General features: G+C 47.4%; 7 protein-coding genes across 9 annotated transcripts; 4 read left to right on the forward strand and 3 right to left on the reverse strand.

Annotated features, from left to right (window-relative positions):
• Positions 1-12,910: 12,910 nt before the first annotated feature.
• MIS12 (MIS12 kinetochore complex component) lies at positions 12,911-14,773 on the reverse strand. The gene has a single exon (XM_063402441.1). The coding sequence runs from the start codon at positions 14,506-14,508 to the stop codon at positions 13,876-13,878; it is 633 nt and encodes a 210-aa protein (XP_063258511.1). The 5' UTR covers positions 14,509-14,773; the 3' UTR covers positions 12,911-13,875.
• A 174-nt stretch (positions 14,774-14,947) lies between these two features.
• Positions 14,948-18,875, forward strand: DERL2 (derlin 2). Its single transcript, XM_063402440.1, has 7 exons — positions 14,948-15,105; positions 15,448-15,513; positions 15,780-15,853; positions 16,282-16,375; positions 16,798-16,993; positions 17,517-17,607; positions 18,327-18,875. The coding sequence occupies exons 1-7, from the start codon at positions 15,013-15,015 to the stop codon at positions 18,430-18,432; spliced, it is 720 nt and encodes a 239-aa protein (XP_063258510.1). The 5' UTR covers positions 14,948-15,012; the 3' UTR covers positions 18,433-18,875.
• Positions 18,876-19,023: 148 nt separating this feature from the next.
• Positions 19,024-30,219, forward strand: DHX33 (DEAH-box helicase 33). Its single transcript, XM_063402438.1, has 12 exons — positions 19,024-20,480; positions 21,161-21,321; positions 22,492-22,719; positions 23,500-23,670; positions 24,193-24,378; positions 25,067-25,178; positions 25,557-25,716; positions 26,114-26,202; positions 26,485-26,612; positions 27,167-27,370; positions 28,115-28,201; positions 28,900-30,219. The coding sequence occupies exons 1-12, from the start codon at positions 20,150-20,152 to the stop codon at positions 29,206-29,208; spliced, it is 2,166 nt and encodes a 721-aa protein (XP_063258508.1). The 5' UTR covers positions 19,024-20,149; the 3' UTR covers positions 29,209-30,219.
• Positions 30,220-31,288: 1,069 nt separating this feature from the next.
• Positions 31,289-35,645, forward strand: C1QBP (complement C1q binding protein). Its single transcript, XM_063402445.1, has 6 exons — positions 31,289-31,535; positions 32,144-32,294; positions 32,676-32,763; positions 33,352-33,447; positions 34,070-34,192; positions 35,225-35,645. Exons 1-6 carry the CDS (start codon positions 31,304-31,306, stop codon positions 35,372-35,374), a joined length of 840 nt encoding a protein of 279 aa, XP_063258515.1. The 5' UTR covers positions 31,289-31,303; the 3' UTR covers positions 35,375-35,645.
• Positions 35,646-35,796: 151 nt separating this feature from the next.
• RPAIN (RPA interacting protein) lies at positions 35,797-39,279 on the reverse strand. 2 transcript variants are annotated; one of them, XM_063402446.1, is made up of 7 exons: positions 39,124-39,279; positions 38,526-38,705; positions 37,945-38,008; positions 37,315-37,429; positions 37,037-37,100; positions 36,806-36,940; positions 35,797-36,123 (listed from the first exon to the last, which is right to left on the reverse strand). In XM_063402446.1, the coding sequence occupies exons 1-7, from the start codon at positions 39,199-39,201 to the stop codon at positions 36,094-36,096; spliced, it is 666 nt and encodes a 221-aa protein (XP_063258516.1). In that variant the 5' UTR covers positions 39,202-39,279; the 3' UTR covers positions 35,797-36,093. The 2 variants fall into 2 exon arrangements, 1 of the variants encoding a protein (XP_063258516.1); XR_010081035.1 differs by lacking the exon at positions 35,797-36,123 and having other exon boundaries at positions 36,865-36,940; positions 37,326-37,429.
• Positions 39,280-39,308: 29 nt separating this feature from the next.
• NUP88 (nucleoporin 88) lies at positions 39,309-49,300 on the forward strand. Its single transcript, XM_063402444.1, has 17 exons — positions 39,309-39,617; positions 40,122-40,291; positions 40,895-41,020; positions 41,256-41,342; positions 42,150-42,326; positions 43,272-43,455; positions 43,847-43,997; positions 44,608-44,706; positions 44,828-44,918; positions 45,259-45,360; positions 46,254-46,412; positions 46,846-46,971; positions 47,490-47,555; positions 47,778-47,858; positions 48,159-48,285; positions 48,654-48,772; positions 49,087-49,300. The coding sequence occupies exons 1-17, from the start codon at positions 39,366-39,368 to the stop codon at positions 49,148-49,150; spliced, it is 2,181 nt and encodes a 726-aa protein (XP_063258514.1). The 5' UTR covers positions 39,309-39,365; the 3' UTR covers positions 49,151-49,300.
• A 3,094-nt stretch (positions 49,301-52,394) lies between these two features.
• Positions 52,395-96,571, reverse strand: RABEP1 (rabaptin, RAB GTPase binding effector protein 1). 2 transcript variants are annotated; one of them, XM_063402443.1, is made up of 18 exons: positions 96,400-96,571; positions 78,293-78,421; positions 76,177-76,380; positions 74,842-75,002; positions 69,309-69,422; positions 67,833-67,968; positions 66,899-67,077; positions 65,851-65,976; positions 63,197-63,664; positions 61,513-61,617; positions 60,675-60,791; positions 59,412-59,510; positions 57,845-57,985; positions 56,977-57,166; positions 56,634-56,689; positions 56,097-56,195; positions 55,171-55,287; positions 52,395-53,247 (listed from the first exon to the last, which is right to left on the reverse strand). In XM_063402443.1, exons 1-18 carry the CDS (start codon positions 96,431-96,433, stop codon positions 53,146-53,148), a joined length of 2,577 nt encoding a protein of 858 aa, XP_063258513.1. In that variant the 5' UTR covers positions 96,434-96,571; the 3' UTR covers positions 52,395-53,145. The 2 variants fall into 2 exon arrangements, with proteins under 2 accessions (XP_063258513.1, XP_063258512.1); XM_063402442.1 differs by lacking the exon at positions 96,400-96,571 and adding an exon at positions 95,931-96,003.
• Positions 96,572-102,109: the final 5,538 nt, after the last annotated feature.

The raw sequence follows: 102,109 nt of genomic DNA on the forward strand, positions 1-102,109 counted from the left end.
TCCAAGGGAGCTGGGAGACCTGTCCACGGGCTCTGCACCTTCTGCAGGCTGACAGGTCTCACTGAGCCTCTCTGAGGGATGGAGGCTGTCAGAGATAGGCGAGGCTCCTGGCAGGATGGACGTTCTCTGACAGCCTGAGGTCCCTGCATGGATGGCTGGTGTCTGGTGGTGTGCCATCCTTGCAGGGCTTGAGGCTCTCCCAGGGATGGAGATTGTGTCTGGGAGCAGCCTCTCGAAGGGATGGAGGCTTCTGGGTGAGCTGGAGGAGCCACAGCAGGGCAGGTGGGCCTGCTTCCCCAGCTCCTCCAGTTCTTTCCAGAGTGCCTGCCACATCCCAGCGTAGAGCGGCACAGATGTCCCATTGCCGAGCCAGAGCAGGACCATCAGTTCCTGCAGCTCTTGGGCCACTGCCACGCAGGGGCCGCAGCTGCAGGAGGTGTCCAGGGGGCTGGCGGGAGCACCTGGCCGCTTGCGAGGGGTTGCCTGAGGCCTGGAGGACGTGGGAGCTGCGGGGGCTCCTCGGTTCCTCCGTGAGCCTCTGGGCCGGACCCCGGGGCGCTTGCGCCTCTTTGGTGTTCCTGTCTGCCGCCTCCATGGTTGCCAGTGGCCAAGGGCCCAGCAGACAGCCACAGCGGCCAGCAGCAGGACAAGTGCAATCATCAGGACGCCTCCGTCACACATGCCTACGGAATGTCCTCTCGTGACTGCACTGGCAGCTGGGGGGCTGGCCCGGCTTATATAGGCACGGGTGATGTCACAGTGCTGTGGCCAGGACACTGTGTGACATCACAGCCCTGCCTCACACCAGCGCTCAGCCCCTTTGTGCCGTCACAGCCCCGCCTCTCCCCAGCGCTCACCAGTGCGCAGGAGGGAGAAAGGGGCTCCCTGAGGGCACTCGGGAGCCCTCTGGGGCAGAGTGGATGGAAGATCCTTGTCTAAGTTGGACACAGGGATGAGGAGGAGAATGGTGATGGTGTCACCTCCTTGCTGACAGAGCATGGGACATGAATTGTCCAATGGGGCACTGCAAAATCCTTGAACAGGGCAAGCCCTGCTCAGAAACATCCAAACCATCTCTGTGCTATCCATTACATTGCCATCCTCAATCCAGACACAGCTCTTTTGTGCCTCTTACTGGAAGAAAATGGATCCTATCCCACTGAAAACCAGTACAGCAGCCAGTTCTTCACACAGCACACCCTGTCCCCCATTCATCTCACACCTGGACTTCTGATCCAGAAGGATTCTCTGAGAGACAGGGTCAAAACTCCTCTTAAAATCGTGAAATAGAACCTGCATTGCCTTCCCATCACCCATGAGCCAGGTGTCCACATGGCAGCGGGACAATCCATCAGACAGACAGGAATTTCCCTGTTACCTCACGCTGCCCATGGATGACGCGGGCCTGTCCTTCCAACACTTCTCAGTAGTGCTAAGCATGACCTTCTCCAACATTTCTCCTACTATCAAGATTACACTAACAGGGCTGGAATTTTGTGGAAAGTTCCAAGCCCTTTCCTGTCAAGTCAGATACAGATGGAGAACACTGAGCCAGCATGGACCTCCTTGGGCTTTCAGGACCTTGGGTAGATGATTTAGGGCATCCCTAGTGGGTCATATTGGGATGAACCCAAACGAAGGCCACATCTCATGGATATTCTTCTGCTCCAAGTTGTCCCCAGCCATCCCAAATGGAAGATCACTGTTCCTCACACCACTGTGCCCCTACTGTTGGACACCCACACCACCCTTTGGCACCCAAGGGAGCCAGTGGTACTGGGCAGAGCCAGGGTCAATGGGACAAGCCTCACATCAAGGCTTTATCAACCAAAAGAGCCCCTCATGGAATGGGAAGATCTAGAATTAAGAAGCGGGGAAGGGTTTAACCCTACTACCTGTTTACCGGGTCCCAAGGGAGGAGATCTGAAGGAAACTCATGACCCGAGTCAGTTAATAGATCTCCAGATGCTGAGGAGATATTCAATTATCCCCCTTGAAATAATTGTTCGGGATTTGTCTTTTTCTGGAGCAGAAAATTAGGATGGTGCTGGAGGTTTCTGTTCTGTTCCCAACGGGACAGCCATTTGGCACAGCCCATGAACACGGCATCAGAGTCCATGTGGATGTAGGAGAGATCCTTGTGTTCCGCTTCTTTCCCTCTGCCACTCCCCACTGCCACCAGCTCCCCCTGGGCACTGAGGGGGTTCCCGGCTGAGCGAGGGCAGCGGGAACGTGCAGCAGCCCCAGGATCCGCTCCCTGTGCACTTCCCGCCATGGGGCTACCCTGGGCCTTGGCATGGACACAGGGTCCCCCTTGTCTGCTCGGTCTGACTCTCCTGCCACAGCCTCGCTCAGTTCGATTTAGGTCCCTGCCGTGAGGGACGCTCTCCCCACGGATCCTGCTTCTCATTCCTTGGATCCACAGCACTGCTCTTGCTGGATTTTAGCCAGAGCTTCCCCTGTGGAAGAGGCTCGGTTCTGCAGTGGAAAGCGTGTTCAGCTTTTGCCAGCCACCGTTAGCTGTTTCAGGCCGCCAAGAGCTCTTGTGTCTCCCTTTTCCCCACCAATATCCCTCTGTCCCCTCCTTCTCCAAGTTTCCCCTCAGCAGTGCCGAGCCTTTTCCCGCCCTTTTCCCCTCAGCGCTGGCCCCGCCCCCCGCTCAGGCCGCGCCCCTCGGCTGGAGCGGCTCCGCGCCCTCCCGTCCTCAATTAACGCCCTTCGTTCCTCCCTCCTTAATACCTCACTAATTAACCCCTGGCCGCCAAGAGCAGGGGTTTGGGGGAGCTCTGTGGGACATCCTGCCTGCGTGGGGCAGGCCACAGATGCTCAGTGTTGCCCTTCTATTCAGGCCAGGGACTCAGGGCACCGTGAGCCCCTGGCAAAGATGCTCCATGCCAGCCCACAGCAACGTGAGAGGGAGAGGAGGAAAGCAGGGTGCCAAAGACACAGAACTCCTCAAGACCACCCCACCCTGCCCCTTCCAGCTCCATGCCATGTTTACAGGAGCTGAGAAAGAGGGGAAAGAAGAGACAAGCTCCACGGCAAATCCCTGCAAGAAAAATCCATCACAGGCCAGGAGGCTCCTGTGGCTCCTTCCTGAACATCGGGCCTGTGGGGAACACAGCGCAGGTGTCCAACACAGAACTGGACATTGATCCCTCCTGGATCTCATTGGCACCGGACCCAGGCAAGGACAGACCTGGATATTCTCCTGGATCTGTCCCAGGAAGGTCCCTGCTCCCTGGTGCAGACCGGGAGGGGTAGAGGTGGCCCTCTCACTGTGCTCAGCAGATACCAAACCACCCCTGTTTGATCCACAACATTCCCATCTTGTTCCCAAACCCAGCATGTGCCACCTATTGGGAAGAAAGGAGCGTATCACAGTCAAAACCAGAGCAGTAGGAGCACCATGAACACTCTTTGGAAAATCCTGATTTATTTAGAACAGAGGCTCTGCAGAAGTTGGTGAGCTGCTAACAAAAAACTCTTGCAGCCCTCAACAGCCTCTTGTCACGAGAGCTTGCCAGAGACAGAGGAACTTCAGCTCCCTTTGTCTCTGGAGGATCTTCTCAGGCACTGTTGGAAGTTGGTACAGCTGCAGCGCCCTGGGAGCCACGGGCAGGACACTGGTGGCACCAGCACTGTTCCTGATGTGCCACCACTTGCTCCAGGGAATGTCTCATTGCAACAGGCTGAGCTCTGGCTCGTACTTCCAGGCTTTATCTGCCCATGTCCATCCCCAGGGATGAGCCGGTTCTGCTGATCCCTGAGGCGGGCGGGGCTGTGACAGCACAAAGGGGCTGAGCGCTGGTGTGAGGCAGGGCTGTGATGTCACACGGTGTCCTGGCCACAGCACTGTGACATCACCCGTGCCTATATAAGCCGGGCCAGCCCCCCCAGCTGCCAGTGCAGTCACGAGAGGACATTCCGTAGCCATGTGTGACGGAGGCGTCCTGATGATTGCACTTGTCCTGCTGCTGGCCGCTGTGGCTGTCTGCTGGGCCCTTGGCCACAGGCAACCATGGAGGCGACAGGCAGGAACACCAAAGAGGCGCAAGCGCCCCGGGGTCCGGCCCAGAGGCTCACGCAGGAACCGAGGAGCCCCCGCAGCTCCCACGTCCTCCAGGCCTCAGGCAACCCCTCGCAAGCGGCCAGGTGCTCCCGCCAGCCCCCTGGACACCTCCTGCAGCTGCGGCCCCTGCGTGGCAGTGGCCCAAGAGCTGCAGGAACTGATGGTCCTGCTCTGGCTCGGCAATGGGACATCTGTGCCGCTCTACGCTGGGATGTGGCAGGCACTCTGGAAAGAACTGGAGGAGCTGGGGAAGCAGGCCCACCTGCCCTGCTGTGGCTCCTCCAGCTCACCCAGAAGCCTCCATCCCTTTGAGAGGCTGCTCCCAGACACAATCTCCATCCCTGGGAGAGCCTCAAGCCCTGCAAGGATGGCACACCACCAGACACCAGCCATCCATGCAGGGACCTCAGGCTGTCAGAGAACGTCCATCCTGCCAGGAGCCTCGCCTATCTCTGACAGCCTCCATCTCTCAGAGAGGCTCAGTGAGACCTGTCAGCCTGCAGAAGGTGCAGAGCCCGTGGACAGGTCTCCCAGCTCCCTTGGACCCACGGATACCAACAGCACGGGCGCAACCCTGACCATTGAGGTGGCCAGGGAAAGCCCACAAGTCCAAGTGGGAGCCCAGCCCGAGCCAGGGGAGCCGTCTCAGGAGCAGGTGGCGGAGCAGCAAGTGTCCTGGAGGCAGCAGTGCCCGGCCCACAGCTCCCAGGACACTGTGCCGGGTGTGCCAGCTGGCAAGAGCCCGTGCCTGGAGGTGGAGGGGATCCTTCAGACACCAAGGAGCTTCCTCCATCTCCAGGAAGCTGCTCCTGGCCAGCCACCAGCTACCAGCCAGGAGCTTCTAGTAGCAGGTGAGATCTTCAGAGGAGCTGTCTGAGGCTCCACTGGGGCTCTTGAGGGGCATTCCCAGGCCAGGTCAGGGCCTCTGAGAGGAGCCCAGTCCCTGGCCATTTTCAGCGCCTCTGGTGCCAGGGCTTCAGAAAACCCCTCTCTGGTTTGCAGGTGCTCCTGAGATCCCCCTGTGCAAAGCCTCGGGCTGCAGCCCCGGCTGTCCAGACCACCAGAGTCCAGCCCAGGACGCCGGGGCCAGCGACGGTGCCGCCCTGCCCCGCTGCCCTGCGGCTCGTGCAGCCGCCTGTGCGCCCTGCGCTGGCCCAGCTGTGCCGCTCGCCAGCCCCACGGCTGCAGGGCGGCGGGCGCTGCCCGGCGCGCAGCGGGAAGCAGGTCAGAGCAACGGGGCCCGCGCTGGCTCGGCCCGCTTCACTCGAGGGCACTTGCGGGTTGGTGGGCGCAAGGCTGATGGCTCGGTCTCGGCCGCAGGGCAAAAGAAGACGCTGCTGGAGCTGTACCAGCTGGGCCCGCAGCTGGGCAGCGGTGGCTTCGGCACCGTTTTCTCGGGGACCCGCGTGTCGGACGGGAGTCCGGTAAGTGGCCGCCATGGGCGGGCACAGGAGAAGGGTCAGGGGCGGGGCGGGCAGGGCTTGAGCTCAGCCCCCTGTCTCCGTGGCTTGCAGGTGGCCATCAAGCGCGTGGCCCGGGACGGCGTCCTGCAGTGGGTCGAGCTGGTGAGTGAGCGGGGCCAGCGGCACAGGACGGGCCGTGGCGGGCAGGGATAAGCCCGGGCCCGAGGGCGGCAGGCGGGGGATGGCGAGGGGAGCGGGTGTGAGCTCAGCGTGCGAGGCCGAGCGTGGCGGGCCCGGGGATGCCAAACACCGGTGGGCGGTCCAGGCCGAGGAGCACCTCCCAAGCACCCCCTGGGCGGGAGGAGTCCCAAGCACCAGGGAGGCTGCCCAAAGGGCATCCCAGGCAGGGGGCAGCGCAGCCAGAGGGCAGCATCAGGCGTGCTGGAGGCCTTGTCTTCTCCTGACAGCCCGACGGCACCCGTGTTCCCATGGAGGTTGTGCTGATGCAGACGGTGGGCTCTGGCTGCCAGTACATCATCCAGCTCCTCGACTGCTTTGAGCTGCCTGACAGCTTCGTGCTGGTCATGGAGCGTCCGGAGAACTCGCAGGATCTCTTGCACCTCCTGCTGGAGCAAGAGTTCCTGTCCGAGGAGGCGGCGCGCTGGCTTTTCTGGCAGGTGCTGTATGCCGTGCAGCACTGCACGGCCTGCGGCGTCCTGCACCGGGACATCAAGCCACAGAACCTCCTCGTGAACCCGGAGACTGGCGAGCTGAAGCTCATTGACTTTGGTTGCGGCACCTTCCTCCAGGAGCGGGCCTTCACAACATTTGCGGGTGAGCCCCAGGCCGGGCCCTGCCGCCAGTGCCAGGCACTGCACGGCCCCATTCCCTCCTGGGCTCTGGGGTGCAGCGCTCAGCCGGCTGCCGCCTGCCCTGTGGCACGGGGCAGATGCTGTGGCCCAGGAGCCGGCTGCCAGCCCTGCCCACAGAGGGGGGCTGCAAAAGCCAGGCCCCGGCCCCTGAGCTTGGCAGGCCCACAACGGCTTAGGCTGCTGCTGGCCTTCTCTGCCTTGCAGAATGGGTTCTCGGCTTGGGCCAATTGTCTGGGGGATGCGGGGTGGCCTTGGGGGAAGTTGTGGCCTCTGGTGCAGCCCCTGCCCCTGCCAGGGGGCTGGCGCCAGGCTCTGGAGGGCAGCAGCCTGCGCCTGGACAGCGCCGCCTGTGTCCCCTAGGAACACGCGCGTACTGCCCACCCGAGTGGATCGGCCTTGGCTGCTACCACGGCCACACGGCGACCATCTGGTCCCTGGGTGTGCTGCTGTATGTCATGGTCTGCGGGGACCTGCCCTTCTGGGAGGACCGTGACATCGTGTGGGGGCAGCTCTTCTTCAGGCAGCAGGTCTCTCCAGGTGGGTATGGGGCCTCAAGAAGGCAGGCTTTGGCAGGCGGCTGGGCGCAGCCCAGCACGGCCCTGAGGCAGCTCCGCGGGAGGGAGGTCAATGTGCCCTCAAGGGCCGGCTGCAGGAGGTGGCCCGTGACGGGCTCGGTGTGGCACGCTTGGCTGAAGGAGGTGGCGCTTGTCCAGCCGTGCCGCTGTCCCGCAAAGGGCGGCTCTGGGCACACGCAGCGTGGCCCGGGCTCTGCAGGCGCCGGCAGCAGCTGGGCAGGAGCCTTCTGCAAGTGACCGGCGCTTTCTGCCTTCTCTCCCCAGAGTGCCAGCATCTCATCCGCTGGTGTTTGTCCAAGCACCCCGCGGACCGGCCACAGCTGGAGCAGATCCTGGAGCACCCTTGGGTGTGGGGCGGGCGTCTTTGATGCCTTGCCCCAGCCTCTGCAGCACCCACTTACCGAGTCCCATGCAGGACTGAGGGCCTGAAAAATAAAACAACCACCCACCTATTCCAGGCTGTCAAGTCTGGTCCTTGTTAGCAACTCCAGCTCAAGGAACGTGTTGGGGAAAAGGGGCAATCAGAGTGTTCCCTTCAGCTTTTTTTGAGCTTTTGATGCCTTCCCTCCACATAGGTAGATTTGTCTGCCAGAGTGCAGACAGAGGAAGGCCTTAGGGCAGAACTGCCTGCTCCCTCAGAGTCATGGGTGTCAGCAGGACCTGCTCAGCACTGGGGGTGCAAATGGGCAGGAAAAGCCTGGAAGCAGAGATGTGAACCCAGCCCACAGCAGTGCAGCAATGACAGACGAATATATCCTAGGAGCAAATATCCTGGTGCTGCCAATTGCAGTCCATGGCTCTGAGGAAACTGCAGCTGTGCCATAGGAGAAGACCCTTGGTGTGGTGCTGGACAAGATCCTCCAGCAGCAAAGGCAGGTGTTCCCATTTCTAGCTCACACTCTGGAGCAGGCAGTGGATGAGGAGGAAGAGGAAGATCTCCACAGTTGTGTTACTTGTAGCAAGAGTCTCCATTGCTCCCAGTGCCTGCATGAAAGCTTCCAGACTGGAGACAGAGGAAGCCCTTTGGGCCTGACTGCCTGCTCCCTCAGAGCCATGGCTGTCTGCAGAAGCTGCTCATCCCTGAGGATGCAGATGGCCAGGATATGCCCGGAAGTAAAAGGGGAACCAGGCCCTCTCCTAGAAGATGTTCCCAGAGGCAATTGTCCCAGGAACAAGTGTCCTGGAGCTGCCAGTTCCCAGTCCATGGCTCCCAGGATGCTGTGGCTAAAACTAAGGACAAACGGAGACCCCCTCTCTCCCTCCCCTCAAAGGGGAGGATGATGGAGATTCCTGAGGCACCCAAAAAGGGAGAGCAGATAAAGGTCCCCTGGTCCCCCATAGGGCAGATGGGGAAGAGACCACCAGGACCCCCATAGGGAAGAGAAGAATGGAGACCTGCCCTGACCCTCTTCAGAAGAGAGCAGCACAGAGACCCTATTTTTTCCTTTTTAATTTTTTTATTTTTTCTTTTTAAAATTTATTTGTTTTATGTTTCTGTAGCAGTAAATCAGGATGTTGATGGAGGTTGCTGTTTCTGTTCCGAAGTGGGCAGCCTTTGGGCATAGGCCATGAACACAGCATCGGAGTCCATGTGTCACTAAAGCTGCAGGAAAAACAGGAACTCTCTAACAACATCTTTTCAGTGTCAGAGAAGCAGGCATCCCTTTTTTCTTGTCAGGATATTCAACAGAATTATTTCATCCATACATGCCTGGCATGTGCAGTGAAAACCACTCTGACCCCCATGATTCTTACTAGGCTTTTCTCATATTTCTCTATAAAAACCCCAAAGAAATTCTTCTTCATTGCTTCTGTATTATAGAGTGCATAGGATCTAATCTCTTCCTTGTGAGGGTGGGGAGGCCCTGGCAGCTGTGTCCCAGAGCATCTGTGGCTGCCCCATCTCTGGAAGTGTTTAAGGCCAGGCTGGATGGGGCTTGGAGCATCCTGGGATTGTGGAAAGTGTCTGTGCCCATGGCAGGCAGTGGGACTGGATGAGCTTAAAATCCCTCCCAACCCAGAGTGTTTTGGGACTCTGTGTTCTGCTCAAACACACAACGGGTTCCATTAGCTGCCTATGCCAAACCTACCTGTTAATTGATGGATAAATAAATTCCTGGCAACCACCACCACAAAATAAGGAAAACAGCTCCATAAGAGGGACCGGCAGAGGCTGTGGTTGGAAATGGGGGTCATGAAGGGTTCCTTACTGCACAAACACTTTTCCTGGATAAATGCTGTTTCCCACTCCAGATGGATTCATCCCCCAGCATTTTGTCAGGGAGTAAATAAAATACTGAGAGCAGATAATTGCTGGTTCCCTGGGAATGCGGTGTCCTCGTGAGGTCATGTCACTGCCATCACAGCACATCCAGCCCCGACACAGTCAGTGACATGTCCCAGGCCAGGACATGCCCCTGGAGCTCGTGGTCATTTAGGATCTTGCTGGGGACTCAATTTGGGGTTGGATCCATCCAGGTAAATGGCTTGAAAACTGCTTCCCCTAATTTTCCTGTAAGTGAGCTATGTATCAAAATGGATTTCTAGAGCAGTAAATTATAATTTAGTGCTTATTATAATATTCATTAAGAGCTGCTGTCTGCTGTAGTGTTACACCAAATACTAATTATTAGAAATTAAGGTGACAGGAGGGAATAATACTCTGAATTGTGTAAGTGGGAGTAATAAGAGCCTAGGAGGGATAAGCAGACAAAGCAGCAGGAGAATTTCCTTTCTACAGGGAAATCAGCATTACTGGAATCCCCAGTAGCACAGCAGTGGGAGGCATGGCTGCCCGGGAAGGGGGTGTGGGCAGGGGACAAAATTAATCAGAGCTACAAAGACACCAAGCAGAGGGGTCATAGCTGCAGGACCATTGGATTCAAAGTGTTCAGTTTTGGAGCATCACCACCTGGCAGGATCCATCCAGTGGATTGACCTCCAAAGGCTCTATCTTGCCTCAGTGTTATTTTTCTACTTTGTTTGCTTGCTTTATTTATTTTTTTTTATTCCTCCTTAAGCTGAAATTAAATTCCTACTATGATTTTGTCACAACCCAGTGTAGTAAAAGGTGTCTCTGCTCATGGCAGGGAATAGACAATCTTTAAGGTACCTTCCAACCCAAACCCAACTGCAGCAGGAGATGGATGCAGGGCAGGATGAACAGCCAGGGAAGCAGCCAAAGCCATGCAGAGCTGTGTGAGGGACATTGTTTTTTCAGTCCCCAGCAAAGGAAAATCACAAACTTCACCCTTTATTGTTGTCCATGCTGCTCCATAGCAAGCACAGCTGTCTCCAAGGCCTCCCTCCAGCAGAACCCTTTTAATCACATTCCCTCTCTCGTATGCTTTAATTAGGGGGAAAATAATCTCATATGTTAAAGTGATTCCTTTGTTGCCAGACATTTCCAGGTTTTCCATTTTCCCCTCCTTGAGTAGGAAAAAGTCATTTACCGTGTTCTTTTCTAAAGCAATTTCCAGGGACGTCCAGCAAACACGGCCAGGAGCCATCAGTAGCCAAGCCCTGACCGAATTTCTTTGCCCGAGTAAATCAATGTTTTGCCACTAATGGGAGCTGAATGCCCATTTTCCGTGCCCCATTTATTTTATTGCCAGGCCTGGGGTTCAGGGGAGGCAGCACTGGGGCAGCTCTCCGGAAATCCCAGTGAGAACTTGGAATGTTCACTCCCATCCCATTTTATGGTGTGTGATGTGCAAACACATTAAGGAAGAGCTGCTGCACTCACCAGCTGGAATAACTCACCATGCCTGGCTCTGTCTCTGTCCATCTCTTTTATTTTTTATTTGGAGTTTCCATAGGGTTGTTTTAATGGTGGGGGATGCTCTTGCTCCATTTGTGCCAGCAAAAAATCCCTGTGGAAGAAATTTTTTTGCCATGACAGGGTGTTTTTCAATATTAGAATGAAAAGGTATCTTTTTCCCTGCCCTGTTGGTCCCTTCAGCCTTGCTGTGGGATGTGGACTCAGGGATGGCAGCCCTGAGCCACCATGGGATGGCAAAGGCAGGAGCTGACCCACCACCAGCTTGAGGTGAAGTGATTAAAGCTTGTGGCTGCCACCAGCATTTCCTGCCTGTAATTAACGCTTTTAATGAGGAGGCATATGGTAACCCCCTCCTCCCCCCAGCATTTTGCCAGGTGTGGGTTTATTAACGGCTGCTAATTACAGCATTATTCAGCATCTAAGTCAAGGAAGGCTGAACCCTATGCTCTGACTGCCCGTGAATGCTGCCAAAAATTCCCTAGTTTAAATTTTCTGTTTTCTCCTTATTCAGGGAACTGGACCTCTGGGGGTTGCAGGGCAAACCAGCATCCCTAGGACACAGAGCCAGTGCCTTTCCTGCTTTACCTGACCCCTCTCCATGCACAGAGCCCGCAAATCTGGCTGCACGTCATCCTCCTCACAGCCAGAGCATGCTTTTATTCCCAGAGGTGAGTTTTGCTGGGAGCCTGATAGTCCCAGGAACTGTATAGGGGTTTGAAGCAATTCTCTATCTGATGGAGTATCCAGCTGCCAGGACATCCTCAGCCCCATGGATCCTCAGGGCTCAGGAGTGTCCCAGACCATGAGGGCATTATCCTGGTAGGAAAACCAGTGGCTTTGTTCCCCTCAGACCTCAGCTCTGCTGCTGGGGTGTTCATTGCAGCAAGTGCTTTACATCAAGGCTCTTTCTTTTGAAAAAGGCTCTTTGTTTTACCAACAGCTAGTTACAGCTTTTACATTGGGTATTATGAAGTACCTCACTCCCAGCTGGGGCTCTGAATATTCCAGCTTCATGCAAGTATTGGGAGAAAATGAGTGTTAAAATCATCCATCTGGAAGTTCTCCCCCTCCTTTCCAAGCCAGTCCCAGGTCCTGCTCCTGCAGCAGCCTGGTGCTACCCTGGCCGTGCCTGCCTTGTCACCAATGGCATCTGTGCCATGGCCATGGACACTCTGGATCTGCCTCTGAGAGGGACTGAGACTGGGGAGAGAGGGACAAGGATGGATGGAGAGGCCACTGGGGATGGAGACAGGGTATGAATCTTCAGAGAACCCATAAACACATGGACATGATTTGGAGTTGGGAATGCCTCACCAACACTGTTGGATCCAGCTGCTGGGGATGTGGCACTTGAGGACACGGCGCTACTCGTGGCAGTGCTGGGAGAACTCCTGGACTTGATGCTCAGAGGGCTTTTCCAGCCCAAAGATTTCTGTGATTCCATGAGCTGCCACAGCTCCCTGCCCGAGCACACTGCTCCTGCACCACTGTCTGGAGCATCAGGGCATAATTTATTGTAAAATATTTCATTTTTGTGACTGCGATGCTGGGAGGGTATGTTGGGAGGATGGCATTTCTGGGAGCAGGAAGGGAGAAGGGGGAAGGTGCAATAACAGGAGGGGCTGAGGTTGGCATGGGTTAAATCCACATCAGGAAGATGGGATGGTCAATCCAGGATTTAGCTGTGGACACATTTCCCTGGTTGGTGACACAGCAGGACATCAAAATGTCAGGGAGTGGGTCAGGCAGAGCCCAGTACAACCATCGTGCCCAGCACTCCCCTCACCCACCACTCCCACTGGGATGTGCTGCGGAGAACCCTGGCCTGGCCGTGGAATTGTCTCTCTCTGGCTGAGAGAGGAGAAACATCTGAAAATGGAAATTCCTTTTTGAAGGAAAATACAGCATTGGGTGTATTTATACAGTGTATAAACTCAGTGGAGTCCTGCTTTCAGCCAATCTGTGTGTGGTCACTCTGGGCACAGAGCACCCAGGAAAAGTGTCTGTTTACTGAGGATGAAACAACCGATTCACCTGAGGAAACACAATAATTCTTGCATTCCAGGAAAGTCACACTGAGCTGGAAAAACAAACCAACCTTCTGTGGAGCCGAGCTCTGGGCCTGGCTGCTGGTGCCCTCTGCTGCCAAGTGATGCTTTTCACATCTTGCTCTTCTCAACTCAGGGAAGAAAGAATTCCAGACTAAGTTTTATGTTTTCAATACACTTTTTTATTGCAGTCACCTCTACATGCTTCACAGGGTTAATGACTTTTAAACCTCTATGCTACTAAATTAGAATATTGATATTTAATGATAGAACTAAACAGAAGATCAAAAAACTGCTGGAAAGATGCACAGACTGTCAGGGATTTTGAACTAAGTACAGAGAGAATAAGTTTAATTAAGACACAAGAGCTTATCAGTATTCATAATATTTTCACAGGAAAAGGTGATTAAACATTAATAAAAGGAATTTTGTTCTTTAGTAGAAAAGGGACACTGGCAGCAAAAACCCCCCAAACAAATATATATATAAAGCAACATAAGGTGAAGTAGGACAAAGGGATGGAATTAGTAATTTCCTCCAGTGGCTTCTGCTCTGTGGAGCAGCAACTCTGTGCTGAGAGAAAAGCAAGCACAGATGGAGTGTTGAGGAACCCTGAGATTCCAGAAACTGGGCTGAAATTTGGTTTGATGCCAACAGATCTCATCAGAACCCTGTCAACAGCACCCTTCTCCCTGCACTTCCTCCTTGCTGGCTTTCCAAACACAGTGCAAGGCACCGCAGCCCTGGCCAGGCAGCCCCTTGGGAACTGCCCCAGGTCCTCACTGAGCCCTGCACGGCCCCAGGCTGGAAACCACCTACACATTCCTACGAGTCTTAACGAGGCTTTGTTTTTAGAACCCTCAAAACAAGTGCTACAGTGTGTTCAAAGGTAGCATTCAGTGTTTTCAAACCACGGTTATGCAACCCAAAAGTTATGAAGTTAACAATATCAGTTACATTTTACAGGCTTTTCTCCCCTTCCTGCCTTAGGGAGGTGCAAAGTGGCACAGTTCAACAGCTTTTAGACCAAATCCTGGCAGGATGAGCAGAGTAAGGGAAAGACAAGCCCCTATAATTTTAAGCAAGCTCTCTATATGACATCTGTTGCCTTTTCAGAATTCCCATTACATTAACTGATCATGCTGCTTCATTTTCTTGCTCTTCTCCTCAACGTCTTTCAGCACATCCTGCAATTTCTTACAGTTCTGCGTCAGGACGGCAAAGCTTTCCTTGAAGTTGCCGGCCCCGTGCTCCCTGCAGATGCTCTCAAGCCCATCAAAGCACTGCAAAATCTTCTCCAGCTCGGCCTTGACAACCTTCTGCTCCTCCAGCTCTGCTCGCAGCGTCTGCTCCAAGGCCGCCTCTGCCCTGCACTGCTGCTGCAGCTGCTGCAGCTCGTCCTGCAGTGCCTCGAATTCCTCCTTGCTGTAGGGATACTGCTCCTGCACCTTGTCCTCGGGCAGCAGCACGTTCTTAGGGATGTTCAGCACCAGCTGCAGCAGCATTTCTTCCATTTTAGCGAAGAGTTTATCGAAGTGCTCCTTCATGAAGAGCAGGAATTTCTCGGTGCATTTCCGGATCTGGGAAGGGCTGACTTTGCAGCCGGGAATGCCGTCCAGCTTTTTCAGCATCACGCCCTCCACCACCAGCATCATTTCAAAGAGGTAGTCCTGGAAGGCGATGTAGACGCGCAGCAGGCACGTCTGGGGCGTGAACCCGAAGAACTGCGCCTCGTAGGTCATGGGATCCACCGACATGGCGGCGGGGGGGCCGGGCCGCGAGGGGCAGGCGGGTCTCCCAGGGCTCCCCGGCGTTACCCGAGACAGCGGGGCCGCTCCTCCCGTCGGCGTTCGCGGGCTGAGCGCGGGGCCCGGGGCCGCTGACCCGGGGGCGGCTCCGGCACCCGACGGTACCGCCGCCGCTTTCCCGCCTCGCTCGAGCGCCGCCTCAGGACACGCCTGCCCGTAGCCAATCAGCGCCCGCCAGGGCACGCTCACCGCCCAATCACCGAGCGCTCCGTCCCTCGGTGGGCGGGCCAAGCGCGGGGAGAACACGGATGCCCTGGCCACTCGGCCAATGAAAGCGCGGGGTGGTGGGCGGGCACTTCAGCCCCACCAATGGGAGCCCTCTGCGGAGGCCCATTGGCAACTAGCCAATGAGAGCGCAGAGCGGAGAGAGGGCGCTGCGGATCAGCCAATGGGAGCGCGGAGCGTCGGGCGGGCGCGGAGGCGGGCGGGCCGGGGCGGAGCGGGGCCGCCAAGATGGCGTACCAGACGTTCCGGCAGGAGTACCTGCAGGTGCCGCCCGTGACCCGGGCCTACACCACCGCCTGCGTCCTCACCACCGCCGCCGTGGTCAGTGCGCGGCCGCGGGAGGGAGGCCGTGACGGGGATTGGGAGCGGGGTGGGCGCCGGGTGGCCGTGGAAGAGGAGCCCTCGGGCACCGCCCCCGCTCAGAGCCGGGTGTGGAGCCCCGAGGGCCCCCTGAGCGAGGGGATTCCCGAAACAGACCCCGTGCAAAGCACGAATAAACAACAACAGCGCCAGAGGGTTGTTGTAGTGGGGCTCCCACTTGCCAGAAAACTCACACAGTGCTGATTGAGGACTTGCTGGGCTCTTTTTGGCACACAGGAACGGGTTGCTGTTTTGGGTGTGTGTTTTGTATTGATCCTTTCAAAATCTTCTCTTCTTTTTCAGCAATTAGAACTTATCACGCCCTTCCAGCTGTATTTCAACCCTGAGTTAATATTTAAGCACTTTCAAGTAAGTGTGTTCTGAAGCATGGGAGGTTTAAAACTGTGCTGTAGAGTTTTTTAAGTGCTTATCTTCTCAAAACAGTGTACTTTTTGTATTAGAAATACACTTTTTAAAAGCTACTGTAGCCAGAGTGCAGACCACTGTACCTTAAAATAGGTCTTAGTTTCATTTTTCTGTAAAAGAGATTTCGGTTTCATTGTTATTTGCTTATCTATTTAGCCAATAAAAATAAGCTGTCATGTTTAAAGTCCTTGTATTTGTCTTATTTCCAGATATGGCGGTTAATCACAAACTACTTGTTCTTTGGACCAGTTGGCTTTAATTTTTTATTTAACATGATCTTTTTGTATCCTTCACCAAGTTGTGTTGGTTCCCTTGGCAAGCAGAGCTCCAGAGTGCAAAAATGTTGCTGCACCTGCACACAGGAAAGGTCGAATTCCTGGGAATTCAGCAATGCCAGCTCCACTGGTGTCATGAATGGCCCTCAAGGTGGTCTCCTTCTTAAGTGGTCAAGAATTTTGCCCAGTTACTTTTTTGGTGATAAGAATTTGTACAAGCCTGATCCTTCAGGTTGGTGCTGATGTGGTGCAGGAGAAAATTCCAGGTAACTTTTTTGTCTCCTGGGTCACCCTCTCTGCTGAAGTATCCAGAAAAAACCAAGTGGTGCTGTAAATTGATAAAATGCTTTTGAGCTGGTGTAGAAGTGAATCATTTTCTGCTTGGATGTGTCTCTAAACTCCTTTGCCATGGAATTTTCCTGACCTGTGGCCTCAGATACCGGTACTGCCGCATGCTTGAGGAAGGCTCTTTCCGGGGTCGGACAGCAGATTTTGTATTTATGTTCCTTTTTGGAGGACTTTTAATGACTGTATCCTTTTCCAAGCTCCTTTAGTAAGGCTGAAGATGTGTGAATGAGAATGGAAACTGTGTTGTTACTGTTACATTAATACAGTTTGTTGCACAAGGAGTACCAATATTTGTTAGGGTGGTTTTGAATCCTTTGGGATTGTTGCTGTTTTTCAGGGTTTTTTTCTGCTTGATCATGGAAATGAGGTTATCAGGGAACTGTTCAGGTCTGGGATCATGCTCAGGTTGTCTGTGAAGAATTAAATTATGCTTTAATGAGATTATTCATGCTGCAGGTACTCCGAATCCTGCTGCAGCTGTTGGATTTGATGGACAGTAGTTTGATGGGAAAGTGGAGTTACCAGCTATGTGGAAAACATGGGATTACAAATAAAGCTGTGAAATTCCTGACCTCACAAGTGTTTCCTTAACACCCCATGCCAGCTTTTTGGGCTGTTTGTGAACTTGGTGTTCCTGGGCCAGGCGTTCACCATCATGCTGGTGTACGTCTGGAGCCGCAGGAATCCCTACGTCCGCATGAACTTCTTCGGGCTCCTCATCTTCCAAGCCCCATTTCTGCCCTGGGTATTGATGGGCTTTTCACTGCTTTTGGGGAACTCCATCATTGTGGATCTCCTGGGTGAGCAATGGCAACAGTCACGAGGATCTGTTTCTCCTCATGTTGTACATGAAACAGAAAATGGGGACAAATCCAAGGGCGAAATGCCCCAATGCTTGCTTGTTATATTCTGATGTATTTATACCAGGCTTTTCTGATCTCTAACCATTGTAGCATGTTTTGTGATGTGATAAGGATGGAAAGAGCTTCTCATGTTTTGGCTTTTTATTGCCTGGAATCAGCCCTGATGCATCTGACCATAGCATCAGTTTATATTACTATTTTATCAACTCTAATAGAGCCAAAACATCAGTATTTTTAATAATGACAAGATGTTTTCCCAATATTAATGGCTTGTAGTGTAAGTTAAGTTTTTTTATCTGCTGTTAGCTTTCTTCCTTAGGTTTTGTATTTCTTTATCATCATATTTTCATATTGGAAGGATCCAATGTGTGTTGTTTTTCTGAAAACTAATGTAAAGCATTTGAGAGTTGTAAAGGAGAACTATTGAAAAATCACCTTTTGGCTTTTGTTTCCATACCAGGCATTGCTGTTGGGCATATATATTTTTTCTTAGAGGATGTCTTTCCCAATCAGCCTGGTGGCGGGAGGCTCCTGAGAACACCGTCTGTCCTGTGAGTATTGGTGTCTGCATTGGAAGGGACATGGAAAAAGTGCTTGTTTGGAAAACTGTTTGCAACTCAGTCACATCAGCTTCTGGTGAATTGGGCAGAGACAGAATTGGGGGATGTCTGTTCTTGCTTTTTATTGGACTCATGTTATCAAACAGGGAGCTGTTTAAGTGGGAACTAACGTAACTGGAAGAAGAGCTAAAGAATTTTACCTTTGATTTCTCTGATAACACTTGTCAGGCTTTGCTGACAGCTTCTTTTGGTGGCACCAAAGCTGTATCCCCTGCAACAGTGGCTGAGGTATTACATATAAGATATGTAGTTTTGTTTTTCTTCTGTAAGTCATCCTCATGCCACAATTTTGGGAAAAAAATCCCTCAGTGTTTATAGTATTGAGTAGTGGTGCTCCCACACAGTTCCCTATCGGGTGGATGCTGTAATCCCCTGTGGTGCTCTCCCAGAACACCTCTGATGGTTGTTTTTTCACAGAATCATAGACTATCTTGGAGATGCCAGGCATAGAATATTTATGTCATAAATAGTAGATGAACCTCATCAGTCTTGATTTGGGATCTCCTTCCTGGTGGCTCTTTATGGAGAGCATAAATCCCACTACTTGGACAAGCTGTTCCTGAGGGAGGACACTGTTCCATGTGCAGCACGTGAGCTGTCTTGATCTTGCAGTGAAGTTTTAAAGGGTAACCATCCCTTGTGTTTTCCAGGAAAGCAATATTTGACACGCCGGAGGATGACCCCAATTACAACCCCTTGCCAGAGGAGCGGCCGGGGGGCTTTGCCTGGGGAGAGGGGCAGCGCCTCGGGGGATAATCAGGAACTGTGCCAAAACCCAGCCAACCCCTGCGAGAGACTGGCCTGGGTGCAGCCCAGCACAGAGAGGACTCTCAGCTCTATGGTTTGGAATTCAAGCACTTTATGGAACAGCAGTCTCACCCCAGGCACTCCCAGCGCCTTTCCCCAGCGGGGAATTCATTGTGCTGGACGTAATCTAAATCCAGTGGAGCCAAAAATTTAAAACTGGAAACGGTTTCCTGGTAACTGCAGTTAACAAGGCCACACAAGTACTTGTTTAGAGTGATTTCTAAAGTGTTTTTTTCAGGTTATTTGATACATGAAACTCTATGGGAAACTTTACAGGGGACAAACCCAACTTTTTGGGTTTTCACTCATTTTTTTTATTCTTGGATAAAACAACTACAAGATGATTGAAAGGCTGAGTCACTATTTCAATGGCAAAAGGTTTTTTAATCTGAGGTGCTGCTGTCTCCAGTCATCTTTGAATTGCAGGGAGCACAACGTGCAGCCTAATGCATCTTTTCACTCTGCCAGTTGGGGTTTTGGAATGTTCTGCAGGCCAAGGCTACATTTTGGTGGTTTTTTCCCCCAAGGACTGTGTGTTCAGGTGCCCAGTTTTCAGACTGGTGGTTAAATAGGTGTGCCTGCAAAATGCACCCCCATGTGCCCTCTGCTGTTACTGAATCACCTGCAGCACTAGAGAAGGAAACCTGTCTGCAGTCAGGACTCAAATTACGATGAGTTGAATAAAATGTCTTGTGGATTCTTTTTGGTTAATCCTCTGTATAATCCCGTAGTCTTGAGGCTGCAGGTGGAAAAGCAGGAGCTGGAAAAAGCAAATCCTTGAGGAGACAGAGATAACTGAAGCTTTTCCCTCAAGTGTCTCAGAACTGCAGGACACAGCATTGTCTGCTCAGCTTGTGAAATCCGTGGTGTGTGGATGAAGTTGTAGGACTGTTGTGTCCAACACAGGCCAGTGAGACTAAATGGGATTTAGCTAAAGCAGCACTGATTATAAATATCTCTGAGGAGCCACAGAGGAATTTGGAGCTCAATTCAGCTCATCATGGTCAGTTTTTCTGAAATTACCATAGAAGGAATTGGATAGGGTTTAATTGATTATATCATAGTAGATAAAAGGAGTTAAAGCTGCATCTTCATTCTGCATTTTAGAGGATGGTCTTACCCATGACATGTGATTCTTAGTTAGTCTCAGATTTTGTTTTTAAAAACTGGCTACAGCTTTTATTTTTTAAATTTATAGTCCAGAAGAGAAATGTGTAGGGATCTCACGGGAAATGCTTTGTCCACGAGCAGTGTGTTAAATTCCGATAAAATGTGTGAGGTAATTTGTACCTACAGTTTTATCTGTTAAAGGTTATAAAAACTTAGGGGAACTTTGGGGGTTTTGCAGGTTTCTTTTGATCTGTTTTTGGGGGGCAGTTTTGATTGTTTCCAGAACAGACTTTTAGTGTTCCTAGAGAGCAAGAATGAAAGTGTTTCGGACAGTGTTGCTTCAGCATAGGTTATGAGGCAGGAATTGGATAAAAACCTTATTTTTGCGAGGTTTTTTTAGTTCACTGTTGGAGAGCCCCTCCGTAGCTGAACGAGAACGTGTCCCGACCCTGCCTGCAGCCGGCTCTCTGCCCTCCTTGGCTGCACTTCGCTGCCGTTTGGGCTCCGTGGTTTTTCCGAGGGTCCCCTGCCCTGAGGGGCGCCGGGAGCGCCGCAAATGGCGGCGGCGGCGGGACTACAACTCCCAGGATGCTCCGCGCGGCGTCGCGCGGCGGCGTCATCGCTGCGCCAGGGAGTCCGGCGAGCGCGGCCCCGACGGGCGGGAGCGGACGGAGCCCGGGGCGGCCCCGGCGGGACGGGACGGCGAGGGATCATGGCTCAGGACAGCGAGGAACCTCCGGCCAAGCGCTTCAAGGCGGCGCCCCCCAGCACGCAGCCCCAGGGCGCCGCGCCGCCCGCACACGTGCAGCGCCGCTCCCTGCCCATCTCCGCAGCCCGCGGGCCGCTGCTGGCCCGGCTCCGCCGCCTCGACACCGCCGTCCTCATCGGTGAGTGCCGCGCCGGGCCGTGTCCCACGGAGTGGTCTGGGCTGGGAAAAGCTGCCCAGAAACGGTTTGGGTGTAAATCTGAAGTGTGGTGAATAAGGGATATAATAACTTTTGTGCTTTGGCAGGCGGGTACTTCGTTTTTATGGAGAAGGCAAAAGTATTTCCCTCTCCTTTCGCTGTCTGCCTGGAGTTCAGTCAAAGCCAGATGGCAAAACTCTCCTCTTTCTGAAGACTTTCCTCACTTACATTTTCAGAGTTTTTCACTCATTTTATGTTTTCTGTGGGTGCAAACTAAAAAGCTTTTTGTCAGACTTTCAGGAGCTGAAGATATACACCTTCCCACCTGGTAATCTAAACACTCAGCATTTATTGTAATTAAATAAAAATGCTTTGTATGTCACTCCTATTAGTGCCACACCACAGACACCTCACCTCCAGAGAGGCTGGGGTCCGTTTGTAAACCAGAGTTTGGGTGGAGGGAGCTCTGCAGAGGAGTGGCCCAGCAGCAAGAGGAGGGCATTGGGTGGCGTCTCTGACCTGCCACCGCCTTGTGGTGGGACTTCTCTCCCTGTCTTCAGCTTCCCCATCCTCAAATAGGCCTAAAAGTTAACATAAAAAACCGAGTTCGACAATGCTATATAAGCACAGAGGCAAAACCTTATTCCCTTGATATTCCTTAGGAGAAACAGGCTCAGGGAAGACCACTCAGCTGCCTCAGTACCTGTACGAAGCAGGGATCGGGCACCCTGGTGTCATCGCTGTGACCCAGCCCCGCAGGGTGGCAGCTGTCACCCTGGCTGCCAGGGTCGCCGAGGAGAAGAGGACGGAGCTGGGGAGGCTGGTAGGCTGCTCTGCACGTTCACTTTGGGTTGGTGCTGCGCTGGGCACAGGGGCAGGCTGGCTTCAGGGGGTAATAACCAGCCACAGGGGTGGTAGGGTTAATTGCATGGTTAGTTTTGGGTGTCACAATACAACAAGGATGTAAAAGCAGTGAGAGAACTCAAAGGAGTGCCATGAAGGTGGTGAAGGGTCACATAGCAGGAATGGCTGAGATCACTTGGTCTGTTCAGCTGGAGAAGTAGAGAATTTGTCAAACCTCATCAAGGTCTGCAGCTTCCTCCTGAGGGGCAGTTCCCATCTCTGCTCTCTGTGACCAGGGACAGGACCTGAGGCAACAGCTGGAGCTGTGTCAGGGGAGGTCTTGGTTGGATATCAGGGAAAGGTTCTTCCCCCCAAGGGTGCTGGGCACTGCCCAGGCTCCCCAGGGAATGGGCACGGCCCGAGGCTGCCAGAGCTCCAGGAGAGTTTGGACAGTGCTCCCAGGGATGCACAGGGTGGGATTGTTGAGGGGTCTGTGCAGGGCTAGAGGCTGGACTGGATGATCCCTGTCGGTTCCCTCCAGCTCAGGATATTCTGTGATTTTATAATGCAATGAATGGAGAAAAATGGCTCCTTACCTGCCCCATGACAGGGTGGGCATGATCTGTCTCTGTGGTATTGCACTTCTTGATTATTATCTGAGTTGTTCCATTTGAAAAAATACTGATTCATGAATGAAACAAAAAGTACTGTGCTCTCTTCCATTGCTCCCTGTGTCAGTAGTCACTGTCAAGGAGAGCAGAGTGTTGAATTTGTGCAGGTCACGGGGAGAAAAGTGGAGGAGAAAGACTTCCCCTGCATAAAATCCTTGGAGAGCATGGAATCATTTCTAACAGGGAGAGGAGGGAGGGAGAGAGAGAGGGAGGAAACTTGGGGGGCATTTGTGATGAACTTCTAGTTAGGAAGAAGCCAACTGGAGATGTTGGGAGTATCATTTGAGTGGTTTCCTAGATTTGGAGGATAAACTGCTCACAGACAGCAGATAAACTGCTCTGCTTTCCAGAGCTTCCATGCACTTCTGGTTGGCTCTGCCCCGTGCAGTGACCAGGGGCTGTGTAGCCCTTCCCTGTGGCATGATGGCAGTGAGAAATGGCAGTCCCTGTGCCCGTGCTCCCTGTGATCCCCTCCCCAGGTCGGCTACACTGTGCGCTTCGATGACTGCTCGTGTGCCGAGACCAGGATCCGGTTCCTGACGGACGGGATGCTGCTGCGGGAGGCCATCGGGGACCCTCTGCTGCACAAGTACAGCGTGGTTGTCCTGGACGAGGCCCACGAGAGGACCATCCACACTGACGTGCTCTTCGGAGTGGTCAAAGCTGCACAAAAGAAGAGGAAGGAGCGGGGCCTGCGGCCGCTGAAAGTGTGTTCTAGGATCTAGGGGCTGACGGGGCGACTTGGGAAAAATGGAAGTGTTGGGACTGAACAGATGTGCAGGCTAAACAGGAAAACTGGGAAATGTTTGCTCAGGGTGGACAGTTAAGGATGTCCACTGAGGGATGGCAGTGAAGGGTGGGGTGGGGCTGGGCTCTGAGTGCTCTGAGCATCTCCCGGGGCCTTCCAAAATGTTTGGAATTTCAGCCTTGACCGTTTTTCCATTCCTAAAAGTCACTTTAAATCTGAATAGTTAAAGGTGTCTGACTTATGATGTGTGGGCCTGATATGAGACCTCTGAACAAGGTATCTGGTCACCACCATGGTACCTTTTTCCACAAAAGCCTCTTGGGTGTGAGCTCTGGACTAGACAGAGTGCTGGGGAGGTTTTGGCACTGCTGCTGGGATCACTCCAGGTGCAGGAGCTCTGGCTGCTGGGGCTGCTGTGGGACATGCTCATTCCCAGGTAGGGCACTGCACATGGGATGGGTGGACATGTCAGGAATTTGTGTGAAAGCACGTTGGCTTTGCTGCAGGGGCCTTGCATGGTCTCACTCCACACAGCAGCTCATTCTATCACACTAATGTTTTCTGCCTGTGTTAAAAAACTGATGGTTTAATGAGGGGAAACCACTCTTCTGTCCCAAAACCTTTGAGCTATTCTGAGCGTGGTTCTCAGGATCCAGAGCTGACTTTTGGCTGGTCCTGACTCGTTGGTGTCCAGCTGGATGGCAGCTGCAGTGCTGACCCATCCTGTGCTCCCTTGAAGGTGATTGTCATGTCAGCCACGATGGATGTTGACCTGTTCTCCCAGTACTTCAGTGGAGCTCCTGTCATCTACCTGGAAGGCCGGCAGCATCCCATTGAGATCTTCTACACCAAGGAGCAGCAGAGCGACTACCTGCAGGCAGCACTGGTGTCCATCTTCCAGATCCACCAGGTACGAGGGGCTCTCCAGGTCTGTGTCCCTCTGGGGCCAGGGGTTGGTGTTTTGTGCTGGGATGTTTGACTGCCAAGCACCTGGATCGTTGTGTTATTTCATTAAACTGCATTTAGTGCTTTGAAGTTGCTGCTGCTGTTGGGATTTGGGACCTGTATGTCCAGGCTGGAGCTGAAGGGAGACTGCAAAGCAAAGCTCTGTAATGTCAGCTCATGCCTAAAACCTGAATGTTCCCCTCTCCTGAGTTCTCTGTACCTGGGTGCTTGCTGGCTCTCTCTGCCTGACCTGGACAGTTGTTTGAGGACACAGCAATTCCTCCACCCTCCTCAAAATGTGATTTACACTTTGCCCTCTGGTGAATCCATTGGGAATTCTGGCTGTTTCATACCTTGCACCATGCATATCTTTTCTTTCTTCTTAGCCTGCCTCAGTGACTTGCTGCCAGAACCACATCTCATCACCATCTCAGTTCTCCTTTCCCATCCAAACCCTCCTAACCAGCTTTTTTTCCTCTGGCTCCAGGAAGCCCCTGCATGCCAGGACATCCTGGTGTTCCTGACGGGTCAGGAAGAAATAGAAGCAATGACCAAAACCTGTCGAGACGTTGCCCAGCATCTCCCCGAGGGCTGCCCACGGATGACAGTGCTGCCCCTTTATGCCTCTCTGCCCCACTCCCAACAGCTCCGTGCCTTTAAACCTACCCCTGAGGTGAGGGAATGGGATGGGGGAACAACACCTGCTACTTGTTTGCTTCCATGAGTCTTTGGAAGAAACATGGGGACTTTAAGGGACTAAAGCAGTCTGTACTGACAATAAGCAATAGTCTCCATGGGCTTCAGGCTGAGTGGTTCCAGTGTGACATAAAACACTGCAACTGTGATGGTTTTAACAGATGCATCCAGTGAGTCACGTGGGATCATAAAAAGAAGGAAGGATTAGAGGGAGTGAAAAGGGCACAGGAATTTAAATTTCACCCATTTCATAGGAATTTTTTGTCCATGTCACAGAAAAAACTACAGCAGCTAATGTGGGAAGTACTGAGAATGTTTGTCAGGCCCACAAGAAAAGGAATTTGTGCTGCCTCAGGTTCTTTTGTACCTACTCAGCAGATAAATAAGAACACAAATGAAATGAAATGTGCCAGAAATGAAACCAAAATTCTTGAAAGATGTATTGAGAGCAGCTGTTCTGGTGGTGTGTTTTGTTGCAAATGCTGGCACATGTTTCAGAAGCTGATTATAAACTGGAGATTGCCTTAGTTTCTGAGAGCTGGCATAGCAAGCTCAATTTGTTCTCACAATGTGGGGCAGGGCTTGGCCCCCACTGGCCAAAAGCAGCAGAATTTCTGTTTTACAGCTGCTCTAAGGTGGCCTTGGCCTGGGTTTGATTTCCCCAGGGCTGTCGCAAGGTGATCCTCTCCACCAACATCGCAGAAACCTCCATCACCATTGCAGGGATCAAATTCGTTGTGGACACAGGCATGGTCAAAGCCAAGAAGTACAGCCCTGGTGAGGAGTTCTGAGGAGGAACACGGCCAAGATTGGGGTTGGGTTTGTAGAAGTTAGTGGAGGCCATAAGCCCCACTGAAAGAGGATTTCAAACACCCTCTGTGCTGTTTAAATGAATGTCCCAGGTCTGGGGTGTGGGGTTTGGTGGTGTTTTTGTGGGTTTTTATTTTGATTATCGGCTATGAGGGGGTAAAAATCTGTCAAATGTGAACCTTCTCTTCGTGAACACAGCATGGGATAGTTCTCAGTGCTGAACCAAGTGAGCTCTGAGCCATATTTCAATGCCAAACCCTGGGAATGCTTACTGTGAATGCTCTGTATTTTCCAAAGCTGTGCCTTCCACAGGCACTGACTGAGGTTATGCTTTTCCCTGCCCAGAAACTGGCCTGGAAGTGCTGGCAGTGCAGCAGGTGTCCAAGGCCCAGGCTTGGCAGCGCACAGGGAGAGCAGGGAGGCAGGAGAGCGGGATCTGCTACCGGCTCTACACAGAGGAGGACTTCGAAAAGTTTGATGAAATGACAACACCTGAGATACAGAGGTGAGGACAGAGCCATCACACTCCTTGCCACACCTCTTCTACAGCTGGAGCTGTGGGAAGGACTGAGCAGCAAAATGGGATCTAGGAGCTGACGGGGTGACTTGAGAAAAATGTGGGGAAGTGTGGGGACTAAACAGAAAAACTGGGAAACTTTTGCTCAGGGTGGACAGTTGGGCACTGAGTCTCCAAACACATAAGGCAGTAGTTCTCCTGACTGTCCTCCAGATCTTGGCCTTGCCTCTTCCAAGGCAAGTTGGACTGGTTTAGGAAGTAAGGCTTCACCAGCAGCATCAGACTGTTTTCTGTCAAGCTGCAGCACAGGCCTGAGACTCTTATCTCAGCCTCTATGAAAAAAATAATAAAAGAACTATCTCAGTTGTTTTTTCTGCCTGTGCAGGTGTAACTTGGCCAGTGTGGTGCTTCAGCTCCTGGCCCTGAAAATTCCCAATGTGCTCACCTTTGACTTCATGTCCAAACCATCTCCTGGTAAGTGGCTGCAAAAAGACCAAGGAGCATTCTTGAGTCATAAGGTGTCATAACAACACAGCATGAAGGTGTGCCCTGACTGCCAAGGGAAGCCAGAGTAAATGGGGAAAGGTGCTTGTTCTGCTGGATAGAGGAGGATAAACCACATTTTGGGACCCTGATTTCTCTGAATGAAAAGTACTTATCCCTCTGGCCAAGCAGGCAGTGATGGAACGAGCTGATCCTTCACATCCCTCAGTGGGAGGCAGGAGGGCTCACAGCCCAATGTCCTTGTTTTGGCAGATGCTATTCAAGCAGCAATTGATCAGCTGGACCTGCTGGGAGCTGTGACCCAAAAGGAAGGTCAGCTTGTTCTGACTCCCCTGGGAAAGAAAATGGCAGCTTTTCCACTGGATCCAAAATTCTCCAAGGTAAAAACTGCAGAAAAAAACCCCTTTTTTAATCTCATGTACTCATCTCTCTTCCATTGATGTTTCTCCTTCAAACTCCTTAAACAAGGTGTGAAATTCGGGGTGTTTGCAGCTGTACTGATATATTTGCTGTACATTAATGTATGTAGTTTACAGTCCTTTTGCTGGATTGCTTGTCATTTGCTGTTAAATTCAGGGAAATATTTTAAAAGATAATTTCTTTCCTCTGGTACCCCTGAAGGTAAACAAGGCAAATTGGCTTGCAATTTTGGGGATTGTTTAGCAGCTCCATGAAATGTGTGTTGCTGTAGTTGGTTTCAGTCACTGTGCTTGCACTGGCTGTGCACTGGTCAGTCTCAGGAAGGAGCCTGGCTGTTGATATTTAAGGTGCCTGGTGAGCCCATCAGAGGATTTACAGCTGTTCCTAGCCCCAGATGTTTGAGGTTGTCCTAAGCAATGTTTGGTCCAGTTCCTGGGCTGCCAGGGAGCAGAAGGATCTGCCCAGCTGGGGTGGATTTGGTCGACCAAAGATGAGTTTTGTTGTGTCTGTGCAGGCCATCCTGCTGTCCCCCAAGTTCCACTGTGCAGAGGAGATCCTGACCATCGTGTCACTGCTGTCAGTGGACAGTGTCCTCCACAACCCCCCTGCCCAGCGGGATGAGGTGCAGGCTGTCAGGAGGAAATTCATCTCCAGTGAGGGGGATCATCTGACCCTGCTCAACGTCTACAGGGCCTACAAGAACGTCAACGGGCACAAGGTGGGATGGTCTGAGGCTGCCAGTGCTGTCTGAGCTCATGGGGTGAGCAGTTTCTAGCAGAGAGCAGAGTGACACCTGCATCTTCCACAGCTGGTGCCACAGGCATCCTCCAAAGCAGAGAGAAAAGAGGGCTCATCCTTTACAGCTGGGGAATTGGGGGAAGTTCAGTAACAAAGGCTCCTACAGAAAGCTCTGGCAAAGCTTTGTGGGGCCAGTTCTGTAATCACAGCCAGGACTCTTCCTTCCCTGGTTCCAGCTGGAAACAGAAGGGAATGGGAGATTGTTCAGACTTGATGATAAGTATCTGAACTGCTCTGTGACAGGATTAATTGGGAAAACACTGACCATATTTAAAAGCAGATTTGGATTTATCCTGCCCTATCAACCCCTCATATTGATTTGTGGATCTGGGAACTCATGCACCCCATTCCTTGCAGCACCTGTCATTCTTACCTGGTTTGTTTTCACCACCTGTGGGATAGCAGGTGCTGTTCTGCTGCTCTTGGTGGCCTTGCAGAGCGGGTCTGAGTGGAGAAAGAACCACCACATGCTGTTTCTGAGCACTGTGGGAGGGAATTAGGCACAGGGGAGTAAAGGGGGGTAGAAATATGACCAGGAAGAGGGTCAGCACCTTTTCTCTGAGTTAGATTGTAGGGGGGATTCTGCTTTTCTTGGTATCCAAAGGCTGTCATGCTCCTGGGGTGAAGAAATATTCCCTTCTAACTCCCGGTGTCTCTGGTGCAGGGATGGTGCAGAGAGAACTTTATCAACGGCAGGAACATGAAGCTGATGGCAGAAGTCAGAGCTCAGCTCAGGGACATTTGTGTAAAGGTAACTTGCTTCCATATTCTGTTTCTCTGTTTCTCCTGTTGGTGTTTTCCTGTTTGTCCCTAAACTGATGTTACTGTGCACCAAGTCCCAGGAGTGAGAAAATGTGGGGTTGCTTTCAGTCTCCTGTAAAGAGCTGGCTAAAATTCCTGATGTGCAGTTGCATCCCAAAATATTAAAGGTGCAGGGCTTAATGGGTCAAGGAGAAATGGGAACCTCTGAAGAAGACTTCTCAGGGAAAGGACAGGTTTTCCCAAGGGTTTTTCCTGCTCTAGTGCGGGTGGGACTGTGCTGTGTGTGCCACAGAGTGCTGTCAGCCTCGGCAGCCTGTGCTGGCTGGCTTCTTCATGGAGTCAGGCATTCAGTGTGGCAGCAGCTTCCCCTCAGCGCTGTTCCTGCTGGGCACAGCGTGGGAGCTGCCACTGAACCCCTGGCACTCTGCAGTGACATGGGAGCCACCCTCTGGGCTATCATTTGTGAACGCTGGTTGCCCTTAAGCTCGCTTCCAGAAGGAGAGTGATGACCAATTTTGTTGGTTCTCAGTCTGGGTTAGCCTAGCATCCGCTCGAGCTGAATTCCCAGTGATCCCCCAGCGTTCTGACACAGGAAAATCCCCCAGGATTTCTGCAGAGAGCCCAATGAACCAGGGCTGTGTCCCCACGAGGGTGCAGGTTGTTGTCGCTCACTCCCGTCTCTCCCAGCTGTCGATGCCTCTCGAGTCGTGCCGCGGGGACACGGCCAGCGTGCGGCGCTGCCTGGCGCACAGCCTGTTCATGAACGCGGCCGAGCTGCGGCCCGACGGCTCCTACGGCACGGTGGACTCGCAGCAGGTGGTGGCCATCCACCCCTCCTCGGTGCTGTTCCAGGCCCGGCCGGCCTGCGTGGTGTTCAACGCGCTGCTGCGCACCAACAAGTGCTACATGCGCGACCTGTGCGTGGTGGACGCCGAGTGGCTGCACGAGGCCGCGCCCGACTACTTCCGCAGGAAGCTCCGCACGGCCAAGGGCTGACCGACCCCTGGAGATGGGACCAGCCTGTGCTGGTGGGTTTTTGTTAAACTGAGTTCTGTATTCAGTGGTTCTTCCCTGTTTCCCCCCGCTCGATGCATTGGGTGCTGTCCAGGCTGACCCCGTTTTTGTCTCTTTGTCTACCTCTCCTATCCCTGCCCTGTCCTTAGAAGCTTTAGTCAGCTGTCCATCATCCCCCTGACCCTGCCCTATGTTATGGAAAAACCCCTGTCCGTCTGTCCTGGGGGCAATCACCTGCTTGTTCCACACCCTCCACCCCTCAGTTTTAAAGCAGGTGTGGGATTTGTTCCTGGCTCCTTTTCGTACCCCATGTTGGGGAATAAAGATCTCTGGGAAATTGTATGAAAAGGAGCCTTCTCTAGCCCTTGCTCTGAAGTCTAGACGCCACAACACCTGTTGCTGTAGAAGAACAGCCTTGTTCTGCACCGTTACCTGAACCTGCTGGCAGATTTGGGAACAGCCCTTGGCACAGCCGGGAGTCAGAGCCAGCTGGGATTCTTCCAGCCATGTCACCAGCTGGCTCAGCTTCGCCTTGAAAGACTTATTTTTATTAAAAAAAAATTAATGAATATATGTTGTCTAGGTTTGAGAAGACAGGTGTCTGCCAGGGAAAACTGGAGTTTCCCTTGGAATGGAGAATGTAAACCCCCTTCCTCCAAATTATTAGAATTTTTCAGTTAAGGGCTTTCAGGCAAAGTTTTGGGAGATGGAATAACAGTTCTTTATTATGAATATTAAAAATACAAATTATCAGAAGGCATCCACCCTCCTCCCCCCTGGAGTTACAAGAGATAAAGGAAAACATCTCCCCAACTACTTTCAACAGATGAAATAGAATACACATTTTTTTGGTTACATAACCCACGACAATGTATAACCTCATTTTTTACAGGCAGGGTAATTGAAGTGTGCTTAAGGAAGGGGATGGGTATTTATTTTGATTGGATTTTGTATGTTTTTTCCAGAATAAAGAAGTGACAGTGAAAATATGAATCCTGTGTGTTGTTTTGTGAGGCACAAAACAAATGATCATGGGACAGTCCAGGACCAGTCCTGGTGCTTATGGTTCTCATGGGATTGTGTTTGTTGTCAGCAGTCTGGGCTTAAAGATGTGAAGGTAGCACAGTGAATTTGTGTTTGTTGTGCAGAACGGACTCTGCTATTTACATGTGCCGTGCTCAGATGCCTGCGGGGATCTGGGAGTTAGGATTCTGGTCCTTTGATGGGGTGGTATCAATCTGATGGGCTGGTACAGGAGCTCTCCTGCTCCTGCCTTGCAGCGAGCAGCAAATTGGCTTTCTGTGCTTCTCCTTGATAGTGGGCACTAGTGCCAGCATTTGGACAAAGGGAAGGCTTGGTGCCAGGAAACGCTGCCTTTGTCAGTCTTTCTTCTGAAATACACATTGCTCAAGGAGCAAAAAAAACCCCCAAAATCTCATTTTTTCTTTATCTGTGAAGACCACCACGCTCTGGCCTTAACACTGGCCATCCTAATTAGGGGTGGGCTGATGTCTGGCTTAAAACCTGTGCACGTCCCTCACATTCCTAAAGCTCCCTTTGTGCCTTCACCCGAGAAGGGACCTGTACGGGTGCTCTGTCCGTGCCATCCCTGCCCATTCCATTGCCAGGGATCGCAGGAGCCAGGCACCCATTGGCACGCTCCGTCCTGCCGGGGCCGGGACTCGAACCCGCGCTCTCCCCGGGGCCGGGACTCGAACCGGGATCTCCCCGGGGCCGGGACTCGAACCGGGATCTCCCCGGGGCCGGGACTCGAACCCGCGCTCTCCCCGGGGCCGGGACTCGAACCGGGATCTCCCCGGGGCCGGGACTCGAACCCGCGCTCTCCCCGGGGCCGGGACTCGAACCGGGATCTCCCCGGGGCCGGGACTCGAACCCGCGCTCTCCCCGGGGCCGGGACTCGAACCCGCGCTCTCCCCGGGGCCGGGACTCGAACCGGGATCTCCCCGGGGCCGGGACTCGAACCCGCGGGCCTGGTGCCCGCGCGGGGCCCGCCGGGGCCGGAAGCGCGGCGCGGTTCCGGGGCGGGCAGTCCTCGCCCGCCGCTCGGTGCCGCACGATGCTCCTCGCCCGCTCCCTGCGCGCCGCCGCCGCCGCCGCGCTGCGCCCGCCGCGCCGCCCGCTCAGCTCCGCGTCCCCCCGCGCCCTGCTGCCGCCGCCCGCCGCCGCGCCGGCCCTGGCGCGCTCGCTGTGGCAGCTGGGCGGCGGCGCGGGGCGGACGGCGCTGCTGCGGCCGCGGCGGGGCTCGGCCGGCCGCGTGTCCTGCGGCTGCGGCGGGCTGCACACCGAGGGTGAGCAGGGACGGAGCGGGGCCGCCCTTGGGAGGGCGCGGGAAGGACACGTGCGCTGCACCCCGCTCAATGCCGGGAAGCACGTGGGGAGGGGGGGCTTTCTCTACTTCCCCTTCTTTCCCTACTCCCTCCTCTTTCCCTAAGGCAACTCGACATTTCTTTAAAACCCGTTTTCCCTAAACCATCTATTTCCCCGAATTCCGTCATTGCCTAAGCCCCCTTTCCCTCTACACCCCTTCTCTACCTCCTCTTTCCCTACTCCCCTTTCCTAACCTTTTTCACAACCACCTTTTCCCTAACCCCCCGCTTTCCCTACTCCCTTTTTTTCAAAACTCCGTTTTCCCAAACCCCCTTTTCCTACCTGCCCTTCCCTTAACCCCACCCCCCTTTTTCTTAACCCTCCCTTTTCTCACCCCCTTATTTTACTCCCTTCTTTCCTTAGCCCCTTTTCCCTAATGCCCCCCCTTTCTCTAACTGTCCTTTTCCTAACCCCCTGTTTTCCAACACCCCTTTCTCTCCCCTTCCCCTGAACTCACCCCCCCTCTTTCCTTAATCCACCCCTCTCCATATCCCTCCCGTCCCCTAACCCCCTTTTCTTTCCTCGCCAGGAGACAAAGCCTTTGCGCAGTTCCTGACGGATGAGATCCAGGAGGAGAAGAAGATCCAGAAGCACAAATCCCTGCCCAAGATCTCCGGGGGGTGGGAGCTGGAGGTCCACGGCACGGAGGCCAAGCTGCTGCGGAAGATCGCGGGGGAAAAGTAAGAGGGGCTCTGGGAAGGGTCCCCAGCACCCGAGGGTGGGTGGGTGACAGTGACCAGGCTCCTCCCTGTGCTCCTGCCCCAAACTGCAGGGTGAAAACGCTCTTGATTTTACCGCTTTGGGCTTTTTTTTCCACACCAGTTTGTTACAGTGTTTTGTGTTACAAAGTTTCACGTGGTCGTGGTGTTTTAAAAATCGCGGTTCAGCAAAACTTTATAAAGTGAGAGCACTTGGAGGGAGCAGCTTCTCTGAGGCGTGTCCTTTAACTGCAGTACCTGGTTTTGTTCACACTGTGTGAATTCTGAACGAGGGTTTAAAGGACTCGTTCTGTGAGCAATTTTTTGGTGTGTTCAAAAGCAATGTTTCTGTTTCTTTTGCAGGATAACGGTTACATTCAACATCAATAACAGCATTCCACCCTCGGCTGAAGAAGACACGCAGGAGCAGCAGAAACCTGATGAGCAGGAGGTAACTCAGCCTTGATGTGCATTTAATGTTGGGGATACATTAAAGTTGTAATCTTGCCTAAGTTGGAGCCTTGCCTTTAAGTGTTGAGGCTTCTTCTCCCCCTTATTTGATACTGGGGAGCATTAAGTCACAAAATGCAGATTTTCCAGGGCTGCTTGTCCCCTGGCTGTGACCTTCCTCTGCTGCAGAAAGGCAGAGCAGGGTGGGAGGGCTCTATGAGGAAAAATTAGAGGAATTCTGAGACTTGCTTCCTTCCAGTACCAAAAGGGTCTACAGGAGAGTGGGACAGGGAAACTTTGTACAAGGGAATGGGGTGACAGATTAAGGGGGAATGGCTTTTAACTGACAGAGAGTGGGGCTAAATTGGGTATTGGGAGAGATTGTTCCCTGTGAGGGTGGGGAGACCCTGGTGCAGAGAAACTGTGGCTGCCCCATCCCTGGAATTGTCCAAAATTAGATTGGATGGGGCTTGGAGCAACCTGGGATAGTGGAAGGTGTCAGGGAATACCCAGTGCTGGCTGGGCTGTGCTGTGGTTGCGTTGGCTCCTGTTCAGATTCCAGTGCTGATGCAACTGTTCTCTTATTTAGCCTGAGCTTACATCAACTCCAAACTTTGTTGTGGAAGTAATAAAAGATGATACAAAGCAGACCCTTGTGCTTGACTGCCATTTCCCTGAAGATGAGGTGAGTATCCCTGTGCCCCTGTTGGATTTAACTGCTCTTTGTAATCTCTTGTTTTCTGAATCAGCACAATATCCAGTCTCTTCTTAATTCTTAATTTTTCTTGATCACAAAAAAAAAGGCTTTATGTTAGCAAGAACAGTGGGGAGGAAGTATTTATGTCATTCCTCACATCCTGCCCTGGCGTTTCTGATCAGCTGCTTATTGATCTGTTTATTGAATTACAGTAGAGAAGTAGGGATTAAAAAAAGGAGGGCAGAAAATAAAATGGAGAGCTTTTGCTCATACTGTTCTTTGTGGTTTATTTTGTAAATGTTAGGAGATGTTTAACAGCTGACAAAAGTGAGACAGACATGGGAAAAGATATTTAGAACCACACAGAAGAAATGTTTATATATTTGTAAAATTCAGGCTGCTGATTTACATCAGGTCCCTTCTGGCAGCAGAAGCTTAGAGGTTTTCCTGTGTTCTGTGCTTGTCCTCACAGGTACATGTTGAGGGGAGGGGCACAGCTTGTCTGGCCTTGGGGCTTTTCCTGAGGTATTTCCAGCCTGGGGATGAGCTGGCTGAGCGTGCCTGCTAATTGGAGTTAATTACATGCCTTGTGTTTGTTTTTCTGCCTCAGATTGGACAGGAAGGAGAGGAAGAAAGTGATATTTTCACAATTCGGGAGGTCAGCTTCCAGCCCACTGGAGAAGCCGACTGGAAAGACACCAACTACACCCTCAACACAGATTCCCTTGACTGGGTAGGTGCTGAAGGCCACAGGGCTCTCAGCTCACCTCACCTGGCTGTGCCTCTGCTCCTGGGATGGGAATTCAGCCTGTGTGGGTGTCTGAGACAGGGGCTGCCCCTGCTCTGCCCCTGAGCTGCTGGTTCTGCTGCAGACCCAGGGAGTTTCCTGGTCCAGGGTCGTGCACTGCTGCTGGCATTGCCAGGAACCAGGACAGACAGGGGGAGCTTCTTCCTTTCCAGATTTCAGGCCAGATTTCCCAGCCAGGAATTGCACTCTGGAAGTGCTTTGACACTTGTTAAACATCTTTTGACCTGTGTGTTTAACAGTGTGGTTTATCAGACACCTTGTGTAGATAAAGGCATCTCTGTGTGGTGTCTGATAAAATACATTGTGTCCTGGTTTTCCAGGCCTGTTGTTACAGTTGTAACACTATAAATATGCACAAGAATCTGCTCTTCTTTTACGTTCTCAGTGCCAGGATTTCAAAAGGTACAGTCTTTAGTCTGAGGCTGTCATATGTTTAAAACTGAAAGTAGAAATAAGTCCTGGAGAGCATCCTTGAGAAGCATTCATGTTAAAATTGTTTAGTGTGCTGTAGACCATCCCACACTAATTATTCTTTTTTCCCCCGTCTTAGGGCATTAAATTAATCAAAAATGTGTATGAAAAGAAAAAAGCAAAGTTCATGACTGTTACATTTAAGCCTTTCAAATAAACTTGTACATGAGACACCTTTCCAGAGGGTTCGTTCACCCCTGGGGAGAGGGGACAGGCAGAGCTGGGCCTGTGTCATCCTTGACAGACAGACAGACAGATCCTGATGGACTCCCACAGTCTGGGGATCATCTCCAGGGTGCAGCTCATTTGTACTGTTGGGTTTGGGTTTTTAATAAGTGCTCCATGGCCCTTTCTGACCAAATGTTCCACTCAAGGTCAGGCCTGCCCTCCTGTGGGAGCTGGGCCTGATCTTCCTGGGGGAAGTGCCATTTGCAAGGGGACACTCCCAGGTGTGTTCCTAAGGAAGTTTTCTGTTCCTTGCTCCAGGCTCTCTACGATCACCTGATGGATTTCCTGGCTGACAGAGGAGTGGACAACACCTTTGCTGATGAGTTAGTAGAGCTCAGCACTGCCCTGGAGCACCAGGAGTACATTAAATTCCTTGAAGACCTCAAAAGCTTTGTCAAATGTCAGTAGGTCAGGCTAGGAAACCTATCCTCAAGTGTGGGTATTCCACAGTGCTGCTTCATCCAGCAATACCCAAATATATCTTCACTGGATACAGAGAGTAAGTAACTTGGAAGGTGGAGAATGGTAGAAGGAGGATTCTCACTTGGATTTGGGGACGTGTAGTGATGGTGCAGCCCCAATCAAGTTCTCCAAGGCTCTGGGCCAGAATTGCCTTGCCCTGCATGGGTTTTTTTGTACAATTAAGAGTGAATGTGAAGAATAAAAACTGTTCAACATATCACTGAAAAGGGTGGTTTCTCTTCTTCCTGCTGTGCCAGAGCTGTCAGGAGTTTATCTGTGCCACAGCTGCTCACAGAGTAGGTGTGGCAGTGATGGTTGCTGATGGTGGAACACTTCTACTTAAAGTGGTTCCTCCAATTGTTGTTTGAAGATTTTATGTTAGTTAGTTTATTTATTTAAGGTTTATTTAAACTCAAAGGGAAATATGAAGTCCACCATGAGCTGTGAGATCACTGATGTAGTATTAAAGACAACACCGAGGCCAAAATAAACTAAATATATTTATTTCAAAACATGTCCTGTGTGATTAAAAGTGCAGGTCAAAGCAGTAGTACTGCCTTTTGAAGTGTCTTTTTGACACAGAAGTATGTACAGAAGAGTCCTAGCAGCTCTGGGTGAGGTTTAGTATTGAAGTTTTCCAGAAATAAAGCAGCAGCTGAATCACCTTAGAGGAGAATCATCCAGGAGTCACAGACCTTCACAAAGAAATTGAACAGAGAAGCTGTGTTACTGCATAAGATTCAAAACTATTTGAACAGGAAAAATTCACAAAAGAGTTGGGCAGAGGCTGCCCAGGGCAGTGATGGAGCCCTGGGGAGATTTAAAAGGCAGATGTGGCACTTGGGGACATGGGTTAGTTTGGCCTTGGCAGTGCTGGGGGAATGGTTGGACTTGATCTTAGGGGTCTTTTCCAACTTAAACAATTCCATGGCTCTGAAATGCTCTGCCCCCAACACTGTCCTCACACTGGTTTTACACAGCAAAAGCAAGCACCAGCTCTAGCTTGAGCCAAAGGGCTGCTAGGTGTTCTCAGACACCAGATAAAGTTTTTCAGGAGGCTTAAACAACTAATTTTAAAAACCTTTCTTCACGAACTACTTATCTGAACAGATGGTGCACACAAGACTTAAAAGTTGTTGGCTAAATCTAGGGCACTAAATTTGACAGGTTCTTGAAAGATTCCCTAATCCAGCAGTTAAAGGTGTGTACTTTGGAACTTTTCTTTTATGGTTACTGGTGGTCAAAGGTAAAGCAATTTCCAAGGAATTTTGTGAAAAAACAGCCACACAAACCTCGGGGATGAATGGACTTGTGGTTTCTGCCCATAGAATTGAGACAAGCAGGGATCCTTTGCAGGAGCCTGACATTCACACTCACCGGGCAGCTCATGAGCAGACTGGCTTCCTCCTCCATGCCACTGGTGACTGTGAACTCGGGGCTGTGCAAGCACCTCTGACTGTGCTCTGTCAAGGTGCTTTCCAGAAGTGACTGAAGCTTCCCTTCTGTCATATCCTGAGAATTAAAGGTCAGCTGAAGTCCCTGTCTTAGCTTAAAGCTGCCTCTGCAGCAGCAGAGGTGCCACACACAATGTGTAAGAGTGCAGCTTACCTGTGTGCTGATGTACAATCCACACTGGCAACAAACCACGTGAGCCTTCACAGTCAGGTTATTCCTGGGAAGAGCAAACAATGAGCATCATGACACCCACAACAAGGAAAGATTTTAGCAAAAAAAAACCCCAAACCCTCCCCCACCCTTTAGATTTCAATCATTGCTCAGGCGTTTTTGTTTTGTTGATATGAACAGCAGTCTCCCTGCACATTTCTAAGCCCAGACTGCTGTAGGAGAGTGGGGAATCTGGATGCCAGTGCCAAGGGCTTTCTTACTTCCTACATACTGGGCAGATGACCCTGTTGGTGGCCTCCAGGCCGTCGAGCATGGCGTTGAGACACTCCTCATCGAAGCGCAGGCTCCGCTCGTACTCCTCAATCACCGACTGCTCTGCAACAGCAAGCACAGCACCCTCAGGGCCTGGGCAGCACAGCCACAGCTGCTGGGCAGATGTGGGTTTCTAGGCTGGGCTGGATGAGGGTTTCTAAGAACTTTTATTCCTTTCAGTCAGATTTCTACACTTGGTGACATCATTCCTGCTAATCCTGTTTTCTCTATAGCTCAGAGGGTCTCGTGTTTCTGCTTTCCAATCAGCACCTTAGAAACGTTCTGAATTTATTTATAAAGGTTCCTAGAGCTAACAGATATTTCAATCCTGTGTCTCTGGCCTCTCTCACAGACCTTAAAACACCACTTAAACTCTTAAAACTGTGAGAGGAGGTCTCAATACCTCAAAGGCTCAACACCAACATTTCTGAGGAGGCTCTTCCCCTGTATCACGAGGGGATACAAGAACCCCTCTTGGGCTTCTTTGCAAGAACCAAGGAGTGCAGCTGTTCTGCATTACTAGAAAGTCAAGAATGTTACACATCAAATAGGAGCCTGAAGATGTGTAAAGATCTTACCTTGCAAGATCAATTCTTGTTGGATCTCTTCCAGCACTGCCAGCTCATCAGGGTCCTCCAGCATCTGAAAGGTGAATCAGTCACTGATCCTCCCATTCCAGCCACTTTTTCACTTCCAGCCCTGACTGTGCAACATAAATTCACTCTTCTTCTCCTGTCTAGTAAATCCCTGTATTTGCAAACTCATACACTGTGGGAAGCAGCCTGTACTGTAAACACATGTGCAGAGCCAGCCAGAATGGATCCAAGTACAGCCAGTCCAAGAACTTGCTTTTTAAGACATTCAGGTTTCATTCCCATTCTCAGAAGAGGGAAGTGACAGACCAGCTATAAAAAGCACAGATGAGGAAACCAAGCCTCTGCTGTGATCCGCAGGCTGTTTGCGAAGGAAGTAAGGAATTTCCCCATGTCCAAAGGCACTTTCAGAGCTCAACACCCTGCCTGAGCTGTAGAACTGGGAAACCCTGAAGTTCCTGAGTTTTGGCAGCTCCAGCGAGAAGCTGAAGTCAGACCCGCAGGGGGTTGTGTTTGATACTCATGTATCACACAGCGGGTGTTGATGCCGGGGACCCAGCACTGACCTGCTCCGTGGGCTGCTCCCCGCGGAGGCCGGGCAGCCTGTCCCGCAGCTCCTGCCATTCCTGCTCCATCACCTCCTGCACCAGCAGCGCGCCCGACGCCGCCGCACACGCGCCGTCCCCGGCCTGGCGGTACCGGTCCAGCAGCTTGGCCCGGCTGCTCCTCAGCCGCTCCAGGCAGCGCTGCGGACACGGGAGAGCGCCCGGGGCCGTCAGCGCCGGCCCGGCGGGACACGGGGGGAGAGACCCGGCGGAGGGGCTGCGTCCCACAGGGCGGGACCCCGGGAATCCCTGAGGGGGGACACGGGGAGGGTGCGGGCCTGGAGAGCGGGATAGGGGGAGACACCGGGGTTAGACACGGGAGGGGAGCCGGCGGGCGGAGCGGGGCCGGCCGTGTCCCGGAGGGGCTGCAGGGTGACAGCTCCCAGCAGGGGCAGCGCTGGGCGCTCGCTGAGGGAGCTCGGGACGGGGTGAGGAGAGACTTTCGGACAGGTTCACCCCCTCAGCGGGACCAGCGCGCCAGCCCCGGGCGGGGAGCGAACTTTGGGTCCAAAGGAGGAGGGAGCCCACAACCCCCCCTCCCAGCGCCCTCCCCGCTCACCCTGCGGTACGTCTCCTTCCAGGGCGGCCCGCTCGGGCTCTTGTACCGCGCCCGGTGCCGCTGCACCGGCGCCTCCATCGCGCCGGGCCCGCAGCGCTCCGGGGCCGCGGGGCGCGCCGGGAAATGTAGTCCGCGGGAGGCGGCGCCGATTGGCCGCGGGGCGCGCCGGGAAATGTAGTCCGCGGGAGGCGGCGCCGATTGGCCGCGCGGGCGGTGACGTCAGGGCGGCGGCGCGTGGGGCGATGGCGGCCGAGTGCGGCCCGGCGGAGCAGTGGCGCGCGGCGCTGCCGCAGCACGCGCTGTTCGGCCGCCTCCGCGAGCGCGCGCCCGCCGCCCCCCGCCCGCCGCGGCTCCGCGACCTCCTGTGCGGGCTGGGCGCCGACCTGCTGCTGTGGGACGGCAGCGCCGCCGCCCTGCTCGCCATCGGCCTGCGCCGCCTCGGCTCGGCATCGGCCCTCGGCGGCACCGACCCCGCCGCGCTCGGCCGCTACCAGGTGCGGCCCGCGCCGAGCGGCGGCGGGAGGGGGCGAGGGCGTTGTGTGAGGGGATGGAGGGCTGAGGGGGTGGGATTGAGGGGAGCAGGGGATGGGGCGGGCGGTGTGAGGGGATAAAGGAGGAGCGGGCCAGGGGTGGGGGCGTTTGGAGTGTGAGGAGAGGAGGGGGTGTGTAGGGAGGGGCTGGGTGTGAGGGGCTGGGCGGACCGTGAGGAAGAGGGGTGTGATGCGGGCCGTGAGGGGATGTGAGGGGATGCGAGGTGTAAGGGGAGGGCCTCGGTGGGCACGGGGCTGAGGAGCTCTGTTCTTGAAGGCTCCTGGGCGATTCATCCTCTCTCAGCCCGCCCTGGGGTGTCCTTCCCCAAGGAACCCATTGCTTTGTGCCTTGGAGCTGGGTCGTGCCTTATTCCGTGCCGTGTCAATCACCATCCAGAATAAATCTGAGCTGTACTCCCGCGAGTGCTTTGAGCGGTTTGTTCTTCCCTGGAACTTTTCTGTTTGCAGACCCTTCTGTGCATAAACCCGCCCCTTTTCGACGTGCACCAGACGCTGCTGAGCCCCGCCCAGCACCATGTGGCGCTCATTGGTACCAAGGGGCTCATGGTGCTGGAGCTGCCCAAACGCTGGGGCAAGAATTCCGAGTTTGAAGGTGGGAAATCCACGGTGAACTGCAGGTGGGTGAGACCTCAGGTGGTTAATGACACCTTTGTCCTGCCACTCTTTCTCCACAGCCTCCCTTTCCTGAGGTTAGGTAGATTTAGAAGACAATGGTGGGAGGTACAGGTTGTATTGGGGTTGTGGGGCAGTCATGAATGAAATTATTTGCTTGTTTTTACTTGCTGCTTGTCAAGTAACCCAAAATAAATGACCTTCTAAACTTGTTGCAATTGCTGAGGAGGAAGATGCTCCTCTGGTATTCTCTGGCCTTTCACAGAACCATGGAATGGTTTGGAAGAGACCTTAAAGGCCAGCAGGTTCCAATTCCTGCCATGGACAGGGACACCTTCCACTAGACCAGGTTGCTCCAAGCCTGGCCCAGCCTGGTCTTGGACACTTCCAGAGACGGGGCAGCTTCTCTGGGGTCTTTCGGCTGTGGTAGCTAAAAGCAGAGGTCTGGGGGGAAAAAACAGAGAGCTTCAAGTGAAAGCTGCCTATCCAGCTTTCAGAGTAGTACAGACAAAGACTTTGAAACCTTCTCATTGTATCCCTAGGTTTTCTTGCCCCCACTCCCCTTGTGTGTTTCTGGTCACAGCACAAATTTCTGCTCTGTGTTGCAGCACCATTCCTATTGCGGAACGGTTCTTCACCAGCTCAACATCCCTGACTTTGAAGCACGCAGCCTGGTACCCCTGCGACACCCTGGAGCCCCACATCGTGCTCCTGACATCAGATAACACCATAAGGTAAAGCCCATTTCGGGCTGATGATCTTAAGTGTACTTTTTTTTTTTCAATTTGTCACTTGGTGTTTGCATCCTGGCATTTTTACCAGAGTTAGCCGTAGAAAAAAATAGGACGGGAGGAATCTCAGACTGAGGGTGGCTGAAGTTCCTGTGTCAGCAGGGAATGTGCAGCACTGCCAGCAGAATGAACTTGGCTGCTTTCATTTTCATGCTGAGAGAATGAACCTTTTCCCCAGGTTTTACAGTCTGAAGGTGCCTCAGACACCCATCAAAGTGATCACGCTTTCGGACACCGAGGAGGAGACTCTTACAATCAAAACAGGGTTGGTGTGGCTTCTTGTGTTTTGAAATGCTTTTGCAGAATAAGCTCAGTGTTCTCAGTTGTGTTTTTAATGAGTAAGTGATAAATGTGCCCAAAAATCTGATATGAATTCTATAGTGATAGCATTTCTTCACAGTAGAGTACATATGCCTTTCCCTCCTTTCCTTCCTTTTCCCTTTCCTTCCTTTTCCCTTTCCTTCCTTTTCCCTTTCCTTCCTTTTCCCTTTCCTTCCTTTTCCCTTTCCTTCCTTTTCCCTTTCCTTCCCTTTCCTTCCCTTTCCTTCCCTTTCCTTCCCTTTCCTTCCCTTTCCTTCCCTTTCCTTCCCTTTCCTTCCCTTTCCTTCCCTTTCCTTCCCTTTCCTTCCTTTTCCTTCCTTTTCCCCCCTTCCTCTCCTCTTTCCCATCCTTCTAAAAAAAAAGTGGTGACAAACTGTACAGTCAAGTGTTTGTCAGGGTAGCAGTTTGAAAAACACACATTGACTTTAAGATGGGGTTCAGAAGGGGTTTTTGAGTCAGGAATATAGACAATAGATTATCTTTATTTCCCTCTTGGCCTGGTTGGAAACAGCAATCTTTGCACAGCGGTGTGGCTCACAGGGAGTACCAGAACACCTCTTGTGTCCTGTGAAGCTGCGGGGCCCTGCAGAAGCGAGGTGCCATGGGAAGGGTGTCACTCACACTCTGGTGTTGCTGGCAGTGGCGGGGCACTGCGGGCGGGGTGTGGCAGGAATTGGGCAGCACCCCCTGAGGACAGGTCGGCCGTGGTGCCCTGGCTCCTCGCTGAGCCCAGCTCGTTGTGCTGTCCCAGGAGAGCCTACACCGCGTCCCTGGGGGAGACGGCCGTGGCCTTCGACTTCGGGCCGCAGGTGCCGGTGCCGAGGCACGCCCTGGGCCAGCGCGGCAGCGAGGAGGTGCTGGGCTACCCCCTGTACATCCTCTACGAGAATGGAGAGACCTTCCTCACCTACGTCAGCCTGCTCCAGAGGTAGGGAATGACCTCAGGGATCACGGGGGCTTGGATGGGACAGTGCTGGGGTGGGACAGTCACCTCGCAGCGTGGCTGGGACTCTGCTGGGCTGTTACGTGGTATTTCAGCCTGTTCTGTCTCTGTGGCAGTGCTGAGAGACTGGAATCCAAAAGCAGTGTGTCATCCAAACATTATGGGTGCAGCTTCCACTGCTCAGGAGGCACTGTGCATTATTTGCCATCAGCAATCTGATAGGAAGACACAGGGCTGTAAAAAGCTCAGTGGGTCTAAGGCTGTTCAGTGTATTCTGTGGCCCTCAGTTCACAGCACAGATATCCTTAGCTTTGGATGAAGCTCACTGAGCCAGGGGCATCCTAGGAAAAGAAATACTTAAAGAGTACAGGGGGTTCACAGGCATGTTCTGCAGTGGAAAATCAGGATGATTAATTAAGAATACAAACATGCTACAAGAAGGAATTACTTTAGAAAACTGAGAAGATGGTGCCAGACCTACAAGTTAGATCTTGTGTAGCTGAATATTGGAGTGTGGTACTTGGGTTAGAAACAGCACTGTGTGCCTGTGCACTGAGCAGATCTGTCTGCAGGCAGTGGGATGGCCTTAGTCCATCCAAAGTTCTGCCCAAAGAAATGCCACAACACAAAATGCTGCTCGTGAAGTGCAAGAAACAGCTGAGCAATCATTATCTTGAGCTTTCCATCAGTACTTTGTGTTCTCATTTGAAAATGTTTCCTCCTGAATTTTTGCAGTGTAGCTTTGGGTGCTTTCAAAGCATAAGATACAATAAAATGAGCTCTGATTCCCCTCTGAGATCTCCACCAAGGAGCTGCAGGTCAGAGTTGACCTCTGCAGAAGTCTGATGGTTCTTAGAACTCCAAGCCATAGTCTGGCATGGGAAGCCCCCCTGCAGCCCTGGTGTTAGAACAGGCCCGTGTTCCCTGCAGCACTGGCAGCCTGGGGAAGCTGCTGGGGCCCCTGCCCATGCACCCGGCTGCAGAGGACAACTACGGCTACGACGCCTGCGCCGTGCTGTGCCTGCCCTGCGTCCCCAACATCCTGGTGATCGCCACCGAGGCGGGAATGCTCTACCACTGCGTGGTGCTGGACGGAGAGGAGGACGATGAGCAGGTACCCGGCCTGGCTTTGGTGGTTTTCTGTAGGCATTTTTGTTCTTTAATCCAAGTTCCTGGCTGCAAGGTGGCAGGATGCCTGGATGTGTGTGCCAAGTGCCAAAGCTGCATTCTCTTGGAATGAGGTAGTGAGTCTTTCTCCTGTTTTAACCAGTCCTTATGGCTCCCTGATGCTTCTATTGTAAACCTCGGTCCTATGTACCCTAACAGTTTTTGATCAAACTTACTATGAAGGAGGATTTTCTCAGAAACCCTGGGTTTAATTTTTTTTTAAGTAAATTTGAACTACATTCCTTGACAATTAAAACTTGTAACTCTTTCTTGATGCTGCTAATGTTGGAATTCCTGTTTAAATGATGTCTCACAGAATAATTCAATGCTCTTTACAGTCAGAAAAGTCCTGGGACCCAAGATCTGATCTTATTCCTTCCCTGTACGTGTTTGAATGTGTTGAGCTGGAACTTGCACTGAAACTGGCAACAGGAGACGAAGAAGATCCTTTGGAGTCTGACTTCTCTTGCCCAATCAAGCTGCACCGAGGTAGGATTGTTGTTCAGCTTCTGGCTTTTTATTCCGTGCATTTAGGATCCAGTTATTTGCATGTTCTCATCTGTGTCAGACAAACGGGGGGATTAGAGCAAGGATTTGCCTGATCCCTCCAAGCTGTGGAAGGAGCAAGCCTGAGAAGGGCTCCAGTTTTGGCTCAAGGGCAGGTTACACATGGTCAGTGCTAAATCCTGTCATCTGAGGGTTATAAAGTAGAAGTTTCTGTGCTGACGTGTGAGTGTGAGGGAGTGCTGGAGGGACGGTGATCCTGAGGGAAGGACCTGCTTATCCCATGGAATTGGGGGTAGGACAAAGTGTTGGGATCTTTGGGAACAAGCAGCTTGTCAGAATGCTGGTCTGCTCGTTTTAATCATCTGCCATTGAAAACCTTTCTGATGGATGCAGATGTGGTGTGATGGGAAGGGTTCAAAATAACTCACCAGTATTTTAGACTCTGACACCCATAGCTCTGTTTGTGGTGCTGGCACTAAGATGTTAAAGCTGACAGGACACTAAGCTGACACAGAGGATCAGCAGTGCAGGTGTGAAGGGTGAGTTTTTCTCAGTTCAGTGCCACCTCTTGCATTTTCTGCTTCTATTTCAGATCCCAAATGTCCCTCTAGATACCACTGCACACACGAGGCTGGTGTCCACAGTGTGGGCTTGACATGGATCAACAAACTGCACAAATTCCTTGGTTCAGGTGAGTGAGGGGAGTGAGGAACAGATGAACATCTGCCAGTAACAGCTTGGTGGGGGCAGGTACTACTGAATCCCTCACCCTGCAAAGTGGATCTGATGCATCCTGACATGTCTCCTTGTAGATGAGGAAGACAAAGACAGCTTACAAGAGCTGGGAGCAGAACAGAAGTGCTTTGTTGAACATATTCTTTGTACAAAACCACTGCCATGCAGGTAAAAAACTAAACCCTTTCTCAATTGCTTTCAAATCAGGGACTTGCTATGGAAAATATTTATGGTTTGTCATCTTCTGCATTCTTGCCATTAAAGTAACAAAACAACCTCAAAAGATTTCAAACAATACAACTGAGCAATTTGTGTATCAGGATTCTTACTGCACAGTTAGGGTAGTAGCTTAAATTCTTGTGTTACTGTCTGAAAATCACCTGTCAGACCAGCAGAGATTTTCCCTTCCATTTACCTGACCTTGGAGCATTTCCAAAAGACTGAACACACACAACTTCAGGAACAAAGAACTTTCCTGACTGGGTAATTTTTGTGTTCTTCCCTTCAGGCAGCCTACTCCAATTCGAGGATTTTGGATCGTTTCTGATGTCCTGGGGCCCACCATGATTTGCATCACCAACACCTATGAGTGCATTACAAGGCCTCTCTTGTACGTGGTTCTCAGCTGAAGTCTGACTGCATGGAAAGGACCAAAAAACGATATTCTTATTTTTCACTCACTCTTTGATTGTTTCAGCCTAGGCTTCTGCTCCTCTTAGGACACACAATGGAGTTTTGCTTTCTGAACATTCCCTGGCTGAGCACTAAAGGGTTACTGTAGTAGTTTCCTGCTGCTGCTAAGGTGTTTGTAGGGGATATAATTAATCAGATCACTTTTAGTGAGTATTAGGACAAAAAAATGTTCTTGATGGTATTGTAGAGGTTCTACAAGGGTGTGGATATTCTTAATGGGCCACTGAGGTTATGTGTGCATGAAAGGGGAAAAAAGAAGCAGGATTTTCATTTGTGCTTCCAGTTACTTTCTTTGGAGGTGGTGGCAAAGATACAGAGTGGTGTAAGTGTGCATTTGCACAATGAAATGAACACCTCGAGGGGATGATGCTATTTTCAGCTGATTTTTGCAGGACAGTGTTTAAGGTGGGATAGGTACCATCAGCAGAGCCAGTGTTAACATCAGGTTCTCCTAGACACCTTTTATTTATTTCACTGTTCCCACAGCTGGACAGTGACTGGGCAGGGTGCTTGTGAAGGTCATGCTGCTGTTCCAGTGCTTGCCTGCCTTGCTCTGGAACTTTCTTCTCCTTAAGCCAAAGGATATTTATGATTCCTGCTAGTCTGAGCCATGACCAGACAGGTGTGGGGATGTGAGCTGTACCTGCCCTGCTGGGGCTGGGTTTACCACAAAACTGGAGCAGCTGCTGTTAGCACCCCTGCAGTAACACAGGAGCTCCTCGGGGGAGGAGCTCCTCCCTCCCAGTGCCAGTTAAGCTCTGAGCTGGTCTCAGTGTGAGTGTGACTGTTCTCCCTTTGCTGTTTTGGCAGAAGCACTGTGCACCCTGCCTCCCCTCCCCTGCTGTGCACCAGGGAGGACAAGGACCTGGCCGTGTCCCCGCTGCGCATCGTGGCCGAGTCAGAGCACTCCTTTGAGAAGCACATCCAGGGCATCCTGCAGCGCAGCTCTGCCAACCCCCTGCATCTCAAGTAAGCACAGTGTGTTTTCCTGGGGTGCCTGAAGTGGGAACACTTGGGAACAGGGGCTGTTGGCCAGCTCCTGATTGAACAGCACATTGCCTTGGGCATGGCAGTGCTGGGACACAGCTCCTGCCACTGACTAGTGCCTGTGTCCCTGTGGGGATGGCAGCCAGTCCAGGATGGTGCAGGCTGCGAGGGGATCTCCTGCTCAAAGCAGGGCTGCCTTCAGCCCATGAGGTTCTCATTGCCTGCCCCATTGGGCTTGAGTATCTTAAGCTACCTTGTGATTTCCTCATGTAAGAAAAATGATTTGTAGCAAAGGGATTTCATTGTAATCCCTCACTTTCATAACAGACCCCCTGAGCCTTTACCATAAACACTGGAAGTGGTTTAGCCTTTCAAAGGAACATGTTAGTAAGATTGCAAAAATCTCAATCTTAAGATCTGCAGATAAAGATGCTGCTCCTCCCCCTGAAGAATGCCTTCAGCTCCTCAGCAGAGCCACCCAGGTGTTCAGAGAGGAATATATACTGAAACAGGACCTGGCAAAAGAGGAAATTCAGCAAAGGTAATGCAGAACTCGTTCAAATGTGCTGGCCAATGGCTCTGTGACACAGCAGCACCGAGCACTCACGCTCCTCTGTGGGTCTAATCCTAGTGAATGAGTAAATGTACTAAATGTAAAACTGATAATGAATACTAGAACTTCAAATTGAGTTATCAGGAAAAGCAGGAGTGAGTTCAACAGTTTTCTCTACTGGCCCACAGGGGAAGAAAAAATGGTAAAAACACACACACACATAAAATACTTTTGTTGTGGTGGTGTCTGCCTGCCTGGGCCTGCGGGTGGCAGGAGATCTGACCTCAGCACTAATCCTGCCAAAGGACAATTGCCTTAAGTCTCTGCTGCTTCAAATCATAGTCAGATATTTACACTATACAGTTAGGACAAAATGGGAGTTTTTTCTCACCACTGCCCCTTTTTCAGTGTCATTAGTTCTTCCCACTCCAGCATTTTCTGTGTGGTGTAAATCCTGATTCCCCTGGTTGCAAGTGGTTTGATTTTTTTTTATGTGTTTACTTCAGAGTGAAGCTGCTGTGGGGACAGAAAAAGAAACAGCTGGAGGATCTGAATTACTGTCGAGAGGAGAGGTGAGTGGGAGCTGTGTCCTTCATCAAACCAGACCTCAGGAATGATGTACCCGTGGTGGTTTGGGCAGGGCCCTGTGTGAGACAGGTGACAGGGGAAGGCATTCCCAGCGTTGGGTTTGCTCCCTCCTCCCGCTGGCTGCTTCAGCCCCTTGTCCTGTTTGCACCCCTGCCTTGCCCTGTGTGTCAGTCTGGAGTCAGGAACTGCTTCTCCCTTGCCTTAAGGAAAAGTCTGCGGGAGATGGCCGAGCGCTTGGCTGACAAGTATGAGGAGGCCAAGGAGAAGCAAGAGGACATCATGAACAGGTGAGTGCACACCGGGCTCTCTTCCACCTCACACCACCTGATGTTAGAGTTTGCAGGTGTGGGAGAACAGAGTGGGCAGGAGCTGCTGCACTGGTTTGTTACAGGACTGGGCTTCTGAAATTCCCTGTGCTGGGGCTTGATGGGCCAGCCTGAACCAGCCCCATGCTCAGAGATGCCACCTGAGACCAGCTGGAACGGGAGGGTGAAGCCCCTGAGACTGGGGAAGCATGGCCAGGCTGCAGGTGTTTGAGCAGAGCTGGCTGCCAGGGAAGTTAACTCAGACATGTCTTGCTTTCAAAGGATGAAGAAAGTCCTTCGGAGTTTCCACTCCCAGCTTCCTGTTCTGTCTGACACTGAAAAGGATATGAAGAAGGAACTGCAGACAATCCATGACCAGCTGCAGCACCTGAGCAATGCTATCAGACAGGTGAGAGGGGGAACGGCCGGGCTGGGAGGTCACTGCCAGCTCCTCCCTCAGTGCTGACAGAGGAGTCCTGCCAACAGCGTGATGCTGGACTTGTGTTAATTAGCAGCAGTGTACTAAATGGGCTTTGGGCCCCTGCTGGTAATACAGACAGAACCTTTGCACACACTGTGAGCCCTCAGAGAGCTCCCCCTTCCTCAGCCTGGCTGGGACATGTCTTCTCTTGGTGGGGAGTGAAAAAGCAGGCACATTTGAACCCAAAAAGAACCCGTTAATTGCAGTACACCACAGCAGTCTGTAATTAACAAACTTTCACTGCGGCAGGCAGGACCAGCACTGAGGGGGGCTTCTCTTTTCTGCTCAACTCGCAGGTGAAGATGAAAAAGGAATACCAACAGAAACAGATGGAGAAGGGAAGGAGCCCTCGCAAACCCAGCATCAGCCTCAGTGCCTACCAGAGCAAGTGCATCCAGGCTGTCCTGAGAGAGGAGTAAGTGCAGGCTGGGCCCCCCTGCAGAACCTGAGCCCGGGCACTCGTTCAGTTCAGCTCTCAGGGCTCATCTAACCCGGGCTGCAGGAGGGGTGGGGCTGAAGCACAGGGTGTACAACGCCTGAGAGCAGCACTTCGGGCAGATGCATGGAAGTGCTTTGTGCCCCAGGATCCCAGGGCAGGCTGGAACCCAGCCTGGGATGACAGGCACTGCTCCCATTCCCTGCTTCTACCACCTGAAGTGTTTCCCTTCCTGCTCAGTTCTGTGCAGATGGCACCTGCAGCCTTCTGACCTGGGTTATTTTTTCTTGAAGGGGAGAACACATCCGGGAGATGGTGAAACAGATCAACGACATCAGGAGCCACGTGAACTTCTGACAAGTCCCTGGAGAGGACTGCACCGTGGGGCTGGACGAGCTTTACCTGCCCTGGTATTCTCCCTTGTATATTTACCATTTGTATGTTGAACAATACACCTTTTGCTTATTATTTTGTAAAGAATTGTGAAATAAAATACTTTTGATATGACTCCTTACATGCTGTGGTCTTTGTTTTTCTCATGGGAAGGGGAGGTGCTGCAGGTGTTTTATGTTCAGGGGGTTGGAGGGTACCTGCAGCTGCCTCAGGAGGGGAATTGCTGCTCCCTGGGGTTATCCTGGGATAATCTCCCACCCTTGCTCCAGCAGGGGTTCCCTGGGGGGAGTCTGTGGCTGGAGGCAGAGGAGAAAGAGCAGAGCCGTGCACACACACACTTCAGCAGCTTTTTTTAATTTGGAACACTTTCTCCATAAAGGACACACCTTCAGTACAGTTAACAAATGGTTACACTGGAATCCTGGAGACAGCAGAATTCTACACCCACGATTGCACAGGACACCAATGGCTTGGCTCACTGGAATGCAGTATTGACTTCCAAACACTGTTTGCCTTTTGCAAAAGAGGGCTCTGGAGTCCTTCTTGCCATTACAAGGCCAATCCAGTCTCTGCTGTGGACAGAGCAGTGGACAGTGACTGCTGTCCCTGTCCCTGCCCCGGAGAAGGTGCCAGGGTGAAGCTCGGGGGGGACAGGAGTTCCTGCACTGCTGGAAGGGCACAGCAGGGCGGTACCAGACATGCTGCAAGAACACTTTGTACAGGTTAGGGCTATACAGGTACAGGAATGCAGACAGAGCTCCAGCTGGGCCTGCCACAGCTCCACCAGCAGCTCACCCCGTGTCACAGCTGAGCAGTGACACTGCCTGGGACAGGAGAGCCCGCCCGGGCCCAGCCACGCTCCACAGCAGCCAGAACTGGAAGGAAGAGCGTTTGTTTTCTCATGTTCATGAGCAGTTAAGACCAGAATCCATCATCCAGTGAGTATCTACACCAAGAGCTTTTCCTACATTTACAGTCTTTTAAATTTGCTCTGCAAATTTGGCACACACTGTCTTGTTTTGCATTTAAAGGCCCCTTTGAGCTCAGCAGAAGCTCAGCTGCTGCTGCTGAAGCTCTGCTGTCCTTCCCCAGAGAACAGCAGTTTGCAGGGAGCACATCTCCCACCACTTCTGTGAACAGCCAGGGTTCCAATTTCAAACTGAATTGTTTAAAAGTCTGAGTTACAGCAGTTGGTGAAAAAGGTGACTCGTGTTCCAACCCCACAATGGTCCCAGCTGGTGCTGAGACAGGAGCTCAGGGGTTTGGGTGTGTGATGGAACAGGGAGGTGAAAGGAAAACAATCATGCAAGAAGTGCCTGCCCGTCCTCTCCACACCAAAGGAAGTTCCTTCAGGGACTTGTGCAGTGCCTGGCTCACAACCAAGGGAAAGCACCCAGTGCACATCCCCCAGGCCTGCAGGTCTGCATTTGGACACAGCCACTGGTCCTGGGGCTACCACAGAGCCCAAACCACTTGCCCCGCTCGCCTCCTTCCTGCCAGGCTGCAGCCATGACCTCACCCTGACACCAGCTGTGCCCAGGAGCCATAAAAACACCCCCAGGAAAAGGCACCCAGCCCTGCAGCACCTGCCAGACATGGGGACCAGTAAGGGACGCTGGAAGGCCAGAACAGCCCCTTCCCCTGTCTCTTATACTGGGACTGTCCAGAAACACAACCAAAAACCATTTCACTGTGAAAGACTTCAAGGTGCAGCTCCTCAAGCACTCAGCTTGCTGGGGAGGGTACAGGATGTGGTGCAGTTTTGCCCACAAGAGGCTTCCTTACACCTCCTGCACAGGTGAAGGAGGCACCAGTTACAGTAACCAACCCCAGAACCAGTTATGCCTTAGTTTTTGCCAAGGGAGGGTGGGAACAGAGAAAAAAGCTTTCCTTTCTGTTCTGCAGCTCCTAAAGGCCTGTTGTTTTGACTCCAAAGTCTACCCAGCCACTGGAAAATTGAATGAAAACGTCTGGTCCCGAATTTATGCATCAGGACCTGGCTGCTGTCACAGTTCAGCAAAAAGTGAGGAAAGGTAAAAAATCCTTAATCTGGTAATAGCCAAATAAGACCCAAGCCACTCCTCAACGTCACCTTTATGTGAAAGTGTCATCTCTAGACATGACAGCCCTGCCATCTGTTAGTCATTACTAAGGTGGGAAAAATTGCTTTTGGGTGTCAGGATTATGAAGGGAATTAATTGCTAGGGTGAATAAAATGCTTTAATTCTTGTAATGAGTGGCAAGGAATTGAGCTTGTATGATGCTTTTTTGGCTGTTTTTAAGGCATTCCTCTTCAAAACCACTGGTTCTGACTTTATGTCAGTAGCAGGATATACACTGCTAAAAATAGGATCTAAGCACTTAAAATACATAGTCATGTGCATTGCAGTTTGGAGCATTTTCTGTCACTTCTGAAGGTGAGGAAGAAAAGCAGATCTCTAGCCAAGTATGTGAACAAAAACCAGCAAGGAATGGGGGGAAAATTACGAAGTTTTGGACAGTGGGATCTGCTCCTTCAGCCTCATTTTAACTGAGTTGTAAAGTTCAAGAATTGGGTTTGTACCATCAGGATCATCAACACCTGCTACAGTTCAGGAACCCGTCCAGCTGCATGCAGGGAACTCCAGCAGTGCAGGAGGAGGAGGAGGAGGAGGAGGAGGAGGAATGCTCATGTTACCTCTGGACATTTATAGAACAAGAAACCCAAACCTGGCAACCGAGTGATCACAAGAATTTCCTGCCTCTGCTGCCACACTGCTCAGTGTAATTTTACTGTCTGGGAGCAGCACCAGGGGACAGCACAGGAGCCACCTCTGAGCAGTGCCAGGGCCCAAAGAGCTGCACTGCCCCCTCCAAGCTGCAGCAGCACAATCCTGCAGCTCCTGCACGTCTGTGCCCTGACCAGGGGTGTCTGGGAGGGTTCCCTGTGTGCTGACCCTCCACAGCTCCCCCAGAGAGCTCCTGACTTCACTCCTGGTGCTGCCCCCAGGGCAGAGCACACCTGCACCACCTCGGGCCGATGCTCACACAGGCACAGGACTTTCACCAGCTTTTTTCTGTTTGGGTTTTTTGTTTGTTTACCTGTTTTTTTGGTTTGTTTTTTCCACAGAGAAGGGATTCCAGGCACTGCTCAGCTTTAGGAGATGAGAAACAACCGGTTGTAGCTCCATATTCTAAATTACATTTGTGAAAAGAGATTACAAAACAGTGCATTTCTTGTGCTTTTCTTTCAGTATCTGAATTCAACAGAAAAATGGCAAGGAGTTAAATTCTCAGTACAATGTTCTTTTTTTTTTGGATTAGCATTTATCTGTTCAGGAGATACACAGCTCACTCATATCCACATTTCAGCAGCATTCAGATTCTTCACAGAGCCAATGGTTTTAAAAAAAAAGTACTGAGTTATGAAATAAGATCAATATCCAGTGTCCTGCTAATAAAGTCATATTTTAATATAAAATATTCATACAGCATACTCTACACCTCATTCTCTCTGCTAGCTGAATACTGTTACTGACTATTCAAACAGAAAAACTTCAACCACTTTGCTCTTCAACGTTTTGGAGGGACAATACAGTTTCCAGCAGCTACTTTGATCACAGTAGTGGGGGAAAGGACAGAGGGAAAGACAGGGGCATATGTTCCAAAAGTCTATATTAGGTTACGAAGTCGGCTGAAAGAGGGAAGTTTTTCAGAATGTAAGGACTGATCCCACTCAGTGGAACACGAAACACTGCACTCATTAGTGTTTCCATTAGCAAGTTCTCCTTCCTACACTACAAGTCACCCTCGTGCTCTCTTCCTGCCCAGTACGAAACCTTTTTCCCCTCTAGAAACAAAACTTAAGTCATCGCTCCCCTCTGTTGTCTTCTGCTCTCTCGGTTAGAGTTAAATAATAATTAATGTTGCTATAAAGATGAGTTAAAAACGGCAGCCGCAGCCTGGGAGCCCTGGGGGTGTCATGTTTCAGGGAGCTGATTAATGTCCGTCAGTTTTGTGTCGTTGAGGATGGCGCGGATCCTCTCCAGGGAATCTGCCTGCCGGATCCGCTCCAGCTGCACCTGCAGGACCAACACAGGCACCCGGTCAGGGGAGCCCAGCCACACCCACAGGGATCCACAGCACCAGGGCTCAGCAAGGCAAGGGGTGAAGGAGCACAAGCTTGGGAGGGAGGAGGACACGAGGCAGTTGTGGTTTTTCAGTAAATCCCAACTTTCTGGGGGCTCCAGCCATCACCAGCTCTCTGTGTTTTGTCTCGTGTGCAGTCACTGACACTGTGCTGCAAAACTGGAGATGTGCACAGCAAACCTTCCCAGCAAGGGCCTAAAGGAGCAGCCCAACACGTGCCCTGGAGCCTCTCAAGATCACAGCCAAAGTGCTCTTGGAGCAAACATCCCATTTCCAGGCTCACTGCTTGACTGCTCACATCCAGTTTAAGCTATTTCTTGTCTGCTGAAAAAGGGCCCAGCAGAACTGTGGTGACATCAATGCAAAGAGAGCACAACTGATTTCTTTCTCACACTCAAACTTTCACATTATTCTCTGCAGCAGGATCTGGGCTTTCAGCTATAAATCCCCAAATAGAATTTAATCACTTCTTAGCCCTTCCTCTGAATTGCTGATAGCTAACTTGGCCAGTGGACCCCTCACACAAGGGGCACCTGCCCAGGCTCTCACTGACAAGGCCAGGGAAGGGAACAACCCTGCCAAGAAACCACAGCCCTCCTCTGGTGGTCATCTCACACTGCACAGTGCACATGGCACAAACCACTGCTGAACCTGGAGCACAAACTGATGTGCAACAACTGCTTAGGGCAGAAAGAAAACACAAACCACAGAGCTTGTACTGCAGGTCTACTGAACTACCTGCAAGTTGTGGAAGAGCCCACCACACATCTTCAGTGGTGGCTGTTTGCTCTAAGAACTGCATAAATCAGTGCCTGCAGGACTTTAAAAAACAAAGAGTGAGGATGAGGGCAAACAAGAAGCAACTTCCCTTGGCAGGGTAACTCAGTAGTCTCCTTTGTCCTACCCACTCCTCCAGACAGAGCCAGAGAGCACAGATCTCTGTTGTCCATCCAGCTAAACTGCATCTAGCAAACAAATCTCCCACATTCTGGTGTTAATTTTCCAAGCAAACCTGAATGCCTGACTCAGGAAATGTGTACCTTGAATCCTGCTGGATGTCACTGAGGGCCTGGCCAAGGACTCAAGGAGGTGGGGCTGAAATTCAGCACCTCCTCTGTGGGCAAAGTTGGAACATAAAGGAGGCACTAACTGCAAACAGAGCCTGAAGGTGAGCCCAGGCCAGCCTGGCTTCCCCAGGACACTGAGAATCCCTGTGCACACACAAACTGCAGCAGAGAACAGCCTGACAAACCAGGAGCAGCCCCAGGGACAGCCCTGGCAAAACTCCTCCCCTCAGCCACCTCCTGGCATCTCACATCAACCACAGGTTCCACTTGGAGGAGGAAATACAAGGGTAACAACAGAAACAACAGCAAGGACAAGACTTTTAGAGAGTATAGACAGAAAGCAGTAACTGTCACACAAAGAACCATTTCATATAGTCAGATCAAGCAGTACCAGTTCCTTACTTTGTCCTTAAATATTTGCATCTGAATGATTTACTATGAAAATACCACATTGGAAGCATCAGGAGATGGACAAGGAAAAACACAGGTCTGGAAGAGCCATCATCTTTGGCTCTGTACAGTTTCCTTAGTACAATAACTGAAAATTGGCTGGAACCAAGTCATCAGAATAGAATCCCAATAATATTAATATCATAGTAGGAATATTAATATTAGTATTTAATATTAATATCATAGTAGGAATACCTGATCAGTTTATTACACTAACAAATTCTAAAACAGATCATAAATACCAACACAAGAAAATTTACAAATGCCATTTCTTATTTTACACAGCTCTGGAGAAATAATGAAACTAAAGTAACCTTTACACATTGATTGGACTCTTACCTGAAGTGTCTGAGAAAGCTTCACAAAGTCTCTCTGCACTTGCTCACTGACATCTAGTTCAGTCTGCAACCGCTGAGCTTTGTTCTTCTCTTCAAACACCAGCTGCTCAAGGTTGGCCTGAGGAGGAAAAGGTTCTCTGTGCTTGAACTGAATAAAGATCAGCAGCTTGTATAAACTGATTAAAGCATGACACCAGAGGAAAGCAGCACAGTATCCACAGGCCTTGGCAACAAATAAAACCAGTCTTTCCACAGCTCAGTTTTCCAAAATGCAGAATCAGGGGATAATACCCATCAACAGGTGCCAATAGACTGTTTAAAGCATGAAAAAGCCCAAAGTCCTTTAACAGCACCATGAGCAGGCATCTCAAACTACAAAGGCAGAGTTGTGAGTTTGAGTGAAGTAGGTTCATGGTGAGGGCAGTAATTTGCTGCTGGCAGTGTAACTGCCTTGCTGTCCTGAGCTTTAGTCACAGAGGTGTTGGGGGAAAGGGCACAAAAAACCAAAACCACAACAAGAGAGGGCAGAGAGTGAGTGCTCAGATCACAATTAATTCACCTGAGTGCTGAAGTAGAGCCCCTTCCTAGAGCAACCACAAAAATAATGAATTTCTTCAAAAGCACCAAAGCATCCAAGCCCAGGTTTGGTTCTCAGGACTCTCCACAGGCAGGAATTGCTGAGCCTTCCCTTGGGGGGCAGCCCAGGGGGTGCTCAGGTCAGCAGCACTTCAGAGCCTCCACTTTACACAGCCCAGTGCAAACGGGGTGAGGATTTAAACCACATCCAAAGGACATTACTGCCCTGCCAGCTCCTTACCCACATTCAAAAGCTGCTTTTTTTTCCTTCTTAGGTAGTGCCACATTCTCTGACACAGCTGCTCATCACAAAAGATGCAGATACACTTCACATCCAGACATCATAGCTACCTTTGCTGCAGTCTCCTTCTTCAGCTGCTCTTCCAGAGCGTTCTTTGCCTCCTGCAGACTCTCCAGCTGCTGCAGGTTTTCCTGTGAAGAACTTTCCAACTGTGTAATAATAATATATAAAAAAATATTTAAACTTAACATTTCCAACTCTCACAGTCCCTCCATAAGGAAGTGTAAGTATCTTTCAGATACTTAGGGGACTCAGGGACTCAGAAATACACTTAAATAATCTCTTCTAGGGGCAGGGAAAACACCTCAATAACATCACTTTCTCTCCATTTATTTACTTTTGGAGCTGGAGAGAAATGTCCAAACCTGACATTTAGTTCAGTTTTAGGTAGTCCAGTATTAGTTAGGAATTAGTTAATCCAATATTTAGGTTACAGATTAATAAAACAGATCAAAAACCTTTTAAGGAACAGAACTATGAATGTGTTCTACTCCTACACTGGCGTCAATACAGGAAAAGCAAAACCTTTATTAAAAAAAACCCCACACCACCAAACCCAAAAATCCCACAGTGAAAGAGCTTCTTACCTGTTCCTTTTCCACTTTTATTCTTTCCAGTTCAGCTTTTAAACTGGAAATGGAAGCTGAAAAACAAGAATATTAAAACTTAAATGCAAGAAACACAGGAAACTGTTCATACCCTGTTTACTTCTGTTAATATTTAAAGAAGAATTAAGCTCTTGTTACATCAAAGGTACCTCAAAAGCAAACAAATAATTGTACTTTTGTTTTCAGCTGCATAGCTTTGGTGTCTCTGCTTTCAAAAGTGGACAGTATGTAGAATTCAGGTAAATTTACTACAAAATCAAGTCTTTGTGCATCTTATTAATTTCTTATATTCCCATTTTGAGACCGTTTCACCCCTGCTCACCTATTTCCTCTTTGCAATTCTCTATTTCCAGCTGCAGAGTCTCTTCTATATTTTCTTTCAGATATTGTTCAGCTTGGATCTGCTCCTTCAAGAACAGGATCTCTGCCTTCAGCTTCTCCTCGAGGTGATCTGCTGCTGTCCTCACACTGATGATGTCCTCCCGGTACTTGAGGATCAGCTCTCGGAGCTCCTGCACCAAGGGTGAGCAGAGATTTGTGCATTTTGCTGTGCCACACCCCAGCACTGGATAAAGGAAATCTGCACAAGGACAAAGCTCCAGAGCCTGTCCCGACATCCCAGACCCTGCTTCCAGCAAGGAATTGCTGTCACAGTCTGTTTGGCCACAAGAAATTAAAACATGGCAAAATTCACATCCCCACGGGTTTATTATGATGCTCCCCCTGCCCTTCAGCCTCACCAAATCTTTGAGGTTTAAAGGAAGTGGCCATGGAAGGGATGATAAGGCTCATCATCATTCAAAGCTTTGGATTATTGCTGGTCTTAACTGGACAGAAGTGACTGACTTCACTTGAATTGCTGAATCAATACAGTGGAGCCCTGCTGACTGAACATTTGTGTGCCCAGTTGGAAAATGCAGCTTGAACTGGCTCAACTGGGCCAAACCCACACTCCACTGAGCACAGAGCAGCTGCCAGGCCACTGTTAACTGGTTTTACAACCCATCCATGCCCTGAGGCAGCCCTGGCACAGGGGGATCACACTGCTGCCTTTGCCCATCACAGAATCAGGATTAAAATCCCAATTACTGCTCTTTGTGCTATCTGAGACATGTTTTTGATGAAGAACAATACTCCAATGAGATCAAGTCACAAGCACTGTTGGTGTTAATGATTTCAAAATGCTTTACCTCTGCTGCTTCTGGTAGAATGAAATCTTCAGCCTGCTGTAAGGACACATGCAAGCTGTGTTTTCCTTGAAGACTTTCATTATCTTTTTGCAGTCTCACCAACTCTTCTGAAACCTGCTCCCTTGACTGTGTCAGGACAGCCTACAATGCAAAGAAAAGCATAAATTCACACTTAGGGTCATGCTCAGATCTCTTCTGCCTCATGTTCTACCACTACTTTCAAAAGTCTGGTGATCTGATATTCTTTGTAAAGAAGGGAAATAAAATGATGCTGTGGATCAACACAACCAGCTCCCTCTTGCCTGGCCTATGCAGCAGAAATAAAGGCAAGGTCAACTTTAAGTGCCCAGGCAGAGAGGAGGAAGCAAATGATAAATCCAGCTTTGTTCCCACTTTCCTCCTGTGTTTATCCATGAGCTGGCTGTGCCCATGGAGGGGAGGAGAGGGGAATCCCAGGCGCTCTCAGGAGTTGGCAGGGATGTTTATTAACACCACCTCAGCACTCAGCTGTTAGAGCAGGTTATCCAAAATCCTGAAACATTCACCCTGGGACTGTCCACGGTGCGTGTCTGCCTCCCACTGTCCTGCCAGGAGAGCATCAGAGCAGATGATCCCATAAAGGAAAGAAAAAGGATGAAGAGGACGTGGCTTTGCTTGCATTACAAAAGAAAAAAGTCCAGTGGAGCTTTCCAAGAGGAATGGAAATGGGGAGCCAGGGACCTGAGCATTGGCAGGAGCTGGGTACAGGGGGCAGCAGGAGAAGCAGACTCAGATCAAAACATTTTCTGAATCTCCTGCACGTCCACCAGACGTGTTCTCATGCAGAGCAGGTCTGCCAGCAATGCCCTGATGTGCTACACACAATCCCACACCCCCAAAATGCAATACTGGGGTTCACGAGGATGAATTCTCTTGGTTCCCCACAAATGCTGAGGAGGAAAAAAGGGAACCTTTTTTTTTCCAGGGAGGAAAAAATAATAAACTTAATTCTGATATAGAAAGAAATGAATTGCTCTAAGGAAATCAAACTTAGTTCTAGAACATGAGGTCCTCTTCCTATTCTCTGGATTAATTCCAACAAGATGCTGGAAAATAGTTTTAAAATATTAAGTTCCCATACATATCTCTTCCTGGGTGTTAGGGCTGCTATTTTAAGTCTGACTTGCAACAACACTGAGCATTCATCTCTAAAACCTGAGAAAATATTCACTAATGATGGTGCTTGTGATGAATCCTAAAAAAGTCTTGAGAAAATCTGCAGTCTTCAGATTTGAGGTGAAGCTAAGATACCAAAGAGACATGGAATTAGACAATGAATAAGGGAAGAGAAGCTGGCAGTGATCTCCATGCTCCTGGATGAACACAGAGAGCAGCACACAATGACACAAACGGTTCCAGCTCCAGCACTGCCAGCTGAGCTCACTGGAGCAGGCCCTGTGCAAGTGGAGATGCTCAGCCCTGTCCAGCCAGCCCTGGCTGGGCAGACAGAGCCTTTTACAGACACACTGAGCCCCCAGGGTCAGGCAAACAGGGCTGGCTGTGGATTTCTGGAATTAACCTGTCTCACCATTTGCTCCTGGACGCTTCTCTTGGCTTGCAGAAACGCCTGCTGCAGCTCACTGAGGAAATTCTCTGACTTCTGACACTTGGCCATGAGCAAGGAGATCTTAAAGAAAGAAAACACAGACAGACATGTAAGAAATAAAGCATGGAACAGATTCTGAAAAAGAAATAAGTTCTCTTGCCTGTTACCATTGCTAATAGGTACTTAAAAATTTCCAACTAAACCACTGAAGTTTATGTTAATTCTTCACTCAGTGAAGAATGAAGCAGCTCCAGACAGTAAGAACTGATGCTGTGTTTCAGCACCAACAATATTTTTTATTCTATTTACCAAACTCTGAATCAACAGTTAATTCTAATAAAATTTACATAAGTCACTTCAGAGACACCGAAGGGAAACTGAAGAGCTTTTATCTAAGATTTCAGCATTTTTTGAATTTTTGTACCTTTCTCTGAAAGCACCCACATTTAAAAACTTTACAAGTCATTCTACAACAACACATGTAAGATTAATCATTACTTAATTAACAGCACCCTGGTACAGCCAGGAGAACATATGAACATATTCCTGTTGTGTGATGACTGTTTCTTCAGTAAGAAAAAATACTGGGTGGGATGAAGGGAGAAAGTTCCAGCCTAAGTGAAGTAAATTCAGTGTCTTGTACACAGCATGCACCTACTACTGTAAGCTTTAATAGGCCAATGATGATGACCTTTTTCCTTCTTTTTATTTTTAACTATGACTACCACCTATTGTATTTGGCTTCACTGTTCCAGGAGAATTTTGTACACATCTCAGACTGAAAGATCTTTCCAGTGGGCAATTATTTTAAAGGAGTTCAGTGCCCATTTTGGCCTGCTCAGCTCCTCATTACTCATTCTTCAGCACAAGGCCATTAACTGTGTTGATAAGAGCAGGTGGTGGAACAGAATCACTCTTCAAGCAACAAGGCTGTGACCCAATGTTTGGGTCCTTTCAGACACAGGTCACTCCCAAACTCAAACATTACTCAAACTCCTACTGCCACTCTGTAAGGGGTTTCATGATTAGGATGATATTTTCAGGCCAAAATTGGGTAACACAATATTAGAGACACAATCTAGAAACAGTGGCAGACACAGGTGGAGCATAACTAACCCTAGAAATTCTCATTTGTGTTGCCTCTACAGCCAGTAGCCCATCATATTTAACAAAACACAAGTTCTTGTTATATACTTTTGCAGAACATTTCATCATTCCTGGATCTTGGTTACCAAATCCTTGTACCTGATTAGAGGAGTCTTCAGCACTTTGTTTCATGTAATCCTCCAATTCCTGTTTATCTTTCATTGTCTTTTCCAGCTGGTCATTAGCCTGCCTCAGCATCACCTGCAGCTTTTTCACCTGTGTTGTCACAAAAAAATTAATTCATTTTCCATTCTCTTGGGGAGCATTTATTTCCTGAACCCCTTCACTCCTCAAACCACAACATAAAATCCCTCAAAAATCCTGTGCAACCCAGAAGTTCCTTTGTTGTTGAACAGCCTCCAGCACAGATTATCCCTCTGAGGAAACATGGGACATCAAACTGCACTGGACCATGGCCATGCAATGACTTCAATCACTTATTTCAAAGCAGAATGTGACTCATGCCTTCCACACCCATCTGAAAATTGTTCTTTGGTATATGGCAGGAAACAAATATCCTCCAAGACTTGAAAATCATTTAATGCCACTAGGATGAGGTCCTTCTCTGTTAACAGTTCTTACAGTATCAAAGATAATAGAATTTAATGCATGACAAGCATTTTAAAATATAAATTATTAAAGATACTGACTTCAGCATGGGCATAATACTTTTTACAGAACACTGCCTTTACTGCATGGTCTTACAGCATCAAATAAATGGGTTCTTCAAGGTGAATCCCTAAGAAATATGTACATGTTGCTGCTCATGACCCCACATGAATAACAAATCAAGTTATGTCAATAACATGTCAACCACTCCAGTATGTTGATATTGCTCAATTAAAATCAATGCATAAAGCAGCAGATGGTTCTTTGTGCACCCTTAGTAGTTCAAAAAGCTGCAGAAGCCTGGCTAAAGCAAGGAGAGAAATCCCACCTGGTCTCTGGTCTCGGCCTCCTGGATCTGGATACCTTGCAGCTGCTTCTCGTAATTGGAGCACATGTCACAGCGCCTGCCCAGCTTGTTCCCTGCATTCTGCACCTGCACAACACAGAGCAGCACCTGCCATGAGCCCAGGGATCTGCAGGGAATGCAGGAATGCCACACACACCAAGGTGTGTGGTGTGGCCACAAAACATTGCAGGCCAAAGACAGGGGCAGAATCATGTAAAGGCAGGATTGAGTTGCTCTAAAGGTGAAGGACAGCTCAGATCAGCTGTGGGATATCTGCTCCTCCTGCCATGGCTCCCACCATTAGCACAAAAAGCCAGGACACAGAGTTCATCAAGGCACTGTTGTCCTTTTGTCAGACAGAAACCAAACAGGGGAGAAGGAAATAGCAGCGTTGGGGTGAGCAGCAGGGAAACCAAGAGTTCTGCTGTCAGTCTGGAACTGCAATGGTTTTGGCCAAAGGGAAAAATGGAAGTTTTATCAAGTTCCAGCTGCAGGTCAAGTTTGAGCTGAATCTGTGTTTGTGTTTGCTGCTTCATGTCCAACCCACAGCAAGAGGCATTCACGCCCCAGTGTGTGCTCCTGCCTCCAGAACATGCAGGAAGCTGCATTTTGTCCTGCATTCTGGGACAGGGCTGAAGTAAGCTGTCATCAAAATGTCAACAGGGCAAGGAGTAGGGATTAGCTCAGGTCTGAGCTCAGGAGGCTGTAATTTCCCCAGACATAGCAAATCAGTAGGAAAACAACAACAACCACAAAGCAACTTTACAACAGGTTTGGACAGACCTCCTAAGCAATGATTTGCACAAAGTTAAATTTCAACAAATTGAGAAAAAAAAATCAGTAGTTTTTCATTTCGTATGTCTTTCATCTGGCCTTTTCTCCTTCACTACATTCTTATATTTTTTTTAAATCCCATCTTGTCTCCCTTTTCACCCAGTATGGATTATTATCTCCCCTCACCTTTTCTTTCCCCTAAAGACCTCTCTTCCTCGAAACAGAAACCACAGGAAACCCCAAATACTCCTCTTTTCAGCAAGAAACCAAATGCAAGCCTTGAACTGGCATCATATAAAGCTGGTGAAAAACTGACAGGCAGAACACCCAGAAGCAACAATTTCCTTGCTCATCCACATTCTATCTGGCCCAGGGCTTTATCTAATCTGCTGCTTGTTGCTCTCAGAAATGGGTTTCTGATGATGCAAGTCCCCTACAATTTCCTGGAGCCTCTCTGTGGTACTCTGTGTGTTGGGCATGGTTTGGCTGCTCATCTCCAAAGTGCCCCCTGTGCACAGCCCTCAGCAAATGCCCTGGCACACAGAGCAGCATCCCTGCTGCTTCTGCTCCTCTCTGCCCTCTCCTACTCATCCCCAGCTCCACCACAATGCCCTTTCCTCAGTTTCCCATTTTCTCCTATTTTTAAGTTCTCCCACCTCTTTTCACCCTCTCAGACAATACTGAGCTCCACACCCACCTCTGCCAGAGCCTCCTCAAAATCCAAAGCATCCTGTGCTTAGCAGAGCCTCCCTCCCCCGAGCAGGGCCAGCTCCTACCCCTCACACTGGATGTGTTTTACCTACAGAGGCACTCCAGGAGGGGAGAGTGAAGAGCTGCCCTGGATGTGCCCTTTTCCCTTCACCCCTGGCTCTGGGCAGAGCCGTGGCCTCACCTCCTTCTGCAGCAGGTTCCACTCGGTCTCGCTGACCAGGCGGTACCCGCTGGGGGACACGTAGGCGCTTTCCACGCCCTGGGTGACACTGGAGAGCAGGGAAGCAGTCTCCTCTTGCTCTGGTGTCATTGCTTTGATTGCTTTCTCCTGATCTTTGGTCAACATGAACCCGCTGGGCATCTGCAGGGATCCGAGGGAAGCCGTATCAAAGTTCTCAGACACTGAGTCTGCTCCTACAAGTGGTCCAAAATCTGACTCATCCAGGTTCCCAGCAGATTTTGCTTTGTTGTTGTATCCTAAAGCTTTGGACTGTAGGGATCCAGACGTGCCCAGGCTGTCTGTTGACTGTGCTCTCCTTAGTCCATCTTTAAACACATCAGTGTCTGCTTTGTTGAAGGATTCGCCAGAAGAAAGAAGCAAGTCTGCATCCAGGGAATGGACTGAGCCATGGGTGCTATTCACATGCACCTGGAATTGAAAAATCAAGGAATAAAAAAATTATTTACTCCATTTTAGAGGCACGGGAGGAATGCTGGACACTAATTATTACAAATGGCAGATGTAAGTTTCGATTTCTTTGGCAAGAACATCTACTCTCTAAGTTTGAGGTCACAGAGGAAGGTGCAGAGAACTGAAATGAACCAGCTAAAATTCAAAAACAAATAAAACAAGTAAAAAAAGTCTTCTGTGAGACCACCTTCCTGCCAGACAAGCAGGACACAGTCACCTTCCATCTTCCAATATTCAAGGGAAGATGCTTCTCCTGAAGAGATGCACTTACAACATCCCCTCTACAACAAGATCTACACAACAGAAGGCAGATACTCCACTAGCAAAAGGAAATTCAGAAGCCTTTCATAAAACAAAACACTTTGCATTAACACAAATATAAATGGAGAAAAATTTAAATAAATACTTAAAATCTACTCTTTACTGACAAGTGTGTGTTGATCTTTTATTTTTCTCTTCTGCTTTGAGTGTCTGAAAAAAATACCAAAATATTTTCTTCACAAGATTATTTGTACATAAAGTAAAAAGGAAAGGGAAAAGGCTCAGCTTAGACACAAAGGTATCCTGGGGAATGTCAGCACCAAAAACCACACAAATTGTCCTGTGATGTGTATCAGGCACATGGAGCCTCCTGATCTATTTTTGTTTTTTGTAGCACTGAAAAGAGAGCAGTAATGCTTTATTTAAAAAGCACATGACTGCTTTCAAAATACCTTCCAAAATATTATGCACTTCTGCTTTGCCATTAGACACATAAGGAAGTAACACTGGAACCAGCCTCTTGAGAAAAATTATCATTTCTGAAATAGGTCCAGAGACTAGCAGGCTGCTGGCACTTCTTATAAAAGCTTGTAACCTGCAATATCTATAAATATTATGTACTACTGTTTTATGACTGTTGTAAATGCCTTGTTTTAATAATTTTTAGATGTAATATTTACATTTGCATGTATATATAGGTTCATAATAAAAAAGTCAAGACAATATAGACTTACATAAAACTGCATTTTCAGGCCACAGCTGTTCTGTGATAACCAAAACAATATTAACAAATCATCTCTTTGTATTGCAAACTGCCCAAGAGAGAAGGTCTTGGAAGTTATAACAAATTATAACAAGCTGTAAGAACTGATGAATAATATGATTGATTACAACATATAAAACATATTCTGGACAGCTAAAAAGGTCATAAATAACAAACCAAACACATATACAAACCCAAAGCACTCTGAAAATCATGCTCCTTCTCAAAATACAAATTTTCCACTATGTATAAATCTTAGAATCAAATGAATATTGTGAATGATGGACTAAAGAAAATGCTATGAACTGAGATTAAAGAAAACATCAGAAGATAAATTTTTGTTCCTCACTAATGTGCCTCATTTGCATATCTGGACATGGAAGATACAAACAATATTTGAAACAGAAAGGGACTGTAGGCTAAAGAGTAGAACTAGATCCCAGCTACATTTAGATCTCATGATTCTGAACATCTTTCTGCATTCTGAACTGTTATAAATCCTGGTTAAATATAAAGGAATTAAAAAAGGAATTTATAAATATAAAAGGAATTCGGAATACATATATGAAAGTATATCCTTTTTTTTCCCTTCAAAAATGATAAAAAAACAGGCAAAACACTGGCTCACTCTGAAAATTCTCATGTCTCTTGAAGGTTAAATAAGTTCCTGTATCACAAAAACTTGGTGGGGTTTTATTAATTTTTTCTTCACTTGACTCACAAAACCAAAAGGGACCCTGAGAAATGATAAGTACAGAATTCATCAATTTGGTTAGCAAAGCAGCTACAACACTCTTACTGAATGTTCAGATATAATTGGCTTAATCCTGAACATTTAGATGTGTTAGAAAGTGCTTAGAAATCCCAAGAGAATCTAGCAGCAGTTAACCTCCAGAATGCAAAATGTAAATTACCATTTTTAATGGCACGTCTCAGGATGGTGCAGTATTGTCTTCTAATCTTAATTAGGATTTATAGATTCAACTGCAACGCCGAGGATTTTTTATTGCCTAATAAGATGAGAAGCTACAGAGAATAGAGGGCTGTAACTTTGCATTTGTATCTGCAGTGAACACCCCGAGGAATGCCCAAGTGCAAGTGAAAGATTCTATTGTTTTACCTCTTCATTAGAGAGCTGGGTAGGGGTTTCCTCAGGGGCCAGAGAACATGAAGCCTTTGTTTCATCATCTGAATCTTTTTGCTTCTCCTCCTTTCTCTTGCTCAGCCTTTGCTGATCATCTTCTTCCTAAAAATCGATGGTCAATAGAGCATACACAGAAAACAGGGTTCAATTTTGCCATAGGAGTCATGACATCAGCTTTCACAATAAACTCAGCTACAAAGAAGCCACTCAAAAGGATTATTTTGGTTAAAATCCAGTGGTTATCACATAAATATTCTTTTAATTAATAAATATAGTGTTCATTTCACAAGGCACCCAAACTGACTTAAGTGAGAACTTACTTTGAAAGTTTAGTAGCTGATTATCTGGAATGATTTTATTCAAAAAGCATATTACCTAGTTTAAAATTCTAATTATAAAGATTAGCAAGTAATGAAACTAGCTGGTACACTGGCTGTTGCATAGAATATAAATATATAACACATCTACACCCCCAAAGGAGCCATTAACAGCCATTACTCAAACATGAACATTAAAAAAAAGTGAAACAGAAAGTGCCTTGATCACTAAATGATGGAATTTAAGGAATCAAGAAAAAAACATAATAGATGACTATTAAGTCATAAGTATGTACAATCACTTGCATAAGAGAATTTAAAATGAAAGTCCTAATCTATGCCTAAGATTTGTACTCAAAGACTGAAAAAACCTAGAAAGAAGTGAAACTTGCTGACATCCTTAACCCTGATATTTTGTATCATAGATTGCTATTTCTTCCTCCAAGATTAATTTCTGGATATTCTTACCTTTTCATTTAACCATTGGCAGCATTAGAGCTCCCACACAGACCAATATTAAAATACTTGTCCAAATGGGTCTGTTCTAAGTGCCACTGTCATTCAGAAAGGAGATTTCAGCTAAAACTGTCAGTTCTCATTTTTTGAGCTATTACCATACTGGTCTGCATCGTGTGATTTTCACACCTATTACACCACAGTGACCCTACAGTATCACAGAAAGAGAAAAGAGGAAAGGTGCAGGTAACCTGGTCCTTTTTTTTCAGCTCTTCCACCTGCCGGAGCTGCTCCGAGGTGAGCACAATCTCCATCCTCTGCATGTCCCTCATCAGCAGCCTCTGGGACTCCAGGAACTGGTCATTGGCTTTCTGCCACGTGTGCTTCAGCTGGTTGTGCTGCTGCCTCTCTTGCTCTAGGAGATGGCAAACTATGCAAACAGAGAGAAAATTCTGCTGAGCCACAAGTGTTTAAATCTTTCCCAAACAGAAGCATTTTCAGCAATGAAAAGAATTACTGGTCTAATCAAGAACAGTCAGGCTTTGTTCAACAACTATTTAGGTTAATAATGTCTTATTTCAAATACCATTTTCTTAATTTTCAAACTTGGCTTGTGATTAGGGATGTATTACTGACAGTTCAAGATTTCCCAGTGAGGAAGACGAATGCCTCAACTTCATTCATGAATTCTAAGTTTTGGGGCTTTTTTAGTGCTGGGTTCAGCAGACTGTCTCCTACATCCCTATTTACTCCTGATTTTCACTCCTCTGCAGTGACCCTGGGCTGCAGTGCCCTACAGGGATATTTCACACTCACTCCAGCACTGCTACACCTCAGGGAGTAAGGTCTATACATTATGGAAATAATGCTCAGAATTATGACAAATACAACACACACCTAAAATCACTTCAGCAAGAATGAAGCTTGCAATGCTTTAAGAACTCAGCAGATATTCAGCAACAAGCCTTGAGGGAATGAATGGCTCTGTTGTTTTTCTGTCATAATGGAACTCCACATTCAATTCTTCTGCAAACATTTTATGGCCTTTCACATTTAAAAGTGCTGCTTCCCTCTCCCAATTTCTTTTAACAGAGTTCCAGTAAGAAATGATAAAAGAAGTCACAGCTCCACTGGGTTTTTCAGCCTCAGTGGAAGAGAGACAAAGGACTATTGTTAGGTAGGTACCTTCATGCAGCTCCTTTCTCAACTTCTCTGCATCTTCTTGCAGGACTGATTTTTGTGTGTTGAGAACAGCCACATACATCTCCAAGTCTGTCCTACACGACTTCTCAGCTTCTAAATAATGGTTCAGTTCTTTAACCTGAATAAAAAGAAGGAAATAACCAGCTCAGTGGGGGAACACTCTCAGACATTTCCTTTTTGTTAGAAGTTATAGTGCTGCCTGTTCAGGTAATGTATGGGTGCTGAAGGACCAGTTCATTGCAGAAATCACAAATATTCAACTACCAGTGTGTAAGTAGTGCTTGTATTTACTTCTGGATAAGTTCCTCATTAAAACTCTGCTAAGTCAAACCTATCAGTGTATCACAGTTACAACAGCTGGATCACAGCAGCAGCACTGAGCACAGAGATGGTGAAAAGGGAAATATCTCAGGAAAGCAGACAGTGAAGTGATCACTTCACTGTGAAGTAATCAGTGATGATAGCCAGGATCTAAATAGCTGATGAGTGCTGATTAGCCAAGAACTCCTTAGTTCAAAATAGAGCAATCACAGTAGTCAGAAAAAATGACCATGAGGCAAGCTTGAAGTAAACCTAAAAAGAGAGAGAGCTCGGGGACAGACAAGGAAAAAAATTTTCCAACCCATGAAAGAATGTTGTAAAAAGGAAAAACTATCAACAAAGCACAATTATATCAGGAAATACTGAAGGAATAGATTTGGTGTGGGGTTTTTTTTTTGTTTGTTTGGGGTTTTTTTAATAGCAAAGCTAACAAAGAACTGACATGAGTGTCCTGCAGAATCTCCAGTGAGAACCTTTTAAGCCAGGGTTACATAAAGATCTGTTAGATGTGATGCTTGGAGAAATGGATCCCATTTTGGAACAAGGAACAAATCGAAAGATTTTTCATGGCACTATTCAGTTTTATGGTTTGCTGAGTCAGAAATCACAGGAGGTTTTATCTTAGAGAAAGCCAAAGCCTTCAGGCAATTCCTAACTGGCTGCACAGAGCTGCTGTTCATCTTCCTCAGCACAGCCAGGGCTCAGGACAGCCTTGGGCTGTGACTGCCACTGATGGTGGGGACAGATTTCCTGCCCTAGGACTCCAAACCTTCCATCTGCTACCCTTTAAGCCTTTCAGATGGGAAAGTCTGACTTTGTGGCTCCAAGTGTGACAATAACCCAAGGCCAGTTGGTTGGGAGAGGTGCAAAGCAGATATTCTAGAGCTTTTTCTGTTACTAGTAGACCTGGAGCTGTATAATTTATTCTAAACCCAGATCCCACACGCATGCTAAACTCTCAAAACAGAAAGATGCAAAATGTTTTTAGGCCAAACATGACATTTGAGCTACAGGAGACAAGAAGGGCATGAAGAGTTTCCCAATACACCTTTTTCTCTCTTACAAAATTTGACTTGTCTGCATCAAACTAGCACGCTGCAAAACATAAACCAGGATCCAGTTAGAGCTCCACCTCACCTCTGAGGCTGCTTTGAGTTTTTCTTCAGCTTCTGCCAGTTTCTCCTTTAGGGCTGCAATCTCTTTCTCCATGGGCATCACAACCGAGCGCAGCTTCTCGGCATCTTCCTGAGCCTGAAGTTAAGACAATAAATTGTAACACATCACCAGGATTTTCACAACAGTTCCCATTACTGGAGACATTTGGAGAAAATCTCTACATGACCAAAAAAAAGCTGACTAAACTTCCACTTTGAATGCTCATCTTACTGCTATTTATTTAGCTCAGCAGCCTTCTCTGTGACAATGGAGTGATTTTACTGCACTTACAGAAGGCAACTAAATTTGAAATCTATGTATGTGTTAAGCCACAAATATCTGTTATAAAAGAAAATGTTAGCTGTTAAAAAGTCTATCACTCGTGATGACTGAGAGAAAATGTATGGATCAAGCATTTAAAAAAATTTTTTTAAAACTTCTCCATTATTAAAGGCCTAACTGTCCCACAGGCTGCTGCCACGTAGCACATATGAAAAAAAACCAAAAGAAGTGCACGATGAGGTACTGGCCATGCAGTTACTTACTCAAAAATTAAAAGCAAATGGAGCTGCACAGTAATGCCTAGTGTAGCTCAGTTCTCTTTTAGAATATGAATTTTCAACTTTACTACTGATGCAGCATCAGGTTTTGGTGTTACTGTACTGTATATTTCAAACTATATATAGACAATTTATCCCATGATTTCTTTCAAAAAGTAGTTCTGAGAAGATCAAAGAGCAGCAGAATTAGAGGACTGTTTCAAGGAAAGGAAGGGGAAAAAAAAAAGGAAAGACAGGTAAAAATAGCAAGAATTAAAATGAGAAATCGCACTCAGGGTTCAAAATGTGTGGCCCTGACATCACCATTTCTTAAAAGCTCTGCCTTTCCTTCAGGGATGAACTACAGATTTTCCAAGTGAAAGCAGCAGCTCCCAGAGACTCCCCAAGAGCCAGCAGAACACTCCAACACTCACTGCAGTAAAACTCTCCAAGGCACAGAGAACTCCAGCATTCTAATTTGGGCTGGCTTTGTGCATGGGGCTCAGAAAGCTCAGCTGTTCTTCTGCTGAAGAACTCAGCAGGGGAGGGAGGGCAGGGAACTGTGCCCCAAAGCTGAGTTTCAAAAGATGACACCTTTCATAACCTCATCAGCAAAGACAGACAGTAAATGATAACAGTCTGGTTTGAAAACTAGACTAGAATGCAGGTTTCAGAGGTTACTCATTTGCCTTTCGGTTTCTGGTGAGCTTTTTGACAACTGTTTTCTGAGCAAGACTTTCAGGAAGAGAAATAGAAAAATATTTTTAACCACTGAAGTTTTCTAACTTAAAATTAATAGACAAAATAAAAGGTTACTGCAATACCTGTCAATTATATAAACACTATACCTGTCAATTAAATAAACACTACCATTTTAAAGCTTTACAGAAAATTCTAAACACAACACAAAATTAAATTTCTTTACATTTCATTTATTTCTGCTACGTTTTGTCACTGCTGGAGTACCAATAAAAACCATGAGGAAAGCAAGGGATGTCACCTGGCAGTGAATTCAATACCAGGGACATGTGACTGTCACACAAACTCAGACCCTGGTGCTTGCAGCCAGCAACTCAACAGTCACATTTTTCAAACAGATGGGAGCAGGAGTTCCACTTTCAACATCGCTTTATATCTCATTTATCATATCAGTTCTTTTCCTTTAATTATAGTTAGCTATAGCTTGTTTATATAGACTAAATACAGCCCCACATTATTTTGTAATTATTCAGGATAAATGCAGCAATATTTCACTGCCAGCCTGGTTTCACATGGCTCACCACAGAATATAGAGCAACAAATGTGTCTGTGTTGGAACCAAGCAGTTCAGAGAACCAGTCAGGAAATACTCTGAAAGCAAAACCAGACTGTGAATGGCAACCAACTGCAAAGACAAAACTGTTATCACATTCCACATAGAGAAAAATTACTCCAGCTTTTACTGCTTGGTAAACAGAGCTGAAGTTTGACACTGTGGTTGCAACATATTGTAAGGATCCCTATTAAAGGTCAGTGTGATCTTGAGTTAAACACTCAGAACAGCCTCTCTCTGCTAACAAAAGGAGTGCTGGGCCCTGGCTCTGCTCTTGGACATAAAGCAGAATTACTGAGACTCCAAAATAGAGGTTAAAGCTCCACTCAACCTTTTAATAAAATGAGAATATCTGTTGTGTTGAAAAATGCTACTTAAAGATACTGTCACATGTGGCAAGAGGTGCCACAACACCAAATTTCCTGTGCTAAGAGTTGTTATTCAGACTTACAGAGGTGTGATCCCTAAAGTGTTTTTTTCTAACTTTACATTAAACTTAACTTGGCGTCAACAGTTTTACACATGATCAGCTCATCTTTACTCACTCCTTAACCAAAAACCAAGCACCCAAACCACTTCTGCCCCAGCCAACCTGCTTCTCCCAGCACAGGGCCTGCAGAACACACTGAGGGACCTGCAGACCACAGCAGGAAATGACTCCATGCAGAGATAATGCCAGAAATTAGTCCAAGTCATTTTCTGAGGAATAAACACCTCACTGGAGAAATCCCAAGTAATGTTATACCTGAGCTTGTTCCTTAAAATGAGACAAGAGGAAAGCATACAGACACAATTTGAAGATTTCTCTTTAAAGCAGGACTAAACCATTTAAAAGTCCTCTAAATTTATCCTACTGTTCTTCACCATTACCAACAAAAATAGCTGTATATCAGACTTTATGGCCAACTCTGTCACAAAAATCTGATTACTGTCCCCTTCCAACTTCCCCTCTCCTGACTAATAAGCACAATTCTTAACAGGAGCCTTGTACTTCCCTGCTCTCTCTGTACACAAAATACCTGCTCTGCAGACTTCTGCTACTCAGAGTTTGACACAACTGTGCTAAGAAGAGTATATATATATTCATCACAGCTCTAACAGCAAAAGAGATCCCTTCCTGAACAGAAAATGAGGTCTGACTCAAAAAAAAAGAGAGAGCCAGGTAAAAATCCAGTGGCCAAAGTTTGGGCACAACTCATCCCCATGCAGTTGTTGTGCAGAGTCAGCCCAGTCTCCCCAGCAGAGATTGTGCAGGGAGGTACATGCTGCTGTGGTACACTGCTTTTAGTAGGTGTGTAAACAAAAAACCCCAGACCCATCTGGCACTACAACCCAACAGGAAAACAGAGTTTTATAAATCAGTGCCAAATTTTCTGAAAGAATAATCACTAGGTGAGCATGTTATTATATCACAGTATCCACCTTTTTGAGTTGGGAAGGGAGATTAAGAAGAGAAAGTTACAAGGTTTTCTTTGAAAATGATTTCTTGGAAATCATTGCTTTATGATACAAAATCACAGTACAGACAAATTCTCTACAGAAATTAGCAATTTGCAACTGGAAATACATTTACATGTAAAAGCAAAACAGCTGCTTCCAGACAAGAGCATGTGTTCCACCAGCCATGCTCTTTCTGACAAAAGAACATGTATAAAGATGGAGTTTAAGCCTTGCTGGCTGCAAATGCCATTTTGCATGAGGAATTGATCACAAGTCTTCAAATAACACATCCCAAGTGATCAAGAAAGTTCCTCTTTTCACACTGACTGCTGACACATAAATATTCATTATTTTGCTGCCCAAGCAAACCCTTTTATAGGCTTGGGATTCGCTTGTTTGTTTTTAGGCAAAATTGAATTTCCTAATTTTGATCTAATTCTTAGTCTCCTTGAAGAAAAACCTCACAGGTTTAATAATAACAAAGAAGATTAAAACCTCATGCAAAGCAGTTTAAGCAATTATTTCAAGCTGCACTCTGAAAACCAGATTTCCCCCTCCCCCTCCTATTACATAAGGTCCATGTTCCTCTGCTTTACAGGCCTAGAAAGCTTTCCAAACTCCTATTACCAGAGATTAATAAACTGATCACCTTTTCCTTTAGGATCACCAGGGACATTTAATTCCCTTTTAAAGGACTATAGTTGAAAATGCAATTTATCTGCTATGCTAAACTTTTCTGTTAAAGCCACTGAGTTTAGGTGAGCTGTGCTGCCATGTCAGCAGCTTGCAATTTCAACTTATATTATCAGTAAATTCAGATTAAAAACCTGAATCAGCTGAGAGAGATTGTTCTCTGAAAGTGCTTATTGGCAGTTGGATGGGAGTGCAATGACAGGACTTTTACACTTTCACACTATGGACTCTGCATCTTCTGGGTTGTTTCTACAAGACTCACCACACTGATCCACATCTGAACTTCCATTCAGCTTCAACCAAAGCCTTTTTGTCCTTAATAAGACTAAAACCTTTTCTTAAAAACAGTAAATATCTTACAATTGCAGTGGGATTAGGCTATACCCTGCCTCTTACCTTTGAAATCAGGGCTCCATGAAGAGCAGTCCCACTGCAATAATGCAACTACAACTAGCAATAGTCAGGAATCTCTTCCTAAGTCTCAGGAAAAGAATTCCATTTTGCAACACTAACACGGATTGCTTGCTACAACACAGTAAATATAGCTAAAATGTTTCTCATGTAGAATGTTTGTGATATTCCATACTGCATTTCCTCTGCTGACAGCAGAAGGAACAGGGACATGCAGTGATGTGGCAGATTATCAGGTATTAGCCTTCTTCTTTATTGAATATAGGTTCAGTCATTACTTTAAAATTATGTTAGAACACCTTGAAAACTAAGGTAAGCCTGCTGAGATGAGAAATTCATGAAAATGCAAGTTATTATAATAAGATAAACAAAGATTTCTATAAAGCACTGATGTATTATGACAGGTTCAATTTCCTTCCTGTCTGAAAGGAAACCCATCAAACCTTCAACCTCAAAAAAAAAAAAAAGAAAATTCAAAGTCAAGACAAGGCATCTCAATCTACTTCTATGAACTTCTCTTAGTCACAGATCTTTGAACAACTACAACAATATCTGTCCATACTCCAGAGCAATTATTTTTCATCATCTAGAGCCCGTTGTTTTGTGACAGCAAGGTTCTGTACTTCCCAGGGAGGCAGTACTACTGTGATGCACAAACAAGGCTTACTTTAGAGAAAGAGGAAAGACATCTTAGATATTCTGAGTTTTTTAATGAGCAATTTAAGTTTTTAAGACCTAGAAAAAGAAGTAAAAGTACAGAAGTGTAAAGGAAACTTTGTAAAACTGCAGTCAATCCAGAAATGTCTAAAGATGGCTTTACTTGAGTTCACTTGACATCATGACAAGTGACTTTACAAGGCTGACTGTTTTTACAAGCTGAAAGCAAAACGTTGCCATCTTCTCAGGTGCAATTCTCTCCCTGAATGCACATAATTAGGAACACAGCCTTTAAGGCTTAAAAGGGATTAGGTCAGGATGACTTCCATGAACAAAGGCTGGCAGCTGGCAGGACCAGGCTGTGTGAATTGCTGAGGAATTACAGCAGGCACAGGAATGAACTCATGCATGACCCCACGGGCCTATCCTCAAACAGAAACTGAGCAACTCCATTCCAATGTACCTTTTTCATTTCATTTTCTAGGTTTTCCTCCTCCTGGCCTTCAGACAGTCTCCTCCTTAACTCTGCAATTTCCCGCTCCACGTTCTCTCGGTACTGGCTCCACTGAGCTCGCTCTTGCTCCATCCTGTGGTGATACTGGAGCTCATAGTCACGAACAGTCTCTAGAAAACAGCATTTTCAAAACTTATTTTCAATGGAAGTTAAAGAACAGAGCTTTAGGAACTCCATCTCCAGCCACTCAATGATTTACTATAATTAATCAAAGCTAGGACAACAGTGAACTCTCCCTTCCCTTGGACTCCTGCCCCAAAACCCAAATACATAAGTTAAAAATCCAAAGGAACTAAATTCAACTAGTACCATCAAAAAAAAAAGAGAAACAATCGCCAAAAACCTGTGCAACTCCTAATTTCAAGGTAATGTACATGACTAATATCCTATTTAGCAACACATTTTGTACCTCCAAGGACATCATCCAAACAAATGACCAAACCCTTAAAAAGGTACTCCAAAATGCAAAGAAATTCAAACTTCTCAGAGAGCTTCCATTTCCCCAGGATTCTGTCTGTTTACACAGGGACAGCAGCTGGCACAGCTGAGCATTAATCGTAGATCATAAATAAACAGACATTTGTGTACTCAATATACATGAAGGTTTGTCTGTTCTGGGTGAAAAGTACAATGAGGTGATGGAAAAACTGCCCACAGCTCCAGGCTCAGGATAGTGAGATCCTGTCTGTGAACCTTTAAGAAAACAGACATCTGTGGCAATAGTCTGTTCCCAGTTCATATCCTTTTGTTCATTCCCTTTGTCTCTGAAATGTCAAGGGCTGTGTAACATGCAAATACAACAAGGAATAGATCAGAACTATCAAGAGAAAAACCACCCAGGACTGAGAGAGCAGCGTGTGCAGTCACTACCCTGGGAAAGGCCCACGTGAGTATTGGAGGGAGATCTGACTCTGTGAGAGCAGAACTGTGTTCACACAGGAGGAAAAAAGAGAATTGTGCTGGCAGCTTCAAGTTGTTTTCAGACTTGTCAAATTACAGGCATCATACTTATCTTCATGGAAGGATGAAGTATCACATTCACAGTCCCTCAAAAATGCTTTGCATATACATGAGGTTCCCGTGGCCATGAATTCTAAACTCTGTCCTCAAGTTGACAATAAAAAAAACCCATCAAGCTCCTTTTCACAGCCTTGGGAACTACACTTCATCCAGCCCTTCTGCAGCTTTCCCAAGCCACAACAACCATCCATACTCTGTAGAAGAGCAGGCACAAACCCCTGATGACATCAGGGTGCTGATCCCAGCAGCTTGGCTGATTGTTACCTTTCATGATGGCCTGGAGGGAAGCCACCTCTTCCTGCCACTGCCTCTTGACCTCATCGATGGCCTCCTGCTTGGTGGTCTCTGACACTGTGGCGATGGCCTTGATGTTCTCCATCTCGGCGTGGGCTTCCATCAGCTGGGTGCGCAGCTGGCCCAGGTCATCCTGGGCCGCCTGCAGCACCGCATTCTGTCTTTTCAGGTCCTCTGAAAGGAGGATTGGACACATTTAGCTTGATCAATGAGTTCAGTCTGAAGGGCAGCCCTAGTTGCTATGGCAAAGAACAGAAGGGAGTGAAGGAAGCACTGGTATTAAAACATCTACCTGTAATGACTGAACAAATGTTGGCAGGTATCTTCAGGGAGTGCTGTTTCTTGACTTTGCTTGCCCTTGCCTTTTATTAAAGGAGTATCTTATGGATGCAGGCACCAAGCAGACACTAGATATAACTAGGATCAATAGACCTGATGAAAGTGAACTGTGCTTTTCATCAGTTCTTATTATTTAACTCATTCTGGTAATGAATCTGGAAAAGGCACCAACAGACCAGAAAACAGTTTGTCCCCCATTCCTGGGACCAACTTGGTTCTCAATTTGGATGGAACACTCAGTATTTCTTGAAGAGAAACACTCTGTGACCACTTTGGAGTGCCCACATAAGAAAAATATGCAACCTAATTCACTTTTTACAAAGACTTTGGTGAAACTGAGCTTCTACTAAGAAAAAGGATATATTCAATGGAACACCCACTACTTCTCTAATTGTTGCAACTATAAACAGAAATTAAACAAATTTCATAATATCCTCCTGAGTTCTCGGCTAATCTGAAACAAACAGCTCTGGAAGACATATATAATTAATTCCAAAGGCACTAACACAAAATATGTGTTTTATGCCCACACAGCCTGCTTCAATGGCAATCACTTTTAGCAGAAACATCTGGCCAGTACACAAGCAACACCAAGCTATCTCCATGTGCTTCCCTCAGGGCCAAAAAGCCAAATCAATGCTGGTGCTCTCACCCCTGATAGAGAATACAGAACCCAGAGCTAATCAAGTACGTAAAAGGACTTTAATCCTTGTGTAAAAACACAACATTACACATTAATCCTTGTGTAAAAAAAACTCTGTAGCACTAATATTCTTAGTTTTCAAATGACAGTATTAAAGATGGGTCCCAACAGCCCCAATGTTCATTTAGGAAAGGGTCCTGGAGAGAGGGAGAGGGAAAAACTTCTGGGGGGGGGTAAAAAAAAAGAAAAGTTATATATTCTCCTCTGGTGTCCTTTCACTTCAGTACCTGTGAAGGCTGGGGTCTTTTTTCTGCCCCTATCACAATTTATTTTATATTTTTGACTGTACCAAAATGGGAGAATTATTGCTGATCTCATCAGTAGTGTCTTGTATCTTAAATTTCCTTTCATCCAGCCTTAGAAACACAAGTAAATAGGCTTGATATATGATCTGATCCTTCATTATGCCTGTTGGATTTCTGCTCTCATAGGCTTATACAGCAGCTGCAATCCTAATGCATTATGTTTTGGCTCTGCTTTCATATGTTAAAGACAGGAAAATCATCAGAATTAGAAAAATCAATCTGGCTCTCAGAACAGCTATCTCTATTCTCTGATCCTTCATCAGATTTTTGAGCTCATATGATTTAGATTTTCCTATAAATTGTGTTATTGAAATAGATGCCCTTGGCTGGTATTAAAACTTTTATAACATTTGCCTGCTTACAGCCTGCCTCAGATGGGAATTTAAGACAAATAAATGCTACATTAAAAAAAGGCCCCAGAGTACAAACAGCACAGCATCCAGGCTATGTCCTTCCATTTACCAGATCAGCTCCTGCTCAGAGAGCACATCCTGAATTCAGGAAATTAGTATTAAAACTCACTGGTGGTGTTTCTGCATGGACATCAAGTTGCTCTGGCTCTTATCCATGAGGCAAAACTTTAAATTAATTCTAAAGTTCATTCTAGGATGCTCAATAGTCACCTACTGAATATCTTACATTCTTATTATAACTGTTTAAAAGACAACGCTTCATACAGGGATTATTTGAAGAAGAAGTTCAATAAACTTAAGAATAATTCAGAGAACTGAGGACTTACCTTCCTTAGCCAGGTATAACTCCTTAAATTTTGCTCTCTTTTGATTAAATTCTTGCTCAAGTTGCTGCTTTGTGCGCAGATATTCTGCATTGACCTTTTCCAATTCTGCTACCCGTTGTAGAAGAGCATCTAAAAATAAAGCAGAAGATCAGGTACGTCACTAACAGTGATCCAGACATCCCATTCTGCAAGGCTGAGGTTTGGGGGTTACTCTTTTTAAAATATCTTTACTCATTAGCTCTGCTGTTGCCTCATGATAATGAGGAAAACTACCCAGTCCTTTAAGGAACAAAGGAAGGTAGGTTTTCTTAAGACTGTAACACCAAATTCTAGTTAAATATCTTTAGGGAACTAAAGGGAATGTGGCAGGGAGATCTGCAGAAAGCAACGTTCCCAAGAAAACCACAATTTGGTATATACAATGAAGGAAGAAGTAGAAATAATCCTGGTGATTTTTTTTTTCCCCTGGGAAGTGTGTGAGGGCTGAGCAATGAAGCACCAAGTGCTCCAAGGCTGAGGTCAAAGAAAACAAAGTGACAGCAGCTCAGCCAACAGCTATGAAAGGGCAAAGCACAGGAAGGAAACCCTGTAAGCTAAAAATTAGGTGCCATAATCAATCCAGTCTTCAGTTCTGCATGTTAACCAAAAGATGAACCAGACTACATCTGAAGAAGTTTGCCAGAGGATGACCACAATCTCCAGAGAATTAACTGATTGTAAGATCAAACTCTCCCTCATCTCCAACAGGTAAAAATCCTCAAGGGTCCACCTACATCACTCTGTTTTCCAGAATTTACCACATCAGCCCTTTATGTGCTGGTACAATGACAGAAGGAAGAGTAGGAAGTCTACAAAGATTGTTATAACATGCTTATTATTGAAAAAAACCATATTATACCATTGTATGCTGCTATAAAGACCCCATACAACCACCAACCTATCTGCATGGGCAATGTCCACTTCCTTGCACCTCAAGTTCTGCTGTAGGGGGCAGTTTCAACTTGCACACCTCAGAATCCAAATACAAAATGGAAAAAAAAGACTGATAAGCCAGAACAAAACACATCTCCCTGGTGCAATGAATTGGGGAAAAAAATGTTCCTCCACACGAGTCTCTGTATGCCCTGCAAAAGTGTTTTGTGGGCATGTTCCAACTCTGCTGTGCAAAGTGAATCACTTCAGATATAGCCTCTATACAGCTCAGACTAGATACACAAAATATTGATCCCTCAGAGGTGTTTGTGTATCCTATCCAACACTTCCCACCACAATCAAGTACTGAAAACACAATCCAAGGGCTGCATGACTTCAGCATCAAACATTTGGACTCACAAGCAGCTGGAATCAGCTCTGCAGCTTGCAGTGGTGGCAGCGCCATGGAGATGGGGCCAGTTATTTTTGGTACCAGATGATGTTGAGTAAGAGCAGACACAAACAAAAGGGCCTTCTATGAGCACAGGTATGTTTTACTGATTGCTGGTTATAAGAGCTTACGGTGTTATAAAACGCAGCACTTAATCTGTTGAGCTCTGAATAAAAGATACATGCAGATATAGGACTGACAAAATTTTAATGTTGCTTTTTTACAAAAATCCTAATTCTTTATACAAACACATAGGTTTTTCTGACCAGCAACCCCTATGTGGATAGTTCAAAGCCAACTGCACAGGAGTGTTCTCCAGAAAATGAAAGGAACTTGCAACAAAGACACACTGAGAGCAAAGCTTCAAGTGAGTTCAGAGAGTGTCTGGATCAAAACCAGGGATGAAACAGCACATGTGGAACCAGGTCTGGGTAGGAAAAACACTTCCCAAGGTTAAAGGGTTGCCTTTGATCTCTTGCTGAAGTTTTGCAAAGGGAAAGGGTTTGCTTGTGTTTCCATTCCCCCGGTCCAGTGCAGGGTGAGGCAGGGCCTGCTGCCACCATGGCTCTGCTGCACACCCCGTGAGCAGCTGGAGCTGGGTTTGAGCTCAGCTTCAGCTCCTGAAGGGAAACTCCTGGAGGCACCAGAGCCTAAGGGAGCTGTGTGCCAGGGCCAGGGCCAGCCAGGCAGCTCTGCATCCACAGGAGCTGTGTGCCAGGGCCAGGGCCAGCAGGCAGCTCTGCATCCACAGGAGCTGTGTGCCAGGGCCAGGGCCAGCCAGGCAGCTCTGCATCCACAGGAGCTGTGTGCCAGGGCCAGGGCCAGCCAGGCAGCTCTGCATCCACAGGAGCTGTGTGCCAGGGCCAGGGCCAGCCAGGCAGCTCTGCATCCACAGGAGCTGCCCCGGAGCCTCAAGCACACGCTCCAGCTGAACAAGGGGGAATGTGGACACCATTCACCCTGCACACAGTATTTTGAAGACCACACAAATAAACTGTTTCATTTTACAGTTAGTAATCCTGAAAGTTAAACCAACTGCAGACTCAGCTCTCCTGCCCTCAAAGATGACTCAAGCATTCCTTGTTTACTGAATTCCCTTTCCATCTTCCTTCAGCAGAGAGACAGCAGCAGCTGTGCTGCTGCTCCCATCACAAAGTGCAAAGCAACCAAGCTATATTTCTTCTGAAGGTGTGAGTTGCTTGTGCTGAGGATGGAAGGGCAAGAGGATACCCCAAGAGCAGAATGTTCAAGTGCTTCAAGCTGGGGAAACAACAGACTCATCCTTTTTAAATCCTCCCACCCAAATAGAATGAGGGAGGGCAGAGGCACCAAGAAGGAAATGAAATTTAAATATTTACATTTTTACAGTATTCCCCCCCTCTCTGCAGCATGGCAGTTATGCCTAAAAAGTAATAAATAAATAACTAAATAATCAACCCCTTCCACAGCTGAGCTCTGGCAGCTGTCAGGGCCAGCTGCAGGCGTTCAAAAAAACCCAAGCAGTTTAAGATCTCAACTGCAGGTCATCCATCACTGCAACTGTGCACTAACATTGTTCTTTCGATTCTATACAAAGTTTCAAGTGATTTTACCACCTGTGCTAAATATACAGCTCAGGACAGACCTCAGCACATCCCCTCTGCAGTGAGACAAGGCACAAACTAGAAGACAACAGGCTATATAGGTCAGCATCAACCCCCTCAAATGCACCTGCATAGGAAGTAGAAGCGAGAGAAAGTTCATTTTTGAAGACACCCTAACAACTACCGCCTTTCTCCTAAGTGATTAAGTTTACAAAAAAATTATTTTCCTCTTCAGAGGTTCAATTTGTACAAAAGCCACACAGACACTTCCCAAAATACAAGTGTGATCCCAAGCCCAGATGCCAGGCACAGGTACCCTCAGGCTGCATGGCACAGATTAAAGTCCACCTGGAAATGCACTGGAGTCAATGGCAGGAAATGAACTCATTCATAGATTTCCAATTAGGCCTTTGTCATTTATCACTTAATTTTCGCTCTGACTTCAGGTCCAGCTCACCCCAGGCCTGTAACAGAGCTGAAAAAGAAAACGTAGTTGCCATCACAGGCTGTCAAGTTGAGCCCAGCCCCAAAAGCCAGAGGTGCACTTTGCAGAGTCAGAATTCCCCGAGCTGCCAGGCGCCGTTCCCATGCTCAGTCCCAGCTATCAATGTTTAACGAGGATGAGGGCACAGTAAATAAAGGAGATGGGCAGCGCTGGTGGAGCCGTGCCCGACTGAAACGGGAGCCGGGGTCACACAGGCACCGGCACGGAACGCTCTGTATTTCCTCACTGCAGCAGCGTGAGGACCTAATTCCCTATTTAGGGCCTGAAGTCATCAAGAAACAAACAAAACCCCTGAAGATTCAATTTCTTAACTTTGGAAATAATGCTGAGAAAACGAAACTAAATTAAAATTTATATGCCAAACTAAAAAAATCCAAACAAGAAATCCTTTTGGCCAACAATTTAAAATAGCATTTTTTCACAGATTATTAGGCCAAACAGACTACAGATGATGGAGTTATAGATGCCAATTAAATCACTAGCTTTATTTCTAGCTAGCAACACGGATTTTGCAGAGACTCTCCGGCTCAGACTCAGGGATCCCCCCTCCTGTGGAGCACTGACATTACAGCAAAGCAAACAAAGGTGGCAAACAAACAAAGTGAATGTCATCCTCCTTAACCACCCAGAAGAACTCAAAAGAAGGGCAGCAAAATCCATTTCAGAGCAGACTCATCGATTTACAGGAGAACCAGGAAACTGCTGCAATACATGAAGACAAACTAGTGAAAAAATATACAGCTTTCTTTTTCTTAACCCACTGCACAGCAAAATTCCAGTTCTAGGAAAACACTGGAACAAACACGCATTTCTTATTGACTAGTTATTTATATGCTGTTCCACAGATCAGCTCCAAAAAGGATTAAATTTTATGTATGACAGTTTTCAGTTACACAAACATGTAGTGATCATTCCAGAACTAAGACAGACAAAGCTGATTATCAATAAGACTATTTTTGAATACCAGATCTATTTATAAAATTAATGCCACAGAGCTTTCTGCTTGATATTTAAAGAGTCAAACATGACATCAAGAGTTCAGTGCAACATAGCTGAAATATGAAAACTGAGCAGAAAAAGACCTAGATGTACAATCAAATTTTTGGAGACAAAAAAAATGTATAGTTTCTGTCATTTTCTACCTTTCTTTTTCTGTGATGACTGCTTGAGACAGAAGTATGGAAAAAATACTTATTTCTATGAGTTTCTACCATGACTTTCTACTATTTTCTATGAGCACTAATTTTGTCTATCATGACATCATACTGGAGCCACAATTATGCTCTTCATAAACTTTTAATCTAAGTCTGCCACCAGACCGTTCATATAGACTGCAAAAAGCTTTTCTTTATTTTACTCAAACAGGATTTGATGAAAAAAGAATAATCAACACCCCCCCCATACAATACACTCCAATCCAGCTGTTTGCACGAGGCTTTCAGAAGCAAAGGAACAGACTGGGGTTCTTTGAACAAGCATGGTAAACAGAAGCAATTCCTGACTTATGAAATGCGGTTGCTTTATTTTCAAGAAACATTTGCCCTTACACACAGATATCCAGCGGCAGCGGCTCAAACTGGAGGGAAAAAAATCAGCTTTTCTCAAACTTGCATTTGCAAGCATCAAGTATTTTATTTACTGGGCCAAATGGCTCAAGCTCAGTGGTCACACACGTGCCTGGTTTTATTTGAGGGCACAGAATGACCCCTGACTTCTCACTTGCCACTTTCTTTTTCAGAGTGGCACCAAACGCCTCCGGCTGTCACAGCTCCCCTTTCACAGCGTTTCACTGTTTGTAGTGGTGAGAACTCAACCCCAGAAAGGGGAAAACCAGGGGGTTCTGCCCCACAGCTGTGCCCTGGATCTGCTCCCCAGCACCGCCAGCGCTGAGCTGCTGTGCAGAAGCAGCTCCGGCAGTTCCCCATTTCGGGCAGTGCAGCTTTCAGACACTGCTGCATTCATCCAGCCATTTCTGGCTGATTGTGCAGCTGAAGGTTATTTGACATCCACAATTTGTTCTCTATTGACTAAACATTCGCAGAAAACAATCCAGTAGCAATTTAAGGCCAAATCCATAAAAACTTGGTGTTAGTAACAAATGCAGATATCACTGTACAGATCTGAGCCTTGCTGCATCATATGCTACAGAAGCTTTATATTTATTACAGTAAATCAGCAAGTGCAGGATCAAAAATATTCAGCCAAGCATTGCATGTTACCAACATCTAACCACATAATAAATACTCTATTAAGTGGAAGCTTGCAATATATTATTAAAGTTTGAAAGTAATGTTATTTTTAATTGAAGCTGAATGACAAACATCTTTCCACTATAGCCTGTAATCACACCAGTGCCTATTCCTACTCTTTATTTTTCTTTTTTATGCTCAACATTGTGTGACATCCTACATTAAGGATCTTGGAGAGAAAATGAAAAGCCATCACTAAATTAAAGTAATTAAAATCTGAAGAAATTTAGATGTTTGAATAAATGGGAAGACTCTCTTCTGTAACACAATCAAGAATCATAGAATGGTTTGGGCTGGAAGGAACATTAAAGATCATCTCATTACAACTCCTTGGCTTGTGCAGGGACACCTTTCATTAGATGAGGTTGCTCCAAGCCCTGTCCAGCCTGGCCTTGGACAGCTCCAGGGATGAGGCAGCCACAAGAAGAGAACAAGCAAAAGGGGAAGAGAAAACAAAGGTCCTTTAAATGACTTAATTAAACCTGCAGAGATAGACAGCAATATGCAGTAACAACTGAGCCATTTTCCCAACAGCACAGCAAACATCTTCATGCTCAGTTGAAAGGAAAAGAAGGCCAACACACAGTTTCTCCTTCCCCCTTTTTTTCCACTTCCACTTCCCACTTTTTCTCCCTTTTCACGGCACTCACAGGGAGTTAACTACTTCCTTGCTTTGTTATTGCCTCCCTCATCTTCTTTCCCAGACACAAAAGCAGGCAGTTGCTTCCCGAGGTGCAGATCTCCATCTCACAACACTCCATTTCACTCAGTAAAGCAGAATCACACCTGACTTCCAGTTTGGTAAGCCCACTTCATGTGACAAGAAATGCTCTTCTATACACTTAGTCATTCTGACCCCAGGTTAACTTAAGTCTAGTTTTAAATTTATGCTTAGTTAACCATTATTTACATTGGTCTGCAATGGAACAGTGCTCACTCATATCAAGTATCACAGGAATGCACTTAAACAAGGATGTCTACGTTGACAAAAGTGAGCTTGAATTTTTTTTTCCAAGTTTCCTTCCATTTGCCAAAAGCATAATTTCTTTCCAAGGACTGTCCCCTACCTCCATCATTACAGCCTGGCTTTCTGTACATCCCTGCTCACCATAGTAGCTGGTTCTCTCCTTTTAACTAGGCTGCCATCAGAACTCTCAGTTCTGTGCAGTTCTTCTTCTTCATGGAAGTCGCAGCCTAACACACAAGAGGTTTTATCATCATTAGTTTTCACTCTATTTCATCTCTGCTACTGCTGTTTTGGTGAGGAGTACAATTTGTCAAGAAATCTCAGGAAAACACTATTGGTTAGCACTTTTTTCCCAAGAAAATCAACCACACCCTGTACTTTATCAATTCTTTGAATAATTTAAATAGGGCAGCAGTGGATGAATCACAGAGTTGGAAAAGTCAACCAGACAATACCATTAATGGAATCCTATGGAAAGGATTTTGGCTGTATGCTGCTGCTACCACCAGTGAATCTCCTCAGAAATGTGGTGTTGCTAAGCTTGAATGAATATCAGAGTATTTCAAAAGTCAACAGCAAGCTACAGTCTGGTGAACTTTGAATTCATTTACAGTGACACAAAATGGAGAGAACAGAGTTACCAATCTCATCACAATCACCAGCATTTTCCTTGCTTCCTAAGTGCTCGCATCTTGTTACCCTTGCTTTAACAATTTTTCGGGTTTATATCACCTTTTTTCAGGAGGATCAATTTGCAAAAAACAAAACAAAACACCGAAAAAAGACAAAAAATCAAACAAAAAACCACACCAAAAAAAACCCAAACCCAAAACAATACAAAAAACAACCAACCAAAAAAAACACCCCAAATTAAAACTGCTCAGTGTCTCCTTGGATTTCTGAAGGGAGTTATTTATTCTACAGGCTGTGGGCATTTACTCAGAGCAGTCAGTGCTTGAGCAAACAAGAGCAGGGTGATGGCAGCACAGAAGGGGGAAGGTGAAGTCCCCAAGAAGTGGGCACATTTCTCCGAGAGGGTTCACAGCTGGATTGCACCACTGGCAGCCCTAGGCAGATCCCCACACCCTGCAGGCACAGCCTGAAGCCATCAAAAAGCTCGGCAAAGCCTTCTGAGCATTTCACACACCTGAGCTCAAACAATGCAGATGTCAAACGTGTCACACACAGTGTCCCTGCTGCTTTCACTTCACCAGCCTGTTCCACCTCATTACCTGCAGGGTAAACACCAAAAGAAGGTGTTTTAAGCAGACACAGAGGCTCCTCCAGCCTCGAACCAGACCTCCAGCACAGCCACCTATTCCCTTCCACAGCGTTTTAAAACAAAAATGTCAAGTCACATAAATCTTCCTGGCCAGAGCAAGACTGAAAATATGAATGAGCCTTCGTATTTACACAGCAATATTTCTGCCAAGTTTTTCCTCACTAGCACGTCTCATCATTTATATGATATAACCAGAAAATCCAGAACTGGATTACACGTGGCAGTTCCACTTGACAGTAAGGTTTTCAGTGTGTCTTCCCAGTAAAAGAAAATGTAAGTTAAGGATATTGTCTTAGTTTTAGTAAACCACCAGGATCTGCTCTTCCGATCAAATAAAAATATTTCAGATTGAGAATCATTTAGGGAGAGATTCTGATATATATTTCGTTTTATAGGAGATCCCCTACACAATTTGCACTCTGAGTACCACTAATATAACTGTTCTCTTAAAATGTAAACATTTGCTATTCCCAGACAACAGACAGATATTCTTTCAAGATAATTTAATTGCTGACTCATTTGCAGTGGGAAGAAAAAAAATTCCCTGTGACTCCTTATTATATGTTTATCACTTCGCCTACAGATTTATTAAAGGCTGTCCTCTTCAGGCAGAAAAATGGGAATAAAGTATGACTCAACTCTCAGGAAAAAAACAACCAACAAAATAACACAAAACAACCCTACTGCATTGTTCTCTTTGATGAAGTAAGTTAATATATAAAAGAAAACCGTTTCATTAATTCCAAAATTCCCCCAGACACCACCAGTCTGAGATCTCATGCTGTCTTGCTGCTTGTCACAGGGCCAAGAATTGAGGTGTAGCTTCGAGAGCATTTAGGGTACAGACCACCCCAGGTACTCTGCTTCCCAATTTCTGAGCAGAAAGAACAAATTAATGATAACCTAACACACTTAAAAATTCAAAGGAAGGCAACAAGAGTGAAATATAGCTCGACCAAGAAAGTGATGTGGAAGAAACAAGAAAGACGCCAATGTTTGTGAAATTTATATAGGCAATGGCTTCTGTAATTTACCATTGCTACAGGTATGAGAACACTGCCATTTAAAGCAAATTGGCATCTTTGTAGACATTTTCAAAAGCTGAAATAATCACAAGACCATGGAAACTCACTTCCACATGCACAGCTACCAGACAGCACTGCAGTAATTTCACAGGTACCAGAAAAACTTCAGAAATAGCAGCAACTCATACACAACTCAGGAGCTATGAATGTGAACAAGCAGCACAAAAGGGAGTTAACACCTGAATTCTTTCCCAGTGTGGTTCCCCATCCATTGTTTCATAGTCTGGCCACTCAAATTGGTATACAGAGAATAAACTGGGAAGGAGAACAGGTAAGAACTTATTTGGAAGGAATACTAATTTTAAAATTTTAGTTGTCAGAACAGGAGGCTGTAGACATGAAAAAATAGCACTGTAGAATAAGGATATAAATCTTAATAAATGGCCTGAAAAATACTGTTGCCAGACATATGTATGGAGATATTGTGTTGATAAATATAGTATGACAAATAATAAAAGACAATTAACATATTTATTTGATAAGGAACAGGATACAGATCCTATTATTTGAAGTAAGGTTTCTACAGCAATTTAATAGGTTCCCTGAGAACAACAGACTAGTACTCCCCCAAGCCTCTAGAATCTATTTCTTGACAGAAAATACTGCTGTGATTCTATATATTCATTTTTATTGCTACCACTTGTCAACTACTTGAATTCCTGAACAGTTAAAAAGGATGAAAATCCTCCTCCAGCATGAAATTTTCAAAACATTAAAAATATTCCAGGGGCCTAAGCAATACAGAATAGGAAGGCTTGACTAAGCCTGCAGTTACAATCATTTTAAATCAATTTCTGTACTGGTGGTCATCTGACAGGGTAACTCAGCACTCCCACCTCACTGTGAGCACACGTGCCTGTTACCCCCACCACGCTAGGAGAGCTTTTAGCAGCACTGACAGCATCACAAGCGATGCAGGAAAAGGTTGGAGGGTGGGAGGGGAGTGAGTCTCAACCCAGGTCCAAAGCAGACCACACCTGAGCACAGAGCAGACCTGACACACACGTGGCAAAGAATGCATAGATCGGAGTAAACTGAGAAAAAAAGGTCAGAACTACACCCTTGGACTCTCATACTACTACTGTGTGGTCTACAGCCTTCCTTATGCCAGCTCTAATGCTTATCTGGTCTTTCACTAAATTAATGAAACTAATTAACTCAGCAGTGAGTAGTTCTCAGCTAGGTGACTGAGCTGAACGTGCTCAGTGATGGGTCCAATGTGCAGGGCTGGCACAAAGGAATGAGGGAAACACGAGTGTGGGAGCAGGAAGAGGAGAGCAGGAACACTTCTTTCAGCAGCAGCAACCTTCTAGACTGGCTTAGCTGCAACATGAAACCACAGCCTATGGGTACAGTCTGATTATCAGTTTAACCTAAGTGCTTGCTGCCTGCCAAAAGAAATAGTCTGGCCTTCATTCTGCTCCCCACTCTCCCTTGTGGCAACTGAGATTGGTGTAGTCATGCAGCAGAACTTACTTTTTAAGACTTGATGACTGACATTTGTAAGTGATAAATGACCTTTTTCAAATCCTGATTTCCATTCAGACTCTCCAGGGGAAGCTGCCAAACTTAATCGCTATTAGAAAGCAAATTCCAAAGCTCAGGTTTCCCACCAGTGTTTGTATACACTCAGGTTTTGAACAAATACAAGAGTTGCATTGCACTGCAGTTTCCAGTATAGAAGAGCTTAGATTGGTACAAAACCTGGAGCTGTAGATAAAAATATATCAGAAAACATTCCTATCCCACAGTAAGGTTATGCTCACATTTACTCTTACTTGAAAGCAAACATGCAGTTAGATTAGATGTTGTAACAGGCCATTACAACCCCTCTTGATGGATCATCAGCTAAATGTAACCCTCAGTGCCTCCAACAAATTTAACTGTAACATCAGGAGTTAATGCACCACTTTGAGATTTAACATCTTTATCTCCAGTTTCATCTAAGACTCAAGCAGAAGCTGTGAAGACCAGACAGACAGCTCCAATATCCTCACAGCTAGAAGTGTCACTCAAGCGCAGAATCCAGAGTTTGCCTAATTGCTTTCCCATTAATTTCACATGGGAGAGGATATAAACAGACATGGCAAGCTGGCAATTAAGAAAACCTTACTTGAAACCAATCTTTGAAAGAAAATTTAAAAGATGCAGTATATGACAAAGATGCCAGCCTGTCAGATAATTTGAATTAACAGAGCCAAATTTATGTCTTGTACTTCACCAAAATAAACCAAGTAACACCACAAACAAAATCTATAAGAGGGATTTTGGCACAGGTTACTACTAATGTAAGATGAATGTTCCAATTCTTGCATCTGAAGTCAATGGGAGTCTAATATGAACTCCAGTAAGCCTCAGGAAAGACAATTTTCTTAAAGGATGCGGGACATGAAAATTTGTTGTAGATGGTTAAAATTTTATTGCTTGAGCAATATCTTGTAGCACTTCTCTGTGTTTCTTCCTGTGTAGATTAAGGCAACGACATTGAACACACAGATGTAGGGATTGTATTGTACTCTGTGGTTTTATCTACATTACTGTTTGCAAGTTACTGCTTTATTTTTTTAAAGCAATCAACCATGGTGCTCCCTCCTCATTTTGCATAGCACTGATGCAGCATAGATTAAAATAAATCAATTCTCTTGGGGAGTATTTTAATGGTGACCAGCCATGCAAATACAAAGTTACCCTACCAAGGCAAGGTTTGGGGGATAAACAGTTACATACAGAAACACTTGACAAAAATGATGAAAGAACTGTTTCTCCTTTTGTTGTGCATATTCCTCTCCTTTATTGACATTTAAACAGCATAGGAAATCTTGTTGCAATTATTTGTAAGCTAAAAACATGTATTGGCAGAAGATGCAATACAAACCACACAGTCTATTCAGGTCACTGGCCTAAAGGCATGGGAACACCATTATAATCGACAATGCTGGTTTGGTTTGATCCCCAGGTAATCCTTCTCTCTCACCTCCAGGCTATTCCCGCTGGAATACACACGGTTAATGCTACCACTGCCTTCCAGTTATTGATTCCAATTCACTTTGCCATGTGTAACTTCGGTTATTGCATTTTTGCTCCACAGTTTTACCAAAAAACACTTTCAGAAACCACAAAATATAACAAGATAAACATTAATAAAATTTCACCCAAATTTAAATTTCTTCGCAGTGTGACTCACCACAGTGAGGCTTATTAAGTAACTAAAAATCAGATTGCCTTTTTTTTTTCCTCCCAACTCCAGGATTCTGGTTATTTTTCAGTCCCTAACACAGCCAGACACACAAGACAGGGCCCTAAACTGCACACAGAACAAAAAATGAGCAGATCACAGCTCTGCTGTTTCCTATCTTGCTCTCAACTGATACCAACTTTCAGAACTGCTCTGATATCCAAAAGATGGAACACTTCTATTTTCTACTTCTATTTCCAAGAGGCATAAGTTAACTTCCAGCAATGAATTTTTTGCAACCTGTGAGACATTTAGCTTCTTCAGTTTATAAAGATACCAAGGTATTAAAAAATGAGATATCAGTCAATCTCATGATTAGGTAACTGAAGTTCACTGCCCCAAAATTCTATGATTTGTTCTGAAAAAACACTCAGAACCTGAACATGTATACAGCAGGGCTGGAAAGCAGATGAGTAGCTCTCTACACCAAGAGTAAAGCACAATGAGATCTTCCTTCCTGAGTAACAGAACCTGAAGAGCTCTTAAATAAAGAAAAATATATTTTAGAAAGAGCAAATAAACTAAGATTAGCATAGCTAGGGAGCCATATTGCTTGGAAGACAATTTTCACTGAGGAAGTTTGTAAAGTCATGCGAATTTCTCTAGAAGAGGAAGAACAGAGGGATGTGTGTGATCCCACAGAGCAGAGCAAGGCCTGGAGCAGCCAAAACAAGGGCACAACCACAGACAAGAGGTTGCAAAAGGCAAGGAGAGCAATATTAAAGAAGTGGTGGCTGGGAAGGGGAGCTGAGGAAACCAGAGGACTTGCTGAAGGGCAGCAGTTGCCCAAGACATGGTCAAATGACTGGGAGTTTGACCAGGGAGGGAGCAAAAACCTGAGACCAAAGAGCAAGCAAGGCCACATTGCTGCTGCTTCACTGTGTGGAGCAAGGATTGCCAGAGGAGATGGAAATGGATATAAAAGGTGATTCAAAAGCTTTATTTTCCCCCTTCATTGTACTGAAGGAGCCAGGCCTGGGAAGAGAAGTGTAGGATAGAGACAGGAAGGAGGGAAGCACCATCCCAAGTCAGCTGAACGCCAAGGGGAGTTGTGGCTGACAGAAGGAGACATGAACGGGAAAAACATAAATACACACAATTCCTCATTATATCAGCTGTCATGTTGAAGTTCTACACTCTTAGGGTACAACAGGCACTGCTTATAGAGCAACAGGACAACTCAGAAGTTTTCTCAAGCACCAGGTAATTTCCAGCTAAAAAAACACTTCTTCCTTCTGAAAGGCACAGAAACATTAACCAAGGGTACACTGCTCACTACTTCTTCCTATGCCAATTGACACAAAAATACCAAATGATTACATTTTTTCCAGAGATAATTCATCATCATGCTTAACTGACTATACTATGACTAAAATGACACAATGCTGACCCTATTTATAGAATAACTTGTGGAGGGTAGTACCATCAGCCACTACTAAATCAGACACTAAAACCAACTCTGCAAGTAAAGGCTGAACCACTGAGAAGCACCAGACCTTTGGTGTGAAAGATGTTCCTCTGAAATACACACACACAATAGCTTTAGGGCAGCTTGGTTATTAGTAGGTGCTGCTTATCAATGTTACCAGTTCTTCCCTTGAAAGATTTCAGTCAGAATAAAGCCATGATCTCAACCTCAGGCTTTTTCATTTTTTTAACTATTTATTTAGTATTTTTTAAGAAGAAAAGAGTGTAGTTAAAATACCTAAATTCAGGATAGAACTCTTCCCATCTTAGAAGCACTTTTTAATGAAATGCCTGGAGTGAAAGCCCAGCAAGTCTGCCAGTCAACCATCACCCATAATGAAGCCTATGGGATTTGGTCCACTCCCACACTGACAGAAATTGTTTGGTTTAGCTTCTTGAAAGTTTTAAAACAAAATTCCTTCTTCAATCACTTTCAAGGGAGTGCATACAAACTAGTTTCACAGTGGGAATTCAGTCCACCCACCCAGGGCTATGGGAAAGCAGTAAAGCATCCTGAGGCACCAGGCCAGGAAGGGAAGAAAACACATTACAGAGTCCATCTTCACCGTGACAATGGTGAGGTGGCCAAGCAGCAATACAAACTGGCAAAGAATTTACATCTTCCAGTGTTCAAAATGCAAGAGGGAGTCAGCCCACAGGTTAAAGTATATTCATTGTGCCTTCTGGCAGATCAACAGGTAATGATCAAGAACGTGGTCAGGGTATTTTTCAAAACTAGGAGATTTGCAATTTGACTTCAACTGGGAAACAGACACCCCGAATGTGGATATTCCCATTTCAGAGTAAACCGACCTGCTGAGCAGATCAAAACTTCCTTAGAAACTCTAAAAGATGGAAAAATGTATATTCAAGGTTTTTCTGTTTTGTTTTTGAAATCGAATTCCAGATTTGTCCACTGGAAAGACAGAAAAGCACACAGCCTAAAAAAATAATGTGAATGTTTGTGGTTTAATTAAAATGTATTTTTTGTATATTAGTAATAATATACTACAAATATAGTAATAGTAATAATATTAGTAATTGCTGAATAATAATATAGCAAGGACTGAGCAAAATGAAAGTGAGGGAAGAAATTTTTGGCCTCTTGGAAAGTACCAACAATTCTGAAGTTACTCCCCAAGAGATCAGAGTTTGACATTTGACAGTTGCATCAACAATGGTCCCCTATGAACCACACCTAGCTTCGAGATGAGTAATAGCATTTTCGGATACTTCAATTTTGTTTAAAAGTTATATACTTACAAGGAAAATAACTAGAAATATAAAAGCACCTGAGGTTTTGTTAGTTAATTTTCTGTGTGACATCCCTGAGCTCTCCAGGAGCATCACTTGGCCCCTGGGGTGTGTGACAGCAACAGCAAGTCCCAGCTCTTGCTGGGATCCTGGATTATTGACACACGGACACAGTGTGGATCACGGCACTGCTGCTGGCACCAAAATCAGTATGGCAACATCCTCCAATCTTCCATCTACAGCTGAGCAGTTCCCTCCACTGAGAGCTGGCACAGCCTCCCACCACTGACACACAGACACTTTTTACTGGCCTAAGTTACTCCAATACTGGATCAATTCTTTCTGCCAGCAAATTCTTATTAAAATATCTGATAGGCTGTGCCATTAACAGTTTATCACTGAACAATATCTATGTATATGCTAATTATCAGTCTGACTGTACTAATGGCTTAAGTTTAGAGCAGTAAGAAGAGTTTAATAATTGGCCTGTCTAATTAACTTTAGTATTGAAGAAATAGTGTTTTATGTTATTGCAATTCCTTCATTGAAATGTTTTCCAGAAATGAGGAGAATTACACTAAATCCTGAGCATTCTGATAGGGAAAAGCTATGCCAACACATTTTGTTTGGCAACCTTACATTCAGAGATGGCAAGCACCCAGATCCAAACTAAACCCAGGGAGCCTGAGAGGTTTGAATTTTGAGTATTACACTCAAAGTAAAAATATTTTGAAAAATAAGACATTACAGCTGTGGTAATGCAATCCAGACAACATGCATAAATTAAAATCTCAACAAAAAAAAAGCCCCTTGACCAGGAGCAGCAGGCCTGAAGCACAGGTCAAGATCATGAGCTCACAGCTCCCAGCACAGAGCACCACGGGCTGCCCTCCCTGCGATCCTTATCGAATAGAAACTCTGTTACCCCACATGCTGGATTAGAGGGTTATTAACATCTCCACTAATCCAAAGTACAAACCAGCGTAGGACACAACGCCCATTCTTTTCCTATTTCTCTGCACTATTCCTTCCCCTATTCCTGGGCCTATTTTCATTTCGGTGCAGGCTTTAGAACAGAAGACAATTTCTACCTTAATTCCCCTCATGTTGTTCCGTATGTTATTTCTACCACAGCAGAAAAAGTTCCACAAAACAAATCATAGCTGATGTGTCTTGCATGAGTAAAGAATGCATAAGTTATTTATAATCAATATAAGTAATTATAAAAAGCCATTATTTTTCCTTTGGGGAACATACTAATCCAGTTCTATTTTGTCACATGTAATCTTAAATCAGAGGTTACGCTACTCCTTTAAGCAATAAATTCAATGCAGACAACTAAAAATATTAAATAATTAATTTCTTGAACCTTCTCCACATTAAAATAGAACCATTTCAAGGCACACTTTTGGTAAGTTACTTACAAAATCAACACAAATGAGAACAACAGCATCGTAATCAAAGTGGATAAAAACCCCAAACTGGTCCTATGGCTGCCAGAGGAGGATGGGGAGAGGAACCATTTTAGGAGGTCAAATTCTTTAGTGTAGGACACAGCAACCACCTTCAGAATCCATCCAACTCTCCAGCCAGTCCCCTTCTCCACAGCATTCTAACCTCCCCACAGCTAGGGAGCAGGAGAAAGACAGCAATCCATACCTCCTGTAAGACAGACTTCAACCTATCAAACCACTAAATTTATTTGCACCTTTTTGCCTTCCTTTTAAACAACAACACAAATACATCACACGTGGATCTTCTAACAAACCTACAACTACCCTTCCTGGTCAAGAGGCAGCAAACATTTGTGCAGAGTTCCCCCGCACACCTGCAATGAGACAGTCTGCAAGAGCCAAGAAGAGAATTTGTTGGAAGTTGTTCTGCAGCCCTCAGAAGAACAATAAACAATGGTTATTCACCACAAAGTACAGGAGAACAACCCCTACCTACACTGACCTTACAAGCATGACAGCAGGGAAACTCACCTTCCCCTCAGTGCTCCACAAGGACAAGGCAGCAATGATTGACCTTAATGGAGGGAAAACCCCACAATCTAAGCACCTTCATCATTAAAACTCTCAGAAGGCAGGCTGAAATCCCTGGGGATAAGCACTTTCTCGTGTAACTCCACAAAAAGAAAAAACAAAAAAGGCCCACGCAATTCCCTAGACATGCATAATTAAGAATACATCATTGCCCTTTTCTAACAGAGTGCTTTCCCAAGGAAACTCAAATGCTTTCTAAAAGAGGAGAGCCCTGGCCTAGTCCAATGGCTGGGTAAGCACCAATCCTGCAGGATTCTGCACATCTCTCCAGTTCTCCTGTATTTACATTATGACCAGCCTCAGCTTCAATTCCTGGCTTTCTCACCCCTTCCCATACAGTAAACACTGTCCCTTCAACCTCACCTTCCAAGCTAAACATTACCTACACCTTTTTTTATATGCTCACAGTTCTGTAACCTCTTCCAAGGTAAAAAAGGTTCACAATTCCTCTCAAACCAGAAAGAAAGAACCTTTCCACAGCAGGAAACTTCAGGGAAAGCTTAACTTCCTTCTGCACAGGTCCATATCATCTTGAGAGATGATCTGTTATTTTCTTTGTCTTTTCCAGCAAAGAAACGCACTGTTCACACTGCACATCCCGACCTGAACCTTCCGAGATGCCTTTTCCAACACAACCAAACATCCCCCGCCGCGGCCAAATCAATGACGGCGTCCCACCCGGAGGATCAGTGTCTACCTGCACACACCGCCGCCCTTCCCTCCTCCCTGCCGGGGCGGGGAGGCCTCGTCCCATCGAGGCTGGGCTCCCCTTCCCCAGCAGCAGCGCGTCCTCCTCCCCGCGCTATCCGCGCTCCGTGCGCGCCGGGAGCCGCCCTTGCTCCACATTTACAGCCTAAAAAACCACTCGCGCTGCCTCCCGCCCCCTCCCGAGGCCTTCCCGGCCGAGCTCCCCGGGCCGCTCCCCGCTCCCTCCCGGCAGGTCCCCGCTCCGTGCGGGCCCCCCGGACCCTGCCCGGCCGATCGCGCCCAGGCCGCCGCCCTCGCCCCGCGGCCGGCGCGGCTCCCAGGCGAGCCCGGGGCTGCGCAGGCCTCGCCGCCGCCCCCGCGGTACCTTCGGTCTGGGCGCTGGGGCCCGGCTGGGCCATGGCTCGGCGGGCGGCGCCGCCGCGGCCTCCTCCGGGCGGGGACCGCTACGCCACGGGCAGAGAGACGGGAGCGGCCGGGCCGGGCCGCCGCCTCCTCCGCCTCATCCTGACAGCGGCCGCCGGCGGCGGGAGGGGAGGACGGGCAGGAGGAGGAGAAGCGGCAGCAGGAGGAGGAGCCCCGCGCAGGCGCCCGCCGTGAGGCACGGGAGCGGTGCGGCCGCCGAGCGGGGAGGGACCGGGACCGGGACCGGGACCGGGACCGGGACCGGGACCGGGACCGAGACCGAGACCGAGAACGAGAACGGGAGCAGGAACGGGAACGAGACCGGGGACCGGGACCGAGAACGGGACCGAGACCGGGACCGGGACCGGGACCGGGACCAGGACTAGGACCAGGAGCAGGACCGGGACCGGGACCGGGACCGGGACCGGGACCGGGACCGGGACTAGGACCAGGAGCAGGAACGGGACCGGGACCGGGACTAGGACCAGGAGCAGGAACGGGACCGGGACCGGGACTAGGACCAGGAGCAGGAACGGGACCGGGACCGGGACTAGGACCAGGAGCAGGAACGGGACCGGGACAAGGACCGAGACCGGGACCAGGACTAGGACCAGGAGCAGGAACGGGACCGGAACCGAGACCGGGACCAGGACTAGGACCAGGAGCAGGAACGGGACCGAGACCGGGACCAGGAGCAGGAACGGGACCGGGACCGGGACCGGGACCGGGACCGGGAGCAGGAAGGGGCACCGGGGGCAGAGATAGAGAACAAGAACCGGAACCAGGGACAGGGTCTGGTTCAAACACTGGGAACCAGAGACAGGGCACAGGGACCGGAATGGGGAAAAGGGACCAAATATTGGGACCAGGGAAAGGGACAGGGACTGGGGACCGGGGACTTGGAACAGGGATTGGGGACAGAGTGAGGGTGGCGGTGGCTTCTCCCTGGTCCCTGCCCCGGCTGGTCCCTCAGCCCAGGGCAAGGGAGAAATCCCCGGGCCTAAAGCCCGAAGGCATAATTAATGTTTATTATTAAGGAAATCGCTTTCAGCAACAAAATCCGCCCTTTAATCACAGGATCGCTGAGGTTGGAAAAGACCTCTGAGGTCATCAGTCCACCCTGAGACTGATGCCCACCTTGTCACCCCCACCGTGGCACTGGGGGCCACATCCAGTCGTTCTCTGGTGTGGTGACTCACCCTGAAGGGGATGGAAGCACACAAGGTTCATAAATCCTCGTGGACAAAAGGACCCTCAAATGTCAGAGGGTCTGCAAACAATTGGAAAGTTTTATTAGTAAATTACACACTTGTCATGGAAATTGGTGTATTGGTCCCTGTCACAGTTGTTGTCACACCAGTAATGCAGCTGTGAGCTGGGTGGGCAGTGGATGGAGCCTGTCCTGCCAAGGGGTCCCTTCCCCAGCACCCATGGTGGGGCTGTGTTGATGGAGGTTTAGTCCTTTGGTGGGTTTTAGTCCTTCCACCTAACTGGGAGATCATGTCTGAACTCCAGGTTGTAGCAATAAAATAGTAGATCTACACCATTTGAGCACTTGTAAAATCACAGGAGGCAGAGTTGGAATAGAAATTACAATACCAGGTCCTTCCAAGGGCAGGATCTGTTACTACTCACTTTTCTTATGGCTTGCATACCCTAGAATGAGTCACTTTTAAACTGAATCTCACTTGTTGCCACAGTCTTTCAAACCTTACTGCCAAAATACATGGTATGGCAAGGCACAGGTTTCTGCATTCCCCATTAAATATTTCTCATTTAAACCAAATGCAAACCTGAAATAGGGAGCCTTTGAAAATTATTCCATTTTGCCCTTTTTCATCAGTTGAAGTAAATCTTCTCAGTCTTTGCCATTGTACAAAGCAGGCTTAAACTAAAGACTTAACTTTTCAATGCTCCCAAATTGAGACATCTAGGGCTTTCTTCATGGGAATTTGGAGAACCCAGAAGTGTCAGCTGCTCACAGAATTGCTGACTTAGCGGCAAGTGATCAAAGGATGAAGTATCTATCACCTGAGGTACATTTACAAACTTCTTAGCTCCTGCTCAGGCCTTTTTATAAGTAGCTGGATGTTACAAGCATTCAGTGCCTGAAAATCTAGTTGTGAGTGTAGGAACTGAGCTCTTGAAACTCCTCCCTGGTGTGTGTTCATATGGGTGCCTCACAGCACCCAGCTAATTTCATCTTGTTCATGTTGAGACAAAACTCTGAAACATTTTGGTCAGTCAAAGATCAAACTCAGTGCAGCATCATTCCTGCTGCAGAAAGCAAGCAAGATAATAACAAGCTTGGTATCTGCTGTACCTACAAGTGCTTATTAAGGGATGAATATCATTTCACTTTCATCATTTCCATAGATGGGACGATGGGATATTGACTATTGGAACTGCAACATTTCCAAGTCTCTATCTGAACTCCTGAGCTTACATGCTGAATGGGTTTTATATGTAGTTTGAAAAAGATAAGAACTCTCAAGAGGCTTGCACTTTTATTTTCCTTTCTTATTCTTCAATTTAGAGCTGTACTGGCTTTACAGGTGTGGTTCTTACTTAATCTTTCTTTTCTGGACAGTAATTGGACTTGACAGAGGTGAAGGTTTATGTAGTATCTAACAGAATGTCTTCTAACCTGGAACAATTGAGTAACTTCCTCTGTGCTTCCCAAAATGTCCCATTTAATTCTACTCACTTGTAGTTCTTATAGCCTTGATCTCAAAGGATTTCCCAGCATGACTCAGCTAAATCTTAAAAGAGGCAGAGGAGGTTTAGCAGCAGCTTTCAGTCAGAGGAAAAGGTCTTGCAGCACAGAAGCAGCAGAGACCAGAAATCCTCAATTCCAGTCCCAGTGGTGCAAATGTTAGACAAATGCGGTGTTAAGGAATCAGTGACGCAGGTGAGCAGAGACTATTTCTGGAATAAGCTTCTCCAGAAATAATGCTCCTAAAATCCCATGAATTCTTATCAAATTTATTTGGCCTAAAAGCATAACATGGGCATTTTCAGCATCAGCACCACAAGCAGCAGACACGTGTGAATGGAGGATGCATCTTCCTGGAGAGTGTATGCTGTGTCAGTACTGCTGGAGGAGTAGCTGTCACCTTGCACTCAGCCTGAAATTTAATCCTGCAGGCTCATGAAAAGAAGAAGTTTGCAGGTTTTGTTTGAACAGTAACATCCAGGGGCAAACAGTGGGTGTGAACACACAGTGGTTGCTGGAGACCAGGAGGAAACTGAGGGGGACTGGGATTGTTTGGTTGCAAAGAGCACAGTGAAGTAATTCACATAAAATATCTAGGAGAGAAGAAGTGTTTTTGTTTTCTTTGAGGCAAATAAATAAGTGGAGGAAGAGCTTATTAAATCTGTTTTCCTAAAAGATCTTATGATTGATTGACTTCTGTGCTTATGGGTGCTCAAGTTCCAAATGAAATTTTCCCTGATTATTTTTTTGATCATGTAGAAAGATTTTTCTTTGTCTTTGCTTTTGCATTTTTTTCCCCTTTACTTGGGGCACTTTAACCTCAACTGAAGCTTTGAAGAATGTAATTATCACTGTCCTGATCTGTGACACTAGTCCCAGATCCTGAGGCTACCCTGGCTGTGTCCCAGATCCATGTCAGGACAAGACCCAGTTGTACTTGCCACAAAGCTTCAGGGGAGTCCCTGCAACTCCAGCAACTCCCTGGTTGTGGATGATTAGAGGGGCAGGGCTGTGATCAGACTGAGGAAGAGTATGATCCCAAAAGCTTTGTATTCATAGAAGTTTGGCTAATAAATACAGCTAGTTCCTTTTGTTTTGAGTGATACAAGATACTATTGTTTTAAACGGCAGCTAAGCCAATTCTACAAAACCCAGAGTCTTTAAAAAGGTAAACTAAATTTTTGGACTTGCAAGGCCAAGTCTGTATCTGGTGTGAATCCAGTGGAAACAGGCTGATGTGTGGGAACTGAGAATCTGGCCTGGAGGATCAAAGTGGAGATCCAAAAGCTCTCTGAAGTCTGTTCCCTGTGTTGCTGCTTTACTGACCACAGAGAAGTTGGATTCCATTGTGCCCTGTCTGGTGGGAGTTTGCAGTGAATTCCAGGCCCTCCTCCCAGTGTAGTTCATCTCTTAAACCACCCACTGCTTAATTCAATTAATCCAAGAAAGCTCAGTAAGGAGGTGGATTTGGGAAGCGGCTTTGTGGGTTGTTAAGGCTAAACCCCAGTGCACCCAAAGGGGAAGAGAATTGCAGAACTGGGGCCCTCTGCCCCAGCAAGCAGGAGATTCCATCTCCCCCACCTACTCTACCTGGAGGTGCTACACAGTGCAGAGTTGGGTAACAGTCTCCACTGGCCAAACCATGCAATGACATCATCTGTGGAGGAATGCAGCAAGAATGTTTCAGATGATAAGAGTAAACATGTTACCAGAAAAAGAAAAAAAAAGTGTGTTTTAAATTCCAGGTGAAGCCCAGGGAAGCAGAAATCACACACATCTTTAAGGAGGGACTTGGTGGTGCAGGACATCACCTTGGCGCCTTTCCAAAGGCAAGTAACAGCTTTGTACTTTATATATTTCTAAGTTCGCCAGATTTTATCAACTGTTTTTCTCACTTTTTTTTCTACTGTTTAAAATAATGTGTTCAGTTTCCTAATTTTTAAATGTTTATTTTCCTTCTGTGGAGATTGATGGGTGATTAGCATTAAGTATTGGGTCTGCAGCTAGGAGTGTTTCTGGGCTTTGGTCCTTTCTTTTTAAAGCAAAGCTTTTGGAGAAAATTTACATTCATCTAAGTATTACCATAAAGAGACTGGTTAAAAATCCCAAATCAGTCATGCTCTTTGCTTGAAAAGTTCTTCTGGAATGCAAGGAATTTAGTCTGGAACAATTACATTATTTGCAATGGTAACTTCTTAGCGAACCCTGGAATAGTTTATGTGGTTAAAAACCTTTTCAAGAGCAATTGAAAAATTATGTTATCCCATCTATTGTTTAAAGGATTCCATGTGGTGCAGTTCTTTGAATATATGGGAAGAAAAAGGAGCCAAAACTGAAAATCTGGCAGGCAAAAAAATAGAAGTGCTTGCATTGGCCCTAAATCCAGATATATACACATTAATGATCTCATTTGAAAGATGTCTATATTAAGATCTGAGAGCTCTTGGTGTTCCCAAGGGACAAACCCATTCCATGTTGTGATAAACCATGAAACCAAACAATATTTCTTACTGCAAAGTAACCAAGAAATCAGAAATTCAGTCTGTGTGAGTAGCAAAGGGAACACAGTCTTTTGGGTAACCTTGCTCAGCAGCACATCAGAATTGCCATTGCAGGGAGGCACAGCTCTGCTCTGTGCTTACACACTCCTTCCTGGGAAGATCTAAAAATACACCATACCCCATTCAGAGTCACTAAACCTGCATTACCAAGTTACCTGCACACACTGCAACTACTGCAAGACCAGCATCTCTACTTGAATCACTTGGACAAGAGCTCCCTCCTGGCAGCTCTGTTATTGCAGCAGGATGTCACAACAGAGGAGGGAGGCACCAGCAAGGCCCGTGTCAGTCACCACTCGTTTATCAGACCTCACCAAGCAAACCCAGCGTGGTCCTGCACGTGGGGACAACGAGGGCAGTGGGACTCCAGAGAGAACTACTGTTTTCCACTCTGT

The sequence above is a fragment of the Prinia subflava genome, chromosome 8 (genome assembly GCF_021018805.1).
Source record: "Prinia subflava isolate CZ2003 ecotype Zambia chromosome 8, Cam_Psub_1.2, whole genome shotgun sequence".
Lineage (NCBI taxonomy): Eukaryota > Metazoa > Chordata > Aves > Passeriformes > Cisticolidae > Prinia > Prinia subflava.

Excerpts from the sequence above, each read along its gene's own strand:
- MIS12 (XM_063402441.1), bottom strand. The coding sequence starts at position 14,508 with ATGTCGGTGGATCCCATGACCTACGAGGCGCAGTTCTTCGGGTTCACG.
- DERL2 (XM_063402440.1), top strand. The coding sequence starts at position 15,013 with ATGGCGTACCAGACGTTCCGGCAGGAGTACCTGCAGGTGCCGCCCGTG. Across the intron at positions 15,514-15,779 it reads TAATATTTAAGCACTTTCAA|ATATGGCGGTTAATCACAAA; the intron begins GTAAGTGTGTTC and ends TCTTATTTCCAG. Across the intron at positions 17,608-18,326 it reads CTGAGAACACCGTCTGTCCT|GAAAGCAATATTTGACACGC; the intron begins GTGAGTATTGGT and ends TGTGTTTTCCAG.
- DHX33 (XM_063402438.1), top strand. The coding sequence starts at position 20,150 with ATGGCGGCGGCGGCGGGACTACAACTCCCAGGATGCTCCGCGCGGCGT. Across the intron at positions 24,379-25,066 it reads CCTTTAAACCTACCCCTGAG|GGCTGTCGCAAGGTGATCCT; the intron begins GTGAGGGAATGG and ends TGATTTCCCCAG. Across the intron at positions 27,371-28,114 it reads AGAACGTCAACGGGCACAAG|GGATGGTGCAGAGAGAACTT; the intron begins GTGGGATGGTCT and ends TCTCTGGTGCAG.
- C1QBP (XM_063402445.1), top strand. The coding sequence starts at position 31,304 with ATGCTCCTCGCCCGCTCCCTGCGCGCCGCCGCCGCCGCCGCGCTGCGC. Across the intron at positions 31,536-32,143 it reads CGGCGGGCTGCACACCGAGG|GAGACAAAGCCTTTGCGCAG; the intron begins GTGAGCAGGGAC and ends TTTCCTCGCCAG. Across the intron at positions 33,448-34,069 it reads GCCATTTCCCTGAAGATGAG|ATTGGACAGGAAGGAGAGGA; the intron begins GTGAGTATCCCT and ends TTTCTGCCTCAG.
- RPAIN (XM_063402446.1), bottom strand. The coding sequence starts at position 39,201 with ATGGAGGCGCCGGTGCAGCGGCACCGGGCGCGGTACAAGAGCCCGAGC. Across the intron at positions 38,706-39,123 it reads GGAAGGAGACGTACCGCAGG|CGCTGCCTGGAGCGGCTGAG; the intron begins GTGAGCGGGGAG and ends CCGTGTCCGCAG. Across the intron at positions 37,101-37,314 it reads ATCTGCCCAGTATGTAGGAA|GAATAACCTGACTGTGAAGG; the intron begins GTAAGAAAGCCC and ends TGCTCTTCCCAG.
- NUP88 (XM_063402444.1), top strand. The coding sequence starts at position 39,366 with ATGGCGGCCGAGTGCGGCCCGGCGGAGCAGTGGCGCGCGGCGCTGCCG. Across the intron at positions 46,413-46,845 it reads GCCAACCCCCTGCATCTCAA|ATCTGCAGATAAAGATGCTG; the intron begins GTAAGCACAGTG and ends CTCAATCTTAAG. Across the intron at positions 47,556-47,777 it reads AATTACTGTCGAGAGGAGAG|GAAAAGTCTGCGGGAGATGG; the intron begins GTGAGTGGGAGC and ends CCTTGCCTTAAG.
- RABEP1 (XM_063402442.1), bottom strand. The coding sequence starts at position 95,970 with ATGTTTGGTTGTGTTGGAAAAGGCATCTCGGAAGGTTCAG. Across the intron at positions 60,792-61,512 it reads AGGCCGAGACCAGAGACCAG|GTGAAAAAGCTGCAGGTGAT; the intron begins GTGGGATTTCTC and ends GTGACAACACAG. Across the intron at positions 56,690-56,976 it reads GAATTGCAAAGAGGAAATAG|CTTCCATTTCCAGTTTAAAA; the intron begins GTGAGCAGGGGT and ends CTTGTTTTTCAG.